The sequence below is a fragment of the Hippopotamus amphibius genome, chromosome 13, assembly GCF_030028045.1.
Source record: "Hippopotamus amphibius kiboko isolate mHipAmp2 chromosome 13, mHipAmp2.hap2, whole genome shotgun sequence".
NCBI classification, from domain to species: Eukaryota; Metazoa; Chordata; class Mammalia; order Artiodactyla; family Hippopotamidae; genus Hippopotamus; species Hippopotamus amphibius.
In genome coordinates, this window is record NC_080198.1 from 46558428 (window position 1) to 46676934 (window position 118507).

The 118507-nt window shown below is 42.4% G+C and overlaps 5 protein-coding genes across 23 annotated transcripts; all 5 read left to right on the forward strand.

The window, feature by feature from the left end:
* The first annotated feature begins 6009 nt into the window (after positions 1-6009).
* On the forward strand, positions 6010-40601 carry ZNF660 (zinc finger protein 660). 2 transcript variants are annotated; one of them, XM_057706751.1, is made up of 7 exons: positions 6010-6325; positions 7961-8524; positions 12242-12413; positions 13858-13949; positions 14693-14819; positions 16692-18114; positions 36274-40601. In XM_057706751.1, the coding sequence occupies exons 2-7, from the start codon at positions 8102-8104 to the stop codon at positions 37124-37126; spliced, it is 3090 nt and encodes a 1029-aa protein (XP_057562734.1). In that variant the 5' UTR covers positions 6010-6325; positions 7961-8101; the 3' UTR covers positions 37127-40601. The 2 variants fall into 2 exon arrangements, with proteins under 2 accessions (XP_057562734.1, XP_057562733.1); XM_057706750.1 differs by lacking the exons at positions 6010-6325; positions 7961-8524; positions 12242-12413; ... (1 more) ...; positions 14693-14819; positions 16692-18114 and adding an exon at positions 30280-30363 and having other exon boundaries at positions 35968-40601.
* LOC130835284 (zinc finger protein 197) lies at positions 30247-69880 on the forward strand. 13 transcript variants are annotated; one of them, XM_057706743.1, is made up of 8 exons: positions 30247-30363; positions 49948-50295; positions 53650-53768; positions 54001-54470; positions 55831-55993; positions 56665-56756; positions 57040-57166; positions 63611-69880. In XM_057706743.1, the coding sequence occupies exons 4-8, from the start codon at positions 54072-54074 to the stop codon at positions 65926-65928; spliced, it is 3099 nt and encodes a 1032-aa protein (XP_057562726.1). In that variant the 5' UTR covers positions 30247-30363; positions 49948-50295; positions 53650-53768; positions 54001-54071; the 3' UTR covers positions 65929-69880. The 13 variants fall into 13 exon arrangements, with proteins under 13 accessions (XP_057562726.1, XP_057562728.1, XP_057562722.1 ...); XM_057706745.1 differs by having other exon boundaries at positions 54016-54470; XM_057706739.1 differs by having other exon boundaries at positions 53284-54470.
* Positions 69881-70160: 280 nt separating this feature from the next.
* Positions 70161-83417, forward strand: ZNF35 (zinc finger protein 35). Of its 3 annotated transcripts, none has more exons than XR_009048857.1 (5): positions 70161-70248; positions 72610-72925; positions 73983-74127; positions 77369-79755; positions 81414-83417. XR_009048857.1 is itself a non-coding variant. In XM_057706755.1 (4 exons), exons 2-4 carry the CDS (start codon positions 72734-72736, stop codon positions 78619-78621), a joined length of 1590 nt encoding a protein of 529 aa, XP_057562738.1. In that variant the 5' UTR covers positions 70164-70248; positions 72607-72733; the 3' UTR covers positions 78622-81407. The 3 variants fall into 3 exon arrangements, 1 of the variants encoding a protein (XP_057562738.1); XR_009048856.1 differs by having other exon boundaries at positions 70164-70248; positions 72607-72925; XM_057706755.1 differs by lacking the exon at positions 81414-83417 and having other exon boundaries at positions 70164-70248; positions 72607-72925; positions 77369-81407.
* A 13005-nt stretch (positions 83418-96422) lies between these two features.
* On the forward strand, positions 96423-107795 carry ZNF502 (zinc finger protein 502). 2 transcript variants are annotated; one of them, XM_057706753.1, is made up of 3 exons: positions 96423-96558; positions 102651-102764; positions 103294-107795. In XM_057706753.1, the coding sequence occupies exons 2-3, from the start codon at positions 102710-102712 to the stop codon at positions 104856-104858; spliced, it is 1620 nt and encodes a 539-aa protein (XP_057562736.1). In that variant the 5' UTR covers positions 96423-96558; positions 102651-102709; the 3' UTR covers positions 104859-107795. The 2 variants fall into 2 exon arrangements, with proteins under 2 accessions (XP_057562736.1, XP_057562737.1); XM_057706754.1 differs by lacking the exon at positions 102651-102764 and having other exon boundaries at positions 96481-96558.
* ZNF501 (zinc finger protein 501) lies at positions 96480-116660 on the forward strand. Of its 3 annotated transcripts, none has more exons than XM_057706756.1 (2): positions 96480-96558; positions 114073-116660. In XM_057706756.1, the coding sequence occupies exon 2, from the start codon at positions 114492-114494 to the stop codon at positions 115305-115307; it is 816 nt and encodes a 271-aa protein (XP_057562739.1). In that variant the 5' UTR covers positions 96480-96558; positions 114073-114491; the 3' UTR covers positions 115308-116660. The 3 variants fall into 3 exon arrangements, with proteins under 3 accessions (XP_057562739.1, XP_057562741.1, XP_057562740.1); XM_057706758.1 differs by lacking the exon at positions 96480-96558 and adding an exon at positions 110196-110607; XM_057706757.1 differs by lacking the exon at positions 96480-96558 and adding an exon at positions 110196-110607 and having other exon boundaries at positions 114186-116660.
* Positions 116661-118507: the final 1847 nt, after the last annotated feature.

Below are 118507 nucleotides of genomic sequence, written 5' to 3' on the forward strand. Positions count from 1 at the left end.
CTCACCATGAGAGAAAGCCTGCTTAATAAATAAATAATAAAATAAATAAAATATTTTAAAAAGAGGGGAAAAAAAGACATAGGTGGAGCCAGCTAGAAGTTCATTTTTCAGATATTTTTACCAGGAATTTTTACTGGTTAGTATTTGCTATGAGTTTTGAAATTGGAGAACATCACAGCAGAGTGCAATTGTTGGAATAAAGGCATGAGATTAGGATTAATGAAATGAAACAAAATTCTGCCAAGAGGGCTAGAAAAATCCTAAAAGATACGTTAAAACTTTGGGGAGGGAGGTGCTTCTTCTAGAGAAGAGGTGTAGCACTTACCATAGTCCAAGAAGCAAAGAGCAGACACAAGCTAAATTCCAATACACAACTGACCTTTTCACACTGAGAAGTTTCCACTAGAGCTTTACGCTCCAAACTTTATTGTGCATCCCTTATCAGTAAACTTGATGCCAACGACGGAAAAACAAGCCCTATCTAACCCGAAATGGTACTTAGCAAGACATCAGACTTTTCTTCATTTTTTTCCCCTTCCTGTGCACCATCAGTTTCTGAGCAATAGAAAGAAGCCAGAAATAACAGGGACTTAGGATGACAGGAGAACAGGCTCAACACATTTCAGGTGAGCAACCTTGGGGACAGCCTTATTCTACTAGGAAAGAGAGAAAGAGAAAACAGCACTACTGCCCACCTCCTGGGAGAACCAGACTGGCCCTCCAGAATGCCTCCTCTGAGGAAGTGGGAAACATCCACTCAGCAAGTTCTGCATGCTTATTCTATAGAAACATTAGCATACAGAACATTGGTGTTATTGGAGCACAGGGTAATCTGCTAGACACTCTTAGAAAAGATGAGGCTTAGCCATGGTACCTCCAAGTACAGATGGAAACATCCTGGAGGCCTCATACGTGCTGGAAATTTACAATTTCCCTGGGGTATCAGGGCTCATCTTCTTCTTGGCTCTCTCCCCATTGTTCAACTAGCAATAAGGAATGCAAGTACAATATCACCTGTCCTCTAAAGTGGCAGAAGAACAGGATCAACAGAGGACATTATGGTGGCTTAGGGGGCACACATACTTTATTCACCTAAACTAGAGATTTCGTCACTGTTTTTAAATTCCCTACAGCTTATACTACTGGACTGAAACAACAACCCTCTTCCCAAATGTGTATCTCTCAACCATTGATCATGTTGTTCCTTCTCCCCGCCAAACCTCCCTAAATCCTACTTCGAGGCTCAACTCACTGCTGTTCTCTCTGAAGCTGCTTCTGATCCTTTTCAAGATCAATCCCTTCCTTGGCTCTCTGAAATTATCTTACGTGGTTATTGGATACTGCATTTTGTTAGTCACCACTGTCTGCCTGCCCCTTGCCCTTCATGTTTCCAAGCTCTAGTCATTTCCATCTCCCTCCTTGAACCCAAAGTTTCTTGTTTAGGTGTTTTTGTTATCTTTGTATAGTGCTTAACAGGACATGTCAAAACTCACAACTTACCTCACTCAATCCTTCCAACTCTGAGGGATAAGCAGGCATGGTTTTTTCCATTTCACAAATGAAGAAACTTGAAACTCAGTGGATATATAACTTGCCCAAAGTTGCAAATCCCAGATGGTAAGTGGCAAAGCTGGGGTCTGCCATACTCACAGGCTGGAAAGAAATTCCAGTCTATGTTTGAGATGCTTCCGGAAGAATTTGGATTTCAAATCTGAGGACCATCAATACCCAATACAACAGTATCAAGTTTATTATTTCCAAGACCAAAACTGTGCTTGAGGAGACTCAAGGTCACAGATACTGGCTCAGGCATTGGAAGGAGGTCTCAGTTCAAATCCCTGCATGGGCCTGTTTCCCCACCCATAACAGGTAGGAAGGGGTTGGCTGGACCAGCGACTCTAAGGATCCTCTATACAATCCACAAGTCCTTGCTAACAACCCTAGTGGCTGTGGGAGCTGTGGGTAGGATAGGCTGAAAACGCTCCTTCCACCTGGCAGATCTGCAGTACGATGGGCCAGAGGCTGAGCTGAGGGTCGGAGTGAGGGGTTTGAGGGTCGGAGTGAGGGGTTTGAGGGTCGGAGTGAGGGGTTTGAGGGTCAGGATGGCAGGCCCTGGACAGGGATTTACCCAGAACAAGACCAGGGAATGTAGTGCCCCACTTTTTCAAAGACCTCTGGGGTATAATCCCCGGAAAGGAAGCACGGAGACTCAAGTGGTATTAGACGGGGAGACAGAATCCTGCGTTCCCACCAAACGCCATCGGAGATGCGCTGGGATCCCTGGAAATTCCCCGCTGCTTTCTGGGACTGTCTCATCACACGTGTCACGAGGAGGGTCAATACCGGCGCCAACAGCCTGGGGCCGCGGCTCCCACTCCTGGGAACTGGAGGAGACTGGACGACTAGCCCTGCCCCATCCAGACCAGCAGACAATTTGAACGATTCCTGAACAAAGATGCGCAGGAAGCGAATTCCTCTCCGGCCTTCGGGCCCTTGGAGTTACTTCCGGTTCTTTCCAGGAAGCTCGGAGGCTTTCTTATCTCGTTGGTCTCCGCGCCAGGGATTGGCTCCTTGCAGGATCCTTGAGACCAGAAGAGCTAGGGAATACTTGCCTCGAGTCTACCAAGAGGCCATGTTTTGTGACCACAGTCGACACACCACTAGCAGGTGGAAATCTGAGAGTAATTAAAGAATAAGGAATGAATGAGGGTTAGAGAGAGACAATCTTAAAATAGAAACAGAGGGGAGGGGGAGGGGGCGGTCTATAAAGCTGAATTCAAAGCCTTCCATGCCATTTTCAGCAGTAAAATGTTACCCAGGAAGCAGGATATTTGCCGAGGCTCAGAATCCTCACCTGTAAACTAATGATTCTGTTTTACAGAGGCACTGGGGTGGCAAGACAGATAAGCAGATACAATGGATGTCCCAATTGTCTCTTTCCCTCCAAGCCCCTCAGTATAGCTGGCAGTCAAAGCCCAGACTGATCAGATTTCTTCCCTGCGTAAAAAACCTTCCACAGCAGCCTGGGTCAAGGACACATTTCTTAGACGTTAGGCCAGGCTCCCTACTGGACACCACGGAAAAAGAGGTGGACTGACCTTGTCTTCCAGCCAAGACAAATATTAAAACCAGCCAGGCTTGGAGTTTGTGCCTTAGGACTCAACTGTGAACCAGAGAGACATGGTGCCCACCTAGGTCTTACTGTGCAGTGGGGGAGGCTGACAAGTAAACAGACAGTGTTAACCTAGTGTGACAAATAAGGTCCGTGACAAGCACATAGCAGGCCACCACAAGAGCACAAAAGAAGGGGCACCTCATCCAGATGGGGAGATGGGGTACAGGGAATCTTCCTGGAGAAGGGGGTTTCTCAGCTAAGTCTTGAGGGACAAGTAGAAGTTTTCAAGGTGATGGGACAGTCTCTTTGTGCTCTTGGCTAGAGCTTGGGCCTCATACATTCCCATTCAAGCATAGTAGCTGGGATCTCCTGCCCATATTACAACTATTCCCCCACAGAGAGCAGTTCTAGGACCCCCACCTTATTTTTAGGGTGTGTAAGAGTGTCCTGGCTTTTGAAAAGGGACTGTCCATACAGGTGATGTCAGAAGGCATGAGCAGTTTGGGGACAAAGAATCTCCAGATCTGACTGTGCTCCTCTCTTTGTGGTCTCCTTAAATCCAAAAGGTCCCTAGGAACACCCTTCTCATAGCTGCCCTCACACCAGGCAGGACTTAACAAAGGGAAGGGAACAGTGGGGATGATGCAGTGCAGCATAGTAAGTGGTATAGGTATTTTCTATCGTTTTTTGTTGTCATTATTATTGTTATTACATACAAATGGGGCAAAGACTCCACAATAATCTGGATACAGGGTATGAAGAAGTGGGAGTAAACATGATGCTAGAAAACACCTATAATATCTACAATGTGCCAGGCACATTCTAAGTGCCATATATATGTATATATATTATCTCATCCAATCCTCATATCAACTCTATGATTTAGGTATTATTATTATCTTTATTTTACAGATGAGGAAGCAGTAGCACAGAGAGGCTTTGTAGCCTGCCTGTGGTGACCCAGCCCATGGTATGACATCCAGGGTTCTAGTTTAGGCTCTTGGATGAATGATAGTGCCCTTCATAGTGATATGAATGTGAGTGGAACTTCAGAGTTGGGGGTAGGTGGTGAGTTCTGCTTCAGGCATATAGAATTGGGTTACTTGTTCTATTAGCTCTCATACCAAAGGTAGTGTGATAGTTTCTTAGAAAGGTCAAGATAGTGTTCTCTCAGGTCTTCTGGAATTGTCTTTGGCCCAAATATAGATTTCCCAAGGTGCTATATGAGAAGCACCATGTAGCATGTTTCCCCCACTGGGACCCAATCCAGTCATGGTAGGTTAGATCCACAGTGCTGGCCACAGAGGAACTTATGAAGTCTGGAGACACTTCCCAGATGAAGGTGGCCTTCACAGACAATGAAAACCAACTACCTGAACATGAAACAGCTCTGAGGAGTGAAGAAACTCAATCTTGTTTTCCAGATCCTTCTGTCTCCTACATACTAAACAGCCACAACTGCAGGACAACACATGATCAGGGAAACCTGAAAAAGAGCTGACAGCATTTGGCCTGGCCTTAAGAGATTTCCTGCTCAACATCCCTGAATCTCTGAGGCCTTCATGGGCCAACGGGCCACACCCAGTGGCAATGTCAGGCGAAAGCTAGGACCAGCTAGCCAAGACCTCCCTGCGAGGTTTCCAAATGTAGAGGGTGACCTTGATATCAGAGCACCACTCATTAGGCTCAGTGGGCAAAGGCTGCTCCAAGAGACCTCTTTAAAGACTGTAAAAACCCCGCAGCAGGTCTTATGCCTTTGTTTCTGTCCTGGCTTGTGCAGAGATGTGAGGGACACATGTCAGGTCCAGAGGTAGACCCAGAACACCTTTGGGATATTGCTGATGGCCTGGACAGTCCAGGTTACTGTTACTTCAGACCCTGTAAAGAAACTACTTGCTGGGCTACAACATGATACAATACATAAAATATAGTTAATTCCATTGGAAAGTGACAGATCTTATCCTTTGCCCTTTGTTTCTCTTTGGAACTCCAATTTCTCTTGAATACATTTTTTTTCATTTGTCCTTTTACTGCCTCAAGTTGCAGAGGCTTTTCCTTAGCCCCGTATGTCATTCGGTTTCAGAGGTTGTGCCTCCAGCGCCTCCTCCATCATGTTAACAGCAGGGACCTGTTCGCATGCTTCTTTATGAGAACCATATTTCCAGGTGAAGTCCACCTGGGTAACACCTGCCTCCCAGATATTAGACTAGACAATTGCATCTAGATTATGTTGTCCCCATAACTTCCCACTTTTTATCGGCTCCTTGGCCCTCCCTAGGGAGCCTCTCCTTGGACAGGGGAGTGCTGGTTCCATTTTAGGAAAGATTAACCACATCTGCCGGCCGAAATATCACAATCTCTGGGTTCATTTCTTCATTAGTAAGATAGAGATACCTGTTGCTCATTTTGTTAAGACTCACATTGTGTGAAAATGCCCCGGGCATCATATACGGTGTAGTAATAACTGACTGCATGCTCAGGATACGTCAGGCCTATTCCTGTGTAATGTCCGTATGTTACTCCTTTCAGCTCTCACAGCGCTGTGAGGCGCATGCTGTGCTCTGCATTTTTTCAGATGAAAAATCAGGCTCAGACGTTAGGTTATCTTTCCCAAGGGCACCAGGAGGGGAAGGGGCGAAGCTGGAGTGTGTCAGGGTCGCCCAGACCTAGAAGAGTCTGAAAGCGGCACGTGTGCACCCTGGGGCCTTAGTTGAGACCCCGCCCCCGTTGCCGCCGCCGTGCCCAAGCCAGGCCGGGAGTGGGTGGTCCCCCCACCCAAGGTGCCAGCAGCTGTGTGGCTGCAGGGGCGCGCGCGCCCACCTTCTCAACCGAGACTTCCGGGATCCTGGAGAGGCCGGAAGTGGGGCCTCTCTCGCTTCCGGCTCGGCCATTGTTTTCGTTTCTGCCGGCCGCTGCGGTGTCTGGTATTCGGGGGTCGCAGCCGTGGTGTCCCGGTGAGCGGGCCGGAGGTGGGGAGGAACGTGGGGCCGGGGCCGGGGCCGCTACGGCGGAGCTGCGGCCGCCCACAGCCCAGGTCGACGACGCCGGCCCGACCCACGCTTCGCCCCCCCGGCCGGCGGCGCGGTCCCCGTGACGTTCAGAAGCCGCCAGATGTAGAGACGCCTCTTTGTCCCAGTGCCCTGACCAGCCGTGCCTGGCACAGAGCCCAGCACCTGCGGGTACAGCGATGAGCGGGGCAGACGTGGCCAGGTGAGTGGCGCCGCAGAAGCCTGGTTGAACGCGAAATGTAGATAGACGTTTTCCCAGCCTGGCGCTGGGAGACAGTACGAAGCGTCATAAGTGGGTCAGACCCAGTAGGAATTTCAAACGTGAAGTATACCTTGGAGACCCCAAAATCCAAATAAGATAAGGGGCTGAACATTCGGAGCAGTAAGAGAAGTAAGAATATGGCCTGAAATTTCTATGTGCGTGGGATCCCAGAGCAGTCACAGATTTTTAAGTCTGTCTTTGTTTTTTTTAAAGAAATTGAGGACTGGAGAGAGTAGCTTACCCAAGGTACCAAGATGCATGGTGAATTGGAAGCATAGCACAGATGCCCTGGTTACCACCAAGGTGCTGATTTTCAGGGTTTTATAGTATGTAAAACTGGATAAAAGCCCTCACCACCCCCAACTTCAGTATCATTCGTTCGTTTCCCAGATATGTGCCTCTGTATCCCAAGTACACACACCGTACAAAGATGACTGGGAACCAGCTCTTCCCTTTGAGTCCTCCCAGAAAGTGGGGGAGGTAGCTGGGTAAGTCCTAAACACAGTGTGAGAAGTGCTCTAGCAGAGGTTTGAATGAAAAAGGTACTGTGGGTTCACTGAGGCAGTAACCATACTTAAGCTGGGAGAGATCAGCAGCGCTTTCTAGGAGAGGTGGGTTGAGTAGAAAAAGGTCTGCATTTTTTACTCCATTGGGTTCCTTTTCTTTTGTGGCCATCCAGCAGTCTGAAGGGTGTGAGTGATGAGTTATGCATAAATTAGCTACAGTACAATGTTTGGGACTTCCAGTGGTTAGAACACCGCACTTCCACTGCAGGGGGTGCAGGTTTGATCCCTGGTTGAGGAACTAAGATCCCGTGTGCTGTGAGACAAGGCCAAAAAATAAAATTAAATATATAAATAAAGTAAAATACAATGTTATACTGAGAAGTACAGAGAGGGAGGCTACCAGCTCCCCTTCCTGCATGGGGCAATCAGGAATGCCTTCAAGAGAAAATGGCATGTGTTCTGGGTCTTGACAGATGAGTAGGAGTTTGTCAAAAGTTTTGGAAGAAGAAAAATCCAGAAGAGACAGAGTATGTGTGGCTTCTAGCTGTGTCTTTAGAGCTTTAGTCCCTAACTTTATTTGCATCTCTCTCTAAGAGAAAAGCAGAAGAGTTTTGAGCATGCATTGCCAAATAGGTTTATTTGTAAATTAAATGTATGTACTGTTCTACAAATTTCAATGCACATTATAAAACATCCACTAAATAGTTAAATAACAATTTAGTATTTTTTTATCCACCTTTTGGATTATTTTGCATATCCCACATTTGGAGGTCGTTGCAGTCTTTCTAGCCTGGGTACCTGGGGAAAGTGGTAGGAGGTATGGCAAGAACAGAGGCCTCAGGCCAGGTTATGAATGCTAGGCATAGACATTTAGGTTTTATCCTGTGGGTAGGTGATGGGAGCCACTGAAACTTAAAAAAGGAAGTCACTTGGAGAGATGTCTAGAGAGAATGCCCTGGTTGTGCTCTTTTTTTTTTCTAGAGCTTTGCTTTTTAACTGTGGAGGGTCTGTCATCAGCCTGGGGCTGAACATTCTGGGCACTCTGATTTCTCTCTTGATGTTTCTGTAGGTGACACTCCCGTCACCCCACGTCGTCAGCTCTGACAACAGCTTCTGAGACCTGAATTACAGACCACCTTTTTTTTTTTTCCCAGACCATCATTTTAATTGGACAAACTGCAACTGAAACAAGCTTCTCTTTGGTGTCACAATGGCCACCCAAGGCAGGGCAACTTCAGGACTCATACCCAAGGGTGCTGTTCTCCAGAGGCAGGAGGGGCGCCTGACCGTGAAACAGGAGCCAGGGAGCCAGACTTGGGGGCAGGGCTGCAGTCTCCAAAAGAATCACCCTCCTGTCTGTGAAATTTTCCGGCTGCACTTCAGGCAGTTATGTTACCATGAGATGTCTGGGCCCCAGGAGGCGCTGAGCCGGCTCCGGGAGCTCTGCCGCTGGTGGCTGATGCCTGAGGTGCACACCAAGGAGCAGATCCTGGAGCTGCTGGTGCTGGAGCAGTTCCTGAGCATCCTGCCCGGGGAGGTCCGGACCTGGGTGCAGCTGCATCACCCTGAGAGCGGTGAGGAGGCTGTGGCTGTGGTGGAGGATTTCCAGAGACATGTCAGTGGACCAGGAGAGGTGAGCAGCTGAGTCTCGAATGGCACCTGGAACCATTCTCTACTGCTTGGGGTAGCCTGGGAATAGGCATTCTCCATTCCCTAGGCTCTAAGCTGGTTTGCTTTTAGGATTCCTGAACCTATGCCACATATAAAGGGGAAAGGGTTTTGTGCTCCCAGCCTGAAACAAAAATGCAAATCCCAGCCAAGCTCAGTGAATTACTTTGTGAAGTACTGTGTCGTGAACCTAGTTTCCTCCTGGAGATCCACACAGTTCTGCTGACACACAGAGGACCTGCACACTGGTTAGAATGGGGAAGCATGTCAGGGAGAGGAAGCCCTTTGGGCGTACTGATAACATGGGCCCTCATTTGAGACGTTCTCATTACTTCCTCGGACTTCTCAGAGTCAATGCGCTCTTTTCCTGCCTTTTAGGTTCCTTATGAGATGTAACAGTCCTGGATCTCATCATCGTTTTGTTCCTTTTCTAGCTTTCCAAACCCAGTTGGGATCTTTCTGCTTCTTTAATTCTAATTTTGATTTTCCCTACTTCCTGGGTGCTCTCAAATTTTAAGCCAGGGTGACTCAAATTGGAGGAAAAGTTGGAGACTCAGCAGTGTGGCAATAGGGGGAAATCTGGCTTTTAGGATCACAGAATCAACTAGCTCATGACCGTGTGTATCAGTCAGGGTTCAGTCAGAGCAGCAAAACCAGTAGAAAATTATGTGTGTATATATATAGCTAGAAGGTGATTTAAATGATTGTGGGAGCTGGCAGGTCAGGTCAGAAGTTTGTAAGGCAGGCCACCAGAAAGTGCAGGCTAGAATTGTTGGGCACAGGCTGAAGCTACTGTTCACAGAGAGAATTCCTTCTTCATGGAACCTTCGGCTCTGATTTTAAGGCCTTGCAACTGATCGAATCAGGCCCATCCAGATTATCTAAGATAACCTTCTTTACTTAAAGTAAACTGATTATGGATTTTAATCACTTGTACACAATACCATCACAGCAACACCTAGATGAGAGCTAAGTTGACATCAAAAGACTGTCACACCATGGATGAGTCAGTTCTTCCTGATGAGTCTCCAGTGGTTCCCTTGTAATTGAGCAGGGTGGATTAGGGTCCCCTCTACTTTTCCTCCTCTGTTCTTTACCAGGGAAAACCAGTATGTGAAATCGCCTGAGTACCCAGCACATCATTTTATTCAGTGCTTTTTCAAAAATGATTACATATCTAGGCCTCGGGAATTGATTCCAATTGATTGAAGTCCTAGGGCTAGACTTTTTTCTAGGAGTACTAGCCAATACCCTTTGACAACTGTTATTTCTTTGTGTAAACAAGTAAACACAGGAATAAATCAACTATCATCAGGGTCTAGAGAGCAGCTAGGCCCAACCATAGGCAAGCACAAGTGGTTGAGGAAATGTTTAGAGTGCCATTTAGTGAGGAGAGTAGAAGGAAAATACCCCTATCTCCTGCCTTCTTTTGTTTAAGCAGAAGAAAATGTCCCTTCCATTAAAACTGTCTTTTTTCCAGGGAGCCTCAGAAAAAAGGTGACAGTTGCAAACCCAAGAGAGTGACTAACAGTTGACAGTCAAGGCAGCTGAACACTCATGACTCTAGTCTAGAAGTGGGATCTTTGGACTCCATTTCTTACTCTGCCAGTGTCATCAGCTTAAGTTTTCTGACATGAAAACATGTGAACAGGACTATCTCTCCTATCCTAGATTGAGAAAATGTTATGACTAAATGAAAAAAGAGGCTTTTCAATGGTAGTTTGCCAGGAGATTAAGGAGTGTCCTTCTGATCAGCAGGAGTGAGCATGTGCACGTGTGCATGTTGGGGCCGGAGAAGGTTGTAGAGACATCCCTGCTGGGCAGAATCGTGCACGTTACAAAATGCTTTTATACCTTTTTTTATTTCAGCTCCTAGCAGGCTTACAAGGTATGCAAATAGTAATCATTATTTCCATTTGACAAGCAGTGCACACACACAGAGGTTAATTGGCTCATCTAAGATGACAGAGCTAGTAAGCGGTTCTTTTGTCCATGTGTGTGGGAACTGGGATTTTCCTGCTCCCTAGATTCTAAACCACCACCTTTGCCCTAGTGTCTTGCTGTGGAATGCCATCTTGGAATGAAAATTGGAATGGGGTTTGCATGCTTGCGAGGAAAGGACACTCTGAGTCCTAGGTAATGAACAGGAACTCTATCAGGATTTAGTTGTTGGTGAATTACAAGGTTGTGTTACCACAGTGCAGTTAAGTTCTGTTTTCTGCCAGTACCCACAGCTGCTGTATTTAAGAGCTCTAAGTCCCATTTATAAGAACTATCCAGTGGGAAGCTGGGGAACCATAGAGCCCAGGGAGCCTCCTGGACCTACCACTCCACTGGAGAGATATACACTAAAGGAGCGAGCCCCCTCACTTCTCAGCAGATGTAACCCAATAGGGCTAATCCAGTGTGCTTTATTGAAGGAGAAGTTATTCTCACCTTATGCTATACTGTGTACATGGTGCCAGAGTGAGTGAGCTTATAAATGTGATTTATTTAAGATAACCAACAAAGACCTACTCTATAATACAGGGAACTCTACTCAATATTCTGTAATAACCTAAATGGGAAAAGAATCTGAAAAAGAATAGATATATGTATAGGTATAACTGAATCACTTTGCTGTACACCTGAAGTTAACACAACATTGTAAATCAACTATATTTCAGTTTAAAAAAATGTGATTTATTTAGATAGTGTTTTAGGTTTTCTGCTCCACATGCTGATAAAAGTAGTAACCATGAGATTGTGAGGAACTGACTTGATGACAACAAGCAAGGGTTAGAAATAAAAGGTCTGTGCTCTGAGATATTCTCAAGGTCTCTAAGGATTGGTGCTATCTGATGCTATTTGATCTTTTAATATAAATGTTTGGGGAGAGGTAGTACGTATTAAAAACCAAGTTTGCAGATAATTCTTAGCAAAGCATCAAGAGGGAGTCAGTCAACAAATATTAATTGAACACTACCATTGGGCTAAGCATTGTTCTAGGAGCTAGTGATCAAGACAGAGGTCTCACCCTCAAAAAGCTTATGTTTCATTGGCAGAGAAACAGACAATAAAGGTATAAATAAGATAATTTAAAGATTAATACATGCTATAGAAAATATCAGGTAATTTGAGAGGGAGTGACCATACTTGCTTTGTTGGTGTGATCAGGGATGGCTTCTCTGAAGAGGAGACACTTTTGCTGAGAGAAGTTGGAAAAGCTGAGGCTTCTCAGCTGCTGTTCTGGCATATTGTCCAGCTGCCAGCCTCAGTAGCATTATTTGTACACACACAGGTACACACACCTGTCACTTTTTACTTCCTTGGTACTTCTGATTGATCTGTTCTGTAGTCTAAGGCCCTAGGGAGTGTACTGAATTATTCTCCTGACTCCTTTTTCTAGATGGTTCTTCATAAGCAAATGTATGTCTGAAGCACTGACGCAGAGTGGAAATGGTTATATAATCTGGTCTTGAAGCTCCTACCAAGAGGGTCAACAAAGGGATGGCAAGTAGGATTGCAGGCTATATATCCTGCTTTGACAGTTTTCCCCCAATTTTACTGTGCTGGTGGGACCAGAAGGACCCTCTGGCTCTTCTTTCCCTAGCTTCTTCTCTTGGGGGTGCTTCTTAGAGGTTTTGGTTTCTGTACCTTCAAGGATGCTCTTTTGGACCCAGTTTCATTTCCTTGTCTCTAGGTTTCAGCTCCAGCACTGGAACAGGAAATCCATTTAGAGGAGAAGGCAACCTTGGGTGCAACAGAGGAATCTCCTCCTACGTCACCCCTCAGTGAGGGTTCAGCCCCTGGAGCCCACCTGGACCCTCCTCGGGACTGTGGGGCACACCACCACCTCCCCAATGGGCACTCTGGTACTTACCTCCCCAGCTCTGGCCTTAAGTCACTCCTCCTTTCTCTCCTCTGGTGTCTTCCATTCCTTCATCTCCCACCCCATTGGAGTCCCTCATTGCCCTGCCCTGTGTCTTCCTTCCCTAGTGACTTTATTCCTTTTGCTTATTCTCCAGTCATACATGTATTTAGCACATTTTTGTCAAGCACATTTCATGGCAAAGGCACTTTTGAGGACCAGAGAGATGTAGTACATTATCACTGCTTCTAAAGAGCTTGTTACCTAGTGGGCAGAGAGTTAGTCCTAAGTGCAAGAAGATACATATGAGTGACATCTGTCCCCTGCCATTTGATGCCGTCACATGAGCCATGTGGACATTTTAAACAGTAAGCAGGATCATTGAGAGTTGGAGTGGCTGGAGGATGCTTCATGGAGGAGGTAGCAGTGAGATTGGACAGTGAAAAATGGGGGAGGAATTTGAAGGAAAAAGAGAGGTGGTAGGCACCAAAGCAGAGGATAAAACAAAGACTGGCTAAGTGGGAGTTCCTTGAACCCCATTAAGATGGGGTCAGGAGGACTTATTTGGGAGCCTGGGGTCTGCTTCTGCAGGGCCTTTAGGTGGAGGCCAGGAAGATTTGGGGGCAGGGGATTCCAGTATTTCAGAAGGATTACTGTGGTATGTGAGTACTGTGGATTGAGTGGGGAGACCAGTGGCCAGGAGCCTCAGTAGGAGGCTAGTGTAGGAGAATAGATGTGAGGCAGTAATTGCCTGAGTGGGTTTGAGTAGAATGGAAAGCGGTAGATGTGACACACATTTGAAGGAAGAATCCATGGGACAGCGGAGAGGAGGGGAATTAGTGGGTTTTGGCGGATGTTTAGAATCATTGAGAAAACTTGGGAAGTCAAGAAAGGACGATGGAAACATTTAGACACTGAATTTAAGGTGTTGTGGGACACCTAAATGAAATGTCCAATAGGCAACTGGAGGTTTGTGATAGGAGTCTCAGAGAGAACTGAGAACTTAAGAGCAGCATTAGAGAATGGGAGTCCTGAGACCTGACAGAAGGAAAGGGGAAGCTCTGAGGCCTGAGCTTCTGCAGCATCTGTGACGAGAGAGCAGGTGAAGGAAGAGAAGGCAGCAATTGAGGGGCAGAGAGGTGAGGGGGAGGGCAGGCAGGCTGCTGCTGGGGAAGCCATGGGAAAGAGAAGGTGGTCAGAAGTGTAGCTTCCTTCCGGGAGTGGCAGGGAGAGGGCTGGAAGGAGCTGCCAGTTCAGTTTGACCAGGGACCTTCTGCGCCTCCAGGCAAAGCTCACGGCTCAAAAAGGATAACGCCTTTATGGAGTAGGGGTGAGGGTCAGCATATGTGGAGGTGCCTGGGTTCTCTTGAATTCACTTACTGGGATACAGACCTCATTGGAGCCATGAGTAGTGCTGGTCCCACTCAGAGCTTTCTTTGCTCCCTCAGCTCAGCGTGCTTCTCCGGTGCCTGCCCTTCCCCAAGGGGGAAACTTAGGAGACCAAGCAGTGGCAACGGTGCTTCGGATGGTCAGTCCCCAGGTGAGCTTCCTGAGTTCCAAGTCTGTGGCCCAGGAGTAGCTAGAGCTCATCTCCCGGGCTCGGGCCCATTCCAAGTCTGCTCCTGTGGCTTCACCGCCTAACTGCTTCCCTTGGAGCTGGTCCCATCCTGGACTTGTCCTTTTTTTTTCCTTTTAAGCCACACTTTTTCTTTTAAGCTTGTGGGATCTTAGTTCCCTGACCAGGGATCGAACCTGGGCCCACAACCTAGGCCCATGGTGGTGAAAGTGCTGAGTCTTAACCATTAGACCACCAGGGAATTCCCTGGACTTGTCCTTTTATTTTTAATTAAAAAAATTTTTTTTATGTATTTATTTTATTTTTGGCTGCGTCAGGTCTTAGTTGTGGCATACAGGATCTTCCTTGCAGCATGTTGGATGTTTCATTGTGGCACGTGGGCTCTCTAATTGTGGCTTGCATGCATGGTATTTGCAGTGCATGGGCTTAGTTGCCCCACAGCCTGTGGGATCTTAGTTTCCCAACCAGGGATCGAACCCACATCCCCTGCATCGGAAGGTGGACTCTTAACCACTGGACGACCAGGGAAGTCCCTGGACTTGTCCTTTTAATCTGCCCTTCCCAGCTTCTCTCCCTCTGCTCCTCCCCCTGCCCCCTACCCCCCATCCCTTTTAGCACCAGGTTCCCTGACACTGTGCTCTCAGTGCCCCTGATGACTGCTCTTCAGGCTGAGAATGTCCCTGAACAGAAGAAAATTGTCATTCCAGGAGGCTGCAGAGCTTGAGTTCCTGTCTGTGGACTATATTCAGAATAAGTGGAAAGGTCCGGCACTCAGCCAGAGAGCCCTGTACCAGAACGTCATGCCGGAAAATTGCCGCAGCCTGGCCTCATTGGGTAATGACTCTGTTCCCCAGTAACTTAGAGTCTGCCTTCTTTACATACTCTTTGCTATATTCTTTTTCTTTTTTTGACTTTTTATTATGAAAATATAAACAGACAAAGGTAGTATAATGAACCTCTCTATATCATTATAGTTATTTACTTATTAGCATTCTCTTTATTATTAAGTGAGCTGGGCTGGTTTAGAGTATGTAGTTGGAAGGAATAGAAAGAATAGAAAGTCACTCAGTTATTGTAAGTAATGAGCTAGTAAGTTGCTAACAGTAAGACTAAACGAATGGAAACCCTGAGCAGACCGACCAGCTAGACCAGACTTTGGAAAATAAAGCTTTGTCAGGACCTGGGAGCCTGGGAGCCTCAGTAGCAGAAGTGGAAGGATTTTTACCCTGTGTTGTGAGGTAGCTGTGCCCTGCGTATGTTTTCTCCTGCCACTGATACCCATTCTCTTTACTCTGAATCTTTGGTACCCCTCTGAGCTCCTTCTTAATTAGACTTTCTGTTTCCTCCCACGTTCTGCTTCTGTGGCTGCTGATGGCTTGCCTTCTCTCCATGCGTCATTTCAGCTTGAGCTCCTACTTGTAATTTCCTTCATTTTTTCCTACCTTCAGTTCAGAATTTATGTAGAGAGAGACTCCAAGGGTGGTTCAGCCATTAAATATCACCTTTGTTTGAGCAGAACTTTGGCCCAGGCCACACAGAGATGATGACTACTCTACAGATAAGCTACACTTGGGTCTAGTGCTTGGCCCTGGTCCAGTCACCTGTCATGCATCATGGGATGAGCTGGGTTGCTTGACACAAAACATGGTTGGCTCAGCTTTCCCTTCAGAAAGACTGGGGCAGGGCTGCTTCCTGCAAGGTGCTGTTGTTGGGGCAGGTTCTGGGGTTGACAGGTCTAGGACAGTAGCCTATTCTGGAGAGGGTGGGCTTAGAAGTCAGGGATTCAGACATCTATAAAGTGCACACACTAAATTAGCATGAAGGTTTATATCCATGATGTAGATGTCATTGAAACAAATCAACATTTTTGTATTAAGCTATAACCATGATTGCTCTGCCTTCTCTCAGCTTTTGTGTTAAAAAATCCTAGAATTTAAAAGCAAATATTCAACTGCTAACGTTCCTTATGATTCCTTTGGTATCAAGATACCAAAGACATGTTTGATTTATATTTCAAGTTATTGATGCCATTCTTAGTTTTTATAGGAGTGCAGTACTGCACCTACCAGTCCAGTGCTCCAGGGTCTAGGGGCTTCCCAATTTTAGAGGTCTACTTTCCCCCAGAATTTCTCTAACCATGGCTTCTCCAAATTTTGTAACTGATCTGTTAGACCAGAATCACTCCTTTTGGACACTTTTTCCTAATCATACCCTTGTAATGAAAATTTCCCAACTCTCATATTTGCCCACACTGTTTCTCATATTTGATTTAAGGTAATTACTGCCACTCTCTCTCCTCAACATCTTTGCTGAGAACTGGGGAACCATACAGTGTCCCATGGTTGGAAAGGACCTTAGAGTTCATCGTCTTACCAAGGAGAAGTCACACCTAAGTGGCTTCTGGAAGAGCATACCATGCTTTGCTGTCTGGTCTCTTGCCTTCCAAGTGGCCTGTTCACCTGGCTGTGCCAGCTCAGAATCCCCTGTCCTGGTAGCTCTTCTGCCCTCCTCCACTGACTAGCTTCCCCTCTTTGTTTTCCTGTCCATGAAGAAAAATTTGAGCCCTTCTCCATTTTCTCTCCTATTCTCAAAGTGTCTTCTCACTTCTTATCTGTAATATGAATTTTTTTAAGGTACATAGGCTCCTGATAGTTCTATTTCCTCAATAGGACAAGAAGTGAATAATGGTCCTTTTTCTTTTGGCAGCAGGTGAGAACAGGATGGAGAGTTCACAGTTGCCTCCAAAGCAGAAAATTTCTGAAGAATCAGAGTCATCTGATAGGACCTCAGTAGTACTCTATGGAGTGATTCCTGGAGGATCAGAAGCTGGGGATTCCTGTGAAGATGCTTTAGAGAAGCTAAAAGTTCAACCCTCAGATGAAAAAGGGAGCAGACTGAAAAGGGATTTCTTGGAAATAACACAGGAGGATAAAAATAAATCCACAAAAGATGAATGTGATGAATGTAAGGAACTTGGGGGACATCCAGATGTGTCCTCCAGTCCTGCAGAACATCAGGGAGTTCTGAAGGGACAGAAATTCTATCACTGTGATGTATGTGGCAAAGCTTTTAATCGGAGTTCTCACCTCATTGGGCATCAGAGAATCCACACTGGAGAGAAACCATATGAGTGTAATGAGTGTGGCAAGACCTTCAGGCAGACCTCTCAGCTCATAGTCCATCTCAGAATCCACACAGGGGAAAAGCCCTATGAATGTAGTGATTGTGGAAAGACCTATCGCCACAGTTCCCATCTCATTCAACACCAGAGACTCCATAATGGCGAGAAACCATATAAATGTAACGAATGTGCAAAAGCTTTCACTCAGAGTTCCCAACTCATTGACCACCAGAGAACCCATACTGGGGAGAAACCCTATGAATGCAATGAGTGTGGGGAGGCCTTCATTCGGAGTAAAAGCCTTGTCCGCCATCGGGTACTCCACACTGGTGAGAAACCTTACATGTGTAATGAATGTGGGAAAGCTTTCTCTTCTAATAGAAATCTTATTGACCATCAAAGAATCCACACTGGGGAGAAGCCTTATGAGTGTAATGAATGTGGCAAGGCCTTCAGTCGGAGCAAATGTCTTATTCGACATCAGAGTCTCCACACTGGGGAAAAACCATACAAATGTAGTGAGTGTGGGAAAGCCTTCAATCAGAACTCTCAACTTGTTGACCATGAGCGAATTCATACTGGAGAAAAACCTTTTGAATGTACTGAGTGTGGAAAGGCATTCAGTCTGAGTAAATGTCTCATTCGACATCAGAGACTTCACACAGGTGAAAAGCCCTATAAATGCAATGAGTGTGGAAAATCTTTCAATCAAAACTCACATCTTATTATACACCAGAGAATTCACACTGGTGAGAAACCTTATGAATGTAATGAATGTGGGAAGGTCTTCAGTTACAGCTCCAGTCTTATGGTACATCAGAGAACCCATACTGGGGAGAAACCATATAAATGCAAAGATTGTGAGAAAGCTTTTAGTGACAGCTCACAGCTCATTGTGCATCAGAGAGTTCACACTGGAGAGAAACCCTATGAATGTATTGAATGTGGGAAAGCCTTCAGTCAGCGTTCTACTTTCAATCATCACCAGCGAACTCACACTGGAGAGAAGCATTCAGGTCTGGCTCGGTCTGCTTCTTGAGACATGATTCTCTAAGACAGCAAGGAACTTTGGGTTAATGTTTCTACATAAGAAGTATGTTCACCCTGGTCTCCGCTTGGAACCACTAATCAAAGTGGGTCATTCCCTAAATGCTCTCTGCTGGTCTCGAAGGTGGGACAGTGGGAGTATCAGTATAGTCCTACCCCACTATTGGGGAAGTAAGGACTACACATTTCATGTGCCTTGTAGGTTTCTTTCTTTTTTTAACTGTTTAAAAATCTATCACATTTCTTAGTTACGCGTCCCAGAATCAGAATGTGTGCTTCTCAAGAATAGAGGTATTTCCTTACTCTGTTCTACTTCCTCCATTTTACCATTTACATAAAGTCATTTTCCAAGATACTGATTCATTCTTTCCTGTCTCTTGGCTATGGCCCTCCTGAACTACTTTTTAAACTTCTACTCTAACATAATCCCTCATTATTTATGCTCCCTGTCTAGAAAATCTTTTTTCTTTTCTTTTGCTAATCTGTGTCCCTCAGAGCCTGTCAGATCCAACTCACCTCTGAAAAACTTTCTTCTTCAAATACTTGTTCATTCATCTTAAACTTCTATTCATTGAACCTCAGTGCTTTGAGTTAGCTGGTGCTAAATGTACAACTGTTGTTAAATTGCCTTGTAAATTATTCTCAATTTAATGCATAAGTATATACATTCATACCAACTTATTATAGGCTCTTTGAGTTGGGTATAGTATCTATTTCTTTTAGTATATGGATAATAATTTTCATATGGTAGTTTAATAAATACCTTTTTAAAACAGCTCTCTAATTGAATCATACTTTAATTGGATACAACCTCCCCTCCCTCCATCCCCCACCAGACTAGAAGCTTCTAAAGATAGAAGTGGCATCTCTTCATAGGATATCTCATATAAAGCCCTCACTGATGTCTTCTGCATGTGCCCTTGGAGGTCTCACTATTGTTACTTCATTGTTGGTTTCTGATAAACTTTCTATTGGAAGTTTTTCTATTCCTATTTTTATTTGTTTTGGCCATTCCGCATGGCATATGGAATCTTAGTTCCCTGACCAGGGATGGAACCCACATCCCCTGCATTTGAAGCATGAAGTCTTAACCATTGGACTGCCAGGGAAGTCCCTATTCCTATTTTTAGAAGCAGCAATGTAATATAGTTGTTAAGAGCATAGATTTTTGTGCCTGGTACTCTAGGTTCAAATCCTGACTTTTCCACTTTCTTAGATCCTAAGTAAGTAATTTCATTTCCTTGTGTTTAGCTCTTCAATATATAAGGTGGAGCTACCTCAGAGCTGTGAGGGTGAAATGAGTTCATAAATGTAAGGCACTTAAAACAGTGCTTGGCACATAATATACCCTATAACAATTATTGTTTTATATTTTCAGTTGTTATTATGATAGTTTTTAAGTTCTACCATGTGTTTTTTAAAAAAATTCTAGTGTAATTTTATGGATAATGTCCTTTATTTTTGTAATTTTGGGGGGGAGCAAGTTTCTAAATAATTGCTATTTCCTTGACTTCAGGAATAAAATCCATTTGTTCATGATGATTTTTTTTTAAAGTACAGAACTAAATTGAATTTACTAATAAGATTTTGCCTGCTTTCCAAAATGTATTTGTTTTTCTTTAGTTACTCTGAAAGAGTTTGAATAATGTGATAATTATTCTTTGAACAGTAAAAATAACTGGGGCTGGCCCATTTTGGAGGATGAGGGAATTGAGAGGGACAAATTTCTTTTTTGTCCCTCCCCACCCCGAGAGGCATAAATCTTTAGCATCATTTTGATATCTTCAGTTGTTGCTCTCTGTAAATTTTTAATCTCTGTGTAAGTTATGGTGATCTAGATCTGGAAATTATCCTTTTTACTGGACTGTCAAAGAGTGGCACTAAGTCACACCTAATAGTCTATAAAGTCCTGTTTTGTATATGTAGTTAGAGCTCTTTTTCATCCATAATGTTTTACATTTTGATTTCCTTTCAGTTTTTCTTTCATGATTGCCAAGTTTGTTTTCTTTTTCTTTGAAACTCCACTTTTTCTTGAATATATTTTTTTCATATGTCCTTTTACTGCCTCAAGTTGCAGAGGCCTTTCATTAACCTCATATTTCATTTGTTTTTTTATTAATCAAGGATTTCCAGTCCTGATAGTTGCCCCAAGATAGGGAAAGTGGGTTTTCCTTGAATTGTTTTATAATCTTTTTTCATGTTGTTAAAATTGTCTGTTTAGAGCTGGAGCTGGAAGGTGAGTTATAAATTTACATTACTAATATGCTGTGCAGCAGTGAAGAAGTAAAGGAGCAGCTCAATATTTTGCTAATCTGGTTGAAAACCTTCCACCCAGAGTCCACATTTTTTTTGCTCAGTCTGCACACTGTGTGTTCAGTGGTGGCTTCTTCCATGTGTTCTATTTATTGTTAATAGCTTTGTTGTAAAAGAACTGAAAAATCTTCTGTCACAACTCAGACTTTATTTTCCCTCTGCAACTCCAAATTGAGAAAAGAACCTATTCCTGAGATGTGTAAGAAAACATTCAGTTGTATGAAACATCTGCCAGAGACTTAATGTTTACAAGAAAGCCTACTTATTTGTGTGTGGGAAAGCCTTGGCTATAGTTTGTTGTTTGACATCACAAAACCCACCCGGATTATAATCTGTTTTGGATTTTAGAGGACAAGAAATCATCCAGAGCTTCTATTATTTTGTATACATTTAAAGAAAATATTATTCCTGAATAAGTGTGGAAAAGCTTTTAGTTATAGCACATGCTTCCACTCCATTCATGAGTCCACATGCAGGTAAAGAATTACAGTAAGCAGTGTGATAGAGCTCCCAATTTATTCTTAAAAGTCAGATAAAATTTGACTACCCAGGAGATAGTTCGGGTGGTAAATATACTAGGAGCTGGACACTTACCCTCTTACTTTTTACACACAAAGAAAATATTCCACAGCTATATTCTGTGTCCCAAACCCTGGTAATTCAGTTTCTATGACCAGTAGGAAAGGTCAAGCGATTTTTGGTGCTGACAAGTTATTGAGTATTGTCCCATGTTGGAAGACGTTCTCTGAAGTCTTTGGCCTCTTGGAGTGCTACAAAGCTTACACTAGGTGTTAGTGACAAATTGTGAATAACCAGAGGGTGGCTTTTGCTCTATAGAAAATTAAAAACAAACCCCCTACCCCTAACATTAGGACCTGTTCTAGCCTGATGGGGCCATTTAAAACATTGCTCGAGGGGGATAGTGGGAAGGTGTTATGATGTCAGTTGGTTCCAAGTACTTAATGGTACAAGTGTCAATATTTGACCCAGGATAGGACAATGTAGACTTATTCCTTACTGAACTGCAAGTCTTCCAACTAATATGTGCACAGGGCCAACAGCCTATACTTTGCCCAGGTGGATGCCCTGCAGGATGGGTGTACCTTCCCTTTTAAGGCATGTGAACACCTTGCATGAAAACAGTAGGAGAGAAATATTTGGTGTCCCATCCCCTTTTCTGATCTGTGACACTTGATTAGGAATTTCCAGCTGACTGAAAATATAATGTCTTTCCACCTTAGGTGGCCCAGTCCAATGACTTAAATGTTTCTAGAGATGTACATGCAGTTGACATTTTATGATATCTAACAGGCTTCTCCCCCAAATCCCTCCCAGTTGCATTGTCTTGTGTATGGGTGATGCATTTACAAGATATTCAATTTCCCAACTTGGCGCTTTATGGAATGTGGGTGGAGAGACACAGGGCCAACAATCGTCCAAGTCTTGAGTACAATGAGATGAATGGACGGGGTAATCACTGCACAATATATATTCTTCTAAGACTAAATGAGGAGTGGTGGACTTCCTCGGTGGCGCAGTGATTAAGAATCTGCCTGCTGGGCTTCCTAGGTGGAACAGCGGTTGAGAATCCACCTGCCAATGCAGGGGACATGGGTTCGATCCCTGCTCCAGGAAGATCCCATGTGCCGCGGAACAACTAAGCCTGTGCACCACAACTACTGAGCCCATGTGGTGCAACTACTGAAGCCCACGCACCTAGAGCCTGTGCTCTGCAACAAGAGAAGCCACGGCAATGAGAAGCCCACACACTGCAACGAAGAGTAGCCCCCACTCACCACAACTAAAAAAAAGCCCGCACACAGCAAAAAACACCCAACACAGCCAATAAAATAAATAAATAAATAAATAAATAAATAAATTTACTTAAAAAAAAAAAAAGAATCTGCCTACCAATGCAGGGGACACGGGTTTGATCCCTGGTCTGGGAAGATCCCATGTGCCACGGAGCAACTAAGCCTGTGTGCCACAACTACTGAACCTGAGCTCTAGAGCCCGTCAGCCACAACTACTGAAGCCCATGCCCCTAGAGTCCGTGCTCTGCAACAAGAGAAGCCACTGCAATGAGAAGCCAGTGCACCACAATGAAGAGCCAATAAATAAAAATAAATAAATTTTTTTAAAAAGTGGCAATAACAGCTGTAACATGCCAAAGTACATGCTCATCCACCAGGCTGTATACATTATATCTTGATTTCCATTTGGGTAAGATTGAAAAATGCTATATTCCCTCTCTGAGACTGTCTGTGTTGCTCCCCAGGGAAGGAGGGAACAGAACAATGCAATTACGCTCTACCTGTAGTGACCCTGGCAAGTCAGCATGACCTGGTTTCAGAAAAAGGCCACAAGTGAAACCTCAAGTCAGTATGCAGGCTGCCTCAGTGTTGGGCAAGACTTGACGATACTCAGTTCTCACTGGGGAGCCATACTACTGGGGCCTCTAGGATGTGACATACGTGCAGCCTATTACAGGGGCCACTTATGAAGAAGGTGGTCATGGCAGCTCTGTGGTGCTAAAATTAAAGCCACTGACAACTGTATGCTCAAGTCTAAGCTGTGCATTTACCATGTTATCCTTGTCAACATCAGTTCTAGTGAGGAGCACTGAAATAATGAAGTAGTTGGAGTCATTAAAAAGACTTTCAAAAGAGAGCCATTAGAGAAACTCTAGACAATTCACCTCTTCTCAGGCTCCCTGAGGTTTCCATTGAGACTGGATACGTGAGATAGTGTAGAATCAGGAACAAGCTGGGCAATTCCCCAAAATATGCAAGAACAAGAGAAGTTTTACATCTGTTTGGGGCCCTCTGATTTATGCAGAGCAATATGCTGGAATAAGAGTCAGGAATATCTTGCATTGGGGCAGAGCTAAGGCTGTACTCCACCTGCCCTCCTCCAAACAAGAAGCTATAATGTCCTGGCCAGTAATTAATATGCAGGGTAAAGCCATCTTCTGACATGCCACCTGCTCTGCATCTCCAGGTTCTGGAACACCCTTTTTCCTCTTCTTGGGGGAGTCATGATTGGTCACCACCAAGTATGTTGCTTCTCAGGGAAGTCAGGTATTTTAGTCTGTGTGGGCTGCGATAGTGAAGTACCACAGACTGGGTGGCTTAACCAATAGGAATTTATTTTCTCACAGTTTTGGAGCTGAAAGTTTGAGATCAAGGTGTCAGCGGGGTGGATTTCTTCTGAAGCCTGTCTCCTGGGTTTGTACATGGGCATCTTCTCCTTCTATTTTTACATGGTCTTCCCTCTGTTATTTTGTGTCCTAATTTTCTCTTCTTATACAGTGATATTGAATTATGATGCACCCTAATGACCTCATTTAACCTTTATCACCACTTTAAAGGCTCTATCTCTAATTATAACCACATTGTAAGGTCCTGGGATTTAGGACTTCAACATATGAATTTGCGGGGGACACAATTTAGCCCATAATATCAGTTTAACTGATGGGCAAGTCTGGACTGACCTGCTAATGTGGGGAGTTGACCTCATTCTTAAGTGAACAGATTTCCCCCTAGGTTGAACACTATGGCCATTGCCTCCTGGGTTGCCTTCCAAATGGCTCCTCAATCTGTATTTTACTCTCTCTTGAAACCTGGACTTTTCAGCACTATGGCAGGCACATGAATGGTTCTCTGAGGTAAGGTTTTCATTTTTAACATTTTTATTGAAATATGGTTGACATACCATATGCTTCATCCTTGTAAAATGTGCAGTTCAACGATTTTTGGTATATTCACATGCGTGTGCAACCATCCCAACAGGCAGTTTTAGAACATTTTCACCATCTCAAAAAGAGATTCCCTTTTACTTATTCCTTCCCCCTAATTTCTCCCTCTGCCAGCCTTAATGTTTTGTTTTTACTTTTTATTATGGAGAAATTTTAATGTACACACAAAATACCAAAAAAGAATAAAAAGAAAAAAGAAATTAAAGGTGGCATGTAATGCGTTAAGTTGTAACATCACCAGTGAAGCAAAGATTTAACTTGAATCTAATCAAGCATCTTTTCCTACCTTCCAATTTATAGGAAATATAGGGTGATATGATGAGAAAATCAGACACATTCGCTGAGTTTTGATTTGTACAATGTGAGACATTGGATAAGACAATTGACCTAGACTCCGTGAAGCGTCAGTGAAATGAAAAAAGTTGCTCAGCTGTTCTAGGTTAAGAGAGATTCTTCAGAAACACAACCACCAAATGCAGTGAGTGAACTTTGAATTTTTTAAAAAAGCTGTAGCAGATATTTGGGGATCAGTGGAGACACTGAAATATGCAATGGATGTAATATTTAATTAGGCCCATTTGATGATAATATACAATTATTTTTTGATTTCTTAAGTCTGACAGTTATATTTCATTTTGTTTGTTTGTTTGTTTTTTGTTTTTTGACAGTTATATTTCAGTTCTGTAAAAGAAGGAAGAAGGTCCTTATTCTTAGGAGATGCATGCTGCAGTATTTCAGGTTGGAGCCTCATGATCTCGTCAACATATTTTTAAATGGCTAAAAATAACAAATAAAATGTGTGTGTGTGTGAGGAGAAAAAAAGCGAATGTAGCAAAATGTTAACAGTTGTCTAGCTAGAGGGTATATGTATGTTTGAAAGTTTCAAAATAAAGTACAAAAAAGGTTAAAAGGGATTATGGATGGCTTGTTATAACTCAATACCTTTTAGGAGAAATGCAAGCTATAGTTTGAGGCAGTGTGACAGTAGATAAAAGAACAGAAGATCTATAGTCAGAAAGCCCAGTCCAAGTTTCATATTGTCCACTACCAGCTGTGCAAGCATAAGCAAACCATTTAACACATCCAGACTTTGGTTTCCTTATCTAAAAATAAGGGTAGCATTGGAATTTCCTGATGGTCCAGTGGTTAGGACTCCATGCTCTCACTGCTGAGGGCCCAGGTTCAATCCCTGGTTGGGGAATTAAGATCTCACAAGCTGTGGGGCACGGCCAAAAAAAGTAAAAGTAAAAATAAATAAAAATAAAATAAATAAAAATAAGAATAGTATTAAGTCATAAAATTACTCTGAGGCTTAAGTAAGTTGATGCCCATGAAAGCCCTGTCTGTGTGTATATATATATATATATATATGCAATATTTGTATATTGCAGTAATGTCCCACTCCCTTTTATACTTTTGAAGTATCCTTTGATCTTTTCTTAAAGCCAGAGAGACATATCCTCAAAGAGACTGTGATTCCCAGAGGGAAGCATTGTATTATCACCATTTTGACAAATAAAGTAAGACCTGAATAACTGGATATTGATTTCATTTACCCAAAAATGAGTTGTAATTTCTTTGGTTGGCAGATGTCATGATAAAGATTGAAATTGCTGAATATTTAGGCAATTATGAACCCCCAAAATACTCTGATTCTGAACAGTGACATCATTCTAGACTGAATGAATAGATTTTGTCAGAAAAAAAATATGCTTGTGGATAAAGGCAACAAATTGGATAGGGTGGCCTGGAATTTGTATTTTTAATGTGTCCATATTATGCTCTCTAAAATTTGAGAAGGATTTGGGGTTAGAATATTAATGAAATATTGTTACCCGCTGGGACCAGATGTGGAGTTAAGAGTTTTCATCAGAATTAATAACTCCTCCCCCAAATAAAAGAATAGATGAAAAGCAAGACCGAGGTGATCATTACTGTTGTAATTTACATGAATATTCTTCTTAAGTGTTTCCTGATGTAGTGGCAATAGTGTTCTGCTCCTGAGTTCTACTTCCAGCATCAACTGGGGGTATGAACTTGTGCAGGTCTTATTTTTCTGAATCTTTGTTCCTCAATCTTCTTTAGAAAATGTTGTGCCACCTATAAGAATTGATGGATAAGAATGCTCCTAGTATATGTTAAGTATTCAATACACATCTGTTGATTAATGAGCTTTAAAGCTCAATGCTCAGATGACTTCTTTATCTACAGTCATTCCTTAGACTCTCCCTTCCTGCCCTATATAGCGACACCTACATTTACATCTCTAGCTGTGATTCTTCACCAAACTCCTGACTCCTATCCCAATTGCATGTTTGACATTTACTCTTGTATGTCTAATTGGCATCTTTAACTTACATCCATAACAAAACTCTTGATCCCTCTCCCTAAATCTGTTCCTGTTTCAGTCTATTCTGTTTCCAAAAGGCAATCTTACTTTAGTTGCTGAGATCAATAATCATGGACTCATCCTTAACCAACATCTAATTCATTAGCAAATCATGCTGGACATGACTTCAAAATATATGTAGACCATTTCTCATCACCTAAATCACCTCTAAGCTGGTCCAAGCCACCATCATTTCTCATCTGGAATACTGCAGTAGCTTCTACCCTTGCCCACCTTCAGACTGTTCTCAACAGAGCAGCCAGAGCAAAATTTTAAAACTTTATGCCATGGAGTGAAACTTTTATGCAAGGTTTATGTCAAAATGACTAAGGACTGAGAGCAAAAACTTAGAATTTATAGAAAACAGGTTTCTTGACTCCATTCATATCTGATAGCTGATAAACCTTTGAACATGTGGAAGGGGGGAAAAAAAGTAAGATCATGTCACTTCTCAGTCCCCAAACAGTCCAGGGTTAATTGGGACACATCCAAAGCCCTTATGGCCCAAAATGTGCACCCCCTTCCTTCTGGTTTAAGGCCTTTGCTTCCTGATGTTCCATCTATCAAAAATACTTCACCATATATATAGTACCAACTGTAAAATAGATAGTCAGTGGGAAGTTGTTGTATAACAAAGGGAGTCCAACTTGAGGATGGAAGATGCCTTAGAGGACTGGGGCGGGGAGGGTGGGGGGGACTCGGGGGGGGGAGTCAAGGAAGGGAGGGAATACGGGGATATGTGTATAAAAACAGATGATTGAACTTGGTGTACCCCCCCCCCAAAAAAATACTTTAAGTACCCACATGCCTCAATCGCTCACTTCCTGTCTCTGCCTTCCCTGTCATCGTCTGTAAAATAGTCCCACCACCACCTACCCTCTTCTCTCTCTCTCCTTCCCTCTCTCTCCCCGCTGAGGCACTTCGAAATTCTAGGTATTTATTTATCTCTTGTCTCCCCTGACTTGAAGGTAAGCTTCATAGGGCAGTAAGTTCATTTTCTTCACTGCTGTATCTGCAGAGCCTGGAGCAATGCCATAGTGGGCACTCAACGCGTATCTTTATATGCTGCCGATAAATGGTAGCCGATCCTGGCACTGGGGCTGAAAGGAGAAGGATGTGTGAAAAAGAGGACTTTTCCGCTCAGCAGCCAGAGCTGGGGGTGTGACTCCAGAGAGTTTCAGTTCAAGGAAGGCCGCCTGGCCGCAGGGTTGATTGGTCCCTCTTCCCGCCCTGACCAAGTCCTTTCCCCAGGGTCTATCCTTTCTAGGTCTCTCCGCACATTGGCTGAACTCTCCACGCCCCTTTGCCCTCTTAGCCAATGGCAGGGTCAAACTGGGCGGGAGGCGGGGCCACAGCTCCGGCTGACCGGCGGGCTCGCGCAGAGGTAGGAGGACTCCAGCCTCCCGGACACAGAGATGAGGAAACCTCCCGATGCCTAGAAAGACTGGAGGGTTAGGGTGGGAGTTAGTGGGAAGTCGGTGACGTAGTTCCTTCTCCGCTTTGTTCCAAGATGCGGGTCGGGCGCTTTCTGTGAGGGGTATGTGGCAGCCTGGTGTGGGGGTTCGGGCCGGTTCTGGGAGCGGGTGGGGCGCACAGGCCGGGGGCCAGGCCTCCTCCACTGCTGCCCGCTGCGGAGACGGGGGGCGCGGCAGCTGAAGGGGTCGTTGTGGGCCCCCTTCCCCCTCGTTCGGCGCTGTCTCTTTGTCTTGGGTCTTCTCTCCCACTCGGCGAAGCGGCTCCCTTTGACCGGGCTGACCGTGATGACAGAATCTTATCATCCTCGCTGCTAGCCGTGGGGCCTCGCTAGTAAAAGCGGTCCAAGTCCCGCCCGGGCCCTCAAAGGGCTGCACAACACCTGCGTGTTTGGCTCAGATCACAAATCCAATCCCTGCTGTGTTCCCAGCGAGGAAACGGACCCAGAGAGGAAGGCAGAGTCTTGCCGAAGGCTACTCATTCATTCATTCAACAAATACTTAGCACCAACCGGTAGTGGATTAGATCTGGGGATTACAGTTGTGTACAAGGCAGAGCTATACTCTGGTAGGGAAGAAATGGAACAAGCTTGAAGAGTTAGGCATAGAGTGTGGGAATCTGAAGGGGGGAAGCATTTTGAGGTCTAGTGATCCCAAGAGATGGATAATCACAAAAAAATTCTCCTAGCATCCCTGTAAAGTCTTATTTCTTCCTGTCTTTAAATACACTTGACTTAGCAAAGCTTCCCTCACCCTTTTCTGCAAACTTTTGTTGGAAAGCTGAGTTTCAGAGAACCTCTCAGTTGGAATGCATGTTTCAGTGAGAGGGGAATATGGAGACTTAGATATCAACAGAACAGGTGAAAAGGAGAGACTGGGGTTGTGAGGGAATGAAGATTTCCTTCAGGTGCAGAAGACATCTCTTTACTACCCATACGACCTTCAGCAAGTCGTTCAATCTACGGGAGCTTCATTTCCTCATCTTTAAAATGGGAATGATCATCCTTTTTACTCTCAGTTCAATAGGAAGGGAAGTGACCCAGGGATGGGACATTGCCCTGAGTGTCCACTTACCATTGAGCTCTCAGAGAACTCAGTCATTTCTGTGTGTTCACAGTGATCCAAGACCCCACTAGGAACTTTTTCACCAAACCCAAGGAAGAGATGAGGCAAGATCTGTGCTGGGCAGATCCTTTGGAGAGAGGCTACTGTGCACAGGCGTGAAAGTGAGTCATTCCCTTTTCTTTGGCAGGTGAGATCTTTATTGTGAAATTACTTAGTCTGGGGACAGGAATCCTGCCTGCTAGAGAGTATGGGGACCAAGTCTGAAAGGTAGTATTTCTGGAGAGAAACAGAAGTGGGAGGAGGGCCTTTGGACCCTGAGGAGTAGAGTTTTGGGATGTGAGGAAGGGTGATGTAGTGGAACTCAAAGTTGGGTGTCAGGAGACTTCAACTTCAGTCCCAGCTCTCCTCTAAGTTCCAGTTTCCCCAGCTCAACATCTTAATATGAGGCTAGGTGGTCTGGGAGGTTCCTCCCAACTCTGACATTCTGAGGATCTCTGAGCAGTTAGACTAGGTCAGACTCTTAGGGAATTTAAGTGCTTGGATGGCCCCGTTGAAACAGAACTGCCAAGAATGTCCGTATTGTTGTGGTATTCAGACAACATGAAGTACCAAAGAGGTGAACGGCTGGAGGAGGAATGGATGTTGTCATGTGCAGGGAATATACTTCTTACCATCCCTGCACCCAGGTAGAATTAGATAGAATCCTGGATTTAACATTTCAAATCAAACATTTATTGAGCCCTCTCTGCCAGACACTGTGTGAGATCCACATGTGACTATCATGGGCCCTGTTCTCTGGGGTCTTAGAGCTTACAGTATACATGTGAGGAGGAGGAACACAGACAGACACACAAGGAATTATAGTATAAGGCAACTCTATTTTATATTACAGATTTTTTATGGTGTTTTTTTCAAGTAAAGAAATTTTTATGTGGTGAAATCTATTAGCTTTTCTGTTATGGTGTCGGCCTTAGTTTTATGCTTAAGGCCTAGGCCTTTCTCTCCCTGAGGTCAAGATAATTTTTTCTAGTTCTTTTTTTTCCTTTAAATGTTTACACTTCACTCATCTGTTTCTCTGGAATTTATTTTCAGGTATGGCCTCTTATTCATCACTCCACTGCAGCTAATCAGTAACCAAGGACCATGCGACCACTGCTCAGAGGGACCTGAGAGGCTGATGGTGCTGGTAGATTGAAGGAATACAGCCTCCCCAGGTAGAACCTCTGTCTCTCTCTCTCTGTCTCTCTCTCTGTGTCTCTCTCTCTCGGAATAGAACTCTGCCCTTTGTGGGTTCCTTGCAGCCTGATATGAATGGTGCTTCCAGGATCAGGACACTCATCCATCCGTCTCAGGGATTTGTGGATCAGAGACCTGTGGGGCCTCGTTGGTCCTCTTCCATTTACTGGTTATCTGAGATTGTAATTTTGTGCCCAGTTACCTAGTAACTGGTAACCCTAGTGACTTGCTGTCCTTATGGCCTCATCTGTCCCTCCTCCTACTTCTTTAGCTAAGATCCCACCTCCCTACTACCTGGGAATTCTTCCAGAATTTCTGAGGGAACTTCCATCCATTTGGGCAAAGGGCAAATAGTTAGGTTTCCTTTTGATCAAACTCTCCTCAAACTAGCCCTCCCTGCTCTCCTAACAAGTCTTGCTTCCTCCTCAGGTCCCCCAGAACCACCCTGAGCATGCTTACAGCACGTCCTTGTACATTTCTTTTTCTCCCTCCCTGCCCTTTAACCAATATCTCTATTTCAGCAAGTTTATACATTTTCATGACTTCATCTGTCCTCTGTGTCTTATTCTCTAATTTGTATTCCTGACATATTCTTCCTCCTCTTGTCCACATTCCCATCTTTCTTAGTGATAGTACCATTCTCAATATTCAAACCTGGATCTGATGGCCTAGAATTCTTTCCTTTAGTCATCTTCTGTATCCAATCTGATATATGCTTATGCTTTCCTGGAAATAGCTGGACTTGTTTTCTATCTTGTCATTATTCTGGACTAGGGTCTCACTGTCTCATACATTTGTTTATTCATTCAGCAAACATTTATTCAGCACCTAGAAAGTGACCGGCCCACTAATGGTCACCCATACTGCATTCCTAAACTCCTCTCCCAACTCATTTCCCTTCCTCCTTTCTTTTTTTCAACTCTAATCTATCTGGGCTAATCTTCCTTCTTTCCCTAATTTCACTTTTAGATAGCGTGATACAAAATTTTGTCCAAACTAGGATACTTTTGTGAATTAAGAGGGGGCTCTGTTAATAATGATGCTAGAAAAAAATTTTTTAATAAAAAAATAAAGAATAATGATGCCAAAATGACAGGTATAAACCAGGCCGTTCCAGGAAAACCAGGATACATGATCACCCTACTCCTAGGTGACATGTCTTGGATTCTTTTATTTTCCTCAGTTTAATCCTCATGGGATACCCCAGCTGCCTCTTTCCTGTTTTCCACTTCATGAAACTGAGAGAAACATGAATGTGCTGGGGGTGGAAGGAAGTCTGGGACTAGGGGAAATGAATGGTAATTCTTGAAAAACTATGTTCTTGACATGCGAGAATGAGAAGGAAAGTAACAAGGAGAATAGCAAGGTAGAATAAAGAATATAGAAAATAGAGGGGATTCCCTGGTTATCCAGTGGTTAGGGCTGCAGGGGGCACATGTTCGATCCCTGGTCAGGAAACTAGGATCCTGCAAGCCACGCCATGGCATGGCCAAAAAAAAAAAAAAGAATATACAAAACAGGAAATTAAGGGTAGATTTCACTCTTCTGTTTAGAACCTGTTTCCCTTTGACCAGCAGATTATATCCATAATTTTTGCCCTATAATTTCAATGTTCTGGCTGGTATCACTTCAGGCAACTTGATTGTTTCATTTCTTCATTTGTTCATTCAGCAACAACAAAAATTTTTTTTGACTGCTTGGTGTGTGCCTGGAACTTTGCTAGGAATACAGTAATGAGCAAAATGGACAAAAATCCATGCCCTCATGAAGCTCTGTGATAGTGTAACCTCCCACTTATTTCTGAGCACATCAACCCTGTGCTAGCATCCTTTCGAGAAAACACAGTTCTTGCTTATCCTCAGGTTCAGCCAAAATTCTCCCTTTTTTTTTTTAACAGATTCTATTTTTTAATTAGTTTATTTATTTATTGGCTGTGTTGGGTCTTCGTTGCTGCACACGGGCTTTCTCTAGTTGTGGCGAGTGAGGACTACTCTTTTTTGTCATGCACAGGCTCCTCATTGCCGTGGCTTCTCTTGTTGCAGAGCACAGGCTCTAAGCGTGTGGGCTTCAGTAGTTGTGGCACATGGGCTCAATAGCTGTGGCGCACGGGCTTAGTTACTCTGCACATGTGGGATCTTCCTGGAGCAGGGATCGAACCCATGTCCCCTGCATTGGCAGATGGATTCTTAACCACTGTGCCACCTAGGAAGCCCAAAGTTATGCCTTTTTAAAGCACCTTTTCCCAAGCATCCCAAGCCCCAGTACTCACTCCCTCTCCTAGTCCCCTTCATCCCCTGATTGGGTACTTTGTAAATTTATAATTTGCTCTCTTAGTGTATTGTCATTACTCCATTGTAAGTTCTTTAAAGGTGGGTATGATATTTCATGCTTATATTAGTCTCCTTGGGCCGCCATAACAAAATTCCACAGACCGGGAGGCTTAAACAACAGACATTTATTTTCTCACAGTTCTGGAGGCTAGAAGTCCAAGATCAAGATTGATTCGGTTTCTGGTGAGGACTCTATTCCTGACTTGTAGACAGCCACCTTCTTGTGTGCTCACATGGCTTTCCTCAGTTTGTGCATGTGGTGGGAGGGGGCAGGAGTGCAAGTGAAAGTGAGCTCTCTGGTATGTCTTCTTCTTTTTTCTTTTTTTAAGATTTATTTTATTATTTATTTATTTATTTTTGGCTGCATTGGGTCTTCGTTGCTGTGCACGGGCTTTCTCTAGTTGTGGCGAGCAGGGTCTACTCTTCATTGCCACGCATGGGTTTCTCATTGTGGTGGCTTTTCTTGTTGTGGAACATGGAGTCTAGGTGTGTGGGCTTCAGTAGTTGCAGCACATGGGCTCAGTAGTTGTGGCTTGCAGGCTCTAGAGTGCAGGCTCACTAGTTGTGGTGCATGGGTTTAGTTGCTCCGCGGTATGTGGGATCTTTCTGGCCGAGGGCTTGAACCCGTGTCCCTTGCATTGGCAGGTGGATTCTTAACCACTGCATCACCAGGGGAGCCCTGGTATGTCTTCTTACATGGACACACTAATCCTTTTGGATCAGGGCCCCACCCTTATAACCTCATTTAGCCTTAATTACCCCCTTAGAATTCACATCTCCAAACATAGTCACATTGGGGGCTTGGGGTTCAACATATGAATTTTGGAGGGACACAGTGCGTAACAGTGCTTTTTTTTTTTTTTTTTTTCTTTCAATATGGTATTTATTGCTTCGTGGTGGAGTCATGTAAATACCTGGCTATTAATGTTTTTCCTGAACACCTCTTTCTGGAAGGCTGCAAGACTGCTCTTTCCATAAGAACCTTTAAGGGTATAATAGTTACTGCACCAGCTAACAGGGGAGCTTTGAATCAGCCATGCCTAGAAATGAGACATCTAGGGCTGGCTTCAGGGCACTCTCTCATTCTGAATCTCTAAAATACTTCATTCTAGTAATTATGGGAATCTGTTCCTCTAAAGTCATTTCCTACCTTTTTGTAAGTAATAGTGTAGAAATAAGAAGAATTAATAATACAGGTTAATGGAGGACAGTTTGCCAGCAAAATGGGAGGCCTTCATAACAACAAATACATAAACTTATCCACCTAGTCATCGACTCATTCATAGCACAAATAGTTTCACTTTTCTGCAACAATGCATTTTAAAAATTTCCCTGCATGAGACCCAGGACAACGATGTGTACAGCGTAGAGTGTTCAATAATTACTAGTTTAAGAAATGTATGAAGAAAAGAGAAAGTTTCAGAAAAGATTAAAAATGGAAAAGAAGCTGAGAAAGAACCATACTCAGAACTCTGGAGGTGGCTTCACTTGCTGTCCCACTCTGCTCTGCAGTCCCCTGGCTTCTCACTGAGTTTCCTCCACTTGCTAACTCCTGTTTGATTAGGAGGGTAGCAGCAGCTGGATGTGAGTGTGCTCAGGCTCCTGCCAAGCATCCCTCCTCCCCCACCATTTCTCTGCCTGCCCTTCATATCTTGGGCATGAGTCTGTGTTTATGAGCCTGTGTATCACATTGGTGGCACCCACACTGCTGAGATGTGAACTCCAACTTCCACAGTTCTCTTCTTGCTGACCTTGAGCACTCACCATTGAATATGTCTCTCCTTCAGAGAGTGTGACTCAGTTTATGAGAAAGCTCTGAGGTAATGAAAACTGGTCAAACTTTTTGAAAAGCAGTAGGCAGTACTGCAAAACACTGTCATTGCTTCTGCTCCAATAACTCACTTGTGGGACTTTTACCCTAGGAATATATTTCAGTGAGAAGAAAACTTTATATATAAAATGATCATGAGAGCATTATTGATAGTGATTAAACCTCAGGGAACAATAGAAATGTCTGACACTAGCAAAATTATAGGTAAATTGTAGTGAGTTTAATTGGTGGTGAATTATGTAGTCAGAAAATGATCATATTGAAGAGTTAATAGCAATTTGGGAAAATACTTATAAAAACTAAGTTGAAGAAGTAGGATGCAAAATTGAATCTACTGTATATTTACAACTATAATTATGAATATGGACAAGCCTGAAAAGGAACATAATAAAAGGAAAATTAGTCATGTGTTAGTTTCATGGAGTCTTCTTTCTGTTTTCTTTTATGACTCAACCGCCTCTAGATTTGAGGTCTGCTAGGATTATCTATATGTCCAGAGTTTTACATCAAACAAATTGGGAAATTCCTGCTGATTCCTGACATTGGTTTCATGTATCAGCCCCTCTCGGTTGTGCTGCACTCTGCTTTCACCCTCTTGCCATCTTTAGATATTTTACCATTGTGCCATACAAGGTCCTATCAGAGTTTCCCCTGCCATGTTTTAACTAACCCTGTTTACCAGTTCAGCCTCTCAGGTTCACCCAGTAGACACTGCTTGGTGAGAAGCAGACAGACTGAACTAGCACAGTACGGCCGGAGCCAGTTGCAGACCCACCCCTACAAAGTAGGCTATGGTGTGACTAGGGTTCAGTATTAGAAGAATTGTGTTATCCCTGTCACAACAGAGTTTAAGAAGAGGGATGTAGGCAGTGGCCTAATACCCAGACTAGAGCGAAAAATGAAATCTTAGTCATACCTTAAGACAGAATCCGAGTTACTATTCTATAAAACAATTTTTGAGCACCTATTTTGTTCCAGCCACTATATCACTGGTACTAGGGGAATAGGTCAGCACAAACTAAATGCCAAACTGATCTGAAGATTAGTCACTTGAGCTACTGAACTAAGAATCTTTCAGTGCATTTTTTTCTAGGGACGAGATTAGGAGTTAGATGGATCCAATTCTGGGAGTAGAGCATGAGACAGGAAGACACCAGGGTGGGTTTTATACTATGCATCATTCACAGTCTGATGCTGGACCTGTTGGGCTTCTGTCAGCCCCTGGCTTTCCGTAAGCCTTTACGTTGGCTTCTGTGTCTAGCCTCATTTTTCTCATCTTCTTGATCAGTTCCCCTTGCCTTTGAACACTTACTTTTCCTTGTGGGACCCTGTGTTCTTCCACATCTTGTTACCCTTGAATAATTCTCCTTCCTCTAGTATAGAGAGCAGGTGACATGTGCAACTTCTCTTTCTTCTGTCAGATGGTGAAACGGGGACTGAGGAAGTGTTGATTCCAAAATATCATTCCCCCAAAATCTGAATCTCATACTGTCAAGAGAACTCCACAGAGGTGTTGCCAAGGAAGGAAAAATTTAGAAATCTCCTCTGAAAGGAAAGAGAAGACTCAAAGGGCCACTGGGATGCTTCAAGCAAGTGAAAATGAGGAGAAAGACAAGAAACTTCAAACAGAAGGCAGTTAAAGACAATAAAACACTCACAGAAGTGAGTGACCAAGAATCTGAAAAAGATGACCCTACAGTAAATGAGAGAATTCAGGCTGAAAAGAGACAGTATGTGTGTACTGAGTGTGGGAAAGCCTTTAGTCAGAGTGCAAACCTCACAGTACACGAACGAATCCACACAGGAGAGAAACCCTATAAGTGTAAGGAGTGTGGAAAAGCTTTCAGTCATAGCTCCAACCTGGTTGTTCATCGGAGAATCCACACAGGACTGAAGCCCTACACATGCAGTGAATGTGGGAAATCTTTCAGTGGTAAGTCACACCTCATTCGGCACCAGGGAATCCACAGTGGGGAGAAAACTTATGAATGTAAGGAGTGTGGGAAAGCCTTTAGTCGGAGTTCCGGTTTGATTTCACATCACAGAGTTCACACTGGCGAGAAGCCCTACACTTGTATTGAGTGCGGGAAAGCCTTTAGCCGTAGTTCAAACCTTACTCAACATCAGAGAATGCACAAAGGAAAAAAAGTTTACAAATGTAAGGAGTGTGGGAAAACATGTGTTTCTAATACAAAGATTATGGATCATCAGAGAATTCACACCGGGGAGAAGCCTTATGAATGTGATGAGTGTGGGAAAGCGTTCATCTTAAAGAAGACCCTTAATGAACATCAGCGACTTCATCGTAGAGAGAAACCTTACAAATGTAATGAGTGTGGGAAAGCGTTTACTTCTAATCGAAATCTCATTGACCATCAGAGAGTTCACACTGGAGAGAAACCCTATAAATGTAATGAATGTGGAAAAACCTTCAGGCAGACTTCTCAAGTTATTCTACATTTAAGAACCCACACAAAGGAGAAACCCTATAAATGCAGTGAGTGTGGGAAAGCCTATCGTTATAGCTCACAGCTTATTCAACACCAGAGAAAACATAATGAGGAGAAAGAAACGTCATAAATGACATATATTGTTGGAAGTGGGGAAAATTACTTTCTGAAAAAGCAATTTTTCAATATCATCAACCTTAATTCTTTAAGAATTCATACAGGGAAAGTAATCAAAGCAGACAAAGATTAACAGAAGGGGTATTCATGCCAGCATCATATATACCTGGAGGAAGAAAACTAGATTTTCAACAGTACAGGGTTTAAGTGAATGATGGTTGTATACATATGATGGTTTGGCACTCATTGTAAACATTTTTAAAGAATATTTAATGCCATGGAGGAAATGATTTAGATAAAATGGAAGATAAATGAAAGAGAAAAACAAATATGACCCAAATTTTTAAAAAACATTTATGCAAAGGAAAAAAAATGGGAATGATACCAAACCAAAATGTTGACAGTGATTATCTCTGGGTAATAGGATTATAGGTGATTTCTATTTTCTTCTTTATACTTTTCTATGCTTTTTAGATTTTCTACAGTGAGAATGTACTACTTTTATATTCAAGGAAAAAGTATTTTTTAAATGCAATGAGTACTGTTCATTTTCACTCAATGGTGTTATAAAAGGTGCATAGAACATAGACTCTAAAGTCCTGGGATTGTACCCTAATACTGGCACTTAGTAGCAGGGGAAAGAGTTTTAGGGGAACTCTAAAAGCACAGGCTTTTAGAGACTTTTTCTTTGTATTATACCATAAATACCAGTTCTTGGCCTTTGCAGTTTTAAGATAAACTGACTTTACAGTTGTCAACAGAATATATAATCCACTTTCTCAATCACCGTTAGGTTAAAAGAAAACAGCAAAACTTTACTACGTTCTCTTCTCCCACAGTTGTAGAAGGATCCACAGATAATAAAGAACCACCTAGGCTCCATCTTTTCAGTATATGTCCACAGAAAAAAATGCCCCCTTATGAAACTGGAACAATTGCAGTTTCATAACCTTAAAAGAGACACAGTTAGCATAATTAAAACGGGGAAGACTCTACCTTCACATGTTATATAGAGTTTAGTAGCTAGAAGTGCAGACCTTTGCGTCAGCGTTCTGATTCCAGATCTGCTATGCACTAGCTTGTCAATTTTGGACAAGTTCCTTAACTGCTCTGAGCCACAGATTTATCTGTAAAATGGGAATAATTACCTACCTCCCAGGGGTTGTTGTGAGGATTAAATGAGATAATGCATGTAAATGTGTGACAAGCCTTTCTTTACATCCAGCCCTCTGAGAAGGCCTTAATCTGTTTACAACCAATATTTTAAACTTTTAAGACAGCTCAGAATCCATCTGGGAACCCTTAGAATTTCCCCATTCTTAACTCAGCCATTCCTCTTTCTTTGTGCTCAGTGATTGCCTAAGCCTAACACCATTTGTCTTATGCACATAGTGATTTATTGTTTCAGGAATTACTGAAGAGTTGATATCCCACCCAATGCTCATAACTTTTGTACAAGAAAATCAGTGAGGTTAGGTGACTGGCTAGTAAGTGGTTGGAGCCAGAATTTGAATTCAGATCTGACTTTCAAATCCATGCTCTCTTTATTATACCAAAGTGCCTCTGTCCATCGTGATGGTTCTATGTGAGTCGGACACCAGTTGGGATTCTCCTGATTGGCCACTTCTATGAAAGGTGGTTGATTATATCTGGACAACTATCAGATCATGGTTTCATAAGGAAGATGCTGTCAGTCTTCTCTGAGTTAGATGTATGGCCTATCTCTGCACCTTGTAATTTAGTTTTAAGGATTATATATTTCTTCCTGCTGTTACTAAAAAGAAGTGAAAGGTGTGAAGGGTATATTTGTGTGAAAAGGGATTGTTTGGTTTTGTCCTATTTTGATAGGATAATGGCTTACATATTATTTTGTGATATAATAGTCCTTCTTTGCATAGTTATTCAAAGCAAGGTTTGGAGGCTCTGGAACAGATCTGCTGCATTCAGGGAGTAGGACTGTTGTATCATTGGTCACCCTTGGGTAGGCTCTTCCCCAAGAGTCTGGGTGGACATGAGAGTAGGGTCACTCACATGTGGCAGTGGCTGAAGCAGTAAGGACACTTCCATCATTTTTCCCTTGTCGTGTCCTTTTAAAATTCTACAAGGGGTTTGTAATTAATATTCATGGCTTTTGTCATGCCAGCCATCCCCACCTGCTGATTACCTATGTGGAAACTCCCATGACTAATGTCTCCTGGCCCTGCCAAAACTGCTTTAAGAAAACAGGCAACTAGCTTCCTGTGTGCCTGTTACAGGGTATTTTTTAAGCATTTATTATTGCTGAGCAGAGTTGTTGATGCTTCCTATATTGCTGAGCATGTATTCTCTGACCAAAACATTTTCCCACCACGGTGTCATAGTGTCTGAAATTCTTTCTTCAAATAGGCTTTCTTTTTCATCTTAAAAGACCTTGTGATCTTCAAGAGTAAATACTTTCTAGAAAGGATGCCAGAGAGCTGAGTACATTCACTTTTCTTGTCCAGGCAAGGTAAGATAACAGACCCTGGAGGAGGCCTTCACTAGCTTTTAGTCTTCTAGGCTGATACCTGTCTTGAGCTATGGGAGTATATGTTGACAAGTGGTCTCAGTACCCTTTCATATAAATATTCTGCAGTATAATTTGAACTGATCATTCACCTTCCTCCAGAAGTCTTTCAAGATGACCAGCTGCCTGCTTCAGTCAGAGTTTAATTTTGCATTGCATTTCCTTTCAAGCCCTTTCATGATACACTCTGGAATTCAGGGTCTGTCTCTTTGCATGTGTTTTTTCCAACTTCCTGTTCTAATGGAAGCCTGGTTGTTCCCTAACAGCAGTGCTTCCTCTGCAGTCCCTCAGTTGCTAGTTTTTGTCTCCCCCAACCCATTTGCCTCTCTGTACAGCCATTTCTTCTCTATTCCACCAAAACCCCAGCTCTCTTGAAATGTACATCACTAAACTACTGTGTATTGCCCACCACTGTTCTTGTCATTTGCTGGCTTCCTGTGCACTCACATTTATTAATTTAGCTTTTTAGTACCCAGAATACTCCTGAGGAATATGAAGAGGCAATATTTTTTAGCCACAGATACCCTGGTTATGTAGAATATCTTTGGTGTGGACTAGAAATATATACATCTCTTTTTAGTTGTGAGAAAAAGTGTGAAATTAAAATCTAATGTAGCCTTGATTAAAGAGAAATATGAAAGAATCATGCATAGAGAGGAAAGTGTCTCCCTAGACTTAAATATATTTTTCATTGATGGTGTGTACCGTGTTAGGTCTCATTAGGAACTGAGAAGAAAACTGAAACCAAAAAAGAGCTTTAAATAGCTGAGTTATTCCACTGAGTATGAATCCCATAAGACTATATTTCATTTCAGCTCTGTATCCTGAGTGACAGACTTGCTTTTTAAATTTTTTCAATATGAATCAAATAGTATGCTCATATTGTTAGACTGCTTTTAAAAACTAGACTGTCTATAGTCACCTCTGATGTTATAAAACTGGAGTCATGAAACTGTTTTTGCAGAAAATAGTTATAATTCCTCCAATAAATATCTGTTGTTATTTACTTGTTATAAATATCACTGAATTTTTTTTTCCTTTGCTTGCTTCCTTTATTCAGAGTGGGAAGAAAACAGTTCAACTTGCTTTTCTTTAAGCAGCTGTTTTTGGAAAGAAGTGACTCTGTTGATTCAGATTCAAACACAACGTGAAGCTTGTGATTTTCACACTCGAAATAGAGTTGTCCCTCAGTAAACACGGGATTGGTTCCAGGTCCCCCACCCCTATACCAAAATCAAAGGATGCTCAGGTTCCTTGTATAAGATGGCAAACTATTGCATATAACCTATGTACATCCTCCCATATACATTGAATTGTCTTTAGATTACTTATAATACCTAATACAATGTAAATGCTATGTAAATAGTTGTAAATACAATGTAAATGATATGTAAATAGTTGCCAGTGTGGCAAATTCAAGTTTTGCCTTTTGGAACTGTTTGGAATTTTTTTTTGTTTTTAATATTTTTTATCTGCGGTTGGTTAAACACATGGATGTAGAACCTGCAGATACAGCAGGCCGTCTCTACGTAAACTAGAGCTCTAGCCATTAGAAAGTGTCCTTCTTTTATTTCCTTAGAGAACTTGAACAGCCAGTTATTGTCCCACCCCCCTCTCTGGTCTCATCTGTGTTTCAAACCTATGTTATTATATAGACATCATTGCGCTGAATAAAACAAGCATGTTCCCTGAAGTCCATTTCCGCTCCAGAAGGCAGGTTCGTGAGGGGTCAAAAAGGAGATGGCAGATTCCTTTCTGGGCAACACAGATGCAGGACTTGACTAGTTCTCACTCTTTCCACTGACCATTTCAAATCCTCATGGCACAATTCAACATACAAGGATTGTAGACATGAAAAAGCCATAACCAGTGAAGCCAAATCTGGGAATCACAGGCCCAGCAAATCAGCATATCTGGGACAAGGCCTAGGAATCTATATAAAACAATACTTTTGCAGTGGCAATTTAAGAAAAATCTCCATTAGGGGCAGTCAAGGCCCCTAATGGAGATTTTTCTTAAATTGCCACTTATATGACTATTTTTGTGACAATTGTCCATTTTCCCTCAGAAAAATCTATAAATCACAAAATTATTGAGACATGTGCCAAAGTTGGTATAATCATAACAAATTAGCAACCAGTTTACTGGGTGAAAGAAAATGCTGTCACATTTGCAGTGTTGGTTTAAGCATAGAGTTGAGCAGAGATTCATGTTTTAAAAAATTATAATAGAACATTATGGCAAACAAGATAATCATAAAACCCTTTGGCAATGAAACAACCTAGAAATGCTGGATAAAACTTGAACATCTTTTTAAAGGGCTTTCAGGAAAGTTAAATAAATCCTCAGAGCCTAAAATGAAGAGGAAGTGGAAGTCAGAAAGATAAATGGGTGATAAGGCCTTGGATGCCATGTGGCAGTCTGGTGATCTTGGTCACCAAGGGACTTAGATTTTATTAGCCACAAGGGCAGGATTTGAGTTCTTGGGCTTACAAAGAGGTGGAAAATTGAAGCCTAGATTAACAAGAAATCTAGATCTTTACAGGGCTACACCTTCAGTGAAAGCATGCATTAGAAAAAGTCAGCCAGGAGCAGAGGAAGACATCAAAGAAGCTTGTAAAGCTCATCCTGGGCTTTAAATGGAAAATAAAAGTCTCCCTAGTCATTTATAGCCATGGATAAACCTTCATGGTATTTTAGGTTCAAATTTGGGAAACACCAGACCAAGAAAGTAATATAAAATTAGGTATTCACATATCCAAGTATACCTGGAACAGTTATTTTAAAATTAACAATTTAAAAAATTGAGTTATCTAATTGTTTTAAGTTGAACTTTTTGGGAAGTAAACTCTGAGGCAGGATAATAGGCAGCAAATTTATTGGAGAGTGTCGGTGGGATTAACACTTGTAGAAAGAGAGACCAAAGCAGGATTAGTAGAGGGAGAAGATAGCTATATTGCAGTCACAGTTACCTGTGTTCCCTTTGTTGGCTTCAGACTCAGACTGGGATGGCTTTTCAAAATTGCCCAAACTTAAAGTGAGAGGTGTGGGCCATTAGACCCTTTCACTGACAGTCATTTGAATACCAGCTCCCTTACACCACCCCGAAGGGAAGCATGATCTTGGATGAGGTAGACTTCTTCAGCTGAAGATAGTTCCTGGAGAGAGCTAACAGTTGTGGTCTTTCAGCCTGCCCCTCTGCAGCAAAATGTCCTCTACGCTGATCATAATATATACAATTAGGATAGAAATCAAGTTAGCTACCAAAATCACAGAAATTTTAAACACATTTTTATTTTTTATTTTTTTTTAATTAATTTATTTATTTTATTTATTTATTGGCTGTGTTGGGTCTTCGTTGCTGCACACGGGCTTTCTCTAGTTGCCGAGAGCGGGGGCTACTCTTCACTGTGGTGCGCAGGCTCCTCATTGTGGTGGCTTCTCTTGTTGTGGAGCACAGGCTCTAGGCACATGGGCTTCAGTAGTTGCGGCACACGGGCTCAATAGTTGTGGCTCACGGGCTCTAGAGCACAGGCTCAATAGTTGTGGCGCATGGGATTAGTTGCTCTGTAGCATGTGGAATCTTCCCAGAGCAGGGCTCGAACCCGTGTCCCTTGTATTGGCAGGTGGATTCTTAACCACTGCGCCACCTAGTAAGTCCTTAAACACATTTTAAAATAATTCATAGGTTAAAGAAGAAAACAATAAAAATGAGGAAATGCTTAGACATGAATAAAACTGAAGGAGGGGGAATTCCCTGGTCATCCAGTGGTTAAGACTCTGCACTTCCACCAGTTGGGGAATTAAGATCCTGCATGCTGGGTGGTGTGGCCAAAACAAAACAAAACAAAACTGAAGGAGGGACTCCCACCTCTGGCCATAATAGAGTTACAGGGACTAGAATTACACTCCTGCATGAAACAAAAATCCAGACAAAGCATATGAAACAATGATTTTTACGATATTGATATAACAACAAAATACAATGATCCCTGATAGATGGGGGAAGATGAGGCAAGCCCAGCTAGTGCCCTAGTTTATTGCCTTGAGAGAGTTCCCAGGGAGGAGGAACCTGGTGGAGCCTGGCGAAATTCTTGAGTTGAAGAGCGAAAACAGAATCCAAGGAGTCCGAGGCAGGTAGGGTTCACAAAGCAGTACTAGAGAGGAGAGAACTAAACAGAATTCGGAGGATCTGTGAATGGTCCCCCTAGGATATTCAGTAGAGTACTTATTGGCACAGGTATATGAGGAAACATATACGCGTGTGTGTGTGTGTATCAGAATAACTTTGCTGTACACCTGAAACTAACACATTTTTAAATCAACTATACTTCAATAAAAAAATATTTTTAATCGATGTGAGCAGAAGAAATGAAGTAATAAGGTCAGAGTGGAAAACTAGAAAACAGAAAACAAGAACAATAGAAAAAATTAATGAAACCAAAAGTGGTTCTTTTAGAAAAATCAGTAAAATTGATAAACCTCTAGCAAGACTGATCAGGCTAAAAGAAGAGAAGACACAAAATTCCAATGTCAGGATTGAAAGAGAAGACACCAATTAGATAAGAGTCTACACCAATTAAAAGGATAATTATGATGGTTAATTTTATGTTGAACTTGACTGGGCTAAAGGTTGCCCAGACAGTTGGCAAAACATTATTTCTAGGTGTAACTGAGATTGTTTTCAGAAGAGATTAGCATTGGAATCTGCAAATCTTGGAGTTAGAAAGGGCTCTGACAGTTTGGTTGACTGGCAGAAACATGGACCAAAAGATGGCCTATTGTGAATGAATACGAAATGCCCACCATTCCTTGGCTTAATGTAGAGGAAGGAATGCAAAGGTTTAGGGACACTGGATTATTAGAGTGGATTTGTCATTCAAGACCTACTCACACACACTGGGAGGGTCCAGGAGACAAAGCTTTCATCAATACTATGAGAAATAAATTGGCAAGGGAAACGCTAGCATTCTTGAAGAGCTCCATGATCTCTCTTCTCTGCATGCCTGACTCAGCATTTAGTGTCTAGAAATAACCTCTTCAACCATGTAGTAACTAATTCCATTATTTCCCAATATCTGAAAGAAAAGTTATTTGCATAATCTCTTAGACTGAGGAGGGCCTCAGTTACATTTTGTTCTGCTGCCCAGACACCTAGCCACTGCTAAGGATGGAAGATTCTAGATTGACTTAGAAGTACACTTCTACGCCTCTCCAAATCATAGGTGTAAGAGCATCAATTAACATCATAGATAGGTATTTGAGAAGAGGCTGGAGGTAGAGGACCAATAGTCTAAGATGGGGCTAAGACCTCAGAATACTGATCAACTAAAACAGAAATGTCAGTCTGAATATTAAGGTCCTGTTTCTCATCTTTCTGTAAAACCCTACTCTACCACGGTTGTGGGGTTTTTTTGTTTATTTGTTTTTAAATACAAATTGGTGTGTGATTGACCTATGACAAAGGATCTGGTATAATTCTTCCCGCCTCAAAATGAAGGGTCAATTTTCTCTCCTGTTAAGTCAAGACAATGAAATTAAACAGGAGAACCACAATGATAGGAGAACGTGTTGATCTTCCTTCTCAGAGACAAAGTGGTCCATAAGAAGGTGAGGCAGCCTTGAGTGTATGTCTAGTCCCTCTTATTTTTTTATTTTTATTTTTTGGCTGTGCCACATGGCATGTGGGATCTTAGTTCCCTGACCAGGGATCAAACATGCGCCTCCTGCAATGGAAGTGTGGAGTCTTAACTACTGGACCACCAGGGAAGTCTGAAGTCCCTCTTATTTTTTGGTGTCCTTTTCTTCCCCACAAAAAGGGGGTTGTACTCACAAATGAACCTGGATTTAAAACCAGAGATTTTGGCTCCAGAGTCTGTTCCCTTAAAAATTATGGGAATGGTTGAAGGAATGTTTGGAAACTGCATATTGAGAATAGGACTCAAGTTTCCAGGCTGTTTATTGGCATTAAAGTAGGGGCTTATTCAGAAGAATGTTTCAAAGTTGGCATGCTCTATGTTAAAGTGAATTTCTATGGTATCTGGACAGTTTAGGTGCGTGTAACCTGTTGCAGAAGAAAGAGCAGAAAGAGTGTTCCATCTTGTCTATGTCCCTAATTAACTGAATATATGGTATAGCTCTAATAAACTCATTTAATTCTCATTTGCTTAGTTTATTCACCTGTGGGGATTCTATATGCTAAGAATGTGTGAGTGTATGTAAAACAGAGGTATGTGTAGTATTCCACCACTGTCCCAGCTCTCTGGGTCACTTTAAACAGATTCCATATAGTTCCATCTTCTTCAAAGATGGGGTGTCCCTTTTCTACCACCATCATCCCACAAGGTGACCAAGTCTTTCATCTTGGGGTGAGGATGAGGAGGCTTCAATTTCCTTGACTGTCAGATGGGCACCAGGCTGAATCTCAGGGCACAAACTGAGTGATAAAACTGGGGCTCTAGGCTGACCGTTGGCAATTAGTGGTTCTCACCAGTGGACAACTCTGTGGTTACATGCTTCCAGGCCACTATCTGGTAGGGGTGTGGATGATTATAGGCTCACTGGTCAGTCATCCACAGCCCAATTAGTCATTTTGGCTCCTCTCATTCCTTTCTTCTTCCACAGCAGAAACATTTGCTCAGCAAGCATGTCTTTCCATCTCCCAAAGGTGTCTATTGACCTGACAGTATAGTCTTTGTACCCTTTGTTTCTAGTCTCACAGTGAATAACCTCTGTCAATTTGGGCAGGCAGGGGAGGAGAAAGGGGCCTCAGGTTACAAATAAAATAATTTAGTGTTGGGGGAGCAGGGGCCGTGTTGATTACTATTTCAAAATCTCCCATTCATGCTTTGAGACCTATAAAGTACTGTCTCCTGTTTCTCCTATTCAGTTGGCTGCTGCTTCTAAGTCTCCTTTGTGGGGTCCTTACCCTCTTTCTGCTTAGCATTTATCACTCCCTGACACATTTTGTATTTGTTTTCTGTCTACCCCAATGTTAACTTTCTAGGGACTTTACTTCTTCATTTATGTCCCTAGTGCCTAGAACAATGTCTAGCACATGGTTAGTACTTGGTTAATAGTTGTTGAATGAATGGAGTAGAGGCTGAAATATTTAAGCAAGTGTTCAGTGAAAGCCAGGAAAGAACATATAAACAGAATGACATCTTGCTCATTTGACAAACATTCATCTAGCACCTAGTATGGCTTTGTGCTAGGTGCTAAGTATATGTGGGATCCATACAGACATGGCCCTTGCCCTTGAGACAGGAGGGAAAGTAGCAGGACACAAATGCTAGATAAATGAAGACAGAGTGCAGTGGTTGGCATTAGATAAAGACCGGCTGGAACCAGCTAAAACAAGATAGCTTTGAGACCTTATTTAGCTCCATTATACCTTCATTGTTAATACTAAAAATCCTCCCCCTCAGCCATGACAGTTCCAAGACGGACCATAAAAGGCCAAAAAGTGGGCCAGTAGCCCAAGTCCTGGGAAATCCCCACTCTTCCCAGAAACAGCAATATTCCTCCTGGAAATAGCAATATTTCTCCCACTCCTTAGCATATGAAATTTATGAAATTACTTAGCCCATAAAAACTACAATCCCATGCTGGGGGGGGCCTCCGGGAGGTCTCACTTTCTGAGATGGTCCCATTCTGCCTGTGGAGTGTGTATCCCTCTAAATAAATTCGCTTTCACTTTTCTTTGGCTTTCTCTTGAATTCTTTCCTGCACAAAGACCCTCTCTTGGTGGTCTATCCTAAGGACTCCTGTGGGTCCCAGGATATGACTTTTCCCTCTCCTGCAAACACCATTTTGGAGCCACTTTCTGGTCTGTCTCATATAGGGGATGACAATTCCAGGAGTCCAAACTTAAAAGATCTAAGTATCAGAGAAAGAATCAGAGTTCCAGTTTCCTTTACACAGACCTAATTTACCCAGGGTGATGGACAACTGCAACGACCTCCTCATTCCAGGGAGGCAGTTTCCCTCCATCGCAGTTTCAATTTGATTAATATTTAACACCAGAGCTCCATTATCTCATCATTTGGTCAAAAGATACCCGACTGTAAGCCAATTCACAAAGGAGTCATTTATAAGTTATTTACGGTGAGAACTGCCCTCGGTGCAAACATAAATTGGAAAAGTCACTCACTAAGTCATTCAGACATATGAGGAATTACTCCCTATCAACCTCAGTTGAAATGCAAATTAAAACAGAAAGCTCCAGTTCCCTCAGGAGGCAACAAGTGTCCTGAGGGCTGGGGCCGTGTGATTCACCTCCGCATCCTTGGATTCTAGAATACAGGTTCCCCTACTCTTTGCTTGGGAGGAATGAAGACCCAAGGGCCCAGGAGCTCCGCCTTTGCTCGCTTCCACCCGGAAAAAGCTAGGAACCATAGAGATGTGGTCTCTTCCTAGCGAGCCGGAGCGGGGAGGTGGGGTGAGCGACCGGAAGTCGCAGTACCGGCAGGTCAGCCATTATTCTGGGCTCTAGGTGCCGTCGCGTCCCGTTTCCGTGTTATCTCCCGGCGTCCCGGCGCCAAGGCGGCGGTCCCCAAGGCCGGAACCACTGCGGGAGCCCCCGGTGAGCGGGGTGGGTTCCGGTAGGGTTGGCATGCGCGCAGGGCGTCCCGGAGTGCGGCTTGAGCTCGCCAGCCCCTCTCCGGCCCTTACCCCCAGCGCGGCCTCTTCTCTGCTCGGTGTTGAAAACAGAGCCCCTGAGTCTGTGTGTGTCTGTGGACCGGCCCTAGAGTCAGTAGAATATGCTGCCCCTTTGAGAACAGCGCCCTCAGTAGCCAGGTTCCCCAGCTCAGGCCTTTCTGCTCTTCCTCAGTCTTCTCTGAGGCTGATGGTGAGAAACAGCTTGAGACTTCGCTGCAGCAGGGGCTCCCAGGCTTCTGGGGACTTTTATCACTTCAGGAGGCAATAAGTGGCCTCCAATTCTCATCTTTTAATTTTGTAATGTAATGGTATTTAAGAAGGAAACTTAGACCACCCATACCAGCATTGCGTCAGAGAATGTATTTTCACATTAAGTACTAAGACCATAAACTCAGAGTAAAATGCCGTCTTTTGCAAGAAAGGTCGTTGCCAACCTGTGAACGACTACTTACGGTTGTTGTTGTTATTTTCGTTTTACAGCTTGCCAGATTAAACCTTTATAATGAATTGTTGTTTGGAAACCATTGCTTTAGAATAGTTTAGATTTCAGAAGTATTTTCTTAAATGCAGTTATTATGGACTTTTGGAGTTGCAATCTCTGAGTTCAGAATTTGCTGCCATAACTGAACTAGTTGAGTGGCCTTGAGTGAATTGCGTAGCTTCTCTGAGGCTTCTTTTGTTCTTTTTAACTTGTGGCTCACAAACCTTTCGTGAGAAGCAAACAAAATGTATGTTTAAGGATGTTATTTGTATCTTGTCTGCAAAGTAAGAGTAAATAGAATAATGATACTTTACTGTAGAAAATTACTTAGAAATCCTTTATCCCCCTAGGTTTTACTTACTTATAGACTTTATTTTTTAGAACAGTTTTATGTTCACAGGAAAATTGAGCAGAAAATACAGAAATTTCCCATATCCCTGCCCCCACTCTTGCATAGCCTCCCCCAATATCAACATTCCCCCACCACTGGAGTGATGGAATGGGAGTTTGGGGTTAGCAGGTGCAAACTATTATATATAGGCTGGATAAACAGCAAGGTCCTACTGTATAGCACAGGGAACTATATTCAATATCCTGTGATAAACCATAATGGAAAAGAATATAAAAAAGAATATATATTTATGTGTAACTGAATCACTTTGCTGAACAGAAGAAATTAACACAACAGTGTATACTAACTATACCTGAATTAAAAAAAAAAAGTCCCCCACCAGATTGGTATTACATCTGTTGCAGTTGGTGAACCTGTATCAGACACATTTTAATCACTCAAAGTCTGTAGGTTACATAAAGGTTCACTCTCTGTGTTTATACATTCTGTGGGTTTGGATAGATTTATAATGATATGTATAATGTATCCACCATCTTAGTTTACAGCATAGTTTCACTGCCCTAAAAATCCTCTGTGTTCTGCCTGCTTATCCCTTCTTCCCCCAGCCCCTGGCAACCACTGATTGTTTTACTGTCTCCATAGTTTTGACTTTTCCAGGATGCCATATAGTTGGAATTGTACAGTATATTGGGTTTTCAGATTAGCTTCTTTCACTAAGTAATACGTATGTAAGTTTCCTTTGAATATTCTCATGGCATGATAGCTTGTTTTGTTTTTGTTTTTGTTTTTTTTTAGCACTGAATGATATTCGATTGTCTGCATGTACCACACCTTATCTGTTCACCTGAAGAACATCTTGGTTGATTCTAGGTGTTGACAGTTATGAATAAAGTTGCTGTAAAGATCCGAGTGCAGGTTTTCGTGTGGACATATGTCTTCAGTTCCTTTGGATGAATACCAAGGAGTACAGTTGCTAGAATTGTGGTAAGATTATGGTCAGTTTTGTAAGATACTACCAAACTATCTTCCGTAGTAGCTGTACCATCTTGCATTCCCACCAGCAATGAATGAGAGTTCCTGTTGCCCCACATCCTCACCAGCATGTGGTGTTTTCACTGTTCTGGATTTTGACCATTCTAATAGGTATGTAATGGTATCTCATTATTTTAACTTGCATTTCCCTGATGACATATGATGTGGAGCATATAGTTTCATGCAGTTATTTGAAAGCTGTATATCTTCTTTGGTGAGGTGTTTGTTTAGGTCTTTGGGCCATATTTTATCTTTTTTTTTTGGCCACACTTCATGGCTTATGGGATCTTAGTTCCCTGACCAGGCATTGAACCCTGTCCCCTGGCAGTGGAAGCACCAAGTCCTAAGCACTGGACTGCCAGGAGATTCCCCTTTTAGGCCATGTTATAATTGAGTTGTTTGTTTTCTTATTGTTGAGTTTCAAGAGTTCTTTGTATAAAACATACAAAGGAAGGATTATAGTCTTTTATCAGATATGTGTGTCTCTTTTTTTTATAAATTTATTTATTTAATTTGTTTTTTGGCTGCATTGGGTTTTCATTGCTGCACATGGGCTTTCTCTAGTTGTGGTGAGCGGGGGCTACTCTTCACTGTGGTGTGCAGGCTCCTCATTACGGTGGCTTCTCTTGTTGCGGAGCATGGGCTCTAGGTGCTTGGGCTTCAGTAGCTGCAGCACATGGGCTCAGTAGTTGTGGCTCACGGGCTCTAGAGCACAGGCTCAGTAGTTGTGGGCACAGGCACAAGGGCTTAGTTGCTCCAAAGCATGTGGGATCTTCCTGGAGCAGGGCTTGAACCTGGGTCCCCTGCATTGGCAGGTGGATTCTTAACCACTGCGCCACCTAGGAAGTCCATATGTGTCTTTTGCAAGTATTTGCTCTCGGTCTGTGGGTTGTCTTCTCATTCTTGACATTGCTTTTTGCAAAGCAGAATTTTTAAATTTTAATCAAGTGTAGCTTATTATTTCTTTCAAGGGTCATGCCTTTTGTGTGTATCTTAAAAGCTATCACCATACCCCAGATCATCTGGGTTTTCTCCCGGGTTATCTTCCAGGAGTTAGTTTTGCATTTTATGTTTAGGTCTGTGATCCATTTTGAGTTAATTTTTGTGAAAGATACAAAGCCTGTGTCTAGATTCATTTTTTGCATGTGAATGTCTGGTTGTACCAGCACCATTTGACTGTATCAAAGATCAGTTGACTATATTCATGTGGGTCTGTTTCTGGACTCTCTTCTGCTCCATTGATTTGTCTGTGCTTCTGCCAATACCGCACTATCTTCAACACTGTAGCTTTTGAGAGCGTCTTGATGTTGGGTAGTGTCAGTCTCTCAACTTTGATCTTCTCCTTCAATGTTGTGTTAGTTATTCTGGGGCTTTTGCCTCTCCGTGTGAACTATAGAGTCAGTTTCTTGATATCCACAAAATTATTTGCTGAGATTTTGACTGGAGTTGCATTGAATCTATAGATAAAGTTGAGAAGAACTGCAGCTTTGCAATATTGAGTCTTTCTCTCTGTGAACATGGGATAGAAATCCATTTTTTAAATTCCTTCCCATCGCCCCCAAATTAATTACCAAAGAACTGCTCAGTTTTTGTCAATTGTTCTATCCCTACTACTCCTTAATTTAGAACTTTAATTATTTGTATAGACTACAGGTTTCCCCAATATCTGAAAGTAGAGTGTTCTTTTTATATATATATATATATATATATATAAATTTATTTATTTATTTATTTATTGGCTGCGTTGGGTCTTCATTGCTTTGGACTTTCTCTAGTTGTGGTGAGCGGGGGCTACTCTTCGATGCAGTGCGTGGGCTTCTGATTGCAGTGGCTTCTGTTGTTGCACAGCACAGGCTCTAGGTGCGCAGGCTTCAGTAGTTGTGACACATGGGCTCAATAGTGGCTTGTGGGCTCTAGAGTGCAGGCTCAGTAGTTGTGGCGCATGGGCTTAGTTGCTCCGCAGCATGTGGGGTCTTCCCAGGCATGTGGTATCTTCCCAGACCAGGGGTCAAACCTGTGTCCCCTGCATTGGCAGGTGGATTCTCAACCACTGTGCCACCAGGGATGTCCGCAGTACAATGTTCTTGTGAGACCTTTCATAAGCTGAAATGGAGTAAAAGCAAAGAAGCAGTTCCCTTAGGACACATCTTGCTAACAGATGCACAAAGTAAAACTAGATAAAGCACAGATGCTCACAGACACAGGTTAAACCTATGGCGGCTTGCGGATGCTGAGTGTAATTCCTGTGGCAGGAGCTTGGCGGTGCCACTCTGGCCACTTGGGGTGCTTCTGGCTGCCTCTCAGTAGTCTTTAAAATTTGCTTCTGTTTACCTCTTCACTCTAATTCTACAACCTTACCTCAACATACACTTCCTTTCTGTGATTGCAAAGAACATTTCTAACAGAGCTATATGTGCTGTCACTCCCTTGCTTTTGAAATTACAGTTTCTTTCTTCCAGGAATGGTTTTCCTAATACTCCAGTGGTCTTTTTATTTTTTTTTCTTGAAATCCCAACCCCAAATTATTTCATGAATTTTTATTGTTTTTGTATGTCCTCCTATTAATTCTGTTTACACATTATATTGAAATTATGTTTATATTTTGGCCTCCTCTGCTCCATAGAAGCATGAACCTTAAGGGTCCGTGTGTTAAATAAAATTCATGAGGCAGTCTCATATGTCACTAATAGTGATGTAGCTGTTACAGCCTTAAAAGTTTAAACTGTACTTTTCAGCCGTACAGTTTCTTTTCTGGGAATTTTTCCTGGAGAAATAAGCAGAAATGTAACCAAAATTCATTAGCAAGAATGGACATTTGCAATTTAATTTATAATAGGAGAAAATTATACATAATCTAAACATCTAACAACAGGGGACTACTTAAGTATGAACAGGCTGATAAACTCTTAACAAGGATGACGAAGAATAGTTGATATTGTGTTCACAACATAACGTGTGTGAAAAGCAAATTACAGAGCAGTGCAGTGGGATCCAGTCTTGTGATCCAAATTGGTGCATAGAGAAAGTTCTGAAAGAATATAATCCAGAACAATAGCAGTGATTATTCTCTGGTTTTGTTTGTGTTTTCTGGTTTTACAGATTTTCCATTGTGTACTAAAAATAAATGTTATTTCTAAAAAGCAGGCGATTTGTAGAAAGCAGAAGCCTAAGTTCTGTATAATAAAAACTTACTCAAATGTATCCAAATATTTTGATTAACAGAATGAACAATTATCAGATAAAGTATATACAGTAAAGCCACATAGAATTTGTTGAGCCTTTTATCTCAGGTGTATTAGGATTAAGACCATGATTACTTGTTGGCTGTACAGAACATAGGAAAGGGTGCTAGTTACAGAAAGATAATGATTAACATTTGAATCTATATAGCAGGCACTGTTTAAAAACCTGATCAGGTTCTTACAAGTCTATAAGATAGGAACTGTTGTTACCCCTATTTTACAGGTTAAGAAACTGAGACATAGAAGTGAGGTAACTTGTTCAAGGTCACACAGAAGTAACCAGGATGCCCATTGTTAGGATGGTGGATGAAAGAGTTATTGTAATTAGGTGGAGGAGAAACTGTGAGTAAAGACCAAAGGAATTTCATGTTTTTGACGTCAGCAGTGGTCTGGGTAACATGAGTATCAGTGTCCCTAGAGCCTTGGGCTGGGGCTTCTGTCAAAGGATGCACTGCCCAGAGTCTAGAACTTTGCATTCAGGGAAATTTCTTCATTACTGGGAGCTAACTAGGGTCTGGAAAACCTGATTGTTGCTCTGGGTTAACTTTAACAATGATTTCTTGAGGTCTTATAGATGATGTTCTCCAAGCTCTAAGGAAGAAGTCAAGCAAGGGTTGAGGGGCCCTGGAGAGGAGCCTTTCTTAAATGACAACCATGACAAGAGAGAATTGGGCCCACAGTGCTCTGAGACAAGAGGGCCTTGTTAAAGGGAAGGATGATACCTGGAAGTGGGGAACCAGCTTCCAAGGAAGCAGCTCCTCTGTTTGGGAGACCTCCCACCTGCATTTTAGACAGTTACGTTATCATGAGACATCTGGACCCCAGGAGGCACTGAGCCGGCTCCGGGAGCTCTGTCGCCGGTGGCTGAGGCCGGAAGCACGCACCAAGGCACAGATCCTTGAGCTGCTGGTGTTGGAGCAGTTCCTGAGCATCCTGCCTGGAGAGATACGGACCTGGGTACAGATCCATCGCCCTGGGAGTGGTGAGGAGGCCGTGGCCCTGGTAGAGGAGCTGCAGAAAGACCTCGATGGACCAGCACTGAAAGTGAGAAAGGGGGAGGGGGGAAAGTTTGAGGCAGAAGGAAAGAGGGAGTAGGCCCAGGACAGGCTGGGATAGCGGATGATCCTGTGATTTTCTGTGATTTTCGTTAAAATCAGTAACACAGTAGCAACCCTAATGCTAATTAAAACGGGTTCATGAGCTGTTCAGACCATAGAATATCTTTGCAGAGAAATGGATTTATAATTGGGGTCTTTGGGCCAATTCACAGTCAGCACATGGCATTGACTCTGCTTTGTCTCCCTGGGTGATGCTTGCTAATGCTGAGTTTGGTTCAAGAACCTGAAGAACATAATGTTTGTAAGTGTTCCTCTAAACAGAAATGTGTGTATTGTTGTATAAGTCTGTTTGGAGTGGTGTTGTAAGCCTGGAGTATAAAAGGCAGTGGGAGAGCAAGAATGAAGCTTTCTAGATCTGACAAGATCTCCCCATGTGTGCCCCTACTGGGGATTCCATGAGCCAAGGGATTGGGTTGAGATATTTGCCTCTAATAAGATTTTAAATCCTTGGCTATTAAATTGGGATCTTAATGTAGTTTCTGATATGTGTCAGATCTATTTCTGTCAATCTGGAGCCCATTAGAAACATTTCTATGTAAGAAGCCTGAAATATAACTTCAGAATGGTACAGAAGGATGAGCTTATTTATTTTAATTATAAAAATGAAGAATTTTAGGGGCTTCCTAGGTGGCGCAGTGGTTGGGAATCTGCCTGCCAGCGCAGAGGACATGGGTTCGATCCCTGCTCCAGGAAGATCCCACATGGCGCGGAGCAACTAAGCTCGTGTGCGCAAAAAAAAAATGAAGAATTTTAGAGCTATATATTACAGTACTAATCACTAATCCATCTTTCTCATTTGAGAGAGAAGAAAATGGAGGCAGGATAAAGGTTCACTGCATTGCCGTAGGTGAGACATCTAGCCAGCAGCAAAACCAAATGTCTGGACTTCTAGTGTTCCTTCTGGTGGAGCAGTAAAGGATCAGTAAAGGGGTACATAAGTAGAAAAGTGTGTTGAACCCAAGTTTAATCTAAAACCAGGTCTGAAGCTCTTAATTGCTTGTTACTTCCCATTCCCTCCTTAACCCACACCCAGGTCTGGCTTCTGTTTCCACCGTTCTGTTCAGTCTCCTCTGGGAGAGGTCACCAGTACCATGAGTGGGGCTAGAGGGCAGCTCCATTGTCCTCAAGGCAAAGCTTTACTGCTGTTTTGATGCTCCACACTTGAGGTGGGTCACTCTCATCTCATAGTTCTAGATTATGGGCAGAAAGAGGTCCATGGTGGTTAGGTGAGTCCATTTCCTGGAGGTCCAAGAAGAGTCAGCTTATTTTGTTCTGCTTGTTCTCAGGTTCCAGTCTTTGTCCAGGACCAGGACACTCTCCAGGAGGGTCTGAGCACTCCAGGAATAGCACTTCCTCATGCACCCGCTGGCAGCCACGTATCAGCTGAAATTCGCTCAAATCCTCTCACTGACCCAGTGGTGTTCAACTTGCTCCAGGATCCTCAACATGGTAACTTACTCAGTGGCTATGGCTTTGGACTTTCTCAGGACTCTTACTGTGGCTAATCTCTCTATTCCCAGATAGTTGCTTCCTCTCCTGCCCTTCTATGAATCCCTTATGGTACCACGCTCTTTTCTGTTCTCCCTCTTGTCCTTTCCTGGGTCCCTCTGACCCTTTATCCATTCTTATTGCTACTCCTTGTGCTATTTCATACCTGCACATGGGGGTCAGGAAAAATTTGTAGGTCTTTATATATATATAAAAATCACTGGCAGCTTTTTTTTTTTTTAATTTATATATGTTATTTATTTGGCTGAGTCAGATCTTCTTTGCGGCATGTGGAATCTTTCCTTGTGGCACACAGGTTCTTTGTTGCAGCATGTGGGCTCTAGAGCACACAGGCTCAGTAGTTGCAGCTCGAGGGCTTAGTTGCCCCGTGTCATGTGAGATCTTAGTTCCCCAACCAGGGATCGAAGCCTTATCCCCTGGATTGGAAGGTGGTTTCTTAACCACTAGACCACCAGGGGAGGCCCTGTAGGTCATTTTATAGCCATCATTGCCTAGTTCTGGGAGTTCTGTGTCTTTTTGAATTCCTTGTTAATAGAAGATAAAGATATTGGACTTGGAGTCGTGGGCAGGAACAACAGTTATCTCATATGCAGCTTGTTCTCCTTCTTCAGATTCTCTTGCCCCTGAAGCTTCTGCCCTTTCCCAGGAAGAGAACCCAAGAAATCAATTAATGGCTCTCATGCTCCTGACAGCCCAGCCCCAGGTAAGATTTGCATCCTCTTTTCTTCCTAAGGCCCTATCTATACTACCTAATTGTGGCTGAAGTATACCCTCTCTCATCCTAGTGCTTGGGTGTCCAGTCAGCTCCTGTCTCCAAACCAAGGTCCATGCATTGGAAGGCGGACTTCATGTGGGTCTCCTGTGTCTCCCTGACATCCCTTGCCCACTTCATGCCCCCACAATGTCTCTTCCCCAGAAGTAAAAGGGATCTTGCAGTAGGGGAGCTTCCTGGGCATGGATAATCTCACACATACATGTTATTTCAGGAATTGGTGATGTTTGAGGAGGTATCAGTATGCTTCACTTCAGAGGAATGGGCATGTCTGGGCCCAATTCAGAGGGCCTTGTACTGGGATGTAATGCTGGAGAATTATGGAAATGTGACTTCTTTAGGTAAGGACCCTTTCTTCCCATAATTCTTACCTTTACTTCATCAGCTTTTGTTTGTTTTTCTGATTGTGAAAGTACCATACTTATTTTGGAAAACACAGTGTATTAGAAGAAAAAACTTTTAAACCCATTATTTGCAAAAAGCAACTATCAAAATTTTGATATATTACCTTTCTGGCTTTTTCTCTGTGTTTGAAGTTTTTTTACATTGTTTTGAGAGCGTATGTTTGTGAATATATACAGTTTTATAGCTTGCTTTCTGCACTCACCTCACTCTTGTATTATTACAAATTCTTTGCAAGCATTATCTGTATTGGCTGCATAATTTGTGTCATAATTTAGTTAGCCGTTTCTTTATTTTAAATAACTGCCATAATAATCATCTATCTCTATGTCTAAGGTTTTGTTTTTTGTTTTTTTTTTTAATTTCTCATTACCTTTTAGAAGTAGAATTACTAGGCCTATGTGTTTGAATTGTTTGAAGACTCTTGTTTCATGCTGCCAAATTGCTTTCCTTAGTGATCTCACTCCTCTCTGCTGCTACCAGCTGTGCATAAGAACTGCTCCTCTGGCTCTGCCTTCATTGATACTGAGTAGTTCAGTTCTTCTAAATTGTTGTTAATATAATTTTCTTAAGTTATAATATCTACTTATTCTCAAGTGGATTTCTTTGATTATTTATAAGAGTATTTTTTAAAAACCTGTTAGCCATTTATGGTTCCAGCAAATGTTAAACACCTACCATGTAATGGCAGCTATGGAAATGGTGTGATTCTGCCCTTAAGTAGCATCACTTGGGAGATGAACATAGAAAGAATAAAGAATAAACATGGCTGAGTAAAGTAATCTGTGTTAGAGTAGCATAAACCTCTTGAGATGGAAATGGAGAAGACAAAGCAACCAGTGCCGTTCCTGGGGATTAGGAAAGGCCATGAAGGAGGTCGCTTTGTATTTCATTATCTGAGTATCATGCTTTACATTGACAGCTTTATGATAGTGAATTTCTATTCAAGGACGTTACGTATAATTCCATTTGTTCATACTGCCTTTGTTTCAGGCCTGTTTTAAAATTGCATTCAAGTAGATCTTACATATTCCGGTTACACTGATCCTTTGGAATAGGAATCTTTTCTGATGTTTTCTAGTTGATCATTGTTTGCATGCATGAGAATATTTAATTTTTGTATGTTAATTTTGTACCCAGCAACCTTAGTAAATTTTATTACCGTTCATAGTAACTTACACTATATGTTTTTACATTTATAAGAATATGTCTTTTAGTATCTCAGCTGTGGTGTGGTGGTCAAACATTTTGTAGATTTTATATTTTGATATATACTACCAGAGTGCCATCAGTGATGTACCAATTTACACTTCCACAAAAAGAGCACAGGAAGGCCCATTTCCCCTGTATGTGCTTATAATTTAGTCCTTGTTCTCAATCTTTGTTAGCTAGGTGAAGAATACTATCTTTTGTTTATTTTTCTTACATTTCTTTGATTTATTAGAACTGCTAACCCTTTGTCACATGTTGCACATTTTCCCATTTGTTTGCCTTTCAGTGTTATTTAAGTTTTCCTTTAAGTCTTAGAAAAATCTTACCTGTAGTCAAAAAGCAGTATTTTCCTTTGTGGTCTCCTTCTCCATAAAATTATTATTTTTTAAATCGCCTGTATTTTCTTCCGATATTTTCATTGTTTCCTTTTTACATTTAAGATTTAATCCATGTAAAATTTATCTTGATATACAGAATGACATAGGAATCCAGTTTGTTTGTTTGCTTGTTTTTTTTTAACCCAAGTGGCTTTCATGAGTTCTAATGCTATTTACTCAATAATCCATGTTCTTTTTTTAAAGAATTTTAAAATATGCTTTATGGCTTGATTAATTTTAGTTAATAAAAAACATTCATCATGGATCCATACCTCATGCTGTAAGCCAAAATAAATCCCAGGTGGGTCTAAGAGTTAAACTTAAAAAATAAGAAAATAGAATTCCTTTCTTATTCTAGCTCGTTGAGGAAAGAAAAGTTTGAATCAACTTTAATAAGTAAGATATGCTCTTTTTATTTATTTATTTTTTGGCTGCACCGCATGGCACATGGGACCTTAGTTCCCCAACCAGGAGTCAAACTCATGACCCCTGCAGTGGAAGTGTAGCGTCTTAACCACTGGGCCGCCATGGAAGTCCCTAAGATATGCTCTAACTGCAGTGTTGTTGGGGCTTTGGGCAAGCAGATACCAAGGTGTTTATGCTCTTTGACCTAGTAACTCCGACTTGAAGAGGCTACCTTAAGGAAATTGTTCAGAAAGAGGGAAAATAAGTAATATATCTAAAGATAGTCCCAGCAAAAGATTTATAACAGTTAAGAGTTGGTACAAGCAAGTTACCCCAGATAGAGAAAGTACTACGCAGCCTGTGGTGTTTTGACCTGGGGGGTAGACTGTGACACTATCAAATTTGAAAATTTTGTGCACTCAATTTCTGTGCATTGATAAGCCGGTAGGAAAGCAGACTCCCAGATAGCTTGTGCATACTTCTTCAATATGTAAAAGACTTGTATACGTTCACTTAAGAGATTGGAATAGAATTTGAAGGCAGTTATTCAAGAAGTATTAAGTATCTCCCATATCAAGCTTAACCCCTGCCTTAAAGTACATTCAAGTTGGAGTTAAAGACATTTACACAAATAATTACAATATAGTGTGACAAATGCTATATGATAAAAGTGTGCATGAGTGTAGGAGCTCATAGGAACTAGGTATGATGGAAGAACTGGGAGTGTATGGGCAGCAGTGGGTGGTTTAGGGAAAGATTTACGTAGGGTGAAAACATGAAATCTCATTGCTGTTTCAGTTTGGTTTCACGCACCCTCATTACTAATCAGGTTGAGTATCTTTTCATATATTATGAACTACCTAATACTGTTCTTTGTCCTTTTAACTTGTGGAATGTTGGTCTTTTTTTTTTCTTCTTCTTTTCTTGGCTGTGAAACTTGCACGATCTTAGTTCCCCAACCAGGAATTGAACCTGGGCCCCAGCAGTGAAAGCACCAAGTCCTAACTGGACCACCAGGGAATTCCCGGATGATATTATTTCTTTCTTTCTTATTTTTCTTTTAAGATTTATTTATTTATTTTTGGCTGCGTTAGGTCTTTGTTGCTGTGCACGAGCATTCTCTAGGATTGGTTAGGGAGGGCTGTTCTTCGTTGCAGTGCTCGGGCTTCTCATTGGAGTGGCTTCTCTTGTGGATCACAGGCTCTAGGCGCATGGGCTTCAGTAGTTGTAGCACTCAGGCTCAGTAGTTGTGGCTCTCAGGCTCTAGAGCACAGGCTCAGTAGTTGTGGTGCACGGGCTTAGTTGCTCTGCGGCATGTGGGATCCTCCTGGACCAGGGCTCAAACCCGACATGTGTCCCCTGCATTGGCAGGCAGATTCTTAACCACTGCGCCACTAGGGATGTCCCCTGGATGATATTATTTCTTAATTTCCTTTTTTTTGATTGTTCAGTGCTAGTGTACAGAAATACCGCTGATTTTTATATATTGATATTTATCGTACAACCTTGCTGAACTTACTTAGTTCTGATAGTTGTTTGGTGGATTCTTTGGATGATTTTCTATATACAAGACCTGCTAATAGAGATAGTTTTATGTCGTCGTTTCCAAACTGGATGCCTTTTATTTCTTTCTTTTGCCTAATTACCCTGGCTAGAAGCTCCAGTACTTGTTGCATAGAAGTGACAGGAGCAGACATCCTATTCTTGTTCCTGCTTCTAGAGGGAAAGCATTCAGTCATTCACCATTAAGTACGATGTTAGCTTTAAATTTTTTGTAGATGTCCTTTGTCAGGTTGAGGAAGTTCCCTTTTATGGCTACATTGTTGAGTGGTTTTAATCATGAAGGAGTTTTGGCTTTTGCCAAAGGCTTTTTCTGTATCTACTGAGATGATTATGTGAGTTTTGTCCTTTATACAACTGATATGGTGTTACATTAATTGATTATCTGATGTTATACCAGTATTTGTATTCCTGTGATAAATTCCACTTGGTCATGGTGTATAATTCTTTTCATGTGTTGCTGGATTCAGTTAACTAATATTTTGTTGAGGATTCTTGTGTATATTTTCATAAGATATGTCTGTCTGTAGTTTTCTCTTTTTTTGATAATATCTTTGCCTGGTTTTGATATCTAGGTAATACTGGCCCTGTAGAATGAGTTGGGAGTTGTTCCCACCTTTCCTGTTTATTGGAAGAGTTTGTGAAGAAATGGTATTCATTCTTTGCATGCTTGGTAGTGTTCACCAGTGAATGAATCTGGGCCTGGGCTTTTCTTTGTGAATAGTTTTTTTTTTTTATTACTGATTTAATTTCTTTACTTATTATAGTACTGTTCAGATTTTCTATGTCTTCTTGAATCAATTTCAATAGTTTGTGTCTTTCTATGATTTTGACCATTTCATCTTAAGTTGTTCAATTTATTGGCACAAAATCACTCATGATATTCCTTTATAATCCTTTTTTCCACTTCTGTAAAATCAGTGGTAATTCCAAGGGAGTGACTTTTGGTACTTAGTTTTCGAGGTGGTAGGTTTGGTCAGGTGGCAAGTTGGGAAGAGGAAGAGCAATTCAGGAAGAGAAAGGGGCAGCAGTGGAGAAGCAAGCAAAAGCATGACATGTTTGGACACCTGTACATAGTTTCCCATGCCTAGAGACTAAGGGCAGAAAGGGTACTAACAAGAAGCGAAGCCAGAAAAATAGGCAGACAGTGGGGGAGGGCATCTCTAGGGCTGTGCTAGTCATTTGCGCTTTATCCTGTAGGCCGTAAAGGGTTGTTTGTTTTGAGCAGGTGAGTGACATGGTCAAATATACTTGTTGGAAAGATAATTAGCAATGAAGTGGACATGGATTAGAAGAGTGGGGAGGATTGGAGTTAGGGAAGCTTGTCTTTTTCTTGCAGGCTTCACCAAAGATTGCAGAAAGTAGTCACCTTCCTCTTTCATTCTGATATTTTTCTCCAAAGTCCCTTAAAGCGTAATAGGCCTATACATAGTCTGATTTCTGCACTAAAATTTCAGATCATTTAAGCAGCTTAATTAGCTACTGTAGGTTTGAGTTGCTCATTTCTTAACCGTTTTCCATCTCAGTTTAACCACTTGCAAGACTTCTATTCCTTAAAACACTTCTACTTCCTAAAGAAAGAACCTTCTTTCCACCAGCATCCTGCTTAAACTGTGAAACCATTCTTGATCCAATCACTGTGGACAAGGAAACTTGAGTACCAATATTGGTTAGGCCTAGGACACATGTGCATCCCTACTGCCAAGTGACACAGGGTAGTGTGATTGGCAGTCCTGTGTAAAACCCAGAGAGAGGGCCACTTGAGATGAGATATAAGGGTTTGATCTAAGAATGCAGTTCACATTAACATTTATTAGATATTTCCCATTTTCATACTCTTGTAAACTTAAAGAAGTTCGTAGTGAAGTGAAATAGTTACACTCCTTTCCTATGTCTTTTCTCTCTATTTAGGTAGAATAGTGTTTTTTTTACTCGAAGATAATGTTACTATTATTTACATAATTACTAGATAATTTGGGGAACTAGTTCATAATTTTCTCACATTTGAGTGGTGAAAATATGTTTCCAAAATATTTAAAATATATATAATTTCACATTTTAAAATATTTGAGAATGTTAGAGTAGAAAAGAGGTTAACTAGTTTAGCCTCTTTATTTTATAGATGTTTTCATGGTTTTTAATGTCTCTTTCTATATTTCTTCTTTTCATTCTGTATTTCTTCTCTTTTGTATTTAATTGAGGGAGTCTAACCTACTCCTGGTATTTTTGTGAAATGAACTTTAAAATTTCCATTTCTCAATTTAATTTCTCAATTTTAAAAGGAGAATTCTAAGCATTAAGTTGCTTTAATGGATATTTTTTCCTTAATTGCTTTCAAGTAATTAAATATTTATGCACTTGACTCTTCAAAAAGTAGAGATTGCCTTCAGAGTTTTTAGGTATATTTTCTTTGTTTTACAGTTCCCATCTTCCTAGCTTGAAGAAAATAAAAAGATGGTTCTTTATAAGTCAAATGATTCTTTCTGCCCCATCCAGCTTCTTGAGCCTCATATGTAAACCACCTACATAAGATCCTATGTTCTTTCTCTGGTTCTTCCTTGCATCTATTTTTTCAACATCCTTTCTATATTTCCATCTGCTCCCTGAAGGCAAAGAGCTTAGAAGTATCTTAGAATTAATTCTTTGTTAATCCATTTACAGCATTCTGTTAGTGTAGCATTCTGCTTTGTACCCTCATTTAATGGAAAGCCTTTTCTTTTTGCATGAATATAAAAGTATCTTTCTAACTAGTTCTAAAGTCATTTGAAGATCTTGTTCTCACTAACACAGGGATGTGATAACATTTGCATTTTAAATTCCTTTTACCAGAATGGGAGACCATGACTGAGAATGAGGAGGTGACGTCAAAGTCAAGCATATCTCAAAGAGCAGATTCTCAGAAAGGGACATCAAAAAGACTTCAAGGAGGTGTTCCCCAGGTTCTTAACTTTGAGGAAGAGTGTGAATGGCAAGTTTTAGCAAGTCAGTGGGGAAATGAAACAAGGGAAAGAGATACACTGAAGAAAGGTTCCCTGTGTGAACGAGACAAGAAGAAAAGGACTCCACCAGAAAAACGAGGCCGAAAGTGGAAGGAATTTGGAGAAAGCTTGACTTCAGATTCAGCTTTTTCTGAAAGTTTAATAGGTACTGAAGGAAAGAAGCTTTATAAATGTGATATATGTTTTAAACATTTCAATAAAATCTCTCATCTTATAAACCATCGGAGGATCCACACTGGGGAGAAACCTCATAAATGTAAGGAGTGTGGAAAAGGCTTTATTCAGCGCTCAAGCCTTCTAATGCATTTACGGAACCATTCTGGGGAGAAACCTTATAAATGTAATGAATGTGGGAAAGCTTTCTCTCAAAGTGCTTACCTTCTAAACCACCAGAGAATCCACACTGGGGAGAAACCTTATAAATGTAAGGAGTGTGGAAAGGGCTTTTATAGGCACTCAGGCCTTATTATACATCTAAGGCGCCATTCTGGGGAGAGACCTTATAAATGTAATGAGTGTGGCAAAGTTTTCTCTCAAAATGCTTACCTCATTGACCACCAGAGGCTCCACAAAGGAGAAGAACCTTATAAATGTAACAAGTGTCAGAAGGCTTTCATTCTGAAGAAGAGCCTCATTCTGCACCAGAGAATCCACTCTGGGGAAAAACCCTATAAATGTGAGGAATGTGGAAAAACCTTTGCCCAGACCACTTACCTTGTTGACCATCAACGGCTCCACAGTACAGAGAACCCATATAAATGTAAAGAATGTGGAAAAGTGTTCATTCGAAGCAAAAGCCTCCTCTTACACCAGAGAGTTCACACCGAAAAGAAGACCTTTGGTTGTAAAAAATGTGGAAAGATTTTCACTTCTAAGTCAAGCCTCATTGACCATAAGAGGATGCATAGCAGAGAGAAGCCTTATAAATGCACTGAATGTGGGAAAGCCTTCACTCAGAGTGCTTACCTTTTTGACCATCAGAGACTCCACAATGGGGAGAAGCCCTATGAATGTAATGAATGTGGGAAAGTGTTCATTCTGAAAAAGAGCCTCATTTTACATCAGAGGTTCCACACTGGAGAGAATCTCTATGAATGTAAAGACTGTGGCAAGGTCTTTGGTTCTAACAGAAACCTCATTGACCATGAGAGACTCCACAACGGGGAAAAGCCTTATGAATGTCGAGAGTGCGGAAAAACCTTCATTATGAGCAAAAGTTTCATGGTCCATCAGAAGCTCCATACCCAGGAGAAAGCCTACAAATGTGAGGATTGTGGGAAGGCTTTCAGTTACAATTCAAGCCTGCTCGTACACCGGAGAATACACACTGGGGAAAAGCCCTTTGAATGCAGTGAGTGTGGTAGAGCTTTCAGTTCTAACAGAAACCTCATTGAACATAAGAGAATCCACAGTGGTGAGAAACCCTATGAGTGTAATGAATGTGGCAAATGCTTCATTCTGAAGAAAAGCCTCATTGGCCACCAGAGGATTCACACAAGGGAAAAATCTTATAAATGTAATGACTGTGGGAAAGTCTTCAGTTACCGCTCAAACCTTATAGCCCATCAGAGGATCCACACTGGTGAGAAGCCCTATGCATGTAATGAGTGTGGGAAGGGCTTTACTTACAACAGAAATCTTATTGAACATCAAAGAATTCACAGTGGGGAAAAAACCTATGAATGTCATATATGTAGAAAAGTCCTTACCTCTAGTAGAAATCTTATGGTACATCAAAGAATCCATACTGGAGAGAAACCTTATAAATGTAATGAGTGTGGAAAAGACTTTAGTCAGAATAAAAACCTTGTTGTACATCAGAGAATGCACACTGGGGAAAAACCATATGAGTGTGAGAAGTGTAGAAAATCTTTTACTTCTAAGAGGAATTTAGTTGGTCACCAGAGAATCCACACAGGGGAGAAACCATATGGGTGTAATGATTGTAGTAAAGTTTTTAGGCAAAGAAAAAACCTTACTGTACATCAAAAAATTCATACAGATGAAAAAAACTGTGACTGTGATGAGTCTGAAAAAGAATTCTCTCAGACTTCAAACCTTCATCTTCAACAAAAAATCCATTCTATGGAGGACTTCTCTTGGCTCCAAAATGCAAATGAATCCAGGATAGAGATTCAGAAAATCTAGTATCATATGTGAAATAGAATAGAATCCCCTGCCTACTTAAGTAACTTGGATAAATGGCAGCATATGGTTTTTATAAGGAAAAAAAATCATAATTGACCCTTTTATAGACAAGTATGTTGCATGAGGAAGACAGTTTATCTAGACTTGCAAGACTACAAAAACATAAGCAAATTCTAGTTAAAATAAGCTCTGTTCCAAACCGTTTGTTATGATCCTAGAAAAGGACCTTGGAGCAATTGAAGATTCTGAAGAAATTGGGTTATGTTTTATAAGATGTAATGATGTTATTGTAAATGATAGCAAAAACACCTTGATATTAAAAAGTGTACGTTTTTGAGAAGATATATATGTATTGTACATTTTAAAGATAGTATCATTGCTAGGCGAAGTCTGTACAGACAGTATGATTAAGACGTATCAAACATGGAGTTGGGTGGGCAAGAGTCTGCTGTTTGAGGACAAGTTAAGTAACACTGGATTTGGAAACAGAAAACCTAGTTTTGGGTCCTGGCTGTTTCTCTTAATAGCTCTGTGATGTTAAGTCAGCCTCTAAGTCTCAGTTTCTCTGTCAGTCAAATATTGGCATAATACCTACCTCAGAGGGTTGTTGTGAGCATTCAGTAAAAGGATCACGTGAAAGTACTTTATGAAATAATTTAGTTGTCAATAAAGTTGGATAAAAGAGGTATGGTCAAAATCTAGAACATGGCATAACAATGTTTGTTCATTAATATTAGGACTTCATGAAACTCAAAAGATTCATTTTTATAGTAAGAAGAAGTATGATGGATAGCTAACTTTGGAATTTAGTACTCTAAAAAGACTTTTTTAAAACAGACTTTTTAATGTTTAAGGGAGATAATAGATAATATACCTAGTTTGTTTTTGTGGAAAAAATACTGGCTTATTAAATAGTATGTCCAGTCATTAATATGATGCCCAAAAAAAACAATTTGTTTTTCAGCCTTTGAATTTTAAACCTAGCAGATGTAGAGTGTCAAAATGGAAAGACAGTCCTATGTTGCTTTCCTTGTTGACAGGGAAAAATCCTTAACCCCAACCCCTGAGCTGATCATCCCTGCTGCTGTCATTCTGAATTCCAATCAACATTTCATCATTGCTGACATACAAATAGCTTGTCACTCAAGAAGCAACATTGTCTCAGCACTCAACTTACCACATAAGTTTTTTTACAGAGAGCCAAGCCCTTCAAAGCTCTCATTAAACCAATTCAGAATCCAGCTCTGAGTGGTCAGGCCTATTTACTCCCAGTGAACCAATCATTCATTCCATCTGTACCCTTTTGTACATTTGTAAATTTAATTCTTCATGTATTTTTGATTTGATAATTTTATGTTGTAATTCTCAGAACTCCAATTCTGTCACTGGAGTATAAATACCTTGATATTAGGATTGTGTTTTCTGATACTAGCAGCGTTGAAGTTGTGTGTTGATTATAATAAGTGTTATTAATTCAACCCCAAAGTTCCTTGAGGGCTGGTTCCTTGTTAGACTGAAAGGACCAAGAGTGAAAAACTGGAAGGGGCCCAGGTTAAAAGTCTGAAGACCCCATGAGTCAGATTCTGCCACTCTTCCTTGGACAAATGGCTTCATTTCTTGGAGCCTTGATTTCCTTATCTGTTAAACAGAAGGGATAATGTCTACCTCACCAAGTGTTATGAGGTGATGTATATGAAGATGCTTTATGTCCATACTGAAGAAGAATCACCCCAGATTATGTAATAGTTACACAGGGAGAGATATATTTTAACAATGGAGAGAGCTGGCATTTTACCTCTTCATCAGTTTAACAAGATGTAACATTGCTAAGACTGAAACAGCTCACATGATGTGCCTCCGCATGTAATGCAATAAAGCCCAAAGTATAACCTGAATTTATCAAGCTTCTTAGACCTGATTGCCAGTTTACAGGAAATACAGGAGGCAGAAGAACAAGATGAAAGACACCATGAGAAACAAGTTCAAAACATGGGACACTGTGTAAGAAAACTGTACTGGGGGAATCAGCTGGAGGTCCAGTGGTTAGGACTCCATGCTTTCACTGCTGAGGGCATAGGTTTGATCTCCTGTCGGGGAGCTAAGATCCCACAAGCTGAGGGCGTGGCCAAAAAAAAAAAAAAAAAACCCACTGCATTGGATTCTTCAAAAAGATATGATGAAAAAGGGAGGGGGGTGATAATTTTTGATGCTGAATGTTATTGTATTGCTTTTTTATATATATCAAATTTTGCATAATGAAAGGTATAAAAAGTGGAGGGGAGGGGAGGGTTGTTTTTAGAAGATACTGAAGAGCCGTAAGATGCTGCACCAGGAATAGACTCACAGATGCCCAATTGATTTTTGACAGATGCAAAAGCAATTCACTAGAGGAGGGATAGCCTTTCAACAAATGCTGCTGCAGCGATTAGATAGTCATAGGCAAAAAATAAAAATTACATCAGGAGCTAAGGCTAGGCAAAGAATTCTTAGACATATCAGAAGCGTGCTCCATAAAAGGAAAAAAATGATAAATGAAACCTCATCAAAATTAAAATAATTTTCTCCCCAAAAGACGAAAAGGCATTACAGACTGGGAGAAAATATTTGCAAATCATATATCCAACATAGGATTTGTATCTAGACTAAAGAATTCTCAAAACTCAGCAGTAATAAATAGATCCAATTAGAAAATGGGCAAAAGACATGAAGAGATATTTTACCAAAGTATAGATGGCAAATGAAAAGATGTTCAACATCATTAGCCATTAGGGAAATGCAAATTAAAAATCTGCACAGCCATCAGAATAGCTTTTTTTTAAAAAGTTTTTAACACCAAATGCTGTAAAGGATGCAAAAGAACTTAATCTTTTATATTGCCAGGAATGAGAATGGAGTAATTTGGCAGTTTTTTATAAAACCAAACATGCACTTGCCATATGACCAAGTATTTGCACTCCTGAGCATTCATCTCAGAGAAATGAAAACTTGTGTTCGCAAAAAAAAACAAACCTGTGCGTGACTTTTAAAAGCAATTTTATTTGTAAGAGTCAAAATCTAACTAACCCAAATATCTTTCAACAGGCAGTTAAAATAAACTGTAGTTTATTATACCGTGGAATACTTATTACTCTGCAATAAAATGGAATGACCTATTTATACCTGCAGTGATTCAAGTGTATTCCAAGAGAATTACACCTAGTGAAAAAATCCAGTCTCAAAAGATCATATACTGTATGGTCACATCTATATAATATTCTAAAATGACAAAAGTATACAGATGAAAAACAGGTTAGTGTTTGCCAGAGGTTGGGGATAGTGGGAGGGAAAAGGGGAACAAAGAGGGGTAGCACTTAGGGAGGTCTTGATGGTGTTGGAAAAGTTGTGTTTCTTGATTGTTGATGGTGGTAACAAATCTACATGTGATAAAATGGCAAGGAAGTGTACACACACATTGTACTAATATAAATTCCCTGATTTTTTATATTAGACTATAATTGTGTAAGATGTACCTATTGGGGGAAACTAGTTGAAGAGTATTATCTTTGCAACGTCCTGTGAATCTGTAAATTCAAAATAAAAAGCAAATCAAAACTAAAGAGCCATACCAAATGCAGTGTGTGAAACTGATTTGGAAAAACAAAATTATGAAATATATATTTTAGAACAGTTGGCAATTTGAAAATGACTGGATATTAGATGATAGGGAATTATTGTTAATTTCCCTACTGTAATGATAGTATTGTTAGTTTCGAGATTATTCTTATTATTGAAGGATGCATATTGAAGCATTTGGAATGAAGTATTTTGATGATTACAACTTTAAAAACTGTTTTCACTATACGGAGAGATAAGGCAAATGTAGCAATGCGGTAACTGTTGAGTACAGAAGGAGGATACAGGCATTCATTGTACCATTCTCTGTATCGCTCAATATTTCCAAAATAAAACGTTTGGGGCAAAATTATCAGGGCCTTCTACAGATGAATATTTTGTAGCTTCAGGCTGCCGGGTGCGCGCCTCGGTTAAGTGCCCTTGCCCAGCCCAGCGATGCCCCGCGCACGGCTCAGTGCCCCAATCCACCTGCACTCTTCCTCTAAGCGCTTTAGCTCGCATCACTGGTCGGCGATATTGGACACCCAACGAGAAGACAGCACCTCCGAGATTCCTAGAGAGGCTGGCCTGGCGACTTCGGGAGCCGGAAGCCCATCCCCAGGCACTTCCTGTCCGGTCATTGTTCTCGCGCCGGTAGGCGCAGGGGTCTTCTGTCCGCCCTCTGCTCCAGAGCCCGGGAGCTCCGGCCAGGTTTCTCCCTCGCACACGGTGAGCGGGGTTGGCGTGACCTGGGCGCGAACGTCGGTGGCGCGGGAGGGGCCATCCCAGGGGCCACCAGTCCCGTCCTCCCCTTGGGGATCTCAGCCCTGTCTGCTCGGGGGCGGCTCCGCGCCCCGCCACCTCGGAAACCCGGCTGTCGCCTACTTACCGGGGGCCTAGCCCGGGGGAGATTGGACACGGATCGCCCCAGGGGCCAGGCTCCCCCCGGGAGCAGGGCTGCGTGGGACCTGGAGGAGGGAGGAGATGGGTTGCCACGTTTGGAATTAGGGAAAGGATATTGAAAGGAAGCTCTTGATAGGAGACTGTGCTGTCTAGGGCTGGAGGCTGATTTAGAGTTTGATCAGCAGTCTGATGACAGTACTCAAAGTAGGCAGTCTTGCTTATACATAAGTGAAACGAGTGTTAAGGGCCTTCCTCCTTGGTAGAATTCAGCTAGTTATGGAAAGGATAATTCTCCAGAATTAAGATTTGTTGCAGGACTGAAAATACTGCCTTACTCAAGAGATGCGTTCTATATAATAAGTTGCCAGGAAGTTAACGTAGGATAAAGTATATGATCATTTCAGTAGCAGCAAAAGGGGACTTAATGAAAATTTAGGAAAATTTCAGTTTCTTAATCAACTAAAATGCTAAGGTTATTTTACTCACAAATAAAAAACATCTGTTGGCTTAGCTATGATACGGGGGTACTGTTAAGTTGGTGGTGGTATGATTTGGTGCAGTCCTTTTAGAAAGCAATTTGGACGACTTCCCTGGTGGTCCAGTGGTTAAGACTCCTGCAGCCAATGCAGGGGGCCCGGGTTGATCCCTGGTCAGGGAACTAGATTCTGCATGCCACAACTAAAAGATGCGGCATGTCACACCTAAGACCCAGCACAGCCAAATAAATAAATAAATAACTTAAAAAAAATAAAAATGAAATAGAAAAAAAAAGCAATTTGGCAATACATGTCACTCATAAAATTCTTCAGTCAGTAATCCCTCTATTCTAAAGGAATAATTCAGCAACAGAAAAAAACTATTTGCTTGTAAAGGATCTTAACAATTATTATTAAGAAAATAAACTAGATAGGGAGGGTTGGAGGGAGGCTCAAGAGGGAGGGGATATGGGAATATACGTATACATATAGCTGATTCACTTTGTTGTACAGCAGAAACTAACACAACATTGTAAAGCAATTATACTCCAATAAAGATGTATTAAAAAGGAAAGAAACTGAAAGCAAAAGTCCTTTTCCTAATGTAGTGGTTAATAAATAGGGGCTGGTTAAGTAAATTATAATATAGCTGTAATTTAGAGTACCATGCCAGAAGGAGGTGACTCATATGTACTTATATTGAAACATCTGCCTAAGACTATTGTAAAATGTGGAAATTGAGTTCAAAAAGCAAACAGTGCAGGTTGCTGAACATGTACAAGCATAAACTAATGTATGTTAGGAAAAAAAGCAATATGTGTGAAGGTGTGCATATATGTATGGAAATGCAGAGAAAAGACTGATAACTAGTCTGTGTGTGTGTAGGGCATGTGTTTAATTCCATATATTTCTGTATTGACATGTTTTCAATGAGACTGACAGTTAATCCACACCATAGGTTATTGTGTAACTACTAAAAACAATGTGTGAAGAATGGGAACGTGGAAAATCTTTTTGTTTTAATCTTAAGAGTAATAGTTGGTCTCATAGGACACTTGAAAGAAATGAAAAGGTAAAAATCAAAGAAAAAGGACCTCAAAACCACCTGTAACTACATTACCCAGAGATTAGCACTCTGAACATGTTGGTGTCTAGACTACCAGTCTTTTTCTTGAGAGTCTTTTGTTCACGCTGTTGTCCTTGGTGGTTAAAAAAAAAAACCAACACCCCCCCCCCGCCAAAAAAAAAGAAACACAACTTTGTATTGTGATTTCCTTTCTTAAAAAAAAAAAACCATGCTGATAATTGTGAAAATATGCATTCCCATAGTTAAAAAGTTTAAGTCATAATTGTCAGTATGGTTAGAGGTTTTCCCTTGAAAGAAATATGTTAAATTCTTCAAAAAACAGTGATTATCTCTTTGGAGATGAACCAGGGGTAATTTTTCATAATCATTTTCCATATTTTTTAAGTTTTGACAATTAAAATATATTAACTTTATAATTGAGGGAAAATCAAGAAACATTATATAAAGAGGTTTGTAATGTGATTATTATGGGGATAAATTTACAGTCCATCCTGTTGAGGAGTAGAGCAGACCTTGTGCTGTAGTGGCTGCTGCCTAGACACTGGTGAAACTGGCTTGTGGGCTTGGTGGCATCCAGGGAAAGCTCTGCTCTATTGCTAACAGAGTTTTCTGATTTCTCAGTAGACATTACTCATCCTGGCTCTGGGAGGAAACTCAAGAAGAAGCTTTCAAGACTTTAAGATTAGATGGGGCTTGACATCTGCTGGGCAACCCCTAGCTATAGGAGTTCCCCTGCTGAGCAGAGACTATGACTACAGAATTGAAAGAGGCCATGGCCCTGGCTCCTTGGGGCCCAGTGACGGTGAAAAAGGAGGAAGAAGAAGAGGAAAGCTTCGTGGGTCAGGCCTCCAGCCAACAAGTGCACTCTGAAAACATCAAAGTCTGGGCTCCTCTGGAGGGTCCTCAGACAAGCCTCTATGTATCAGAACAGGAAGAAAAGGTAAACAATGGCCTGGGAGGAAGGAGGGAGGAGAGACCTAAAGATGTCAAGTGATTTCACAGAGGACCCTGCCCCTCTGCTTCCACACATAGAATCTTGTTTCCTGGTGAGGGCTCTGGCCTCTAGTCTTTTACAATATAATTGAAACATTATATTATTCTATTGATATGACACTTATTACTTTCTATAAACCAGTGCTTTTCAAACTGTGCTGTAGTTTGCAATTACTTGGGGAGCTTTTTATAAAATCGTGATACCCGTGCCATACCTCATGGCAGTTAAACCAGAATCTTTGTGGTGGGGGGAGTGGGCCCCAGACCTCTGTATTTAAAAAACAAAAAAAACAAAAAAACCAACTCTTCAGGTGATTCCAGGCAGAATTTGATAACTCTAACCTGTACTTCTCAAACTTTAATATGCATAGGAATCATTGGGGAGTGGCGGGGGGAGAAACAAGTGAGGATCTTGCTAAAATGCAGATTCTGATTCAGGAGGTCTGGGGTGTGCGCTGAGATTCTGCAGTTCTCACAAGCTCCCAGGTTATGGTGAGTCTGCTGATCTGCAGACCACGATTTGAGTTCTTGAGGCTGTATGTTTTCAGATACACATCTTTCCATCACTAGCTAAGTGAGGACAGAGGTTCCCCAAAGCTTCTCTATAATAATATGATCAGAACCTTGCTTCTTTGATCTTTAGATCTTAGAAAAGTCTACTCTGGAAAATCTCCCCATGTGCTCTCTTGTCTTGTCATGCACTAACTGGCAAATTAGGTTTGGGTGCTGGAGTGGGCAGTGAGATGAAATCAAAGTGGTTGGGAAGAAGGTAGTGGGCTTGGTGCTCTGTCTAACTCACTTTGGGGATTCGGGAAGATTCTGGCTTCCTTTTCTTTCTTTCTTTTTTTTTTTGTTTGTTTGGTGTTTTTCTTTCTTTTTTATTTTTTTTTTTATTTTATGGCCTCCAAGAATAGGTGCTTATTGTTCTCACCCTCAAAGCTATAATTATGCCACCTCCCACTGACAGTCTTCTCATAAACCCACCTGTGCCTGCTTGTTTCTAGGGTCAGAACGTGTTCTGGGACATGGCTGTAGTCCTGAAACCAACACAGGAGGTGCCTGTTGCATCAACCCCAGGCAGCTCCTCATTTCCGGGGACTCTGGTCAAGAGCAAGCTACTGGACACTCATGGGAACATGACTTATCTAGGTGAGGTTCAACCCCTGATTCAGAGTCTAACCATTGAGGTTTCTCAAAATCTTTTCAGAGACTGGTGGTCGGTCTGTTCTTCTAGTCTGAGCAACAGAGAGTATTAAGGTGCTGAAAGTGTCAGGGAGAGTTGGACAGAGGAATACTGAAAAATGCCTGTGTGTTTGTCACAGGAAATGGCTTATTTTGCACACAGTCTCAAGAAAGGTGAACTCCAAATTTACTTTTTAATCATATTTATTGCTCAGCAAGTTTCATATTTATTCATGCATGTAGACACAAGTCCTCTTCACATGCTTTGTGTTTTATTGTAGCTTGGTGAGCCTGCAAGAGAAGCTGGCTAAGGTAGGAAGGGTCACTTTTTGTGGTGATACTTTGAGGAAATGCCCTAGAGGTGTTCTGTTTTCATAGATATTTGTGCAGATTCTAGAGGGTTTTGGGCACTTGTGTCAACTATGATGATGTTCAAAGCTAGGTCTTCATGGAGGGTACTGATGGCTGGCTTATCACCTGGTTCTCTAAGCTGGGACTCAGGATATGTCTGGCTAGCAGCATTGAAGCTTACCTGTGAAGGAGTGACCTGTAACTGTGAGTCAAGAGTGTGGTAGCCATGAGTTCTGTGTTGTGGAAGCAATCCCTAGGTGACTGCCAAGGCCCCTCTGGTACTCGCATGCTATGAGTCTGCCTGGTATAGGGCTGTGCCTGAGTATTCTGAACCCGTTCTCCTCCCTAGCCAATTTCTCAGGCATTTGCAAACCAAGTCACTTTCTTAAACCAGTGCTATGGGGAAGGTTAAGATTGCCACCTTTCATTTTCTTGTCTCTTCTTTGATTCCCCAAACTCTTAGCAGCTTCTGTTTCCCACTTTCTGCTCCATTCTCTCTGGCACATTCCCCTGTGCATCATTTCTTTTCTGTTTCCTTGCTTTATCAGTTAGTCATTCATAGTCTTAACTCCAGCAGCTGTACCCACCCACCAGGAGCTGTACCCACCCACTCTTTTGTTTCTTTGCTATTCCCAGCCAGGACTCACCTTTCTGCCAGCCATTTCTATTGTAATAGGTAATGGCAAGGGACTTCCCTGGCGGTCCAGCAGTTAAGACTCCTTGCTCCCAATGCAGGGGGCCTGAATTCAATCCCTGGTCAGGGAACTAGATCCCACATGCTGCAACTAAGACCCAGTGCATGGCTTCCCTGGTGGCACAGTGGTTAAGAATCCACCTGCCGATGCAGGAGACACAGGTCTGAGCACTGCTCCAGGAAGATCCCACATGCCATGGACCAACTAAGCCAGTGTGCCACAACTACCGAGCCTGTGCTCTAGAGCCCGTGAGCCACAACTATTGAGCGCATGCACCTAGAGTCTGTGCTCCACAATAAGAGAAGCTACCACAATGAGGAACCCGTGCACCACAATGAAGAGTAGTCCCTGCTTGCCGCCACTAGAGAAGGCACATGTGCAGCAATGAAGACCCAATGCAACCAATAAATAAATTAAAAAAAAAAGAAAACGAAAAGAATCCGCGTGCCAATGCAGAGGACACAGGTTCGATCCCTGGTCTGGGAAGATCCCACATGCCTTGGAGCAACTAAGCCCGAGTGTCACAAGTACTGAAGCTCACATGTGTAGAGCCCATGCTCTGAAACAAGATCTTGAAACCACTGCTGTGAGAAGCCCGTGCACCACAGCTAGAGAAAGCCTGCATGAAGCAATGAAGACCCAACACAGCCAACAAACAAAAAAAACAAAATCACCCTTTAAAAAAAAAAAGACCTGGTGCAGCCAAATAAATAAATTTTTTTTTTAAAAAGGTAATGACAAAATAGTACACTAAATATATGCAGTTTATTGTATGTTAACTGTATCTCAATAAAAGTTCTTAAAAAAAAAAGGTAATGACGAGAACACAGAGCTCTAGGAATTGAGAGGGAGACACAAGTGTAGTTGCAGCCCTGCCTCTGATAACTCTTTGACCTTGAGCAAATCCTTTCTTTCTGGACCTCCATTTCCTGTTCTACAAACTGGGATGCATTCATTCAGTAAATACAGGATTTGTTGGGGGCCTGCTTCCTGTGTGCTGGGCAGTGTGATAGGTGCTAAGGATATAGCAGTGAGTAAGAACAACCTTGCATACAAGTGAAGGAGAATAGTTTCATCCTGATGATAAGATTGTGTAATATACATGAAAGTACTTTGGAAATTTTGATGTTAATGTCTGAGAGTTTTATCTACAGTTTGGTATGTGTTCATTGATACTGACTTTACTAAAGTTTATACATTTAAAACCAAGTTTTTAAGCTTTTAAGCATAACTTATTTTTATTTCCTTTATACATCTAGAAAAAATTCAGAATATTTCACAAACAAAAAAAGTTTGGGAACTTCCGTGGTGGCTCAGTGGTTAAGAATCCACCTGCCAATGCAGGGGACACAGGTTCGATCCCTGGCCCAGGAAGATCCCACATGCCATGGAGCAACTAAGCCTGTGCACCACAACTGCTGAGCCTCTGTGCTGCAACTACTAAAGCCTGTGCACCTAGAGCCCATGCTCCACAACAAGAGAAGCCACCTCAATGAGAAGCCCTTGCACCACAACGAAGAATAGCCCCCGATTGTCGTAGCTAGAGAAAAGCCTGAGCACAGCAACAAAGACCCAACACAGCCAATAAATAAATAAATAAATAATTTTAAAAAGTTTTTACATAAAAACTAGGAAAGGAAGGGTAGAGAGGCAGTGGGGGAAAGAGGTAACAGGGAGAAAGTAAGATAAGAAGGAAGAAAAGAAGATGTAAGAGCAGTTTTAAACTATAGGGAGAAAAATGGAGTAGATTAAAAAATCAGAACAGTAGGTATAGAAATAACCAGAAAAAGATTAGCCTTTCAGAATTTTTTGTTGTCGCATTCGGGGCTTTGTTGTATCCAGCGCACAGGCATTCCTTTTCTCTGACACTGCTCTTCTTTCCGAATGGCTGTGATGGCCTTAGCCAGGCAACCAGTCTGGGCTGTCCTTCTTGCCCAGTGTTGCTATGTGCCTTGCAGCTTCCCTGTCCCACCCATCTTACTGGCTGGAGAGCTGCCCTGTCCGCCAGTCAGATGTCTGTGGACACTGGTTCCCCTGTGCAGTTGCTGCATGACCTGCAGCTCACAGCTGAAGTCACACACTTCCTGACCTTTACAACTTGACAATCTTGTTCTTTTTCTGGGCCCAAAAAAATCTGACATATTTTCTGTCTGTTGTTTCAGGTGCTGAAACCAAGAACCCACCATTATTGATTCCAAAAACTGAGATATGTGATGAAGCAGAAAAACCCTTCATAATATCAGGAAGAATCCAGAAAGTTGACCCTCGAGGACCTGAGTTAGGAGAAGCCTGTGAGAAAGGGAGTGTGTTAAAGAGGCAGAGAATAAAGAGGGAAAAGAAAGATTTAAGAAAAGTGACAGTGAAGGACTGTCCCATGCCTGAGAACTTCAAAGAAGAGGAAGACCAGAAGTGTCACAAATCTGAGGAGAGATACAGCCTTGGTTCTGGCTCTGTTAAAAATCAGAAAAGCCAGCTTGGACAGAAACCTTTTACATGTAGCGTGTGTGGGAAAGGCTTTAGTCAGAGCGCAAACCTCGTAGTGCACCAGCGAATCCACACTGGAGAGAAACCCTTCGAATGTCATGAGTGTGGGAAGGCCTTCATTCAGAGTGCAAACCTTGTTGTGCATCAGCGAATCCACACTGGACAGAAACCATATGTTTGTTCAAAGTGTGGGAAAGCCTTCACTCAGAGTTCAAACCTGACTGTACATCAAAAAATCCACTCCTTAGAGAAAACCTTTAAGTGCAGCGAATGCGAGAAAGCCTTCAGTTACAGCTCACAACTTGCCCGGCACCAGAAAGTCCACATTACAGAAAAGTGCTATGAATGTAACGAGTGTGGGAAAACATTTACTCGGAGCTCAAACCTCATTGTCCACCAGAGGATCCACACCGGGGAGAAGCCCTTCGCCTGTAATGACTGTGGCAAAGCCTTCACCCAGAGCGCAAATCTTATCGTGCATCAGCGAAGCCATACTGGTGAGAAGCCATACGAGTGCAAAGAGTGTGGAAAAGCCTTTAGTTGTTTTTCACACCTTATTGTGCACCAGAGAATCCACACCGCGGAGAAACCTTATGACTGCAGCGAGTGCGGGAAGGCCTTCAGTCAGCTCTCTTGCCTTATCGTGCACCAAAGGATTCACAGCGGGGACCTTCCGTACGTGTGTAACGAGTGTGGGAAGGCCTTCACCTGCAGCTCGTACCTGCTAATTCATCAGAGGATCCATAATGGGGAGAAGCCGTACACGTGCAGCGAGTGTGGCAAGGCCTTCCGGCAGAGGTCAAGCCTCACGGTACACCAGAGAACCCACACAGGGGAGAAGCCCTACGAGTGTGCCAAGTGCGGTGCGGCCTTCATCTCCAACTCGCACCTCATGCGCCACCACAGAACCCATCTCGTCGAGAGCACATAGAGGATGAGGAAGACCTCCAGGCACCAGTCAGAACCTCCCACCCCCCAAGTCAGACACCTCTTGGCCGTTTTCTCCTCCTTGGTGAAAACGAAGCCTGCTCTGTCCTTAAAAGTAACAGTTTTCAGGCGTGCAGCACAAAACACAAGAAGGGCATTTCAGAGGCTAAAGAAAATGAAAACGAAGGCCTCAAGGCAAGGATCTTGTTTTTAACTTGGTGCCCCAAGTGGTCATGTTGTCTGAAGTGGAATGTGGCTTTCTTAGAAGTGGGTCATACAGCACTCAGTGATAAAGATCCCTTTGGGGAAAGGCATTTTTCACTTAACTTTGTTTTTGAAAACTCTGGTAATTTCTTGGGCAATAGCCTGGTTACTGGTGTAGGTCTGCCTGATGGAATTCTGGAGATTTGAACCTTGTATTTTATTATTTTGGGTCAAGCAGTGACTCATTAAGGAAACCACTTGGGGTAGCAATTCACCAACAACTCACCTGTGAACATTTATAAGTTTTCCATTCCCTAGATAATTTTTTTAATTATTAAACAAACAAACAAACAAACAACACCCTACTAACCGTCTACTGCTCCTAAAATGGATGGAAGTAGGAAACAGTCATTTGCCTGATCGTTTGTACCTTATGAATGTTGGTATGGTAAAGCCCTGGGGACCTCCGGCGAGTCTCTCCTGACTGTTTCCCAGCCTGCATGGCCAAGCACTTGAGGACTGATGGAGACAGCACACTGGGGGCACAGATGCTGCTGGGCTTTGTTCCTTTACTAAGGTCAACAACTCTTCAAATAACCCCAGTTGCCATTGCATCCCATTTGAGTGAGACGCTGCTAACAGCCCCCTCTCCAGTTAGAGGAGGCAGAGAATAAAGCTTCTCTGGGGGCACGCCCACTTTGTCCCTGCTCTCACTCTGCTCAGGCCCAGGCAGGGGGCTCAGTTTGGGTGTCATTGTCACTTTCTGGATGGTCTTTAGAAGAAATAATGGAGCCCTTCTAACTCTGAGAGGACCCAAGAGGGAAATGAAAAGAGAGGGAGGAGGCAGAGTGGGCTTCCTAAGGTCTTAATTTGTTTTCTTAGAAGTTCAAAGGTATTGGAATATGAAAACTTTTAGAAGGATAGACTGGCTAAGGTAAGATACCTTGTTACCATTGAGCCTTTACTCCTGGAAAAACAATTTCTACAACTATGCAATAGGTAGAGTTATGTTTATATAGAACTTGTATTTATATAGAACTTGATTTTTTGTCTTGTGTACCTTCATGTGTAGAGTCACAATACCCAGCACTTACCTCATGCTTTCACACAGATCATTACCTTAATCCTTGTAACATTGAAAGAGGTGTTTGCCCCCTTTACCTGAGAGAGGTCACTTAACACAAGACCAAGTAACAAGTGACAGCCTGTATTCAGGCCCAGGTCCTAAATCCAGGTTCCCTTTGTTCTGCCATGTTTATCCCATGTCTCACCACCTGTAACCCCACCCAGATCTGTGGGAAAGCCTGAGAAAAGGGTATATAGTCTCGTTTGTAGGTGAGGAAGCTGAGGTCATAGGTTTGGGGGTGTGCCTTAGGCAGTGTGACCAGCAAGCAGCAAATCTAAGACTGGGGTTTGAGTCTCCGGATTTCTGGATCTGTCTCCACTCCCGCTCTCAGCATGCGAGAGCGTTTAATCATAAATCCTGTACCTGGTGAAAGCAGTCAGGGGCAGCTCTCGTGCATAAGTCCATGCATTTATTGTCTCATTTCTACAAGACTAAATATTAGTTAGCATAGCATTTTGTAGTTTACAGAGCACTTTCACATACAGAAGGCATACACAAGAAAGCTTAACTTCTTAACTTTCTCCTTTAACCACAGTCTTTCATCAAAGCATATGACTTATTTTCCCAGTTTCACTCTAAATCATATAGCCACACATACAAAAAATCAATACAATTCAAAAGTAAGAATCAAAAATGCTCATGGCCTCACAGACCCTGATAGTGACTCTTCCTGTCTGCCACCTGGTAGTGGAAAGACCCAAAGATAATACTGCATGTCTCTGCTGAGATTAGGAGCAAGTTAGGTTTTTCCCCCTACATGATCAGGAGGCTCAGAGAGGGCGAACGGGTCTGAAGATTTGGGATAAATCTGTGACCATGACCCACCAAGAGGCCAAAAGTGTGCTTTCCTGAAAGGTATCACGTGGGATTTGTGACCATTAAGATGGGTAAACTGTTTGAGCTACGCATTGTGTGTTCATCCCCTTGATTGAACACTTGATCACGGCTGATTGTGGTCTCCTGGCTAGAGGTTTCTAGTCCTAGGGAGGTCAGAAGAGCTATCCAGGTGACTGTGATGTAAAGCTAGGTTTGGGAATCACTGACCCACCGTTTTACAGCAGTGATTTTTAACCTTGGCTGCATGTTAGAATCTAGGACACTGGAAAAAATTTCCATGTTAGGCCTCAGTATTTTTTTAAACTTTTGAGGAGAATGAGCCACTATAGGCAAGTAAAACCTGCGGGCCACAAATGTGTGTGATCAGAGGTGGAGGGGAACTCCAGAATAAGGATCTGGATGTGCGATGTTCTGTTTCCGCAAAACAGGACAGTGACTACATTGCTTTCTGTGCCTCTGACAACCGTTGGCTGCTGGGACTCTGACCTAACTTACTGTATTTGTATTTTAAGTGAATATACCAAACATTTTATTTATATGAGCAATCTCAAGTTCCATATAACATGCTTTTTTCTGTTCTTCATTCAACAAAATGACTTTTTACATTTTTGCTTGTGTTTCATCTCCAGGTCTGGATTTCCACAAATCTGCACCCAGGTTCAGGACTCCCGATCCTACACAAATCATGTGAGCCTAGTAGGTTACTAGACAGATCAGATCCTTCCCTAACTTATAACAACTTTCCCTCCCAATTAAACTCCCGCCCTCAAAATAAATTACCACCCACTTTTTCTATAGGGTTGCTGATAGGAAAGGAGTGACTACCCTTTGTTGTCAGACTTGGCTTAGGTTTTCCTTTTCCTGGGGGTCATCTCCCTTGTTTCTGGGCTGGTCTCTTCTCCCTTCTTTCTGAGCTGGTGTTGCCAGAAGTAAGTGAGAACTCTGAAGCCCCATTTTCTTAAGTTGCCAAGAGTTATCTTGTAGCTCTCAGACAAAAAGCTTAGCATTAAGGGTAGAGCCAAGAAGTCTGTTTTTACCCTTGAATGAGACCAACAGATGTCTGATCTGTTATGTAGAGCACAGGGATGCGACAGTGAAATCATGTACAGGTGCTTTGGGGACATGGTGGGGGAGGGGCGGATTCTTCATCAACACACACACATACACACACACACACCCCCTCTCAAACACAGTTGGCTGTGAATTCCTCCAGGCTCAGGAACCTAATTCTTTCTCTGTGCTCTGGATCCCCTCCCTGCCCTAGGTGGTCGTTCTTCTCCCACTTCTGTTACTTCTCCCCTTGTATGCCTAACCTTTCTGGGGTCACAGCCCCTTTGAGAATCTGATGGAGGTTGTAGATCCTCTTCAGGAGAAACTCAATTGCACACTCAGTTTTGTGCTTATTTGTGGGGGCATATAAGTTCCCTGAGGCCAATCCATGCATCCCTCCAGGGCCTCAAGTCACACCTGGGGATGCAGTACATAATCGCCTGCACGTGCTACAAAATGGTGACTTTTTAAAAAATGAGGTCAGACTACGGAATCTCTAAGGATGTTGCCCAGACACACAACCTTTTCAATCTTGCTTCTCCTGGCTTCCCTCCCTCAGCAAATGGTGGCTTTGTCCAGCACCGAGACTGGAAACCCAGGAGGCATTTCTGGCTTCCGATGCATTGATTACTAAAATATTTATTATGCACCCTCTTTGTGGCAAACATGGTGCTAGATCCAGGGGTGCCAAAGCAAACAAGGTCTACCATACCCCCTTTCCATGTCTCTCATGAGAAAGATGTCTGCATCCCTCAACGTGATTTACTAAGCTCTTCATAAGCTGTTCCCAGTCTCATCACCTCACTTCTCATGCACCTTTACTGCAGCCTGGAGGCACGTGCTTGCTCTTCTCGTGCCTTTGCTCACACTGTCCTTGGTGCCTGTGATACCTCACCACCACGCCCCACAGCCCCTGTCTGCTTTTCTGAACATTTGGTTTCTTTTAAGATTTGGCTCAAGCCCATCTCTGGGAAACCTCTGACTGCCCTATGGCCAAGAAGTATATTTAGAAGTATAGAAGAGCATGATATTTGTATCCAGAGTTTTACTTTATGCTTTAAAGTGAAAAAAATCTGGATTCAAGATTGTGTGTATAGTACTGTTCTCATATAATGTTGTTACGTACACTACATACTATGTAAACGTATATAGATAAATTACATGAAGGAAATATAAGAAAATGTTATAAATGGTTAAGTGACTTGTTCAGAGCCATACAAATGGTAAGTTGCAGAGCTTGGGCTCAAACCCAGGTCCTAGCGATAATGGAATTATGGGTGATTAAAAGTTTTTTTTAAAGTAATTTTCATATTTTTTATAAGGAACAAAAATTTTATAATCAGGAAAAAATAAATTATTTATTATAATTACAAATTTAGTTTTATTGTATTAACTATAAACAGTATCTCAGTTCTCCATTTTGTAGAATGTGGGATGCAGCCTGCTTCTGTCTCCTCCCCCATCCACCTCTTTGCCTCTGACAATGTCAAGTCTGATAATCCTTGAATTCGGTTCTGTAACCATAGTCTTATGCTTTGTTTATTGATTTGTTCTGAAAGTTGGAATAAACAGCATGAATGTTATTATGACTGTGTAGATGTTGTTCACTGCAGATCTAAGTAGTTTATTGTGATTATATTTCCTTTTTGGAGCAGCATTTTGTTTTTATTGAAGTTTCTGGTTGTTTTCTTTCCCCCTGTACTGGTTGCTTTTAACACATCCTCAGTTATTTTCAAATTCTCCATCCGGTTAGACACTCTTCAAGTCCTCCTTTCTCCTGTATATATCCTTTCCAGAGACCTCCAGCCTCCTGCTCTTGTCTGTCCTTGATGTTTTTTTTAACTTTTTTCTTTCTTTCTTTCTTTTTTTTTTTTTTTTTTGGCTGTTCCCTGCAGCAGGTGGGATGTGGAATCTTAGTTCCCTGGCCCGGGATCAAACCCACGCCTGCTGTAATGGAAGTGCGGAGTCCTTACCACTGGACCACCAGGGAAGTCCCTGTCCTTGATGTTCGTTCTACCTACTGTCTAGCTGTTACACTGGGCTCCATTGCATCCTAAATTGCACATCTTCCTCTCTTCGTTTACACACTCATTTCACTGCAGCACATCAAGTCACTTGCAAAGAAAGAGTATGTGGAAGGTAAAATTGTTGGGTGCTTATATATCTATATACCTTTCTCTGCCTTTGCTCTTGATTGGTAGTTTGGCTCTGGAATTCTAGATTGGAAAATTTCCCCTAAAGTTTGTACGCGTTGCTTCCCTGACTTACAGCATCCAACGTTGCTAATGAGTTGCCTGATTCCAGTCAGGTTCTTATTTCTTTGACAATAAATAGAATTTACATTTTTGTGATGTTTCCCCACCCCTTTCAAGCTTTTAAAATCTCCTGTTTATCCATCACGTACTCAATTCCCTGATGTACTCAGTGAAATTTTTCAATCTGGCTACTCAGGTACTTCTACTCTTGGAAATTTTCTCGTGTTATTTATGTAACAGTTCTCCCTTTCCATATTTTTTTATTAATTAATTTATTTTATTGGCTGTGTTGTGTCTTTGTTGCTGCACATGGGCTTTCTCTAGTTGTGGCTCACAGGCTCTAGAGCGCAGGCGCAATAGTTGTGGCGCATGGGCTTAGTTGCTCCGCAGCATGTGGTATCTTCCTGGGGTAGGGATCGAACCCGTTATCCCCTGCGTTGGCAGGCGGATTCTTACCCACTGCGCCACCTAGGTAGTCCTCCATATTTTTTTTTTTCCTGTTTTCACTCTTTCTGGATTCCTGTCAATCAAATGTTGGACCTCCTGGATTGATCCTCAACTACTTTCTCTAATGTTTCCACTTCCTTGTCTTGTGCCATTTTCTGGGAGAGTATCTTGATTATTTTTCAAGCTTTCTAGTGAATTTTTTTATTTTGGCAGTAGTTAATTTCTAAGAGCCTTTTCTTGTTTTCAGTTTGTTTCTTTTTGATAGGAGACTATTCTCATTTTAGAGATATCTCTCAAATCTGAGTATTCTAATTAGAAGGATTTTCCTAAAGTCTCTTCTGTCACCTGAATTGTCTCACCACCTTCATTCCCCTGCTCCGGGTCCTTTTTCCTCTTTGCTCGTTTTGTTTACTCTCTTTGGAGACTTTCCTCAAATGTGTTGTGATTCTTACTGATACACACACACACACAAATACACACATGCATGTATCCGTTGAGGCAGGAGTAGTGGGATTGGCTCAGTAAAGTCTTCCCTCTAGAGTGGTAATGAGCAAGCTGTTTCCCTGGAGACCTCTAAATGCCAGAATGCAGAGATCTTTTGGCTGAGGCTCTTACATTTTCTTAGCAAAAAATCCTCTGATGTTTTTGTCTGGGGTTTGGATGATGTAAGTGCTTCTCTAGGGTGGGAGAGAAGGGGATCAAATGTAATTACATACTTTCAGTTAATGCCCTTATTTTTAGCCTCACTTCTCCCTCTCACCCTTCATTGCACCTGGGATTTCAAAGTCCCAAGTCAGCTGGGGTTTGGCAGGCACTTCAGCTGCCTCCTTGCACTATATTGCTCTCAACAAGTGTTTCAAGCCAACACTCCCTCCACATAACTTTCTCAGTTACCATTTCACCCATTTTCCATTTTCTAGAAATTTGTTCCCCTGTCCCCATCATTGTTATTTATATATATATATAATATCTTGACAATGACTTATATACCTGTCAATGTTAATATTTTACAAAGAATGGAAAGAACCCAAGTGACTGACAACACAGGAATGATTAAATGATTAAATGTGATGGAATATTATGCAACCACTGAAAATCATAATTTAAAGACTATTTAGTGATATGATAAGATGTTCACAATAATACTAAAAATGTAAAGTATAAAATTCAGTGGTGTGTACAGACAGCCCAGTTTTCTTAAATGGACATGTATAGAAAAGACTGGAAGGCAATAAATACATCAGGTATTAATAGTGGTTAAAATTTCCTGCATTGTCTACATTTTTCACAGTAAGCCTGCATTACTCTTATGATCAGAAGGGAAACATTAATAAAAAGATGATGGCTTGTTCAGAGTAGGTTGTGGAATGGGTAGCGGGGAATAGCAGAATAAGGGTCTGTGGAAATAAAGTGACCAGTTACCAAGGACCTAATGCCAGGCGAAGGGATTCAGCTGGGGAATATATGTAACCCCCATGATTGTGACATGCAGTTGTGGCTGGAGTGTGGAGGCTGTGCTGGTCAGGGGAGAAAGGGTCCTGGAGACCATACAGACAGCTTTTGTCAGAGTCCAAGAGACCCTGGGATTCTGAAGGTGGCGACAGGGGCCAGAGAAGGGTTAGAGGGTATAAGCAGGTCTTCAGGGCATGGAAGATCAAGCAGCAAATTCCCAAGCCAGAAATCCAGGTCTCCACACCCTGTGAGATGTGACTTGTGACTCATGGGGCCTGACCCAGGCTCTAGAGGCCCTGGTTTCTCTGTGCCTCCCTGGGGCTTCCCTGTGTCCCTGTGGGTGGGAGGAGGCAACTCAAGTCTAGCAGGCGGCTTGGCTACCCAGGTTCCCCTGCTGGGCCAATAGCAAGGGTGTAACAGCTCCGTTAGCTGAGGGGTTCCTGCGTGCTAGGCACTGTGCTAAATGCCAAGTGTTTTTTATCTCATTTAAACCTCACTTGAGGAGGAAAGTTCTCTTATTGTTACCAAGTCCAAGTTCACTCTGCTCGCTGCATGACAGGCCAATGAATCGGAGATGAGGTGTTGAGTCAAGGAATACGACTTTATTCCGAAAGTCGGCAGACCGAGAAGATGGCAGACTAGTGTCTGTCAAGAAACCATCTTGCCTGAGTTAGAATTCAGGCTTCTTTTATAAAAAAAAAAAGGGAAGGGGGTGTTGTTGGTTGTTGCAGACTTCTTAGTGCCAGAATCCTTTGTTCTTGCAACTGTCTGTGTAGGTCAGGTCAGGATGCTCCTGCAAACCTCCAACAAGACAAACGTTACTCTGTTTTGCAACTTTAATGAAGGGAAAAGTGTTACACCCTCAAAGGTCAGAGGCTTGAGAATGGGCTGTCCTGCATATTTTAGGCTATAAAGCAACATTCTAAACTTGTAGCAAAAGCATAGAAAGGTTAATGTAAAATAAAAAGATCTAACTTGAAGTCCAATTTAGCTCTTCCCTGTAACATTATTATCTCAATTTTCAAAGTCAGTAGTCACACTCAGGTTTAGAATAAGAGGCCAAAGCCCATTCTCCCTTCTCCCAAGCTACTTTCTCAGTGTGCCTTCACGAACCCCTCTCCTCATCTAAAAGTGCTTTGTTAAATTAGAAGAGCAGTGCTTGCTTGTGGTGACAAGTTCAGTGGTGCAAGAGCAGACAATGAAGAAGTCTCCCTCCCAGCCAGAGTACCCTAGGTAGCAGCACCCCAGAGATAACTGTTGTCAGTTTCTCGGGGATCCTTCCAGACATGAATTTATAGCCTATGTATTCCCCTTAAACACACATGCGCGCACGCACACACACACGAGCTTAGGATACACACTGTCTATACCTTTTTTTTTTTTTTACTTTGTATGTCTTGGAGATGATTCAGTGTTAGCCTATAATATCTTCATCATTATTTTTATCACTGCTATGTGATATTCTGTTGTTCGGATGTACCATGATGTAGCAAGTGCCCTATTGGTGGCCATGCAGGTTCTTTTCTATCTTTTGCTTTTACAAACAATGCCATGCTGAATATCCCGGCACACTGTCCCTGGTATGTGTACCGCTGCTCAGCAGAATAAATTCATAAAGGGTAGTTGCATTTGATATTTTGATAGAAAAATTTCAAATGCAGCTCGCACTGTGTATGAAAATGCCCACTGAATCCTCTGTAAAACTACTGTTTGTCTTTTCTGATCTGATAAATGAAAAATGCTCTCATGTTTTAATTTGCATTCAGTTATGAGTGAAACTGAATATCGTGTCTTGTGTTTAAAAGCCACGTGTGTTTTTTTGTGTGTGAATTGCTTGATCCCGTTCTTTAAGCAGTTTTTCTGTTGAGTTGTTGATCCTCTTAAGAATTACTCTTCTCATCTGCCGCATGCGTTGCAAATATTTCCCTCAGTTTACAGTTAGTCCTTTTACTTTAATTTTTGCTGTTCAGATATTTATGATTTAATGTCAAATCAAAGACTTGTCCTCTTCAAGATTATACATTCTCCCATGATTTCGCCTAGTCTTTGAGATAGATCCATTTGAAATCCATCTTGCAGTAAGGACTGAGCTGGGTCCTGGCCCCGCAGCCCTCCCCATTTCCTTGGGGCCCAGCAGGAGGAACTGAGCAGGAGAACTACAAAGATGGAGACCCCTCCCCTGCTTCCTGGAGCTGCGGGGTGAGAGACTGCAGCCGGGCGCTCCCTCCCCGGCCGGTTCACTGGGCCGCGCTCAGGCGCCGGGAGTCCGCTGTCCGGGCTGGACAGGCTCGCGCCTGGGTGAGCCGGGGGTAGGGGCCCCAGGGAGAGGCAGCTGCCGGAGAAAGAAAGAACAGCAGGAAGGGGTGGGGTGGGCCAGGCGTGCTGGAGATGGAAGAGAGGGCGGGTCCGCAGCCCCCCGGCAGGCGTGTTGGGAAAGCGGAGGAGAGGCTGCAGCTTAGGGGGAGGAGGCCGCTGCCAGGGGGGTGTAGAGTGGGGGGAGTGTTGCGGATGGGGCCGGGGCCCGCGGGGGAAGAACAGGCGATGGGGATGGGGAAGAGCAGAGACGTGGAGGAGAGGGTGGCGGGGCGGGGAAAGTGGTCGCACGGGCAGGGAGGGCGAAGAGGAACGGGTTGGAAAAGAAGGGGCTCATACCAGCTCAAGGGCGGCTTCCACGAAGGCCCTGGCATCCCGGTCCTGCTGAGCTGATTTTGCTGGCCTCGGGCCGGTGGACACAAAGCAGACGTGCTGCCCGCGGACAAGATTATTTTCCCAAACATCTTTTTGGGAAAGAGAGCATTCTAGACTGGCCCTGCCTCTCACTTACCTCCAACCCAGGACAGATCCCTAACCTCTCCCAAGGTAAGTCCTCTCTTCCACTCCAGGTAGGAGGCTGGGATGAAATGGCTTTGTAACCATTAAAAGGCTGCCTGGCTGCAGAGGCCTGCCGTATTCCTGCTGAAGAACAGGGTAGGCATGGATAAAAGAAACCAAGCCTTCCCTGACTGGGAAAACATCTTTACTTTCGCAGTTCAACATGGGGTGCAGTTCCTGCTGACTGTCTCACCCATGGACGGCAAAGGCAGGAGCTGCCAAGCAGCTGTTCCTTTTTGTCCCCTGGCGGTGGTGGGCCCCAGAGTAGGCAAAGACTGGGGCCAGCAGAGGCTGTAGCTAAGCTCAGTCCTGCCCCTGGAGCTGGGCTGGATTCCCTGTCACCACTGCTGGAAGTTACACCAAATCTACCTAAAGCTTGAGTGTAAGAAGCAGAGGCCTTGGCGGTTGAGAGGACAGGAAACAAGTCAGGGAGGGGAGATGTGAAATCATAACTCAGGTCCCAAAAGGTAGAACCTGTTTGGGTGGAACCACTGTGCTGAGGAAGGAGTCAGATGGTTCTGTGACCCCTGGGGCTGGAGGAAGCCATAAGGGGATGTCTCAGGAAGTAAGAGTCTCTGGCAGGGTCTGGACAGAGGCAAGAGCAGGATGGATGATCCATGCTCTCAGAGAGGTGTGGAGGCTGGAGCGGCTTCCAGTGGCTGGGGTGGGCTGGAGCACCTGTCCTTCCTTCCAGCCTGCTGGGCACCACTGTCATGAGCTGTGTTCACAGGGAGCCTGGTCCCAAAGCTGGCCCTGCCTCCTTCAGGAGCCAGTGACCCTCCTGGGGATGATTCAGGTCTGTGGTGAACAGTGTTTACTGTCCCTTCAGGTGACAGTCCCTGAGCCCAAGGAAGTCACAGTCAGGAACATAAAAGGGTTTCTTCTTTGCCATCAAGGAGTTGAGTGAGAATGCAGTGCAAACAAATAAGTACAAGCACTGTGAGCCTGACAGAGGAGGAGCCCCGGCCATGACTCTGGCCTTGGGAACACCACCAGCAGGGCGAGAGCAGGCATTTTCCATTTGGAGCCTGGTGTGACACCACTGGCGGTGAGAGGTGGGAAGACAGGCTGGCCCTAGAAGAGGGTGAGAAAAGGATCGGGGGTTGCCGGGGCAGGGGTGGAACTCACCTTCTGGCCTTCTCATAAGCCATTCTTGGTTCCCCATGGGGCCTGGACCTTTAGGTGTATAAGCCAGAGGCACTGGGCTCATTTCTTTCTTATTAACCCAGTGTCCAAGTGGGTACTGAACGCTAAGTGCCAGGCAGCCCTGGGAGTCCTTTTAGGACCTGCTCTGCCCCTGACTTGTTGAACCACCTCTGGGAAGCCACAGACTCTTCACTAGCCCAGCCAGCTTCCCAGTCAACTTCCTTACCGGCCCAACCAGCGTCACAGGGTGGTGAGCTTCAGGGAGCCTGGGGCAGGATGGGGCCGTGAACTGTCCGTCATGTGACACTGCTGTGATCATCAGTCGGGCTGAGCTCCCTGTCCAAGAAGAGGTGTGCTTTTCGGGAGGGATGATTCTGTGACCACAGGAGGCCCACATCCCTCCCTGGAGATGGCTCTTCAGCATATGACTTTTTTGCCTTTTAGTTTCAGACCTTCCCAGAAAGTTTGCCTTGCACTTAGTATGGGCTGTCCCCATTGCCTATCAGCCAAGGGAAGGGAAGAAGGTAAGGCGAGCACTCTTAAACTCCCAAGGCCAACTGTGGACTTTTCTGCAACATTTCTTTCCAGGCCACAGACTCAGACTGGCGACAACAACATGAGATCTGGGATGAGAAAGGCACCCCAAGAGCAGAGCCAGAGCCTCCTCTGACTTTAGCCGTCCGAGGCCACCTGCTGCCTGGGACCCATCTGGTTCCTGTCCCGAGGGCCGCTGCTGGGGTCAGCAAGGGGCCTCAGCCAGGCTGGGTGAGGCTGCTTTCCACCAGCCTTGGCCTCTGCCCTCCAAACTGTGGGTGAGACTCTCAGCAGGGTGGGCCTCTTGGGATCCAGACTTCAGGGCCTAGCCTCACTGCAAGTCCGCCAGACAGGGGCCACGTATCTCGAGAAAGGCTGTTTCCCTTCTGGTCAGCTAGAAAATCTCTCTTTGAGAATTACACCAACATGCTGAGCTTTCAGTGGAGGGAGTCATCAAAGAGAAGGTGGCCCACAACCACCAGAGACAGCTCCGGATGCCAAGCCAGGCTGGAGGCCGCAAGGGTTCTGTCTACCAGATGCCGCCAGCCCCTTGTGGCACCACGATTTCACATTGATTAGACAGGTTGCTTTCCTGGGCCACAATTCCAAATCTTTTCTAATAATCGCCATAAACAAAGAACCCACTGCAACAAATTCTCACCCTTCGGTTAGCTGTGGTTGTCCAGCAGATATAGCGGTCCTCCGATGACTTCCACTCCAAGGCCTTTCAGAGCCTTCCCAAGCATTTCACCAGATGTGCACTAGGACTGAGTTTTCTGGAGCCCGAGGGAGGCAGGACAGAAGCATGCTTTTCCTCTTGGCAAATTTGAGGGCAGGGACTATGCCTAGCCAGCACTGTGTCCTCACGGAGACCTGCACCAACGTACCAGGTTAGGAAGGCTTCAGGCATCATAGGATTCAGCTGTGGCCCTGCAAAAACTCAGCAGCCTCGTTGGGAAGATAAAATGGACACATGGGAAAGAGAAACCTAATTCACACAACAAAATATGAAGTCATTTGCCAAAGCACTGGGGATGGATGGCCAAGGTGGTTGAGGAGACAGGAGGGAGGCGATCACTGGGAGCTTGCGGAGGGGCAAACCAAGAATCCCTGAGGGAGGTGCAACGTGAGCCAGTTCCAGGTGATGGATGGGTGGGTGGGTGGGTGGATGGGCAGTTGTTGTGAGTAGAAGGACAAGGACTGAGTGCTCCAGGCCATGAAGAAGGCCATGAGAGAAAAGACACAGGCAGAAAGGTTCTTTTTTAGGGAGCATGAACATGACCAGAAAGCTCAGGGAAGCCAAGAAGGGCTTTGGAGAATGTGAGAGAAAACCACAGTTGGGGCTCAGGCTGGACTGAGGCAGACCCTGGCCACCTCTACCCTACAAACCGTTCTTTGCTCTTCAAGAATGTGCTCAAAAACAGTTTGACCACGTATCACTCTTTCCTGGTGTCGGACCTGAGTCTTCCCTCTCTGGCTCTCCCAGTCCCAAGGAAGGGGGAACCTGGACTGCTCTGCTAAGGAGTTTCCTTGGCGTTTTCATGCTCCCCTGCTTCTGCAGCCCTCCTAGAAGCAAAAGCCCGAGTTCTCTCTCCTGGACTTCCTTGAGTGGGTCTTCTTTCCTATTCTATCTCCTGCAGCTGCGGGGTGAAAAGGGACGGAGTATGTCCATCCTCATCGATTTGGAGGGTTGGCTGCTCTGTTTTCTCTTCCTGCCTAGACTAAGCTTGTGGGCTGTGAGGCTGGAGATTTACACCTCTCTGCACAAGCCCCACCCCCACCCCGCCAATCTCAGTGCCGGGCCTAGCCCACAGCAGGCCCTTGACCCTGCTCACTGCATAGCTCCCTGCTCCCCTGCCCTACCTGATCACATGAACCCCTCAGTTCCCTCTCAGGAGTTCTTGGCCTGCCTCTCTCTCGCTGGCAAGGGGGACTTGCTCCAGTTCCTTGACTCCCGGGACCCCACAGTCCACATCCGAGCCCTTCTCTGACCTTCACGTGCTGCTTTGTCCAGTTCTCAAGACATCCCGTGTATCCCCTCCTGTTTGGCAGTCTTTACATCTGCAGCATGGCCCTCCCTGGGCACATTTCTGGTGAGAGAACCATCCCTGCCTCTTCCCCAGAATGCAAGCTTTCCTTTACTGCCCTTTCTTTGTTTTTGTTTTTTGTTTGTTTTCTCTGCCCATACTCTAAAACCATGGTGCATGTATAGAAAAATTATGAATTTAAGTACTCTACTCCCTCACTCCCGATGTTTCAGGAAGCTCACTGGTGTAACACTTGTAGCCTCTCTCTGACCCCACACTCACTCTTGCCCCAGGACAAAAAGGTATTGGATTTGATTGATGAGTTTGGAAAAGAAGTGGGCTGTGTGAAAGCCAGCCCTCCTCTCTCCTCACCCTTGGGGTCCAGTTTCTCCACAGAGACCATGTGTCTGCCCCATTCTTTTTTTTTTTTTTTTTCATAAAAGTTTATTCCCTCTTATTTCCCATAGAAAGATCATTATCTTTTCTTTGCTACTTCGCTTTTTTCATACTTCTGTTAATACACGTATCACACTGCAGTACTGATTGGTTACCTGTTTGTTTCCTCCCTTAAAGTAAAAAATCTTTATGATGAGGTACCTTATTAATTTCTGATACTCCACAGTTTAATATATTCATTGGCACACTATAGACACTCAATGTATGTAAGCTAAGCACTAAAATTCTTAGAACAAAATCTTAATTTGTATTTTTAGGTAATGATTGATGAAACCTCTTGAGAGACAAGGCAGAAAATAAACAAATGAAAAAGAGCAGCACATTTAAAAGAGCTACACGTACACACTGGCGTGATTAATATTGCTGAGCAAGGCTTTCTGAAGTTCTTCTCCATATATGAAGAAAGGATGGATACGAATTCACAACGGATCCTTGGGAAATTTTCCTTAGTATGGAAAATCAGCCTGTTTGCTTTGAAAAGCAATTGAACAGGTGATCCAAGCAATGAGAAGAAATATGAAGCAAGGGGGAATGAAAGGGAAGAAAGACAGCAGAGACTTTCAGGGCAGAAAGGAACTTTAATGAGGAGAGAAGTAGTCAATGAAGTGACTGAATTGGATGCATTTTAATTCATACTTTGTTCAGGTAGCTAGCTCAGGTAGAACTCAGACGGAAATGTACTCTTTACTTGTAGAGGCAAAAATTATTTAAAATTCACCTGAGAATTATATAGTATCATGCTCTAAGTCTGTGTAGCTTGCACTCAAGATAATTGCAAATCTTGTGGTCTCTTACAAAAGCTCCATTAGGAAGAGCTGACAGCTATCAGAGTACCTAGAAAATAAATTCTTCCTTGTAATAATATCATATTTAACTAGGGAAAAGCTTTCCAATGGGAGCCTACAAAAATATGTGTGAAGAATTTTCTTAAATACTGAAAAGAAGATTTCAACTTGCTTTGTATTTTCTTTTGCAGAAAATCTGTGAACTTTGTAGCAGCTCTGTTACACAGATATATCACCAGGGCCCATAGCAGGTAAGAGCACCAGGAAAATTCTCACATTTATAAGGTTTAATAAAGCACTCTCAGCTTCCTCTGAAACAGTCCTATGAACATCTTCACTTCTGAGACACAAACCAACACAGCTGAAGATCGTGTATGTGAATGCAATACACAATTCCAAGGGGTAGAAGCCCAGTAAAACACGTGAAATTTCGCTCCCAAGTTTCCCTCATTTTACTCGTTCAAGGTCCTTCCGCCCTCTGAGATCCAGGTCCTGGCTAATGGGGGGTTGGGGGGGCCCTGCACCATCGGATCAGCTGCCCGGGAAGTGTTGTCTAGGCTGGGTCCTCCTGCCAGTGCCCAGGCCGGGCTGAGGAGGTGGGTCTCTGGTGGCGGCGCCCTCAGGGCCAGGTCCCCAGGGCCTGCCCAGCGGTCATCATGGAGAGAGCAAGATGCCAGGGACCCAGTCGGCCCTCAGCCTCCTCAGGCCACGCAGGCCTCCTGCCCCATTCCTCTTTGCTGTAAGTATTACAGGGACAAACCTGTGGTAGCCCAGCACCATGTCCCTGGGTACTTAATGCTGTCTAATCCTGGGATTCAGTGTTAGTAACCCCACTTGGCTGCAACTATAAGCCACATTTGCCAATATCAGCTTTTCAGTAATAAAGATAATGTATTGGTATTCACATATCTTATTTGTCAGTTGAGCAGAGAATTATACTAATAGCTAACACTTACCTAGGTAACACTATATGCACTTTTTTTTTTTTTAATTCTAAAAACATTAGAGAATTCCCTGGCAGTCCAATGATTAGGACTTGGCACTTTCTCTGCAGAGGGCCCAGGTTCAATCCCTGGTCAGGAAACTATGATCCCACAAGTTGCATGGTGGCGGCCAAAAAAAAAAGAAAAACGTCACCATGAAATAGGTACTAGCATTGATCTATTCTCCAGATAAGAAAACTGAGGCACAGAGAGGTCAAATAACTACACATGGCAGAGGCAGGATTTCACCTCAGGCAGTTTGGCCCCAGAGACCATGCTCTTGGCCCCAGTGCTGTGTCACTTCTTTAATGAGAGATGTTTATTGGGTTTCCTCAAATCCCAGTATAGTCTCATGTTTCCTGTCTAAAGCTGATGCTCTTTTTCTCCTTGCTATATATTATTTGTTTTTATCTTCTATGCCTTGTTCAGATAGTGAGACCAAAGTTGAAAAGGAGGATTTGATTCTGGAGCAAACTGAAAAGGAGAATTCTTTGGAAGACTCCAGGGTGATATTCCAGAGGTCTGTGCATTGGGGAAGCCAGAAAAGGAGGCAGCAGAACAGCAGGGCACTCTGAACAGCGTGCAGACAAGTAAGTGAGGAGAGACTAGTTAATGAACTTTTTTCAATGGCAATTTTTAATTCAAAGGGAATTCAACTCAGGAATATATTGATTTAATATATTTAGAATTTTTATGACTAATGCTACAGTAGAGTTGTGGCTAGATGAGTGCCTTTACTCTGTTCTTTTCACGTCTTTTCAAGTGCCTCTCTTGTGAATTGTGTGTTTTCATTTTATTCTGCAAAAGTAGAAGGCGCAGTCAAAGACCAATGATTGATATATCTTTATTCCGGAGGGAGAGTTATTCTACTTTCTTGCATGGTGCATTTCCAATCTTGTTCCTTTTACATCAGGGGGTATATGCAAGTTAAAAAACAAAAACAAAACCACTTCTTGCCCCCAGCAAAAATCTCTCCACGTGTACTGAGTGTGGCAAGGCCATCGGCCAGAGCTCCACTCTCCTGGTCCACCAGAGAATGCACACAGGGGAGAAGTCGTGTGGGCGCGGGAGTGTGGGAAGGCCTTCACGCGCCGCTCCCACCTGATCCCGCACCACAGGGGACACACTGGGGTGAAGCCCTACGTGTGCCCCAAGTGCCACAAGGCCTTCAGCTGAAGCCCTCGCCTCCTGGTGCACCGGCTGAGCCACACGGGCAAGAAGACCTATGGCAGCACCCAGCGTGGGAAGGCCTTCAGCCAGAGCTCCCACCTCGTCTTCCACCAGACCACTCACATCCGGAAGAAACACCAGCCGGCCTCCCTGGTCAGAGTCCAGCGTTGAGGTCCAGGTTCAAAATCAAGCCATTTTTAGCAGATGGGATGCACTACTGCCTCGCTGAGATGGCGCATTCTGACTCCCACCTAGCACTCTTTCCAACCCTAACGCCCCCATCTACAGTCTTCCCGAGGCATGCGGTGCTCACTGTGTTCCAGGCCAAAGCAGTCTTTCATGGGACATCAGGCACGCCGCTGGGTTTGGAGGGGAACCAGGCCGAGAACGCCTTCTGTGCGGCGCCTATCGAGAGGCTCCTCCCGATTCCTAGAGAGGCAGCTGAGGGTTGCGCCTGACAAGGGCTTCGGGGCCACTGATGACGCACTACCGGCCGCGCCACTGCTTTTCCGGCCGGGGAGGGTGAGCCTGCGCCCTGGGTTTCCGTGTACCTTCGGGACCGTGGTCGCCGCCCCGCGGGGAGCCCGCGGACATCACGGTGAGCGGGCGGGGCCCAAGGGAGGGGAAGGCAGCGGCTCCGGGCGCATCTCGGCTGGGGCGGCGGCCCGGGTTTATGTAGGAAGCCCGCCCGGGCCTCATTCTCCCGGGATTGCTGCCTACACGCGCGGCTCCGAACTCCCGGGGGCCAGGCCCGGCTTGCAGCTTCAGCACTGCACTCACCAGGGCTTGGCACGGAGGACACGCCTAAGAAGATGGTGGAGTGAATGAATGAATGAGTGAATGATAATTGAGTGATGGGTAAATGATCAAGACCTAGAACCTGTTTTCGGAAAAGAAATCCTGGGGCCAGAGTTCTCGGTCTGGATACCGGCTGCTTCCCTCAAGGCGTCCTTCAGCTCAAACTTTTTAAGGGACCGACTTAGGAGAAGGCAAATAGTGTAAAGCGCGCTAGCTAGGAAGTCTTTAGACCTGGGTTATAATTCCCCATGATAGGGCCGGTTTACTTGATCTCTAAGGTTGAACTGTCTTTGCCTTCTTTTCTCTACAAAGCTCAGTTGATAGCATGTACGTGATAGCATGTATGGAAACGTTAATGTCTAACATCAAAAATTTACTATCCATTACTTGCCAAATATTACACAGGGTTTAGAGGCGGGCTCCAGTGTGAGTGACCCCGGAGCCCGCCAAATGGGAAGACGCTTCCAGTGAAGTGCTGAAAGATATATATGTGGGCAGATTTCTGTGGTAATGTTTTAAACCACGTTTATGTGGCACTTAACGTGTTCCAGGCACTGTGTGAAGCAGTCGAGCTAATTTATTTAGCCTTCACAGCAACGTATTGTCTAGTTTTTAATGAGGAAATTGAGGTACGAGAGAGATTACTTATCTGAGGACACATTGTTACTGAATGACCCAAGGCTGCAGGAGAGAGAGATGCAGTGTGCTGCTGCAGCCTGGAAGAATACGTTACTTAGGGCCAACAGGCAAATCAAGAAGGGCTTCAGAGGAGAGTGCATTGAAGTGTGGTCTTATTGAAGGAATTGTGGTTTCAAATTCTTGAAAAACACCACCTGGCTTCTCCAGAATCCTTCAGCCAGTTCTAGAGGGGTAGGGAAGTGACAGTGGGGAGAAAGCTTACAAGGCATGAGGAGGAAGCCAGATCCCTGTTAGTTTTAGCAAGATGAGGATGTAGATGTATATATCCATTCACCATAATACCCGTTTCCCCAAATCTGGATCCAAATAGATCTTTCTAGCATCTTAAGATCACCAGCAGTTGATTCCACATCATGTATTTGTGGAAGCACCTGTACATTCTGTTCTGGGCAACTTAGAGGCCAGGAGATCAGCAAACTATGGCTTATAGGCTAAATTTTGGTCTACTACCTGTTTTTGTAAAAAAGAAAAAGTTTTATTGAAACACAACCAAGCTCACTTATTTACATATCATCTAGTTCTGTTTTTAAGCTACAAAGGCAAGGTTTGCTAACTTTGACGTAAACAAACAGCTGATGATCCATTAACTAGAGAAGAGTGGTTGTCACCAACCTGTCCTTCTCAAACATACTAACGCCTAACCCCTGTTGAGTGCCTGATATGTGGCAGATAGCTTTATAAATGCTTTATGTGAATTAATTAACTAATTTAGGGAATTCCCTGGTGGTCCAGTGGTTAGGACTCCGAGCTTTCACTGCTGAGGGCCTGGGTTCAGTCCCTGGGGTCGGGGAACTAAGATCTTGCAAGCCACCTGGTGCAGCCAAAAAAAATAAATTAACTCATTTAGTCAAGGGCTTCACCGAACGTTGGAGCTGGAAGGACTTGTGAATAGTATCTAATTTGTCACCTTTCTCAGATAAATAGCCTGCTCATGTGGGTTATGGCAGAGCAGTTTCCTGAGTCCCAGTCCAGTTCACTTTGCTTCTTTGATCTTATTTTGAATACGAAATCAATACCATATCCATTAGGTGTGGTATTTAAAAAAGGGTTTGTTTTTTTTTTTTTGGGTGCTTAAATCCCTGAGTGAGATCTCTCGTTTTTAAATGGTTTTCTGACTATGAAATTGATTCATGTTTAATGCAGAAAAAATGAAATATGTAGAAGAATATAATGGACAAAATAAAGTAACCCATTAAATGACCTAGAGATCAGTTGACATTTTGGTGGGTTTTTCTCTGTCCTTTTTTATGTGTGTGTTTTGTATATATCTGTGTAGTAATAATAGTTTCTGTTTATTGAATGCTGGTATATATGTGCATTTTTTTTAGTGTTTTGTAGTCTCCTGTTTTAACATATTGTATTTTCTCATGAATATTCTTTGAAAACATGACTCAGTAGTTTCATAATCTATCTTATTAATATGCCATCAATGTTTACTTGCTTGTATTTCTTACAATTATAGTAACAATGTGATCTTTGTACATAAGTCTCTGTGCTCATCTCTGATTCTATTTTTTTCATTTGTTTTGTGTTATTACAGAGTTATTTATTTCTACAGGAAAACTTTCAAACATTACAAAAAGAAAGGCCTTAAAACAAAAGTTTACCATAATCTTACTCCTCAGAGATGATCATGGCTAACAAATTGATAGATATTCTGAGAGATTTAAGTTTTTTAAAGATAAGGCAAAGAGACTTCCCTGGCGGTCCAGTGGTTAGGACTTTGCCTTCCAATGCAGGGGGTGTAGGTTCAGCCCCTGGTTGGGGAGCTAAGATCCCTGCCAAAACATAAAACAGAAGCAGTATTGTAACAAGTGCAATAAAGACTTTAAAAATAGTCTGCATCGGCTTCCTAGGTGGTGCAGTGGTTAAGAATCTGCCTGCCAATGCAGAGGTCACGGGTTCGATCCCAGCTCCAGGAAGATCCCACATGCCGCAGAGCAACTAAGCCCGTGTGCCACAAAAAAAAAAAAAAAAAAAAAAATAGTCTGCATCAAAAAAAATCTTAAAAAAAAAAAAATAAGGCAAAATATAGATAATTGAAGAAATTTGGAAAATAGAGGAGAAAGTCATTCATAATTCATATCACCATAGTGATTTTTACTTTTCCTTCTTGGTCCTATTCATATTTTAACATATATATATGATGTTAGATTGTATTTGAAATTTTAACATCCTGTGTTTTATTCTCACTTGCATATAAGTATTTTTCCACATTGTCACATATTTTCATTTTCAAATATCTGATGTCTATATAATTTCCACCAAGTGGAAGTACAAGTGGAAGTACCATGATTTGCTAATTTCCTAAGCCTCAGTGTCCATCAACAGAAAAATTGTGTTTTCCAACAGTATTTCAGGGGATTTTTTTTTTTTTTTAAAGGTAACAAAAGAATTCAGTTTGGGTTTTTTTCTCCCCTTCTGGGAAGTTCCTTCTCTATGAAAAAGTTCTAAGAGTAGAATTACTAGGTTAAATAATATAGACATTTTTATGACATACTGATGACTGAAGATCTTCTGAGATCCATTGCAGGTGTTGTATATAGTACAGACTGAGAATTCTGTTCTGAGTTCCTATACCTACAAAATGGTAATGATGGTGTCCCAACTGCCACTTAGTTTACAACCTTAAGACCTAATATATTGGGTTGGCCAAAAAAGCTCGGGTTTTTTCTGGAACATCTTACGAACGAACTTTTTGGCCAACCCAATATATTGCCAGGTTATTTCTAGAAAGGTGGTACCAGTTTACATTCCCACCAGTGGTGTGTGAGAAGCTCTCTTTCCTTGCACTTTTGCCATGTTTGAGTTTTAGCATTAAAGAGAAAATTTCCAACTTGATATAAAAATGGATTCTTCATTCTTTCAGTTCCCATTTCTTTGATTACCACACAGATGGAACTTTGGTATGTCTTTTGGCCTTTTGTAATTCTTGTATTTGTTGTACTTCCCATTTTTCTATCAGTTCATCGTTTTTTTCTTTACTCATTGATAAGTCTTTATCAGGTCTATCTACTCCTTGATGTGTAAATCAAAAATAAATTTTCTAACGCTTTACTCAGTTTAGATTTATTTTGGTATGTGGTGTGAAGTAGGAATCTCACTAAGTGTTTTTTCCAGATAGTTAAGCAACAGTCCCAATATAAATTGTAATTTTCTTATGATTAGAATTGCCAATTTTTATCATATATTAAATTAGTTTACTTATTTCCCTTAGGGATTAGGAATCTCTAAAATCAAAAGCCAGAGTTAAACCTCCTTATAAATGTGTAAACTCACTGTTGAGGTTTCCTAGCTATACTCTTTTGATGATTTTATCTGTTACCCCCAGAATTTCAGTTACTCTGATAAAAACTCTACAGATTTTCAGCCCACACCTCTCTCCTCTGTTCCATATATGTATGCCTGATATTTCAAACTGAATGTATCTTTTTCCTCCTCAAACTAGTGTTCCCACTGTCACTAAAAGTCACTGTCATCACTCAAGCCCCAGACCAGCAAATTATTAACTTCTTCTCCTTCACATCTCTCTCCAGTGTTCATCCTGTCCTGTTGTTTTTGTCTCTTAAGTCAGCCCAGTCCCCTTATTGGACTGCTGAAACAACCTCCCGAGGGCAGGGGGTCCTCCAGCCTTCACCTTGCCTTTCCTACCTTCTACTTCTTGTACAAACTTCTCTCTGCCCTGTGGGCAAAGGGGTGTGTGTGTTGTGTGTTTAATAGCAGATCTAATCATGTCACATCTCTTTCAAACATTTTCCAATACTTTTTATGGCTTTCTGCTCACTTTAGGGTAAATTCCTTAAAATGGTTTTCAGGGTTGTATTTGCCTGCCTTGGGCTTCATGTCTTATTTCCAGTGCCTAATACTTTGGCCTTACTAGATCTCTTTCATTCTTCCAAAGTATGGGACGTGATTCCTTTTGTATATTCTGTTTCATCTCTCTGGTATCTTTTTCCTCTTCACCCGTCTAATTCTTATTTATCTCTTCTTCAGGGAGGCTTTCTTTCCCAGATTAGATTAGGTCCCCTCTGCTCTACATTCCACAGCACCCAGTATCTCTACTTTTATAATTCCCTTATTTGTAACTACTGGTGTAATGTCTTTGTTGAGCTGTGGTGTAAGCTCTAGGTGGGTGGGGGCATGTCTGACTCTTTCTCCACTGTCTAGCTCTGATTATACCCAGATGCCACCCTACTTCATGAGGCTCTGTAGGATTCTGCAGGATTATGTCCCTGCTATGGAAGAGGATCAGGAAATTCCAGATAGGATCCTCTTAAACATCTAAAACTCAACACTGAGGCACAGACCTTGATGAGAGGGCCACAGGGCCAGCCTTATTACATACTTCACCAGGTAACCTATTCTTCCATGCCTTCTGAGCTCTTGATTATGGTAAACCATATCTCTACCTTCTGTTTTCCTTGCAATAATGCTTCCAATTCTACTTCTCACTTCAGGGTTATATGGAGAGACAGTTTGGGATGAACAGTTAAGAGTTTGACTTTCCAAAAACCAGAAACTTTCTGTACTATTTTTGCAGCTCTTTGTAAGTCAAAAATTATTTCAGAAAGTTTTTTTTTTAACTGCAGCCTACACTCATATTGAGCTATGCCTGAAGAAAAAAAAATTTTTTTAATTTTATTTATTTATTGAAGAAAAAATTTTTAATTGATAAGACATCTAGAAGAAAGGACAATCAGTGTATCTCTAGGTTGTATCAAATAGAAATCCCTAACTACTATTCAGCTCCTTGACGTATAGGGGAGGTGGGTGCATCAGACTTAATGCATTAGCCTTGCTATGAGGCCATTTCCCAATGCAACTTTTGATTATGTTAATTGACTTTTCATATAGATTATTGTATAATGGAAAGAGTGCACTAGTTGACATGGATATTCCTATTCACTTACAGTTATGTTTATAAATAACATTCTGATTTATTTATCAAGTGCTTGAGTATTTGCTAACATGTCAGTCTGCCTGGCTGTCACTTCTTGGGCAGCTGACAAATGGAGTTTGTGAATCTAGAAAGCTGGAAGCCACCCGTGACTCTTGGTGATGCAGGCACATTGCTATCATGGCAGGTTTTGTGTGAGTTATCAGATAGTATCCCTAGGCAACAGCTCTATCTCATTTTTCTGTTTACTGGGACAGTGATATCCCCTCCCCGACCTTTTTTTCCTCTGTGAGCAGGGCTCCCAGTTTTCCAACCTTGAAGTCTTTTACAATCAAAGCAAAGAGAAGATTTGTGGATGTTGAATATGCAAGGAGCTGAAGAGAGAGAGATTGAAAGAGAGATTTGTCCAGGTGAGTGAGCAAGGGATCACCAGTGGAAGAAAGAGGAGGGCTTTGGAAATTTTTCAAGAGAAACTAAATGAAGCTCAAGAGAGAAAATTGCCCTCTCTTTTAGGGATTTTGGGGTGAATGTGAGTGAGCATCTCTTGAGGCCAGCTTTCCGTGGTACTCATTTGATCTCATTGCCACTATTTTGCACTTTTACATTCTTTCACTATCCACTCTTTGAATACAAACTGTCAGTGTTTCTTATCTTGCCCTAATTTTAGTTTTTATTGTTTGTTTTTTTCCCTTTACCTCCCTTGTCTCTGATTCTGTCACTTCCTTGGTGTCTTCAGCTACTCATTTCTCATTAATGGTGATCACCTCACCCTGATGCAGGTCTTTTCCACCAGCTGTAACTTCTGAATTACTCACCCCACTTGCTTTTATTGGCCCTTACTCATAGGCCATTACTGAGACCTGTCAAAGTTAGGTCCCTGTAAGTTCAGGGGCTTCCACTCTGCCTTGCAGAGATACTCACTCTGGTGGTTTTTTTCAGGTTGGGTGAATAAGCCTGCTCCAGAGCAGGATGGCTCTGAAATTGATTTGCCAGGGATAGCATCAAAGAGATCCCAAGAAGATGAATACCAGGATTCTACATTTGAAGAAAAATATATATGTGAGAGCATGAAGGAAAACCCTCCAAGAGAGGTTCCTGGACCATGCCTTTTCCAAGAAGGTTTTGGGGGAATAACTTTTATCCACAAAGAAGCACCTCCAGAAATGATTAGTCAAGAATACAATTTTGAGAGAAGCCTGCTTTTGACCTCAAGTCTTGTTACACATCTCAGGGTTTCTACAGAAGAGAGCCTACATCAGTGGGAGACAAGTAGCATACACTCCAATGAAACTTCAGACCAAAGTAAATGTCCGACCCTCTCTACACACAAAAAAACTTGGAAATGTAGCGATTGTGGAAAAACTTTTACTCAGAGCTCATCCTTTACCCAGCATCAGAGAACTCATACGAGACCCTACACATGTGAGGAATGTGGGAAAACTTTTACTCGTAGCTCATTCCTTGTTCGACATCAAAGAATTCATACTGGAGTGAAACCATATGGATGTGAGCAGTGTGGGAAAACATTTCGATGTCGATCATTTCTTACTCAGCATCAGAGAATCCACACTGGAGAGAAACCGTATAAATGTAATGAATGTGGGAATTCCTTCCGCAATCACTCACATCTCACTGAACACCAGAGAATTCACACTGGAGAGAAACCTTATAAATGTAATAGATGTGGGAAGGCATTCAGTCAGAACACACACCTCATTCATCATCAGAGAATTCACACTGGTGAGAAACCTTATTTATGCAACGAATGTGGCTCTTCTTTTCGCAAACACTCAAATCTTACACAACATCAAAGAATTCATACTGGGGAAAAACCCTATAGATGTGATGAATGTGGGAAAACTTTCCATACAAAGGCAAACCTCTCTCAGCATCAGAGAATTCATACTGGAGAGAAACCCTATAAATGTAAGGAATGTGGGAAAGCATTTTGTCAGAGCCCATCCCTTATTAAACACCAGAGAATTCATACTGGAGAAAAACCCTATAAGTGTAAGGAATGTGGCAAAGCTTTTGCTCAGAGCACCCCACTCACTAAACATCAGAGAATTCATACAGGGGAAAGACCCTACAAATGCAGTGAATGTGGTAAAGCTTTCATTCAGAGCATTTGCCTTATTCGGCATCAGAGAAGTCACACCGGAGAAAAACCCTATAAATGCAATGAATGTGGGAAGGGCTTCAACCAGAATACTTGCCTCACTCAGCATAAGAGAATTCATACTGGAGAGAAGCCCTATAAATGTCAAGAATGTGGGAAAGCCTTTGCTCACAACACATCTCTTACTGAACATCACAGAACTCACACAGGTGAGAAGCTCTATAAATGCAGTGAGTGTGAGAAAACCTTCCGCAAGTATGCACACCTTAGTGAACATTACAGGATTCACACGGGTGAGAAGCCTTATGAGTGCATTGAATGTGGGAAATTCTTCAGACACAGTTCAGTCCTTTTCAGACATCAGAAACTTCACAGTGGTGAATAACCCTGGCACTCAGGTTATGACAGTTTCTCTAGAGAGTGACCAGGAATCTGGCTGAGGGGAGAGGGACAGGAAGAGTTCCTAGAGGGAAAGATAAAGAAGCCTTGGCTACTGTACTCCAGAAGGGTATTTCCAGAAGTGGAGGTGGGAGCTTGGAGAATGCAGAGCCTACTCCAGCTGGACATCTGGGAATACAGGGTAGGAAAGAAGTTTCTGCTTTTCAGAGGAATTGTTGCTCTTTGCCATTGCTTTCCCATGGCACTCTCATACCTAGAGGTGCCATTTGTTACCAGTGTTTCCCTTATTACACCCCTGCTTCACCTTCCCAACTTGTCACCTGTGTTCATTGGTCACTAGGCTGAGGTGCTTTTCCAAACTGATTGTCACTGTGAAAGTGGCAGCAGTTCTGAGGTAGTTCTGCATAGTCTCCAGATGCCTGAGGCAGCTCTGACCATGCTACCGTGGGGAGGCTGTCCATCTGTGGAAGTGTTGCCATGAAGGGGAGGCATACACAAGTGAAAACAGAATCCTTATTCATTCATTTATTCAACAAATAAGGGGATATGTGGCAAGAACTGGGCTGATGGCTACAGAAAAGTTGGTGAAGAAGGCTTTTATCAGGGTGAGGAAAAGCTTTCCTGATCCTTTCATGTTGGAGGGTGACTTGGGGCTAAGAAGGAAATAAGAAATCAAGAGACTTCTCTTGAATGATGTTGGTTTGTGGGAAGGAAGTCAGATCTGTTCAGAAGGTCACGGAGAGGAAGACGTAACCTCTGTCCCAGAGGAATATTGGCTTACCCAGAAAGAAAATGGTTTATGCTAGGTTTCTAGTGGTAAGAATCTCAGAGCAGGAAGCCTGCCTGTGACTCAAGTCACCCACATATCCTTGTCCTGGACTAGGGTGTATGTACACCTGTCTCTTGTAAGTTTGGCTGGGCCACTAATGCACAGGGACCAGGACAGGGGGCCCACTAGGATTAACAAAGTAGGACTTGGTTTGTTAGCCTTGAGAGGGGAGAAAGCATTAGTGATGAAGTGGTCACCATAGTGGGGAGGGCTAGGTTTTGTGTAATCGTGGCATTGGTGGCTATACCCATAGAGTCATTAGAGCTCAGGTGTTTCTGTTTTTATTGGGATTCTTATTCCAGGATATTTATCATTCCCCTCAGAGTGGAGCATCTAGGGAAACACCTCTCATGGGATGAATTTGGAAAGAATTCTAGAGAGAATTACCTCTTTTTCAAATTCCTGACAATCAAGATAATACAGTTTGCCATGACTGTAATGGTATTTTATTTTGAGGGGAAGAAAGAGCACGTTTCGCTTTCATTTCCCCCATTCTCTTTCATGTTCTTGACTGCTACCCAGAGATTCAGCTCTGGAAGATTGAGGATAGCCTTTGACTAATATTTGAAATAGTTTCTATGCTCTGAAGCTTATATAGTTTTAAAAGTGTGACTATTAAACACAACTAAAGTAAGTTAATTCTGGAATGGTTATTTGGAACTCAGCATCAATTTTTTTCCCCAGAGCAAGTCTTTTACAAGCATTGGTTTGAGCAGTTAATTACCAATAATGGGAATGTGGCAAAAATAACATACTTTTCCCTCTCCAGCTATAAAGACTATGTTCTCAAACCTGCAATAGGGCAGTTCATAATTGAGTAAATTAATATCTTATGGGAAAAATAACCCTATGAAAACTTTATATTTTATGCTCATGGAAAAAAATATATAGTCTACTGAAAGCAAATGTCAATGTATTTTTTTTCTAAATGAAAAAAAAAAAACCCACTAAAGAATTCATTTCTAGCGCATAGTAAATGTTCAATAAATATTTGTGGTAATAATATATTTTAATGAAACTTTGCCTACCAAAAACTTTAGGAACTTCCTGATATTTAGAGTAATATTTATATGCTACTATCTTTGGAGTCTTGAGTGGAAATTAGAGAGGAAAGGGAGAATTTTCTTGAGGAAGAAATGGGAAAACCTTAAGCATGAAAGATGTCTAAGTTGTTAGATTTTCGAAAATAGAATGGAGAAAATGGATTAAATGGAGTTTTTAATCCTCAGGCTAAGAGAGTCTCGTACTATTTTTACTTCCTGGGGAAACAAAAGAAAAGGAACTCATTATCTTTACCCTCATCCCATATTCTCATACTTGCAAATATTTGCTCCTGGTTTTCTTTTAATTGCTGGCCCATCATGTGCCTAGTCACTCCAGCTTGGCCCCACGTCTAGGAATTGTCCTCTTCCTCAGCCTTCCCTCGTTATATCCATTCAGCCACTATGTCCTGTTGACATGATATCCTAAATCTGGAAGCCATCTCCACTGCTGCTGCTTTATTCCAACTCCTTGGTTAATTTCCTAGGCTATTTTTCTGTTTTTCCAGCCAGTCTTGCAGTTTCTTGCCCTACTAGGCCATCTTTCATGTTTCTTCTGGATGGTCTTTGCAAGACACAATCATGGCAGCTCTGTTGTTCTCTCTCTGAATAGAGTACTAGCCTCAAGGGGCACCTCAGTCTCCTCATCTGGCCCAGGCCTGCTTGACCATTCTCAGAGGACATACCTTGCATGTTCTGTTCCGTGGTGCAAATTCCTGTGACTCATCATCATCATTGGACTCTACTTTGGCACCTGTTCCCTACTTCCCTTCCCTGCTTCTGCTTGCCTGGGAGGCTCCCGTTTGTCACTTATGAATGTGCTCAGGCAACATCTCTTCAAAGCTGTCTCTGACTTCATGTATTTTTATTATTTCTGTATTTTGTAACGTCATTTTATGTATCATGTTAAGTTGTAATGGCTAGTTTACAAATCTTTCTCTTCCCACTGAGCTGTCAGCTCCATCAGGGCAGGAGACGTGAAATTCATCTTTGTATCCACAGTCTCTGGCATTTAGTAGGTGCTCAATAAATATCTGTCGAGCTCAGCTAAAATCAAGTCAGACATTTCTCCATGCCCACCTGCAGGTTGTGACTTAGGTACACAGTTGCCAGCAGAAGGGAGGTATACATGAGCATACCTGAGCAGAAAGGTGAATACATGAGTACGTCACGAAGTGTTTGCCAGAAGCAAGAATTCTGAACCTTCCCGCAAAGTCCAGAGTGTGTGGTCCACTCTGATATAGAGAGGATCTCACTGGAAAAAGTAATATGTAGCAAAGAATTTTTTTTTTGCGGGGGGTGGGGGGGGCGGCGGTTGCTACAAATTAGGAATTTAAATGTCCCATCATAGTTTAACAAAGTCAGGGTCAACAGGAAGAGGAAAATGCATGCAGCTGTAGAAGCACAGCTATGTCAACTGGAGTATCTATGAAGTAAGAGAAACAGGAGCTGAGCAGTGATGCTGGCCTGGCAGGAGAGCAGTTGAACTTAGAAACCCCAACATGGAAGCACTTTCTGAGCTCATGGCTTTCCCTGGGCTCTGGAATGATAAAAGAATTAGAATGTGTTGCTTATATTCAGTGTGCCAAAATATAATTTGTAACTTCAGAAGGACATGGGATGAGGCCACATGAGAGCCTCAAAAAGACAAAAGGAAAAACAGAAAGATGATTGGACTTGCCCAAGGTCACACACCTAGTCTGAGGTGAAATTGAAACTACAGCGTCCTTGCTTTCCCATCAGAATTCTCTTTTATTGGTTGTACCTCTGCTCCGTGATGCCTCCATATGTCTGTTATGCCCTATTCCTAAGAATGGGAGAAGCTCACTTCAGATCAAGAAGCTTTTTGGCCCACAGAATAAGACCTTAACTGCATGTAAGTGAGGATGAGAAATAAGTTGATCTTGCATTTTGACCCCATCTTTCTCTCTACAGAATGCAGAAATCTACTCTTGACCCCAGGTAGCTCTAGTTTCACTCTCTTGCAACTGCGGGCTAGAGCAAGGCTAGGGTCATTTTAGTTTTGTAGAATGTTTTTGGTGTCCATTCCTCCAATCCGTTTTCCACCTCTCACTGAAAAACCTCATCCCAAATTGCACTTAAGCCCCTGATTCCTATTTCTAGTAAGCTGCTCTGCCTAGGGTACCCTACACCAGGGTTAGTTTCCACCCAGCAGAACATGCTGATTTAGAGATTTTTGAAGCCTAAAAGTTAGGGGAAAAATGAGTAGGCCTGGGCTCTCTGGCATGTGGGATGTTAGGGCTGTGGAGGAAGAACATGCCATCAGATTCAAAAGAAGTGCTGACACTGTGACACTGGGTAAAAAGAAAGGCAAGACCAACATTGTTCCCTGGCATGTCAGCTAACAGTTCTACAAAGGGTCCCCTTTCAGCTGAAGATGGTTAGCGATTAGGTTAGGTTTCAGTCTGGCATCTCCACTCCTGTTTTCAGTGTCCTAAATGGCCTCCATTTTGGGGAAACAGTCCATCTGGAAATTTGAGCAGATTTAACTTATTTGCTGCATCACATTCATTTATTGTTTACTACTGCACAGTAGGGATATGATGGTAAGCAGACAGCCCTATTTTCCTAGATCAGTGGGAATGCCTGGAAGTAGGTCAGGTGCCCTATTGCCCATGCCTTCATTGCTGGAATACATTTGTCAGGATGAGCCCTTATGTGTGAACACTTCTGGAGTGAGGATCAGCAAGATCTAAAACTTCGCGAAAGAGGGTAGGGGGTGCTATCTTGGAGGCTGGAAAGGTCCTGGAAGCCAATTCAGTCAGTGGGGGACTGAAGCTGGGATTTGGGGAACATGACAGGACGAACATTACCAGAAATTCTTGGTAATTTCCACGAATTAGCCTCATTTAATCCTCACAACCCTATGAAATTGGTATCATTAAGGAATGGGGATAGAGGGATAGAGTAACTCACCCCAGTACACACACTGAAAATCTGAGACTTAAGCCCAAAGTAGAGCTCTTGTCTTTTGGCTGATTGTTGAACAAAGACATGGAAGGGTGTTTGCAGTTCCTCTGAGGAGGCCAATTATCTGGAAGGTGACATTGTGTATAAGGCTGAAGCCAGCTTTGGGAAAACCTTTAGAAGACCTCCAAAGGACCGTGACCTGGAAAAGAGTATCTAGGTGGATAAATGTGGTTGGGTGGCCGGGTGAATTAACCTGTAGTAAGAGCTCCTTGCGGGGGCCCCCACTCTTACTTGCCTTCAGCCTCCTTATTCCGGGGAGAGGTACACGGAGATAGCTTTGCGACCATTTCTGAGCGGGGCAGGAAGCGCACCGCCCCGCCCCCCCCGCCCCCCCCCCCCCCCGCCTCCCTAGGGAGGAGTCCGCTGCGGGTGCGGGCGCCGCGCGGACTGGTGACGTCACGCCGGCCCCGAGCGTCGGCGACAAGCTGCGGGCGGCCCGGGAGCGCGCTGAAGACCGAGGGCGGAGAGGCGCGGCCGGCGGCGCCACGGGTAGAGCCTGGTGAGCGGAGTCGGCGGTGCCCGGATACGGCTGGTCCCAGCCGGAAACCAGCCGGCCGCAGCGCCTCTTCGTTCCCGGCAAGCAAGGTCCTTCGGAGCACCTACTCTCTTTGTGCGTTGTCCTGTCTCATTGACTTTTTGTCATTGGTGATACATACCTCGGAGAACAGTGACATTCATTCAGACTTAAAATAGTCATTTGGTTAGGGATGGGCTATTCCTGGATTCCCCTGAATCCAGAGTATGAAGGAGGTAGGCTGACAACTTATGGATGCTCTTTCTCCTCTCTTTGCACTTCAAATTCCTGCTCTTCCTCATGAGAAGAGTCCCCAGGAGACAAACCTTGGTCATTTGTGTTCCTAACAGCTTGTCTCTGGGTAAGTAGGTGGGACCCACCAGTGACTACTATACCTAGACCCTGTGAAAACACAAAACCACCCAGAAATGGGACCATCTTACTCAAATCAGAGTGAGAGTGGCTTATTGTGAAAGAAGACTAGGGAGTAATTAGTTATAGGATAGATCAGAGTGTGCAGTAATTTCTTATTGCATGAACTTAAACTGCAGTCATCTAGTGGAACACCCTGAAACCAGTCAGTGAATTGCTAAGTATGATGCTTTAATGGTGTAGTGGTCAGAAACTGGTAATAAATTATGGAAGACTCATTGCAAAGGTGATTGTGTTTCCTCAGAGTGTATGCAGTGGGCTCCTGGCCTCGTTTGGAATAAGAGCTTAAGTAATCACAACTGCCATTGTTAGTGGCCATCAGAAGGCAATGTGGAGCCTGGGTATCTGTTAAACTCAGTAAGAATAATACTGGGTGAACTGGGTTTTTAGGTAATGGGAACTTTGTGAATAGATATGAATATTTATGTCCTGAAGAATTCAGTCTAGGCTAATATGTACACGTAATACATGTACACATGTGTCCATATGTGCACTGAGAGATCCTAGAAGAAAACTCATCAAAATACCAACTGTTTCCTATGGGTGGTAGGATTTTAAGTAATTTCATTTTTGAATTAACTGACTATCTTACAGAACCCTCCCTTTTTTTCTGTATTATTAAGAAAAGAAACCCTTTTTTTTATTTTGGAAAATGAAAATAAAGGAAGTAAAGGTGTAGTTAGAGTTTTGGTTTTATGTTTAGCTGTTTAAACCACTTAGAGTTTTTGTTTTGTTTTTCTTTAAGAACTTTTATTGAGATACAATTGACGTACAACAAACTGCATACATTTAAAGTGTACAATTTGATTTTTTTTTCTTATTAGTAATGTATACATGGCAATCCCAATCTCCCATTCATTCCCCCCCAAACTAAACCACTTAGAGTTTATTTTTGTGTATAGTAGGTCCATACTGGAATTTTATACAGCAGATAAAGATAGATTCACACAAAATAGTCACTACATTAACAACCAATGTGGTACAGGACTGCCCATTCAGAGCAGTCTCTGACTAAACATTTTTTAGAAAATTTTATTGGATTATAGTTGATTCACAATGTTGTGTTAGTTTCAGGTGTACAGCAAAGTGGTTCAATTATGCATGTACATATATTCATTCTTTTTCAGATTCTTTTCTCATATAGATTATCACAGAATATTGAGTAGAGTTCCCTGTGCTATACAGTAGGTACTTATTGGTTATCTTATATATACTAGTTTGTGTATGTTAATCCCAAGCTCCAGCTTTATCCCTCCTCCCCAGGTTTCCCCTTTAGTAACCATAAGTTTGTTTTCTATATCTGTAAGTCTTTCTGTTTTTTAAATAAGTTCATTTGTATCATTTTTAAAAATTATATCCACATATGAGGTGATATTATATGATACTTGTCTTTCTCTGTCTGACTTACTTCACTTAATATGATCATCTCTGGGTCCGTTCATGTTGCTGCAAATGGCATTATTTCATGCTCATTATGGCTGAGTAATATTCCATTGTGTATATGTACCACATCTTTATCCTGTCGATGGACATTTAGGTTGCTTCCATGTTTTGGCTATTGTAAATAGTGCTGCAATGAACATTGGGGTGCATGCATCCTTTCAAATTATGGTTTTCTCCAGATATATGCCCAGGATTGGAATTGCTGGATCATATGGTAGCTCTGTTTTTAGTTTTTTAAGGAACCTCCATAGTGGTTATACCAATTTACATTCCCACTAACAGTGTAGGAGGGTTCCCTTTTCTCCACACCTTCTCCAGCATTTATTGTTTGTTGACTTTTTGATGATGGCCATTCCGACTAGTGTGATGTTATACCTCATTGTAGTTTTGATTTGCATTTCTCTGATAATTAGTGATGTTGAACATCTTTTCGTGTTATTTTTAGCCATCTATATTCCTTCTCTGGAGAAATGTCTGTTTAGATCTTCTGCCTATTTTTTTATTTTTGTTTGTTTGTTTTTTGTTTTTGACATAGAACTGCATGAGCTGTTTGTATATTTTGGAGATTCTGACTGTAAACCATTTGTGCAGATACCCCCATGTTACCAGTTGATTCTCAGCTCCGGTAGATCTGTATGTACCAACATGAAATGATCTCAAAGATGTATTCCTTAGTGAAAAAAAATCAAACTACATAGCAGCATCTAGACAACAATTTTATTTCTGTAAAAAGAATCCAATGCTGTATGTGTGTAAAAACTATGGAGGAAAAAAGACTGAAAGAATATATTCCAAATTATCTCTAGGAAAGGGATGGTTTTGTTTGGGTAGAGCGGGGTGGTGATGGTTATAAAAATTAATATTTTATCCTGTATACTTTCATATGATCTAAATATGTTAAGGTGAGGATATATTCATGTGTAACTTGTATAATTAGAAAACTGAAATAGAAGGGGCCCTCAGGGAATAAGAGTGTGTTGGTGTCTCCAGACATCCAGAGGTCACTATGATGTATGGAGCCTGAATATCTGAATACCATTCTCTGATTCTGTGCACCTTTATTGAGAGCATCAGGTTCAAAGTTTGATGCCATTAAGATTGTCTAAGTAGTCCACTCTTTCTCCAGTTCTGTGCTTCCTAAGAAGTGTCCTGATGACAGTGATTTGGTTCCCATACAGTTTTTCTATAGTGGAGAGAATGTATTAACCAGCTGGACATTAAGCATATAAAATTTTCATTGTAAACTAGCAAAGTGACTTTCTGTTTTCTACATCATTCTCCTTGTGAATTTGATTAGTACACATCAGATTCTGAAGCATTTTTTTGGCTCCAAAGGTGAGGGCCAGATCCTGGATCATGGTGCTATAGATGAAGTTACTGTCCAATGAGGGCTTATTCCCTAAGGACCACCTCTGTGTTGTTTTTATGTAAACAAAACAGTGATATCTTATTTTCTTTCATTAAGCAGAACTCTAGTTTTCAAGCCTAGATCTTTCCCAATTATAATTAGGGACTGAATGTTTTGGAGAGAGAGGTGCAAAGAGACACCTATCAAGGTGAGTGAATAGGGAAGGATTGGTGAGATGGGACCAGCAAAAGTTACAGGCCAGATCACCTTTGAAATCTTGAAAGAGAAACTCTTCAATTTTCACTGGTCTGCCAAGATACTGCTTATAGTTAACCTAAGGAAATATAATTACTTTCCACTCATTTGTTGAGGACTAGAGACTATAGGTGAGTAGTAATTTTCCCCAACACTTAGCCAAGATTAGAATACTTAACCCTTTCACATTCTCCTACTATTTATCACTCTGAATATTCCTAAGTTTGGATCTGTTTTTAGTATTTGAGTGTTTCAGAATCAATCACAGTAGGGAAGTTTATAGATTTCCCAAGACCTGTCACTACTTAATCTCTTTTTCCCAATCACCTATTCTAATCTTTTCTCCAGGTCATTGTGATCTACTTTCTCTCTTATTGAGAAGAGGATAAAAATCAGGACTCCACAATGCAGTTCCTCTGTTCTGCATGGAGGACATTTTCCATTGTGAATTTTTTTTTCAGGTAAGAAAACCAAGCCTGATGGCACAGTGTTAAATGACTTGAAAAGACGTGGAGGGTCAGAGAGCCTGGTCATCAGGGGTTCACATTAGGAGAAGTTGAAGATGCATGCTGAATAAGGACTAGTGGGGGAAATCCTGCAGGAATGATGGGGAGGACACCACATGCATATAGACCTTTCACAGGAGAACAGTGTTGCTCTAAGGATAATCATCTTTGAGAAAGTACCTTGTAAGTATTGTGAATTTGAGAGAAAGTTTCTTCTAAACTGGAACCTATTAGAAGCCCCTTCATTGTGTTACAAACAGCATGAGTTCCAGCCAGATTTCACTGCAAATGAAACATCAGAGACTTAAAAGGCAGAAGAAACCTTCAAAGTGTAGTGAATGTGGAAAGTTTTTTACTCAGAGATCATCTCTTATCCAGCATCAGAGGATTCACTTGGGAGAGAAACCATATGTGTGTACCGAATGTGGAACTTGTTTCCGTAAACAGTCAAATCTTACTCAACATCTGAGGATTCATACAGGAGAGAAACCTTATAAATGTAATGAATGTGAGAAAGCCTTCCAAACAAAAGCAGTCCTTGTCCAGCATCTGAGAATTCATACTGGGGAGAAACCCTATAAATGCAATGAATGTGGCAAAGCCTTTTGTCAGAGTCCATCCCTTATTAAACACCTGCGAATTCATACTGGAGAGAAACCCTATAAATGCAGTGAGTGTGGCAAAGCCTTCAGTCAGAGCATATGCCTTACTCGTCATCAGAGAAGTCATTCTGGAGATAGACCTTATAAGTGTAACGACTGTGGGAAAGCCTTTAATCAAAGTGCGTGCCTCATGCAGCATCAGAGAATCCACTCAGGAGAGAAGCCCTACACATGTACACAATGTGGTAAAGCCTTCACTCAGAACTCTTCCCTTGTTGAACACGAGAGAACTCACACTGGAGAGAAACTTTTTAAGTGTAGTGAGTGTGAAAAAACCTTCCGCAAGCAAGCACACCTTAGTGAACATTATAGAATTCACACTGGAGAGAAACCTTATGAATGTGCTAACTGTGGGAAATCCTTCAGGCACAGCTCAGCACTTGCTCGACATCAGAGGCTTCATGCTGGAGAATAAAACTCGGGATATAACTAGGGTGGAAAGACTTGTATCAATATGAAAACACTTTCCCCCCCCTAAATTCTTAAGAGATTAGGACTCAATCTGTGGCTGGGATGAATGTTCTGTATGTTCAGCAAGAAGCAATGTGTCCTAAAAGTTAAGAAAATAGACTCAGAACTAGATATTGTTGAGTTTGATGGCTTCTCTGCCACTAAATGGGTGTCTGGCCTTTTAACTCTCCAAGCCTCAGTTTTTTCCATTCTCCCCAAAGAATAATGAGGGTACTCACTACGGTTGTCTTGAGAATAAATGAGTTGTATATAATAACTAACTGCCAGTAATTGGTTTTGAGTGATAGATGTTCCAGAAGTTTATAAATCTGGTTATTGAAAACAAAGGCCAACATTAGGGTTTTTTTGGTTCTCATAATGTATTTTTTCTTAAGAATGTTCGTGTAATTGGGTTGTGATTTCATAATCTACAGAAGGCTATTTAAACTATAATGTATAGATTTAAATAGGAGAACACATTTAAGTCCAGTTTCTCCTTCAAAAAATTCAGATTTAATCAGAGAAAAAAGAAATGATTGGGATTTGAATGGACATTTTGTACTCTGAAAAGCTTTATGTAGATTTTGATACCTTCCATTGTTGGATCTAATTTCACTTCAAGCTCTGGACTTCTCATTTCAATGAAAAGGGAATCCTCACTGACACTGATTGTGTTTTGGGGTGGGGTGGGGTGTGAAGAAGGCACAGGAGAATAGAGAGGGGATGGAAAATAGAGAATATGAGCCTGTCAATGAGGACATGGCTTTACTTGTTCTGAAATCTAGGAGCACAATACTAAAGGGGAGCCTCTTAAGGGAAGAGGAGGGTAGGAGACGTTAGGTTCTCAGGTGCCAGTGGGTGGGACCAACTTGAGAATAGTGTTTTGGGAATAAGTGGGTGGGGTGCCTCTCTTGCAACAAAGAATGGCTTCTTGAAATTCAAAAGAAGCAAAGAAATCAAAGGATGCTTTTAATGGTGCTTCATGCAATGCTAATAAGCTACTTAATGTAAACAAGCACAGCTAACACTAAAACGTACACTTGTAAGAAAGGTAGGAGCTATTTTCCACATTCCAGAATCAAGGAAAAAGAAAGAGGAACTTGACTTCCTCAAAGTCAAACAGGTAATGTCAGAGTTGAATCTCAGTTTAGATCCTGGTTTTTATAGTACCAAACTCACAGGTAATTTTCCATCAGTGAACCATTCCATTGTGTGAGATGCCAAAATTGTGAAAACCATTAAAAAAAGGGGGGGTGGAGTATTTTTTCAACTTAAAGTAATGTGTGCTAATTGAAATACATTTTATAAAATGACTGGAAAAAATTAAAATTATGTGCTTTCAACAAGTAAATATACTAAAGTAGTTATTTCAGTGTATTTATTCTAGCCTTTCTTCTCTGCTTAGCTTTTCTTTGTTCTATTTAAAAAAGTAACTATGGGGAATTCCCTAGCAGTCCAGTGTTTAGGTCTCTGTGCTTCCACTGCTGTGGGCCTGGGTTCAATCCCTGGTCAGTGAACTAGGATCCCACAAGCCTGAGCTGCCAGAAAAAAGGGGGGAAAATAAAGTAAGTATGATTATTGTCCTAACTCTTGCTATGTGATTTAACATAAGAATTTAGCCACACTATAACAGACTTTTCTATAAACCCTGTTTTAATGGCTGCCTAACATTTTATTGACCTGCTTATAATTTATTGACTTGTTTCCCTTGTTTGATATTTAAATTAATGCCATTTTTTTCTTATAAATCAGCTAGTCCACTTAGTGCAATGCCTGACACATGGTGTGTGCTCCTGTTAGCTGGTAAAATTATTAACTCAGCGGTGAAATATGTTTGTGTATAAGTTTTTCATCATTTTAAAGTATTGCCCTAGGATTTTCAGAAGGTATGATGTTTAATTTTATTTTTAAAATTTCATTACTTTTTTTGACTAGATGATACAAGTTTATGGTTTAAAATTCTAAAACCACAAAAGTCAAAGAGTCAAAAGCCTTCTTGCCAGCCACTCCAGATAACCAATATTATCAGTTTCTTGTTTTCCTTCCAGAGATAGATGATTATAAACAAGGAAACATGTTTCCCTCCTTTTTCAAAAATAGACTTTTTAAGAACAGTTTTATGTTCACAGCAAGGTTGAATGGAAAGTACATGGCATTCCCACACATGTGCAATCTCCCCACTGTCAATGTCCTGCACCAGAGTGATACATTTGTTACACTCCGTGAACCTACACACTAGGAACTGAAAGTTCATAGTTTAAGTTAGGGTTAACTTTTTTTTTTCCTTAATTGAAATATACTTGATTTGCAATGTTGTGTTAGTTTCTGGTGTACAGCAAAGTAATTCAGATATGTATGTGTATAGGTATGTATATACATATATGTATATAACATTCTTTATAATTTTTTTTTTTTTTTGGTTGCTTCGGGTCTTACTTGAGGCATATGAGATCTTTGTTGTGGCATGCAGGATCATTCGTTGTGGTGCTCAGGCTTCTCTAGTTGCTGCATGTGGGCTCTCTAGTTGTGGTGCACAGGCTCCAGAGCACATGGGCTCAGTAGTTGCAGCCCGCAGGCTTAGTTGCTCTGTGGCATGTGGGACTTTAGTTCCCCAACCAGGGATTGAACCTGCGTCCCCTGCATTGGAAGGCAGATTCTTAACCACTGGACCACCAGGGAAGTCCCCTATATTCTTTTCCATTATGGCTTATTGTGAACTATATTGTATATAGTTCCCTGTGCTATACAGGACCTTGTTGTTTACCCATTCTATATATGATAGTTTGCATCTGTTGGTCCCAAATTCCCACTCCAACCCTCCCCCACCACCACCCCCTTGGCAACTACAAGTCTGTTCTCTATGAGTCTGTTTCTGTTTCATAGATAAGTTCGTGTCATATTTTAGAATCCACATATAAATGATATCATATGGTTACTTGTCATTCTCTTTCTGACTTACTTTGCTTAGTATGATAATCTCTAGGTCCACCCATGTAGCTGCAAATGGCATTATTTCATTCTTTTTTATGGCTGAGTAACATTCCATTGTGCTGGGGACTTCCAGCACAGTGAAAAGTGCTGAGTCCAACATGTGGCTATTTAAACTAGTAATTAACAGAAAAGTTAAGTTTCTCACTCACTCTGGCCACATTTCCAGTGCTCAAT

What these genes read in the sequence shown, in the direction of transcription:
- ZNF660 (XM_057706751.1), top strand. Translation starts at nt 8,102, where the DNA reads ATGGCCACCCAAGGCAGGGCAACTTCAGGACTCATACCCAAGGGTGCT. An exon ending in TTCGGATGGTCAGTCCCCAG is followed by an intron (nt 13,950 to 14,692) that starts GTGAGCTTCCTG and finishes TTGTCATTCCAG; the next exon opens with GAGGCTGCAGAGCTTGAGTT. An exon ending in CGAACTCACACTGGAGAGAA is followed by an intron (nt 18,115 to 36,273) that starts GCATTCAGGTCT and finishes GGCTGAAAAGAG; the next exon opens with ACAGTATGTGTGTACTGAGT.
- LOC130835284 (XM_057706739.1), top strand. Translation starts at nt 54,072, where the DNA reads ATGACAACCATGACAAGAGAGAATTGGGCCCACAGTGCTCTGAGACAA. An exon ending in TCGATGGACCAGCACTGAAA is followed by an intron (nt 54,471 to 55,830) that starts GTGAGAAAGGGG and finishes GCTTGTTCTCAG; the next exon opens with GTTCCAGTCTTTGTCCAGGA. An exon ending in TCCTGACAGCCCAGCCCCAG is followed by an intron (nt 56,757 to 57,039) that starts GTAAGATTTGCA and finishes ATGTTATTTCAG; the next exon opens with GAATTGGTGATGTTTGAGGA.
- ZNF35 (XM_057706755.1), top strand. Translation starts at nt 72,734, where the DNA reads ATGACTACAGAATTGAAAGAGGCCATGGCCCTGGCTCCTTGGGGCCCA. An exon ending in TATCAGAACAGGAAGAAAAG is followed by an intron (nt 72,926 to 73,982) that starts GTAAACAATGGC and finishes GCTTGTTTCTAG; the next exon opens with GGTCAGAACGTGTTCTGGGA. An exon ending in TGGGAACATGACTTATCTAG is followed by an intron (nt 74,128 to 77,368) that starts GTGAGGTTCAAC and finishes CTGTTGTTTCAG; the next exon opens with GTGCTGAAACCAAGAACCCA.
- ZNF502 (XM_057706753.1), top strand. Translation starts at nt 102,710, where the DNA reads ATGTTGAATATGCAAGGAGCTGAAGAGAGAGAGATTGAAAGAGAGATT. An exon ending in TGAAAGAGAGATTTGTCCAG is followed by an intron (nt 102,765 to 103,293) that starts GTGAGTGAGCAA and finishes GGTTTTTTTCAG; the next exon opens with GTTGGGTGAATAAGCCTGCT.
- ZNF501 (XM_057706756.1), top strand. Translation starts at nt 114,492, where the DNA reads ATGAGTTCCAGCCAGATTTCACTGCAAATGAAACATCAGAGACTTAAA.